Consider the following 113,191-nt stretch of genomic DNA (forward strand, 5'->3'; position numbering starts at 1 on the left):
CTGCTGTGTGAAACACAGTGCAAGTCAGGAGCTGGTGCCGCGCTGGACCTTCGCTGTTGAGTTCACATCCACGAGGGACAATGCAGGGTTCCAGGAACTCTGACCCCCAGTGCTGGCTCAGTACTCCCTCAACGTCAGACCTCTCAGCTCCGGGCTTGGGTTTTCAGACTTGCATGCATGTACAGACCTGCACTGTGGCTCTGTTTATGCACCATCCCAACCAGGTCCCAGGCACTGGAATTATATGTGGCATCACATCGACGCACACTGGGAATATTAAAGAAAGTAGGATGGGTCTTGAGAAGTTTGTATATTCATTTATGTATTTCAGTCAAATCTCTAATTGTAACATCATGATGATGTAAACAAATTGCAGCTTTCACATGCAATGGCTTCTAGTTGTGCATGTTTTGAAGCTAATGCCTCTAAAATGAGATGTTTTTTCTTGCAAAATTTAGCCATCACCAATACCCAAGTACAGCCAGGACTGAGGACAGCGTACTACTCTACTTATCTATGCACCGTTTTTGTACATGCAAAACTGGGACTCCACAGATTTGTTCCTGTACATTTTCCTAGAATTATTAAATTGAATGAATCAATATTTGCTATGAAATCTGGTTAATCTGTCCAAAGTTATATGGAAAAATGGGAGTAAAGATTAGACAGTGATCCCAATTAACTACAGATGCTGATCTTGTGATTAAGAAGTATGAAAACAGCCTCTTGACATTCTTGTGTAATTTTCACTTGAAGAATCATAAAAACTTTGACAAACCAAATTTAGAAAACATACACACTAATACCATGAAACTAAGATATAAAAGCCATTTATTCAAAAAAATGTGGTGGTGTCAAATCACATACACAAGCCAATATTGAGCTACAAACACAGACCAAACAGTTCTATAAACAGAAACTGGAGTGTTCATATACCATAGTACCTGAAAAAGACCGTTAATAAAAAGGAGTCCATAAGTATTTCATTTCATTTTTTCTATATGGCTCCTTGCTGACTGTCTTTGCCTAAGTTAGTGTACAACGAGCCAGAGGTAGAGTCCCAAATAAAGCATCTAATGCCTCAGGGCTCCATTAAAAACCTTTATTCTTCTAAACAAAAGGAAAGCCTAGCCTATAGTTTTCTGTATGACACTGAAGTAAAGCCTTTTTGCTTGAACAGTACGGCATTCCCAAGCGCATTTGGCATTAACCTAGATTGAGACTGGGCTTTCTGGAACCGTCTCAGTTCTCCTCCCCTTCAGACTCCGACTCTGGAAGAGAAGTAAAACACATCGTGTAGGTTGCACAAGGACAGTGATAAGAGTAATTCTGTAAAAACAACAAGATATCCTTCCAAAAGTCAAACAAAAAGTTTCCTCGCGCCTAGTACTTCCTAGGAAAAGTTGGCAGATTAAACAGAGGAAGCCAGAAAAAAACGCACAGCTTCAGGAGACAAAGATCTACTTCTGCGACCCTCCGCAACGGAGCTCTTCATTTGCAGATCTGTCACTAGAATTTTAACCAGATCATTATGAATTATCCTGGTCCTCATCTGCAGAGCCATGAAATGTGTGTCTGAGCTGAGCTTAATAAGGATTAGCATTATTTGCTCCCTCTTCTGATCTCTATGAGCAGGCTTTACTGCTGTCATCCAGCAAGCGCCCTTCAAACTATTTGCTCTGCAAATATCAATCTTCATCATCACACAGCCTACCTAGAAAGGCCTATGTGGTGTTACCCTACAGCAGGTATGAAATCTGTACAAACAAAATCTTTGAGAGTTGTATAGCATAAGATAGAAGTAATTTAGGAGCAGAACTAAGAAAAGTAGAAGTAATTTAGAAGTAGGAACATACACGGTGTTTTTGTCACCTGAAGCTACTTTGCATCATACTGTATTTCTGTCTCTGTTCACCTGACAGGAAAGGGCTTGCTGCCAAATATTACACATTAGATCAGATTTCTCGGAGCAAACACAGTCTACGTGTTCTTACAGTAACACTGAGTCTCCGTTTGTACTGGACTTTGTAATTAAGGACATCTGGCAGAGGGGACATGCAGGAAAGGATAAAAATAAAGAGGAATAGAAAGACATACGAGCAGAAGATTAAAAGGGGGGAAAAAAAAAAGCTTAATTAGACCAAGATTGCTAGTCCAAAGTCTAAAGTGTGAAAGGAGCTACCATTTTTATACTGCTACCTGCACAAGTGAACTGCTGCTCTTATCTGCTGTCTTATCTGCTCCGTGGCATTACTGCATATTTCCCCCAAGTTTCTAAAATGAATTACATTAAATGGATGCAAATGAACACTAATAAATGTATCACTATCTATTGCACATGGATTGCTCTTCCCAGCTAAGGTGGCATTCCTCTTCCACGCAAAAAAGACAACTTATTTATTCAGTACAAACCAACGTATTTTCCTATACAGAACATGAGACAGGCAAAGTTGGGGACTAAAGAAACTAGTTCCCCTCCCCAGTAACTGTTTTAAAGCAGTAAATACGGACCACACATCTTAGCCTGACCATGCAGCTAAGAGCAATTCCAGCTGCAGTGGCACAGGCAGGCTTGTGCTACGTTCACGTCGCCAGGATGGCGGGTAATCGCAGAAAAGGCGCCGGTACAGCAAACTGTCAGGCTGCGCAGGCTAACACCAAGGTACCTCACGCTGTCAGCAGGGCAGCGTTCCTCCCTGCAGAAGCCTAAAGGATTTATCTACAGACAAGTGGTACCTGATGACTTATGCACTTCACAAGGACACCACGAACATTAGAAGGCAGCAAGTGTTGGTAGGCTCAGGCATGACTCGAAATATTTTGGAGCAGTCAGGCTTGCTGTTTTCTATTCTAAGTCTGTATACTTGATATGTCTGGTATAGCTAAAATCTAGAAAAATAAATTTGATTTGCCAAGAGACTACCATAGTTCTTTAAATGAATCCATACCTTCTTCAGCGTTTTGCAGCCACTCCACAAATTTCTTCATCTGGTCAAGAAAAACACTTTTGCCTTTAGCCACATGCGCTTCTTTATACCACTTGAGGATAGCTTCTTCACTCAGAACATCAGCTGAAATATACATCAGTGTTTGTAAAAAATCAGTGTATTTTTTGGAGGTTAGAAGATTTTGAACATGAGGGAAGAAAGATATTTTTAAGGCAGCATAAAAAAGTTAATACGATTGCAGTGGAACAAGCTTTGCATCAACTATATTAGGCTACAACTACAGAATATCTGATGTATATAAGGGATTCCAGATGCAATAAAATGTGTAACGTATTAGGCTTAAAATAAAGTACCAAATATTGTGCTTCTGTAAAGGACAGTTCTCTATTCATGTGCTTTAAATACACCACGTAAAATGGCTGGATTAAAGAAAATGAAAAATCAGTCTGCACATCTTAGAAGTTACCACAGTAAGACATACCAAGATTTTTTTTGCTGTTGGATCACAGAACTGCACATGGTTCTAGAAATCTAAAGTGACAGACACCTCCTGATTGAACAGTTTAAAAGACAGCCAGTAGGGATTTTTTGCAATCATTTTCCCCTAAAGGTTTTATATTGTTTTTAGCTAAGAAGTTTTAAGGCCACTATTCAGACCACCCATTTTCAGGGACCAGCTCAGATGGACAGCACAGCTGACATTTTTCTGTCAAGAGTCAAGAACAAAATAGCTGCCAGTGAGGGAATGTGAGGCTGAGTGAGATGCAGAATAAAGAAATCCTAATAAACAATAAACAGCAAGGATGCTTATTGTTTCCAACAGATGCAAATTTAGGTCTAGCAACAGACCTCTAGCCCCAGGAACAAAGCTCCTGCAATTCAGCCAAGCCAAATATCTCATTAATTGATGGCTGTGGAGGCAAAATCTGGGATCCACAACGGCATTTTGGCAGTTACAAGGCAAGAACAAAAAAATCCAACTGTATTTGTTCTATAAAAAGGCTAAAGACAGCTTTCTACATCTCATTAAAATTTCCATTCTTTTTGTCTTTGAGCAAACTACCCTCCCTTGCTCTGCAAAATCAACACATTTATGTTGAGCTCTTCACTGCTTCCTCAAGCTCCTTGATGCCGTCCCACCCACTGGATATTCGCTTGCCGAAGCGTCGACCCTGACCATCACCTTCTGCTTCAGCCTAAAGGTTACAGCAGACGTGGCAGGGAAGGGAAGAAGGCAAACTGAAATAAGTGACACCAAAACCCCAAAGCATTGGATCAAATGAGACAGAGTAGACACATTTCACATATGCTGTTGAATAATAAACAGATGGAAGCCACTAGGGATACATTTGAACTTAATCAAAACTATCCCAAGACGTCCGACAGTAACTGAATATGAAGTCTCCTTGAACATCTGCAATTTAGTGAGTGCATGTGACTGGAAGTTACCTTGTCTCTCTGACACTTTTCCAAAATAAAACCTCTTCTGCAGTTTGCTGCAACTGACAGTAAGCTTAAAACACAGGGAAAACAGACTGCGCTGCCTCTGGGCTTTTTCCAGTACATACAAAGTTGCACTTAGTGAGCCCTACGAGTGGCACATAGAGCTGTATCTTCCCGAAATCACAGCCCACCGCAATGAACTTTTTCTCCAATGTAACAGAAACACGAGCTAAGGAAAAGGTTTCAAACATGTTGCATTAAATACTTGCCAGTAGTCTTTAGCAGCAGCTCTAAGGCATTACAGCATTTAACAAATCGGGATTTTCATTTAGCAAACCTGAAAATATTTCACAAGGACTCTCGTGAAACTGCAGTTTCATCCCTGCATGTACAAAGCTTACGTTCACCACAGAGTCCTGAAGTTCAAACAACTACACCTGCAGAATTATGGTGAGACACAGTATTATGATACTTAGGGAAAGGCAAAGAAAATCAGGAGAGATTTCAGGGGGAAAAAGGAAAAAAAAAAAAAAAAAGAAAAAGAACAGCTCAAGATAGGTCTTGGGCCTTGTGGGCATTTAAAAAACATGAGTTGCTGTACCGAAGAAGCTGCAGAAGCCCGTTGCTGCATTACAGTCCATATTATGTTACCGTACAAGGAAGCGCCTCCAGGTAGGCACATATCTCAGTCCAAGAGTAACAGGATTTAAGTTTTTTTTTGGGGGTTTGTTGCCAAAGAGGAAGGGGGTACTTCTCCCTCCCCAATACCCCAAACCTGATAATAGCAGCATGCAATCTCACTGTGTACCTCAAAGATTAAAACATCCTCAAGTCAGGTGGATGAAAAATTTGCCTGTATGTAACTCCATAGCAATAAGCCTCCTACGCTAACAGAGAAGAACAAAATGCATTACACTACAAAAAGCACAACTGCAACTCTCCTTTCATTTCTGAGCAATATTATTTGTAATACATTCATGCCTCCAGTGCTCATAAGAGATTATATTCTCCTGTCAGTACAGAGATGCTCAATTAAACAATCATGCAGGACAGGGTGTAGTTAATCATACTTCTAGGCTGATTTGAAGCAATGTGAACACTGCGGGGGGGGGGGGGGAGGGGGACAGGAGGAGGAAGGGAATGATTCATTTTGTGTATGCATAGTTACTCCTCATTTAAGTTGATTACAGATATATTTTAATGGCTGGAGCTGAACACCGTGGTTTGTGGGCGTGTGCACATCATTTTCACTGCCATCCCAGGTGATGCCAGCCCACGAGAGCTGGTTTTCCTGCAGGTGAAGCCAACTGCCACTCCAGCCACCCACAGCCAGAGCCTCCAGCGAGGTCCCTCAGGAAAGGGAGAAGCTGCAGAGCAGAGGGACTGGAGAGCCCAGTGTCTTTACTGCAGTGTTAACTGGAAAGTTACTTGAAGTTCAGGCCTCAGCTCTGTGCTAAATCACCCAGTTCGAATGAGCTTCTGCTTTCAGCTCAAGCTGCATAGCCATCGGCAGTAAAGGGAGAAGCACACCCTGTCAGCTGCCACCGCAGTCAATCAATCTGCTAAATTCAGCCCTATTGCAGCTAACTCAGCTGGGAGGACAGAGCCTTAAGGCAAGGGCTCTTTCAATGCAAGGAATGTCACCCGCAGGACAGTTATGGTCTTTATGTTTTGGGTTTTTTTTACTGGGAAAATTTTGCATCCGGTGCCAAAAGAAGGTACTTGAATAATGAAGATAATCGTGTTCCATCAAAAAAACAAAACCTGTGTATCGAGTGGAACCTGAAGATTCAGTTCTTGTAAGCGCAGGATTCCTGCAGCGTTTGAGAAGACAGCCTGCAGCGTTTGGTTACAACATCTCCGTACCGCAGAAGAGTATCTCCGAGGCCTAACTGTGCTGCCACAAACCAGAGTACTGCTTCACATGTCCTTGTGATTTATATTTCTTTGGTATTTTGTAAATGTTGTCTTGAATTCTAATGTGAAAGTACACAGAGGCTTTGTGCCCGCTACGGGTGTTTGCTGTTCAAAGGGTGAAATTCTAATCCTCGTGAAAGGAATGGTTATTAATTTCAATAGAGTCAAGATTTCACATTTGAAACTTCCAGATTGGACACAAACTAAAAGAAAGGAGATTCTGCAAGTGAGCATGATACACAGCATGTAATCCAATAACAATGATACCGATTTTACCCACAGTTAAGGGACACATTGCAACATGGAATGGACTGAAAACCAACATATATATTACAGTGCAAGCACAACTAGCAAGGAGGCTGGCAAACTTATTAGGTGTCACTCAGGAGAATTCAGTAATTCTTATTCTGCAACTAGCTTTTAAAACATTGGTCAAAATGCAGCTGGCAGATTTACAATTGCACTGGCTTTAAGTGATAACCAGAGAAGCAACATCATAGCCAGGTATCAGTATGGAACTGGATAGCTTATTTTTCTCTATACTGTACCAGGGACAAAAAGATATAATACTGTCAACAAGCTTTAGCTGACCACAGAACTGCTTTTGCAGATTATACTTACAAGCTGGTAAGCAGCTGCTACCACGTAAGGGAAAACACAGCTTGGGCTTTCACTGGGGCAGAAGTCGATATTCCTCCTTGCTTAGAGACAGAATAAAAAACCCCAATAACACAGGCTTTCAAGACCTTCTAGGTGTTAATAAGCCCCATTGTTCTTGTTAATATGTTTAAGTATTTCCAGGTAATTCCCAGGAAAGTAATCCAAAGGCTATTTTCTGATGGAAATATGTGAAGGATTTAAATGCAAGATGTTGGACATGCTGATAAGAGTAGTCATACAGTTAAATTTGTCCAAGCATGAGTGGCATTTGGTGCCTATCGTCATTGCCGACTATCTCCACGCCCAGGAAGCACTCCCTCATAATGAGTTACAAGCAATAAACTGTCCACATTCATGCTGGTAGATAGCTGCATTTCTGCCTGCCCATCCACAGATACTTCAGACGCCTGTATTTGTCACTAGAAAAAGTGCTTCAGCTATCCTGAAACCCCTCCAGATCCTGTGCAGGTTACACTTGAAGCACAACAGAAAGGGGAACATGGGCGTCTGCTGTTCCTTCACCACTATGTAGCCAGTAATAGGTTTTTCTCTGACTATTAGGAAACAGAAGATACGCTGTCATCAGCAACTTATTTACAATAAAGCGTATGTCTCTAAAAAGACTTGATCGCTTATTTCTAGTGGATAGGTATGAACTGGGGAGGAGGAGAGGGTGAGATCTAACAGCACTGAAGCAACGCAGAGGCAGGCAGCATGGCTCTGGACAAGCCAAAGCCATGAGCCATTAAAGCTCGATAACATCATGTGGGAGAAACGGAACTGGGAGAACCAGTGCTCCCAGAATCCTCCCTGGTTAACGCAGCAGCATGTCCTCACCTAATGGACACTGTTTAACTCTAAAGCTGCCCTAAAGAGATGGAGCTGATGACCTCCTTACTGCGCCCAGCGCTCAGAAGGGCCCTATGGCTAGCAGCTGTCAGGCCGGCGAGCAGTTGCCAGCAGGCAGCAGTAAGTCTGCCAGACAGGGCAGGTCCCGCTCGGCCTCCGCGCGGCCAGGCAGGGCTGGCAGCTGTGCCGCTGCATGACTGCATCAGACTGCGGAGGCAGGCGCTCCGGAACGGCTGCGCGAGATATTCCAGGCAGGAACATCACGCGTGCTGGACACGCTGAACTCCTGGCTTCCACCGACAGGCCATATGGCAGCTCCAAACGCTCTTCTAGACATCATGGAAATCCCAAACAATGTTGTGGCACCTGTAGTGCTGCAGCCAAAGACTGCTCACCCTTCTGAACAAGCCGGCCCGAGTACATCTCCAGAGCCAGAACAAGAGCATGCGGGGTGAGCGGAGTAGATGGGAACTGGGTTCTTGGAGCACGTTAAGTTTAACGTACAATTTTGCAATTTATTTTCTTTTTTTTTTTTTAAATACTTTGGAATGTCATGGTTGCTCTTGCAGGCTAACGCAGTAATGAATTTACAAAAATTTTAAAGGGAATCTCACACAAGACTATGTCTGGTTTAACCATCACTTATGGTCTGAGTGCGCAGCAGTTACGGTGCTCATTCATCGTGTCTGAAGTGAATTTTCTTTCCCAAAGAGAACTGAATAAAGTGCTTGCTGCAGGTTGCAGTTTCAAGTTTGTCCTCAGTCATTAATGATGTTTACAAATTGCAGAATTTCATGGGAGAGTGCCAAGGTGTACTGCTTTTTCGTTTGATCACTGAGGCCACACCATATTGACACAAGGATGGAATTAAATCCACGATTCACATACTTCTGCCTTCTGAAGCTATGAAATTATTTTAAGTCTGAACTTGTTTGCCTTGAATGTGTACCTGGCCACAACACGGTGAACAAAGATCAATACTGGGTTTCCACTCCTGCTGATTTTTCTCCTTCAACTATTTATAGCGAGAACATCAGAACAAACTGTTTGGCACCCACCCATCACACACAGCGCAAGACCATTAGTCTCTATGACAACCCGATCAGAATAAACTTGCAAAGTCGTCAACTTCACAATAAAAATTAAATCCCCCAAACTATGGCACTTGCAAGAAATTTGCAGGGAAACGAAAAGGGGAAGAAGAATATGGAAAGCTCCTTCTGGCAGGGAGGGAGAAAAAAAAAAAAACAACACCGCAAAACCCCCTGAAAAATCTTCCTGACAACAGGGTTTGCACTTTCAAGGTTTCTTAAAATCAGACTCTAATCTGCCAGGAATTTATAGAAATGTCTCCCCAGAACTGGTTTTATACAAGAATTAAACTGCACTTGAACAGACTGTGGACAGTGCTTGGATCCTGCTCCTGCTGCTTGACTATGGGATAAGCCCAAGAAAGAGAGAAGCGCTTGTTCGGCTTTTCCTGCTGCCGCACGCTCCTTGGAACTACCAAAGCAAGATAGTTCAACTCCCAACACAACCTTCCCATATGGAATACCCGTAAAATGTCTGTTTCCTGTTACGTCCTAGGTGAGTGGGTGGCATAGAGAATCCAGGCACAGTATATATCAGCAGATGTACGCTTTTACCTTTATAAAAGAGTACCACTATCTTCTGAAAGGCTTTCATGAAGTGGATGTTGTCATAACAGTACTCCTGCACCTTCTGGAGAAGAATTAACTCCGACTGGCCTTGAGTGCTAAACACAGCAAGCAGGGGGGCATATTGCTGAAAGGAAGAGAGGTTAAAAAACAAAATGCATGTCAGTATACTGAAAATAAACAAACAAATTTTTTTAACGTATGCCTCATTAATTTCATCCCTGAAAATCTGTGTCACTGAAACATTAGATTTATTTGCCCATTTCATTTACTTAAACACATAAAATGTATATCCATAAATATCCATGAGCTTTTTCAATATGTGCTGTATGCTGTGAGCTAAAATTCAGTACCACTTACAAACAGTGAATTGTGTAAAGTCAACTTACAAAGTCCACACCTTGGAGTACCTGCTGTTCGTACGTTTCATAAGGAAGCATGCTGCTGATTCAGGAGTGATGCTTTGTTGACATTCATAACGTAAAACATTCAAGGATGAAGTGCATGAAAATATAAATCTCTAGTTTCACAGGGATTTCAGAAGTCCCAAGAAATTGAATTAAATTAAATGATTCCAGGTTAAATGTGATCAAGTGTCATTATTTTTTCTCATTATCACCATCAGAGTATCATGACAACCTTTGCTTTGGTAAACATCAATGTTTTCAAAGCACAGTACTAACTACTAATATTATTCTGACAAGACCGTAGCAGTACATTTAATTGTCTTTCCCCAGAGTTTATTAAAATAATAAAAAGATAAAAAAACCCTTTTTTGTTATGCACTTTTTTTCCCTCTTGCTTCAGATCTTAAAATTAAAAATTACATTCAAGGACCGTATCCTGTTCACCCTTTCCTTAAAAACTACCATGTTTATACCCATACCTTTCCAGCTTCCTTTTCTATTAGCCTGTGACAAGTCCAGCTAAGAATTTAAGGTGATATTAACAGTATTTTTCAGAGCTGGAGGGAATACAAATTCCCACTGTTCTTCAGAGCCCTCAGTCAAATATACATTAAGGTTGCTATTGAAACTGTTCTGACACTGATCAGCTCAGCCTTTCTTCATCGTTTTCAGTAACACCCTCAGTCTGGCATTTTTCAGCTGGATTTGCAACCACCCGATACCGCAGAGCCCTGGTCTGTGCCACCAGGGCTGCCGATGGACACGGTCAGGTCACAACCCACCCACCACCCACAGCACTGACGGGCGTGCTTAAAAGTACAGACACTTCAGGGCTTCGCTACAAGAGGCTAAATCCTGAGGGCTTTACTGAACATGATCCATGGAAAAAACTATGAAAATGCATGAAAATTAACAGAAATTTGAAAGGTTGTCCAGAATGTCTTTTGCGAAATAATCATTGGCTATTAATTTAAAAAAAGAGCAAGAAATCACACAGCAACTGTAACAAGAGCAGCCAGGCAGGCAGACAGCATTATTACTTTTGGAAGAAACTCCCCTACATAGTAACTACGAGGAATGACCAGATGTAGCTAACACCAGAGGCTGATTTTTTTCACTTCTGGCAGGTATAGCCACATCTTTAGAAACCATGTTACTGTTCTGGTAAAAGCACTGCAAAACTTGGGCAGGCTTTGGGTAGCAGGACTCCCTCTTTTCCCCCTTTTGGCCCTTGAAGCATCCAGCTGGTGTCTAGGCAAGTTGCAGGGAGGCAGGGCAATATTCACTGCAGTTCCTTTATTTAATAGCCTCAGCAGAACCCACTCCCATCCACAGGTTTGTGAAGTGCTCCTGTCTGTAAGCGTTAAGTAATTCATAACAGAAATCCTATCTTTTTGGTTTAGAGGTAAGATACCTTCATTTTGCCACATCTGACTGACTTCTTTTGCACTCCCCTCTCACTCTTCAACTGGTACAGACTTACAAGTTTCACAAGTGTCTAACCAGCTAAGGAATCATAAAATTAGCTCCCTCTCATTGCCAGCTAAGTGGCATCATTTTCCATTTGCCTCGGGTTAGGTAGCAGCAGGTCAGCAGCTGCAGCGTCATGAAGCTCACACCACAGCCCTGCCTGCAGTGCAAATTGTCTGGAGGCTTCTCCCCACCCACGGGGATCATCTGTTCTCTGTACTGGAGGTGGCCCAGGGGCCAAGTTCCAGTGTCATAGTGAGATTACTGGGACAATGAGGAGCTTATCCTGCAAGATTCAGTGTTTAACAGCTTGCCCCATCTCCTCCCGAGCTCAGCTCCTGCCAGCCCTGCCATACCGATGGCACACACGACATTCACTGCACTGCTTAAGCATGCAGGTTCACGGCTGCCCATCACCTCCTTAGGAAGCCACGCATCCAGTAAGGCTTGTTAAGAACTGTAAACTAGGTCAATATTCTGCACCTTGATACATCTTTTCAGGGGTGCCTTGTACACAGCTTACTAAATGATATCTAATAAGTTAAAGAGACTGGAACCCAGATGTCAAAGCTCTGGGAACTGTGCCTTGCGAAAGTTATCTGCCAGGTACAGCCATACAAGGATAAATCCCACCACCTGGCATGTCCCATGTCAAGTACGTCTTTATATGCATCCTGACTCCAGCCACCAGGGCAAATCAACTCCGTGACTGTTTTGGGGCATGTCGGCACACAGGAGGGCACAGGAACTAGGCTCTGTGTCACGCTAACAGCGTTCATCTCATTTCTGGAGTTGGCTCACACACTGGGTCAGCTGAGAGCCCAGAGAGAGGAATCCAAGATCTGTCTCTGCCTATCCACAGAGGAAGGATGTGAAACAAATGCTGTTCGTTTTTGAACACTGAAATGTAAAGAAGCAACTAGCAAAGTCTAAAGTTCTATTTCTACTGGTTCTGTTAAATAAATCTTACCTGTAAGTGCAAGTAGTAAATAGCCCATACAAACTTTTTTCGGATAGTGGATGTAGCTAGAAAGATGCCTTTCTCACATAGGCAAGATGCCTTACCTAATTTGGTGGGGTTACATATACAGCTGATGGCTTGGGTCAGTGAGATGCATAGGACTAAGCATCCAGTCAACAATACTTGTACAAAGCCAGCTATGCTTCTCTTTTCCAAATGTTCAAATATTCCAAAAAGTGTCTGTTAATTTGCCCTGCAGTACTAGACAATAAATCTCAATGGATACTCTGTTACAACTCAAAGAGATATGATCAAATTTTACATCAAAAGAACAAGAAAAACAACGTCTCTCCTCCGTCTGGAAGCTATCTTGTCTTTCTACTGCTGTTTGGGTCACTTGAGAAGACTTCAAGGCATTCAATTTTACCATCAAAGACTACACAAGATCCCAAGCGGCTACATTGCTAGGATGAGTGACTGGGAAACCAAATTCAGATGAAATGACAGCAGCAGCAGGAGCTAAACTACTGTGGGAACTCCAAGTATGGAGACGAAAGGAATTCAGATCAAGCTTAAGACCCATTTTACCACAGAGAATAAAAGTACAGATTGCTTCTGTCCTAAGGCAAATTTTTGCAGCCCTGGCTGTGAGGGAGTATTCTCTTGCTCATAGTTTACCAGCTTAAAAGGGCTCATTCTGCTGAAAAGCCTCTCTGCCTTGGCTCTCAGTTCAAGTGTCTTGCACTGCACACTTCCTTCAGACTTCGATAAGGAATACCACCCATAGCAATGACTCCAATGCCTCTGCATTGGTTTTAGGTTTTGAGTTTTTCTTCCACTCCAAGGTCACAAGTTTTTGTACCAACAGGCAGCTGTGACACTGCAATCTGTCATCACTTGGCAAAGTGCAGCCCATCTGTCAAGGCATTCAGTTCTCACCCACCAGGACAGTACCTGGATCAGAGAGCAACCACACTATACAGTGCATGTGCTCTCAAGCCAGCTCCTGGCTTATCAGTTGACAAGCTGCTGAGTATCCAGCTCCCACAGTCAACATCGGCAACAACCATTTCACAGATTCTGAGCTCAGCAATCTTGCCTGGATCTAACCAGCTCTGTGCAAAACCAGCACAACTGGTGCCTCACCGTGCTCCCAAAACCTCTTTGCTTCTGGCAGAGGCACTGCAAAGGCAGTTCCCGCAGGCTTATTAGTCAGTTCTGAGCAGAGCTGAGCCTCGGCATCTGCTTAGCATCATCCCCAGTGCAAGGAGCCTCTCAGGATCCAGTGCACTCAAAAAGCACAACGTGGAGATGCTCAGGCTGTGACACCTCCACTTGTCCTGGCTCTCTGCACTGCGCGCCTCAGGGCATTCAATAACCTGAACTATCTTAATTCTGCATTCATTTGACTAAAGGAGCAGGGACTACACACACTGCTTGGTGTGCTCAGCGTCAGCCCTCAAAACTCTAAATCTCCAGGATTTAAACAGGTAAAAACTTGACAGCTGTAGAACGTATTCTGTTAATCCACAGCAGCCCTTCCCCTCTCCACCCATGCACGCACCTTCAGATGTTTGAGGGCTTGCTCTGCAACCAGCTCTTCTTTCTTGTTCCATTCCACAGCGTTCATGACACAGGTCCACAGGAGACCGATCACTGCTGGCTCTGGCAGCTCATTTCTTTTCATTTCTTCTTTTACATAAAGCACTACCTGGAGCAGGAAATAAACTGCTGTCTTAAGCAACGTTTCCAATCAAACAGAAATGATGCTGACTTACCACATACTTGCAGTCATTTACAAATAACATCACAATACAGAAGTAATAAGCAAAAAAAATTAAACAAGAACAATAAAAAGGAAGCATTTAGCATGTTTTTATTTAGCAACATTACTGTAACTTGACTACGTTTTGTCCCTCCCCTCTGACCTAACAGTTAATACAGTTAAATGAAACACGTTTTCGTCAAGCATAACTGAACAAAAAAGAACAAACCCTGCAGTCAGCTGCACTTGCAAACCCAGAGGATGTTTTGTTGCTTCATTCTTAAGCAACCGGGCAAACTGGTGCACAAATTAAAATAATTCAAAGAAAAACAGAGGAAATCTATGAGGTGCTCATATCTGTTCCTCTCTACCTAGTGTTGTTTTAAGACTTTGACTAGGATAATATAAACAGAAAGCTGGAAAAAAACACTCTTTACCTCTTTAATTGGGCATTCCTGAGACAGACGTTCTTGTAGTTCTTTTTGAAGTTCTTTACGAGTCCCCAGTGACTGCTGAACTCTAAGGAAATCTGAGAGCTCTTTTAGACCTGCTTCAGTAAAATACTTGGCAAAATGGTCCACATTCTGCCGGTTGGCTGGAAATAGTTCCTAAAAAGACAGGAATGCTCTCCTTTAGATAAATAACCAACTGTGACTCTTGACAGAACGTAAGGAAAATTTTTTTAAGAAATAACAGCAGGAGTGACCTGGTACTGCACTTTAAAAAGTCAATACTTGTATTAACACTGGAAAAGTCATCAATTCATTCATAATGTTGTGTTTCGTTACAGTGGAGGGAAAAATGATGGTCATTTATGCAAAACAATGAATACCCTCTCCACATGAAGTGCATGTACTTATGAATAGCTGTGAGCTTAAGATGTCGCTCAAAACAGTCCTCAGAGAAACTACACCTTTTCCAGATTCCGAGAGTCTTGCAGGGAAAGCAGAAAGGAATAGATGGTAAAGCTGTTATGTGCAAAGCACGTTTACCCCACACTGCCCACTGTGTCCACACATTTACCTCTTGAGAAAAAACACACTTAGCAATACATATATGGCCCAGGCACCCTGGCCTGTTGTTGCTACTCTACTGAGTAATGATTACCACTAATGCATCACTTAATAAAAATCACAAAATCCACTTTGTACTGTTAACATTAATCCCTGTAGGCATTTCTAATTCAAAGACACTGTCAATCTATGATTTATGAAAGTCCAGCCACTTCGAAAAGTTAAAATTATTCTAAAAATTGCTACAGCAAAAGCCCCATCTTGGCAAGGATTCAACTGCATTTGCTTACCATCCAGTTCATGGTGTCTAACAATGGTTTTTGGGATAGATGACAGGTTGTTTTTTTTTTAAAAAAACAAAAAAACCTATAGAACCTCAAACTGTTTACTTACTGAAAATGAGATTCAGAAGAAACCATCATAGAATGCTTTGGGTTGGAAGGGACCTTTAGAGGTCATCTAGCCCAACCGCCCTGCAATGAGCAGGGAAATCTTCCACTACAGCAGGTTGCTCAGAGCCCCGTCCAACCTGATCTTGAATGTTTCCAGGGATGGGGCCTCCATTACCTCTCTGAGCAACCTGTGCCAGTGTTTCACCACCATCATGGTAAAAAATTTCTTCTTTATATCTAATCTAAATCTACCCTCTCTTAGTTTAAAGCCATTACCTCTTGTCCTATTGCAACAAGACCTGCTGAAAAGTTTGCCCCCATCTTTCCTACAGCCCCCCTTCAGGTACTGAAAGGCTGCTATAAGGTCTCCCCACAGCCTTCTCTTCTCCAGGCTGAACAGCCCCAACTCTCTCAGCCTCTCCTCGTAGAAGAGGTGGTGCTCTAGCCCTCGGATCATCTTTGTGGCCTCCTTTGGACTCACTCCAACAGGCCCATGTCTATCCTGTGCTGAGGGTTCCAGAGCTGGAAGCAGGACTCCAGGTTGGCTCTCAGAGTGGAGCAGAATCACCTCCCTCGACCTGCTGGCCACGCTTCTCTTGATGCAGCCCCGGATATGGTCGGCCTTCTGGGCTGCGAGCGCACATCAGTGGCTCATGTCCAGCTTTTCATCCCCCAGTAAACTATCACGAAGGCACCTATGCTAGTCAACATCATCTGAACCTTTATAGTTACTAATATAGCAGCATAATGACAGCAAACAGCTGAAAGCTTAAGCCAGTCAAGTTTCAAAAAAAAAAAAAAGATACAATTTGCTTTTTTCCCCCCTCTAACAAGAAGTGCAGTTAGCCCATTTCCCAGCTTTATGGCAAATTATTTATGACTTGGGCTCTTAAAAACAAATACAAATTGAAGAAATGAAGGGGTGTGGGAGGTTACTTCCCTTTTGAAAGATTCTTGCCTAATCATAAATTATTGAGGTGGCAACAGGAAATACTGCTGAGATTCTCCAGGCAGTGCCACACAGGATGAAGAGCATTTGACTGGATTAACACAGCAGCAATCTTTCTGAGAATTAAAAAAACCCCTCTTGGTCTTCAGAAGACACAGGGAGAGAAAGGCACGTGACGCTGCTGAATATTCATATATACTCTAAATACCTCAGACCACTGCTACAAAGCCAGAACACAGGTTTTGAGTCCAAAGGCTGAAAGCCTTCCTGCCTTGCCCCTACTCGGTCTGCTGTCATCACTGCAGGACCATTTAGCTACCCAGATGGCTATTGCTGCAGAAAATTAGCTTACCGTGCTTTTGCTATACTATTTAAACACTGTCACTTTGGAAACATACATTTTAATCACAACCCTTTATACTTTATTTATTATTTACAAAAGTAAAACATATTTCAGAAAAATAAAAGTCCTCATGCACAGTTACTGGTGGTGTATGTTTTGTTAGCAGCATTTAGAAAAAAACCACATTTACTTAATTACCAAGCCCCATACATACACTCTTTCAGAAGGCATTTAACTACAGGAAAAATAGAGACAGAATGTAAAAACATGTGATATTTAATATTCCTGAGCCTGTATCAGTGCTACAGCCATAACAATATTGCTGTGACTCAAAATATTTAAAAAATGCTAAGAGAGTCTGAGGGGGAGTTAACATGCTTACAGCAAACTACCATCTGCATTTTATTTCCTTCTGTTTCACAAGGAGAGATAAGGATTATTGAAAATATATTGTACTTACTAGCAATCTCTTATCGAGGTTGGCTTTTCTTAAAGCAGAGGTAACAGAATTGGCATCTTTCTCTGCCATCCATGCTTTAAAAAGCTTTACAGCAAAAGAGGCTGCAATCCCTGTTTGAGTAAAAACACAGAACACGCTTCAGCAACGTTCAACATGAATTAGCGATGGTTGTAAGAATTACAAGGTTACAAAATGGTTACAAGAATATGGAATGAAAATGCATTTATGACAACAGGACCGAACACGTAGAGCCGAAATGCCTGTTTTTTTGCTTTAATGTTGTATTAATTTTCTGAAGTATGCTAGATTGTTTGAAAATATTTTCATCCTGTACTGCCCATCTCCATTCAATTGTTCAAAGATTTTCTTTGCAATCGTTTTTCCTACCTCCCCAATTTACATGCGAAGTCCAACACAAAATGAAAGCATACGCATTAAACCAATTATGAAATGAAGGCACAAAATAATAAAGGATAGTCAGGAAAAAAAAGTGGAAAAACAGATCTTCAAAGGGCAAGTCCTGGAACAGGGTTAAATAACTCTGCAACTTCAAGGTAGCTCATTGTACCCCGTCCTCCTAGGAGGCACTTAGTAGCTGTTAGGACCAGACACCAATACTATTTTAAGTGGAAAAATTCCTTCCTCAAGGCACAACTTAGTATATCTGTGCATTAAATCACACAAACTCTACCACCGCTAGCTGTAGCTTTCGCAGGGGACCTAAGAAACCACTGGCCCCACACCTCCTATTTCCCTGTGTCGCAGAGCAGGGCCACCACCACGGCTCTGCTCCAGCTTCTTGGCTGCAAGCGGCAAGTGCAGGGAGCTGCATGAAGCTGAAAGGTCTCAGAGATGGAGACCCAGCTCATCCTTGAGGAAGGTGTCCTGTAGGCCAGTTATGCTTCTCTGTGCTACACTCATATCAACATTACAGTGCTACTGAGGGCGGCGATAATGATAGCAGTGTACTACGCTGCAGCCAGTTGTTGTAACCTACTGTTTCACCTCCAAACAGTCCTGAAGCCCAGAGAGCTATATGGGACCTACCGGTAGGAAGCAGCTTCATCATTCTTAGCCACTTTCTAACTAGGTATCAATTATTTTTATTTCTGGATACATTGACTAAATGAGTCATCAAATAAGAACAGAAGAGAGAAAAGATTATTCCCAGAGCAGTGTAAACTTCATTAACATTTATTACAGATCTTGACTGTTATGACAGTTTTGGCAACCTTATTTCAAGAGCTCCGTTGTAAGGCATGATCCTTAGATAAGTACTATATGGAACCACAGATGCACAATGCCATGCTAAGAGAGGCCTACAAATACTACTTTGGGCTTGTTTTACATGTCATATCGCAGCTTCCAAGTGAAATCAGCGTGATGCAGTGATGATAAAGTAAGTACTGTAGGCTGACTAGTCAAGACTGACCAAGCCTGGTCAACCAACAGGGGACCTAGGCATAATGTCCGCCTGTAATTTCTGAACCTGCAAACCCAGGTCAGTGTATCCAATGTGTTTACGAGTCCAATACCAACACTGAATGGAAGGAACTCTCTGGTCTCTGTCATCAAGCACTGTCCCAGTACCCACATCCTAAACCCTTTTTCAAGTTTTAGCTTAAAACAACACACATTTTATGCCACCACCCACGTGTTTTCAAACTTACTTCTAATTTCCAGTCTAAATTTATCAGTGGTCAGTTCCTACACTCTATTCATGTGCTGCCACTGTCTTTTCCTTTAAATAGCTCTTCTTTTTTTCTGTTGCCCCTCCTCCCCCCTTTGCAGAAAGCACCTTCAGTCATTAGTTTTATTGATTAACTCGGGTTGCAATGGTTTTTCAGCATGGGTGACAATAAGGTCATGGGATGAGGTTTCATCACTGCCCAGACCTTTCTCTGTCTCTGCTGGAAATACATCAGCCACCCCCAAAAGACATCTTTTCCCATCTATACATCACAGTACAAGTCATGACAACACTGAAAAAGGGTAATTCTAAAATGAATTAAGTATTTGTCCTCAAATTTGACAGATGTCCTATTAGCACAACCTATCCTCTCTCCCTTTCTGCCAGTTCTTTGCCAGTGTTACAATTGCCATGCTGATCAACAACTCTCTCAGACAAAAAAGGATAACAAGGATAAAACTTAACTACCTTGCCTGCAGTATTATTTTTTGTAAACCAAAGAAAGTATCAAGTTTATTTTTCTATGATTTCCCTATTGTAAGCCTTGATTTTTTTCCTGCTTTTCATTTATCTTTTCATCTTTAATTCTTCTTCCATAAAACATCTATTCCAGAACACTGATTAAACAAATTTTTCCTCAAATGCTGACACAGGTATATTTTTAGTATATATAAACCAAGAACCAAAAGTATATGTTAGCTCCTAACAAAAGTTTAGGGCTCCTAGAAATGTAAGTTCATAATGCAAATGCAATTTGTTCTAGGGTTTGTACAATTGTATTCTTAAAATGTTACATTTAAAATATAACATATTACTTAAGTTTTAAAAAATTGAATTTTCAGGTGCCTCTTGTCTTCCCATAACTAGAAAGAGACTTCGATTTAAAAACATTGCAGGCCATCACCCTAAGAAACAGATTACTGCTTTTGTTTAAATTTTCTTCTAGTTTAACTCTGATTTCAAAAGCTGAGAGAGCAAAGCTGCAGCTGTGGCTTTTCTTTCTGCAGCATTTAGAAAACAAATCTAATGGTTAGCATGCTGCAAATGAGAACATGAAATTAGAACACTTTTATTTTTAAAATGAAAGTTAGAATACGTTTTAACTAATACATAGCTCTTTAACAAAACCAAAGAGACTTCATGAAAACTGTTCAACACTTGAGAGTGCATTTGCAATTATTCCAGGTAGTCAGCAACTGGCAGAGAAAGACATTGTTGAGCAAGCATTTGGAAAACCAGGACTCCAAAGTACATGGCTATAACTTACTACATAAAAACCCTCAAAAAAAAAGAGAAACAAGTAATCTCAAAACGGCATTATACTCTAAGATGTAAAGAACAGTTACACATCATATGGTAAACTCAAGTCCGTGGGAAAGTGTATCTAACACTGAACACTACTGGTATCAAGGCAAAATGAGGGTTTGAATATTTTCTTCCTTCTGCAATATTCAGTCGCCCTGCATGCGCTCTCTGACCCACTTCACACTCACACGCACAAGATATTGGCAACACTTGAAAAAACGCTAGGGGACATATCTCAGGAACAGATATTGTACTTCACACTTTTATAGTATCACAATAGAGTCCAGCGGAGGGCTACAAGGATGGTGAGGGGACTGGAGCATCTCCCCTACGAGGAGAGGTTGAGGGAACTGGGCTTGTTCAGCCTCAAGAAGAGAAGGCTGCGAGGGGACCTTATAAATGCCTACAAATATCTGAAGGGTGGGTGTCAGGAGGATGGGGCCAAGCTCTTTTCAGTGGTGCCCAGTGACAGGACAAGGGGCAATGGGCACAAACTGAGGCACAGGAAGTTCCGTCTGAACATGAGGAGGAACTTCTTCCCTCTGAGGGTGACAGAGCACTGGAACAGGCTGCCCAGGGAGGTTGTGGAGTCTCCTTCTCTGGAGATATTCAAGACCCACCTGGACAAGGTCCTGTGCAGCCTGCTGTAGGTGACCCTGCTTCGGCAGGGGGGTTGGACTAGATGACCCACAGAGGTCCCTTCCAACCCCTACTATTCTGTGATTCTGTGATTCTGTGAATAGTACACATATTCTACAATTTTTCATACACATGTTTAACTTCCAAAAAACATAAATCCTTTGGAGATTGTTTTTGCTTCTTGTTGGTTTTTTCCTATTTTGATTGCCCTCTTATTAAGTTTCACAAAGTATGTTGGCTGTTGCTGTCTATATGCTTCTGCTCTAAAATACTGATTTCTGTTGTACAGTTACAGGCTTCCAACATATAAAATATGTTGCATTAAAACACATCTCCGATTAAAGCTAATGTAAGAAAAAAGATCATATAGAAAATTACCTTCTTTGACTATATTGTCAGTGAAGAGGCTTGTTAAAATTGTAGCAGGAAGAGTCCCGTTGGCTAACAGGATGCCAGAAAGCATTGCCAGCTTTGTCTGTTCCGTCTCTGTAAAGGCTTTCAGAAACAGCAGAAGCTGTGGGTCAGACAAAAAAGAACAGATTTATTTCCGCCATGTGCAATGATAACAGGTAGAGATGTATATTAGCAGACAGTTCAATTTCTTATTTCTCACGAAGTCCCACTGTAATTAATAGCAGTCATGTCAAAATCTGTCCTGAAGCATGGCAGTACCATCTCACTGATCGCTTGTAATTTCACTTTCTGTAAGGACACAAGCATGTGGAATACAGCCTTCCTCAGGGAAACAAGGCCTGTCTTCTCCAAATAGTTTGTTAAAGGCTTGAGACCCACAGAAATTACAGGATGACAGACTTCCTGACAGGAGTCTGCCCATTTCACATCGTCAGACTCCAGACTAAGCCCCACACAGTTGCAGGTCATTTTCTAGCTTACAAAAATTATTACTCATGCAAACAATAAAAGGATGAGAAAGTTTCCTGTTTTCCTTTTGGGGAAAGGAACACAGCACAATTACAACAGATTTTCTATTGGCTAAAATAAGAAAAATATTTCAAGTTCAGACATTCTTGATAAAGCTGACAAAGGACAGACAGGAACAAAAGCTGCTTCAAGACCTTGCCATTCCCACTACTAATTACAAGAGGAAACACATAGCTTGAGAAAAAGTCACAAATCTCACCATCCTAAGTGCTAGCAGATCTGAACTATATATTTACCTGTTAAAAGTCTAGAAATAGTAATAAAGTCTTTTAAAATCTTAGTTTCATATGTTAAAATAAATGACTAGAAAGCAAATTGATACAAGTACATTACACCTCTTTTCCCTTCTATCAGGAAAAAGTTGTGCAAAATTAGATTATTTTTTTTTCCAACACCATTACTGTTAACAATAATGTTTTCTCAACACGTTAGCAATCACAACATGGGTGATGGGAAAAAGGAGGCAAGACAGCAAAGGGCAGCTACATCCACTGCAAAAAGCTGCTGACTCCATCAGGAGCTGGCTTACAAATCTATTGTCATCGGAAAATAATAACTAAAAAAAAAAAAAAAAAAAGAGAAATAAAAGACAACCAGACACCCATTTCTGGAGTTAAAAAGGAATTCTCATTTCCTTCTTCAGCTACCAGCACTTTATTCAGCCACCTTCTACTGTCATGACACCCATTTTCCTCCTCCAAATGAGCAATAGATGCAATCAAAGCAGAACAGCTCATTCTGATGGAAAATTCCCACCTGGTTTCCAAATTAAGGGTATTTCTTAATTACCAAATCCTACCCATACAAAGGGATGGAATAGCACACTTGCTTGCTTGTTTGTTACCATGGACAGTGAGAGCTCTTCTCCAAGATACCTAAGCAGCTTATCATTAACTGTAAAGCTTTCTGAATACAGTGATATTTTAAAAATCCGGGTAACTAATAAAGTAAGTTATTAAAGCCACGTACAGTGTTTTATGAATAGCTCTGCTCTGTATCAGTGAACAGAACTGAAAAAAATCCTCATTTATACAGTAGTACTTACATAATAACATCAGCTTTAAATTACAGCTTACACAGGCCTGAATGACTCAACCACAGAAAAACCATTTGGGTTTTTTTTAGTGGGCTTCAGCCAAATGATTGCAACATACAGTTTTAGCTTAAAAGAAAAATTATGAAACTATAAAATCTCAAGGTGTAATTTTGTTTCAGCAAACTATGACTCACAACCAAAAAAGCACAAAAATTTGGGATGCAGATGAATGGTATTTCTAAATATATGGATGAGAAGTTAAGCGGTGCCCTGTATTTCAAAGTGCAGCAATAACTGGTATATGTACTGGTGCAGGTAAAGGAACTCCAGAGCCACATTTATGGAAAGACTGAAAATATTTTTACAGAATTTCATGTAAGCCTAGAGTAAAATGGAGGCCTGGGGATTCAAAGTTTCTTTATACAAGCTTTATCAACAACACTGTAGCAAAATGAGACCTGCACAAGAGAAAAAAGATTGGAATTAGACCTTTAGCTCTTTACTGTAAGTACTGAGACTGTTAACAAAGAGGAAACAGCTTTAGATTTGTGTAGCCTACCTAACTTTTTACTTTTGGTCCCATATAAGCAACAGGTGAGGATTTTGATTAGAAAGCGGTCACACTGACTACTTTAACATGACAGACCAGGTTTTGACATACTTCTGAGCTATAATCTCCACTGGGTTTTGTCAGTAATAAGTAGATCATGAACAGTTACACCCATTCATGTCAGATTCGAGTCACGAAAGCAAAGACAGCAGGAAACCCAGCTGCAAAGCCAGAGTTATGCAGTCCAAGGTGGAGAAGGATTCTAAGAGAAGGACATCCAAATATTTATCAACTCTAGTTCTGAGAAATGTGTATTGGTTCAAATATTTTGGAAGGTCTGTAATGACATATCTATGTATTTCACAGCCTCATCCTCTTCCCTTTCATTTGAAACACGCTTATTGCAAGTCTCAGCATAAATCTGAATTACGGTGTTCAACTATACCCCACTGCAGTATCTTTTAAGCAGGAACCTCATCTTCCACACATCTCGTACTACTTAAAGTACTGTTGCCGCTACTAGCATAATTTTTGTGTTATTAGTATTTTTGATAAATAAACTCCAATAAACTTATACATGTCATTTTCTGCTGTTCAAGCATATTATTCTATACTTCCAAGCAACTGTGAAACAATTGGGAAAGACTAGGTGATAGGAAGATTCAAAACCTTTAACAATCCCACTTAAAAAACATGGAAAAGAACAAAATCTTCAGTTCAAACCTGCTGTTCCACATTTTTATTGCTGACTACTTTAAGAGATCTTCTTTTACCATCATGATTACAAAGCTCAGCAGGGAAGTCACAAAATGTCCAGGTCACTTCAGAATAGTACCAAACCACGCACAGAAGTTCTCCAAGCTGATGCTTCCCTGCTGTTAGCCAAGCACTGGCATTGCTGCTTTTGTTACAGATACAGACTGACTCCAGGCATAAAGTGAGCAGTTCTGCCTCACAATTTTGTATTTCTATCATAGCTGCAAGAAATCCCACCTACTTAAGTAGGAGTTCAGAGAGTTCAGAATGCCTAATAAGCACAAGATCAGACCTAATGTGCTGTTCCATGTTATTTTTGTCTTTTAGGCACAAATTCTGAGCATAAAAGATACACACAAAGTAAAGACACACACACACAACATTAAAAAGCATACAAGAAAACCAAGTGCTTCCACCCTCCTCTTGCGATCTGGAAACCTTAATAGTGAAAATTAAGGAATTTTATCCACACAGGGAGCGTGGTGTCTTTCTATACCTTCATTACCTGAAGTGGTCTCTTGCTTTAGCGTCTGACAGTTTGTCACATCTGTAGACAGCACTGAACTGTCAGCGATGGAGACAGCAGCTAACATAAGAACAGATACCCGCTGACTGATCCTGGCCTTTCATTTAGTTGACTTAAAGCACCTGTTTACTTCCCACTTGATCTCAGAATATTAATCTCTTCTTATTTCCTAATTCCCAGCTTGATTTAGGGTTCTTTCATTAGGAAAATAGCAACACAAAGGACCTTATAACATCTCCCATTACTTCAGACATCCTCATATGACTCAGTAACATTTACCACTGTTAAGACCAAAAATATACTTATCTGTACTTTATCCCAATTTTGATAGTAAAAAACCCTATACAGAATGCTACTTGAACATGCAAACATACTATATAGACAGCTAATACTGCATTCTTCATCCACTGACCTGAACAGCAATACATATATGTAAGACAGACAAACACTTCAGAACTAAGAATTTTACTCAAATTATTGCAAAATGCTATCACAGGTCTATGCCAGCGCACTGGGCAGAGCTCATCTGAACTTAAGCTGCCTATTATCAAAAAACAGCAGGTGAGCAATGCACTTCAGCATCTTTGTTTTCTGTTGAAATTGCTTGCACAAAATAATTTAGATGTAAAAATGTAGATGTATGGTTTGTTTATGTCACTAGAAGAAAGAATAACTGGCAATTCTGTGGGGAGAGAATTAAGAAATAAAACATTTGAAGCTAGCAGGAGACAAAAAAGGGGAAGGTGCTGGGAAATAATATTAAGTCCTAAAGACAAAATTATTAACTACAAGATCTAAAGCAAACACTTGTACAAATACTGCCATTTACGAGAATCTCTCATGAAAGAGAAGTCCCACTGACACCATCTGCTTCTTTAGAGTGAAATTGCTGGTATTGCCTTGTTTTTTTTAGCATGATTTTTCTGTGAGCTAATTTTCCCCCCAAGTGCTCTAGCTCCGTAAAGCATCTGCCAGAAAAAAATCACTTTCATTGTTGGGACAGTGACCCGTGAAACAACATCAAGGAGTCGCTCTCTTGCTTTTCTCACCACCGACCAACTGCAATAGTTTTTGAACTACTAAATCTTGCAGAAACGCCTTCTAGAAATACTAATGTATCTATCTTCTGACTTTCAACGAGCATCTACTCTCATACAAGTCACTGCACACAGTGATTAAAATATTCAACAGTTAAAAACCCAGCAGCCTCACCAGCAAGAAGACAGTCACTTGGTGAGTTCACACAAGAAGGGCAGGGACAAGGTAAGCAGAATACAATGAGTCCTCAAGGTTTTTAAGGCACCGACAGCGCAGGTGCAATACACAGGCCCAAACCTTCACAACCACCCTCTCAGTTTCTAATTCTCTGATAAACTGCATTAACTGAGGAAGGGAGCGCAGCCAGCAGCCATGCCGCAAGGCCAGGTCCCCAGAAGCCACACCAAGATCCGCACCAGAGCACAGAGTTGAGGGTGGCGATGGAAGGGCAGATGGAAAAGCCTAGGATGACTATGCAAACCTAATCTTGTTATCTCTGATACATGATGTAATCTGACACGGAAAACTACACAAAAAGTCTGTACATAAAACTGAAATTCGCAGACCCCATGCTGCCATGGCTGGGATGCCTCCAACGCCTTTAAATGAGTACAGTCACGCTGTACATCAAACATTGCTTTCTCTCAAGCTAGCGTACAGCTGATCTTCAGATCAGAGCCACTTGTTCCTCAACTGGAGAGTCAATTATTATACATTAACCAGAGTCTCATCTTGTTACTAAGTGTGCAAAGTGAATTCTTAGAAACTTACAGGATTCAAACCCAAGCAAGTTACAGAAGAGAGAGGAGGCGGCTTGGATTGACATGGTATTTGCTTAATGTGCTGAACACTCTCTGAAACTTGAATGCTATGAGTCAGCGCTTCTCATGTCAATGATTATAGTAATTAACAGCAAGAACATTAGATTTGTGTGGGGATAGAGGTAAATTTAGGTCTTTAGAATGATGTATTGAGCAATCAGCATCAGTTAATAGGCAAGCTGGCCCCAAGAACAAAAATAATTTCCTGTATGAGCAAGAATATACAAATCCAAACAAAATTTTTTCAGCCACAAGAGGTGGTAGTGAGGCAGCACGCTCCAGACTTACCCTCAGCTGACCCTTGCAGCAATCTTTCTAATGTTTAAATAATATGGAAACACACTTTTACTTTTAACAAACATGGTATTTTAGTCACAGGACAGGTTTTACCATTGTCAGCATGCCTGCACAGCACAGTGTTTATTACTTCTTCAGACCATTAGAAAAACATATTTACATCTGTTACTAGGAACTGAAAATAGACAAAATAAACCTGTATTTTGTTTTTCAAAAATTTCTGCCCAGATTTCTCCTGTCTACTTAGAATTCAGTGTCACAAAACACAACAGTATCCACAAATATCCATTACAGTCTAACAGGCAAATCCTGAGCACTCCACCAGCGGTGATGACTTTCTCTTTGCACACATCTGTGCCCTTGAATACAAAAACTCGTGGTTAGGATTCTTTCCACAATGCAGTAGTTTAATACTCTTACATCAAGTGACATTCTGCACAGCAGATCTGCATTTATTCTATGGAAAAAACCCACAGCTGTTAGCAGGACAGTAACACTGCCTCTCATTAAAGAACTATACCCCAAATTATATCGAAGTTCTGTGCAGAAAAGCTTGGGATAAGAAAGCGATGTTGGTCAAAGGAACCAAAACAAGCATCAATGTAGAATTACTCTACATCAAGAGCTGCCAGCAGTATTCCCACACAGCTAAATTTGCAGATGAAAGCTGCCACTTATAGATTCCATCCTCTATTCCAGTAGAGCTAAATAAAATACATAACAGCGCCACATTTGTACATATAGAATTATATTAGACATAAGGTAAAAATATTGTCGCTCAAGAGGAGACTGTCACCAGCATTACCTTTTTGATTTCATCTTCAAATGCTTTCTCCAGATATTTGTATCTCCTGATAAGTTTATTGAAGACCTAAAGACAAACACAGATTAACTTAAAAAAAAATGTAACAATTGCAGCCATCCTTCTTTACAAAAAAGGGAAAGTGAAACAAAACTGCCACTACTGAATCCATAAAGGATATCTTTGACTAATCCATGATAAGACATCTTTTTTATCGCCACAGCAGGAAAGAAAAAGTAGGAAGCACTGCTGGCTTTTCACACTCCAATATTCCATTTCAGAGTTTTCCTTTGGGCACCGTTTCCAGGAAACAAGCAGCCAGCAGAATGGTATTTCTGCAGTCATCTGTTTCGCTGTCTGTCTCATGGCAGATCATGACACATATTTCTCTTACTTTGTTCACAAGTGGAAAAACACAAGTTTTGCAATTCTTGCTCCATAGAGCAATGTTTGAATCAGAGAATTTACTGCAGTTTAAGAGTCGTCTTTTTCATATTTCTCTCAGTTTAATTTCTACTCTGCCTTGCAACCTATCCCTAGATCAAAAGCAGGGGAAAGGAGGAGGAAGAGGTGGTGGTGAACTCTGCACCTTTCCCTGATAATGCAGCGATCTGGGGAAGCTGGCAGGTATAAACTGATGGAGTGAGGTAGTCAGGGAGCACTGCTGGGCATCTTCAGCAGATGCAGGATCTTCATCAAATCCGCTAACACAAAGGCTTACAACAAAACACACTACTGCCAGGGAAAGAGGAAGAACATTTGACAAAGCTTTTACAACAAGTATGTTCCTGGAAACACTTGTTCTCCAGTTTCCACCGTTTATTTCCCATCAGGCAACCACAGATTATTGAAAGTAGAAGCAGCACAGGTGCAGGGTGCATTCAGATGGAAGAAAAGGGAGAGATAAGAAATTAAATAAACAAATCACTGCTCTCGCTACTGTACAAAGGCCACAAAACATGTGACACTCTGTCATAGGTAAAAAGGTTTATATGGGGAACAAATGACATTATTATCAGACTGGATGGGGGGGGAGAAATTAAGTTTAGAACATTTCAATTCACTTTTCAGAGAATGTAAAATACACCCAAACATTCTAAATGGTAGTATTTTGGCTCAGAACAAGTGAAAAATCAAGTTGTGTCCATGCTGAGAGGCAGACACACACATAATTCTAATAAGGCATCTACAAGCTGGCATCTTGTTTATATTTCCAAAGGAAATTTTGTATCTCTCTGTAAATTCTTGCAAATGACAGAAGTACACTTCTTCAGCAAATAATCTGCTAAAATATCAACACTAGCTTTAGTCTTTTTTCTTGAAGACTTTTCACTCTGAATTGTTCCCATGACTACAACCACAAAAAACAGCCACACTACTGGTTTATTTGGGAATAAGAGTAAGAAATTACCTAGAAGATAAGGAAGCTACCAACACTATTTTAGCCTACTTCCACTTTTTCATAATACAGTAAGAGCTCTATTTTCCATTACCCATGAAAAAAATGGTGATGTCCATAAGGTTAGATCTCTTCGGGCATTAACTACAAAATGTTGACTTATTTTGGTGGCTTTTGGTTTGAAATGCAGAGAATACATTGAAAATTCCACTGCTTCAAATTCTGAAGCCTTCCTTTCCATTTTCCAACATACAACCTTTTATTTTACAGTTAAATCTCTCCTTGGAGGACTGGTGTTACCAATTTTTATTATCAAACTATTAAAACATTAAAATCGAAGAAGACTGAATCAATACTTTTACCAATAACAGATTTTCCTGAAGTAGAATACCCTGGTTTTAAGACATGATAAAGCTGATACACAAGATATATTTACTCCTTTCCCAAAAATAAGTATATTTCACTTCCTCAGATTATCAAAGACATGTTTCTAAAGGAGCTTGCTGCTATTTAGCATATGTTTGTTACCAATGCAGATTTTGATCTCGGCACCCTCTGAAGCAACCACACACCTTTTCAGCAACTTACCACCCTGAACACCTTCACAGGGACTGTGGTTTTTATGCTTTCTATTACTGTCTCCAGTATCCCATTAATAACCAGTTATTTAAAAAGACAAATTTGTTACTCAGTTAACAATAGACTTTTGACATATGGGCATTTCAATGGTGTTGCATTTTTACGCAGCCCTGCTTGTATCCAGAATCACATGGTGGCTTTGAACCTTAAGAATTCTTACTGTATTTTCTGATACAACTATTATCTTCCATTAAGGAGTTATGCAACATTAGCTTCTCTTCAATAACATTTTAGGCTTCACTGCTTATTTGTGTTAATTTCACATTGGCCTATTTGTACAAGCCTTATTCCTGCAAAAAGAAATTATATATCACATATGTAGGATAAATGAAAGCTCTTGGAATATATGCCCAATTCCTAACTAGTTATACAACTAAAGGTTGGAGGCGTGAGCTTTATATTTTTTGTCCTTCATGTACTTCATGTGTTTCTAAAAATATGTTCATACAAATCTTTCAGGCTCCATACAGAAAAGGTCAACAAAAATAATAAGGATGGTGTCTAAAAATACACCGAACCAACAGCAGACTGAAATCGGTAAGACTGCTTTCTGTAAAAGAAAGCACTGCCAGCTTTGATCAGATTATCTTAGACATCCTATTTTCTTACTTAAAATTTATACGTTAGGGCAGATTACTGGTTAACTGGATTTTCAATTGCCCTGTAACTAGCCTACTGCAGCCTAGACAGTCTGCAGATGTTCCAGCGTAATCCCTTTTGATACATAAACAGAAAACAGTAATCAACCACGCCTTTACTGACCTGAGCATAATTTCGGATGGCATCATGATCTTCATCTGCAAAAAATACACAGTGGTTGGTCATCTTGGTCTTGTCATTGTCATCTATGCGTGTGCCTCCAGGAGCTAAAAGAAAGGAAAAAAAAAAAGAAAAAGGTAAGAAACAATTTCTCACTTTAAAGAACGTTCTATAATTATAAGAATTAATAAGTCTAATAAGCCTTATGTTAGTATCACTGAGACAGAAGGCAAGGGTAAGAGCTAGCAGGGGAGAGTGGGGAACAGAGAGAGACCGAGCTCTGTGAGGCTGTGGTGGCACCTGACAGAAGGGACGGCTGGCCAATACGCTGCACCTTAGATCCCACAGACCTCAAAAGACTGAGCAATTCAGGTCACACTAAGGAATCTGAGCTGTTTGAGAGCACTGAGTGCGATCCAGTAAGTATGAGCTGGAGCAGAACCCCTGCACGTATTTTAACTACCACTTTAAACACCGTAATAATGTAAATCCTTTCCAGAGAGAAAAGAATTAGCACTCTGTTACTAATTTGATGACTTGGAACATCTCTCTAACCCCTCTAACGCTTACCAGGCCTACATAAACATTCAGAACACTGCTGCAAAAGTTTTCTCCTGGCTTATTTTGTTGGGAGCTTTTTTGCTAGACACTTCCGCTGGATTTTGTTTCCTGCATTACCTCAAGTCTTACAAAAACATCTTTTCCTCTTACCCACCAAAGAGCAGGGAGCAGGAATCAAACCAACACGACCAGTAAAAAGAGACAACTTATTCAAAATACAGATGAAAACAAAAGGTGTGTTTTCGCTCATGCTGCCAGCGATACCTGGAAGAAATGCCCAGTGGACACCCACTAAGCACTCCTCACTGTCCTTCCCTGCTCCTCTTAGCTAGTCTTTGTTGCAATGTCTACAAAGCAACCTTGCAACAGATGATAACCTGGAGTGCTGCGTTACACCTTTTCATGCTGATAAATTCCTCCATTTCCCCTAGTTAGCGTCTCTCTCATTTTCTTTGCTGTTGCATTTATATGCGGTTTCAGCTCAGTCTGAAGGCTTTTCAGAGCAGTATCCATTTTTTGTGCTACTTGCAGAATGCTTCACACAATCAAGTCCCTAGCTATCACTGCACTACAAACAACTCTATGATACGAGATCCAAATGTATCTAGGTAAGTTAAACTGGAATACAGTTTATAGTTTCCACTTCGTAAGGGATGACAGCATCTTAAAAGAGGCAAGGCTGATGCTCAAAATTCTGCATCAGGTACGCTGCAGTTTACCTAGCATGCTGCCAGCTACCAAAATATCAAAGAGTGTGTCAGCATAGCGGCGATAGTCAAGCCGTGAGCCAGCTGCATCCAGAAACTTGGCTATAGCCTCCAGGTCACTCCCAGCTTCATTGAGGCCTTGGACAATGGTATCCCTGAAGACCGTGGGTTCAAATTTCTCCTTTTCATCTGGAACAGAGATAACGGAGAAAGAGAGAGTCAGTTTGAAATTTTCTGTTTAAAATCCCCCAGCAACTGAAATCATCATGGCACCTAAACATATTCTACCTTGCATTCTGGTCAAGGCAACAAAAGTTTGTTTGTTTGGTTTTCACTGGAAATTTTCCAGTGTTTACCTTTGCTTCCCCCTCCTCCTCATCCCCCCCCCCCCCCCCCCAAATACCAAAACACATACAAACATACAGAAATAAATAAAAGGGAGGAAAAGCAACTATTGAAATTGTTTTCAAACTCCATAGTCTTGCTTCTCTTGTTGAAGACATGTTTGTGTATCATTAAACAATGCTAAATCTGATAGTAGTATAAAGGGTATGTCAGTTACGTGTAACTAATCTCACTGTAGGAACACTCAATTTTTCATTTTTTCGTATTTTTCTTTAAATAACTACGGTCGCACATCTAAAATGTTTTCAAAACAACAAGTCCTCAGGAAAAGAGGAGATCAAGGTATTCATAAAAATACCTCTTGTGTAAACATTTAGGAACCTGCCACACAGAGTAACCAAGAAAATATCTTTCACATTCACAGACCTAGGTAGCGCAAGGAACACAGAAATGTGGTGCTCACATCGCATTTTCTACAGCCATCTGTGGCTGAACTCAATCAAGGAACAGTCTGACCTCCAGACAACATCCCTATGTCAAGGCCATCAGCCACACCAGATGTAACCGCAACCTCCAGACAAAGCCAGGTAGATTTACCACACCTCCTACTGCGTTTTCTTGCAGGCTGTTAACAGCTTACCACAGACACTTCCAAGCTTCTTAGCAAAGCAAGTCCTGACTTTATACAAGAGCACATACAAACTGCTTGTTACCGTCAAAATCACTCTGAGCTTCAGAAACACAACTGTGAGCTGTTCTGTGACACTCAAAAAACAAAACTAGTTTGTTATCACCTGCTGACACAAATGTTAATACAAGTTCTTAAAAAAAACTGCACATACTACATCCAGGGATTTTCGTTACTAGGATGAACGAGGATTGGTAAAATTCCTGTCTAAACATGTACAGTCTGAAACGTGTCAGATGCAATCCTCGCAGGCTTTTTAGAGAAGAGGTTCTGGACACTACACATCCTCTGGCTGCAGCTTTCCTTTCTCTGCGACTCATAGTGCAGCTTTTTATACCAAATATTACCCAGAAGACCTTGGTTTCTAATAGCCTTTCTTCCCCTAATCTCTTTCCTCCGGCCACATTAGCCTTAGGCCAATAAAATATTATACACACAATGCCTACTTTTATCAGCTTTAATATTTCTGATACATAAACATTCCTCTCTCTTCTTGTTCCCCTGCATGTCCCTGGGGTGAGCTCATTCCACCCCCTCCAATGCATCACAGGCACATTCTCCCCCTCTTCCAGTGCATCCCCTCACCCCGTACCAATTGCATCTGGAAAGCACAAGCAGTCCCTCACACGCAGTGTCCCAGACCACGGGGAAGCTCAGGGCTCAACCCTTCCTTCCAAGGAGCCTGGCAGCACACAGTCAACAGCAGCTCCAGGGCTGTCTGCCAAGTGCTCAGCAGCACTGGAAAAATTAAGCCACTGCCTTACACTCCAAAAATCCCCTGCTATGCCTAGCTTTTACTGGCTTGTTGACTCTATTACCTACCTCCAAGTGGGCTGCTCGAATCTGACCTCCTCAGACCAAAGCTGAGGATTACTCAGCTCCATGGACAGCCATATACATATGGCACTATGACTGTGTGCATCGCTCATGCAGCCACCCGTTTCCAACCCCAGCCCCTCCTCAACTGATGCACACAATCATGGTGCCAACCCAGCTGCTCCTCTACCACGCTCTCATCACCCAATAAACTACTCAATATGCCCCTTCTCTGAACAACAAGCGACTTCTTCCCAGGGTTTTGCTTGACCCCAGACCTTGGAGATATTCAGGCTCTCGGTTGTGTTACGTCAGCTTTCAGCTGTGATGAGGACCTGGAGTCTGCTGTTTGGATACCCAGCTCTCATATCTGCAGGGCATGCCCATGGTGGACAAACCAGAGAGGGCTGAGTGAGGAAACTAAAGAACCGTGCCTTTGCTCTGGGGAAATGCCTACAGAGAAGCATACTACTGGAATCCCATCTGAGCTGCCAGACCGGTTACCAAATAACCAGTTGCAGCTCTCTTCCAGCTTGAGGTACTAAAACAACTCAAAACAAGCAACAAATCAACCTACCCGCAAACCAACAAGCCTTTTACTGAAGTAAATGTAAGAACTTCAGTACGTGTCCTTCAGACAGTTTGATGTGCACACAAGAAACCCAGCTCCCACCCATAAACAAGTATCTGAGTATAATTCTTCTCTTTCAGGTTACCAAATAAGTATGTATTATTCGCAGGGAAAAAATGCTTGACAACTTATCAACCAGTAAAATGACAGAATTCTGCCTTAAGAGATGAGTTAAAAAAAAAAATATTTTTTTACTTTTTCAACTGTATTTTGTCTAAAAATTTAAGATGTTCATGTCTAAACTGAAAGGTGTTATATGCTTCATATCATGGGTACCCAGTGCTCAGTACAAACACAAACACTAGGACTAATGTTTCTTAGCTATTTTAAAGAGATTCTTCTGCCCCAGAAGTCCTCCTCTCATCTGGAGTACTCTACTATTTTCTCATCTATCACAATCTAAAAATTTACACAGGATGAGGAGGTAAATTAATGAAAAATGATTTCTAACTGTATTGAAACATTTTCCTACCAAGCTAATGTGCTGAAAAGGAATATGCTGATGTAGTACAACAGGGTGAGTAAGAAGCCATCATCAAGAAGTGGTGACAGTATGTTGCACTGTCAAGCACATAATTACTAAACAAGCACAGTTTCAATCACAGGCTAGTGGAGGCAGGTGTAGCTTGCAGATGTGATGCACACAATACCCAATGCAGCAGTGCTATACACAGCTTTTCATTTTCATCTTATTCTCGGATCCTTGTTTCCTTTCTTTTGCTTCTAAGGAAATCACAAAGTTCACTTATACCTCCCTCCTTAAGAATTAATCTTAACTCTTAAACAGAAGGTCCACAACTATATTTCTGTGGAAGTAAAACGAGATGCCCTCTTTGGCCCCCCTTCTGACTTCATGTTAACATAAAGGTGTTAATATTAACTTTTTACTAGATAATTTTCATTCTGAAAGCCATATGCGTTGTTTAGCTTAGCTTCTTTTTATGCTGCCATTTACCATTTTGCACCAGTTTTTTAGCAGGTATTAATTCTTAAGTTATTTACACCATGGGAACAAACTTGGGTCTCAGGTATTGCCTGTCACCTTACTTTAAACAATACATACTGCTTGTTCCTGTTCCTGCTTCAGGAAGCTTTTTGTCTCGTAGGTATTTGTCAACTGTCTGGATATACAGATTTTCATTACTTCCTATTGGCATTTTTGCTACTCCCATTTCCTCCTCTTCCATTTCAGAAGACATAAAGACAGCAATTTACGTGCGTGCACAGACAGTGCAGTCAATGCAATGCACATCCCACATATCTGCACCATAAGCACAAATCCCAGCCAGATGCCAGCTACTGCTGACCCTCACCAAAAAAGCAGTATTCAACAGGTACAGAGATTATGCTAAGAACGAACCAAACTGTTTTCTTTGCCCAGACTGCTAAAAACTTGATACGGAACTGGGAGACGTCTCCTTCCTTTGGAAGGTTCTTCCCTTCCCTTTTTCTTCCTTCAAATCTTTTAAAAGTGATTTTAAGGCCTGTCACTACAGATGCTGGAGGCAAGGCTTATCCCCTTTATTAGGTCAACCAATAGAACTGGAAGGAGTGGGATTTACAAGCCTCTCCTTCACAGTCCTCTCTCAAAAACGTTTTAGATACTCAGCACACTTTCAAACTTTAAAGAAAAAATAGTATCCTCTCCTCCCTTTTTCACTCTCTGAAAGCTCAAAAATTGTTTGCATTGTGAGACACCAATCAACCAGTAAGAACTGGTAGTCATCTGTCAGCCAGCCCACTGCCCCCAGCATATGCGCATTTCAGACCCTGCTACCAGCTGTCTGTTACACACAACAGCATACTCTCCGACAACTGAAATGCCATGTTCGATCACAGCCACTGCACTCTCTCCTACCTGGGTGAAATTTCATGACTCCCTGATATACCAAAAAAAAAAAAAAATAGTATCTTCCAGTCTAAGTCCAAGACATAACGGTCTGTGCTGCTGCTATGATACAAAATGAAAAAAATATACACAAACAGAAAGGAATAAACATTTGTCTTCCTCAGTCCTCTGCCTCCAGAAAGAAAACAGGCATCTACAATTTTCTACGCAGGATCCTCAAACATTAAGGCAACCAGGATTCCACCGTATTTAAAGAAGAGACTTTATGCTTTAAGCACATAAAGAAGTGTTTGTATGCCAACATTCCTATCAAGTCATTCAATATCCCCAATCCCATTTAAGTAATCTCTCATAAAAACCCAAAAATCCACCCCTCAAATCTTCCAGACTCTCCCCAAGTCTCGTCCCTCTTCCAGGTGGTCAACAAGTACCTATCGCCACTTCCAATCACTGTAACAGAAATTCAAGAGGTAGGCACAGAAATTACAGATAAATGCTCTTTATTTATTCTAATTCTTACTTGTATTAAAGAGAAGTCAAAGACCAAATCTGTGTTAGGAACCATTATGTCAAATATGTTGCAAAACAGGGACTGAAAAGAAAGTTCTTATGAGAATGTTTTCTAAGACAATTTTAGCAAATAACCTATGTACCATAATTGAGTGACCTAGACTGAATAATACATGGGATGAATCCAGCAGTATGTGTATCTCACTGCTTTTACTGGCTGATCCAACAGGTATTTCTTCAGAGACTGTTAATTCCACTCCTTGAGCTATCTCCATGCTGTTGCTAGTTAATGCAGTGTACAGCTACTGCATCATGTTCTAGACCACGCTGACAGAAAGGCAATGCCACTAATTACTGGAGCATCATGGCATTTATTTACAAACAATTTAGGTTTCTTTTTTCCATTAGCTATATCTACAAACATTGTACTTGCATCATAGAAAGGACATTTTCAACTTAACAGACCGCACTGGTCAAACTGAGGAAGTGATGTGTGCAAGGGAGGAAAGATGAGAGAAAGCTGGCACTGCTTTTTAACACGACTGAAACCAAACTATTCTGCGACTCTCATCCGAGATTTGTGATCATCCTAGATCTTAAGGCACTCGCTCAGCTCTTCAAACTCATGACGGAATTTGTAATTTTCTGAGCAAGTTTACAAACTCTTTTTGTTTCTCTCATCCACACTGAGAAAATGCTCTTATTTACATTTTCTGTCACCAGACGTTAAGACCGGGTGTTAGCTTTTGAACAGAAACAGGAAAGTCAAGATGGAAAAAGTCTGTTGCATGGCAGACAGGAGTCCCACCTGTCTGTGCTATGATAATCTGCTATTGCAACAGGAAAAAAAATCTAAGCCTTCTTTTCACAAACCAGAGTTGTTGATTTGGTCTTTTTTCTGAAAAAAAGTAGATCATTTATTACATATATTTTTGCTCTCTGCCTCAAAGCTTTTGGCATTCTCAGACCTCTGAACCATGACAAATGAACTCCTGAGTATAGTATGAGCAAGCAGGTCAGGATGACACTCGCTGTACAGAATACCGGGATGATCAGCGTAATTAGCACCACTTACCTTTCTTGAAAAATTGATGCAATTATACATAAGGAAAAAGACTGTTGGTCATGTTTACAGAAAAACAGTATCACAATGAGTAAAATGGGACTTAGGCAATGGTAACTGTTTTAACAGGAAAGGAAACAAACTCCACTAACACAGTAGAAATAAATACTTGTGAAAAAGGAGCTTTTTGATCTCTCTTGCTACAGAAAGCAGGGCCAATGAGATGATCTAGCCATCTCATGGAGAATACCTTTTCAGATTTGAAAGGTTCATTTATAGAGGCAGGATTGATTTGCATCAAAGAAATAAAAATAAAAATGAAAAAAGCCAGATTTTCTTTACACGACCTTTAAATAAAAGCTCGTATTTTTCTTTCTTAGTTGAAAAGGACATCTCAAGAAACACCTGAAACAAACACCCAAGAAGTTTTCTAACTCATATGCAAATACACTATAAACTCATTTAGAATCTGATTTTTCAACTGAGGCTTCTATGAGACTAAATAGCTAATAAACCCAAACTTCACAGAAAGTCATAAGATATATAGGGAAAATAATAACATTCATAGAGCTTAATTAAAAATAACATCTGCACTCTCAACCTTGCTGAAGAGGAGAAAAACATTAATCCTATTGAACTTTCAGTTATTCCACTTGCCCTGTTTCTAGTCATTTTAACAAAGATGAAAATAAAATTAAAAATGTAACGCAACCTACCCCTCTTCCTAGTTTTGAACCGCTGGCCTGTTAGCACCGGCTTCTGATTCTTATTCATAAAATTTCTAGAGAAAAAAGAGAAAGAGAGAAATATATTTTTATTGTAGCATTTACAGACAACAGCTTAATCTGCAAGCAAAATAAACATTCAGTGTGGTAAAAACCCAACATTTGAAAGCAATAGAAAGTTCTCGACATACACTTCAAGAATAATTCACACCTTAAAGATGCAGAGCACTATGATCATGAGATGTGCTTGCCCCAAAACCTGGCCCTTAGCATCTCTGTGAAAAAATGTGAAGGCTCCAGCCCAAGCAGGAAGATGATGGAGCCTCTGCCCTAGTTGCCGGGGCAGGGGGACACCCGTGGTGTCCACGCAGCTCACGGGGACGCCAGGGGGCACAGGAGCCCCTAGGACACAGGGCGGGGAGCCGTCCCGGCGGGGCTCCACGCCACACAGCTCTTGCCCTCCAGCACGTGCACTGGGCAGTCGGACTCCCAGGGCTACACGCCATCCTTCTGAAGAAATTTCTTCCGTCTAACCACAAAGACAATGTTTTAACTACCAAATCCCTCTCAAATGTTTCTTCCAAGTATCACCACACCTTAGGAACTCCTAGTTCCTAAAAATTTGTATGTGTTGTAAAAATAATAAAAGATGGCAAACTTCCCCTCCCACTCCCATCAATTTTGTGTATAAATACATAGTTACGGACCTATATGGCACATCATATAATGACAACAACAGTAAAAAAAATATTTGGCTTATACTACTTCAGACCTTAACAGCGAATCTCAACATGCAGCATTAAAAAATTTGGGATGTGATCATATATTAACGCCATCTTATCTAAAGAAAACAGAACTATTTTTCAGCTTTGGCTATAACCAGTTCAATCACACAAGACGCGGCTTGCGCAATGAGCAGCTAAGCCGACAGCTGAATGCCAGCAGCAGTAGACACAAGGAAGCTTTGCAGCACATGGCAATCGTCACGGGTCACCCCCCTGTCCTGCCAACAGCAAGTGCCAGCTTACCAGCCACCCGTGTCACACCCCGCAGGTCATTAGGTCACTGTTACGTACGATTTGCTCATCCTGAATTAAGCCTCACCATGAAACAAGCTTTGTCCTTCAGGCATGATGTTCCAATAACTTCAGTTTTACCAAAAATCTGTATTACTCCTGTTTCTCCAGTGTGGACTCTGCAGGTCTTGTTTAAAAGTACATACATTTGCCAGTGATTCTTCCCACCGCGAGCAAAGAAAAACTCCAGCTCCATGGCTAGAAAGATGCCAGTCACACGTTACTATCTAAGTCAATGCTCTCTCTACCCCTGAAAGTTCATTTAACAACTCTGTTAACACTGCTCCAGCTATAAAGCATGTTCCTGTTCACCAGACTACCTCTTCTAGTTGCAGCATCACTACTAGCTGGCCACTTCTGCAGCGCTTCAGATGTTTAACTTGGCAACCCACTGCTTTCTAGTCTAGGTCTACTATTTATCAGCAGTCAAAAAACTGCCTGCGTGCACTGGAAATAGCCAGTAAAGTTCAGAGCCAAGACTGGTTTTGCTTCCTGCAAGTCATAAAAAATACAAAGATGCAACAAGCAGTTAAACCGAGAGGTTCACATTCATCACTGAGATTTAAAGCTCTGGTTTTAACAGACCAAGGAGCATTCTGAAGCAAGTGCAACACTAAATACCCTTCTGGAAAAACGATTTGCCCATCCACAAAGAGAGTTAAAAATGGCAAACCATGACACCATGGGATCTTTTTCAGAGATCTGAAAAATCAGATCAGACTCAGAAGTCTCCTTCCCCCGCTTAGCTGTCTCGGTGGCAGAGGTGCTTTACAACTTAATTAGGCAGATAATCTAGCAGTCAACAGGGATAAGCAACAGCCCAGCCTGTAGCCAGTGATCAGCTAGATTTGACATATGTACGTGTTCTGTCTTTCTGACCTTCAGTTATTTGTAAGAGACTGATCTGTAACATTCGCTCAGGTATTTCTGATTGTTTTTATGCTTGGCCCTGATACCTTTCCTTTTGTTCTGGGTCTAAAAAAACATTCATTTCCATAGATTGCAGGAGGAGCCCATGAGGTTTGAAAAGAAAGTGTCAAGCAAGCCACGTAGCAGGTAAGAATTAATCCTCTCGTCGCACAGAGCACAAAGCTGCCGTCGGGCTGGGATCGACACTGCCCACTTCCTTAACGAATTCCTCAGGGCAATGAAATGAATGGCACCTGACCTTCACCCAGCCATACTGGTATGGTTTCCCAGTTGCCATAAAAGATATAAATGCATATGCTACATTTCTAGCACTAGACTTCTCCTTTCCTTTGATGCAGTGTCTTTTTAAACTGCGAGAAGCATTGCACACACCTGAAGCTTGCCTACCAGATTTTAAAACCATTCCCTGTGAATACAAAATACGCCCTTTAAGACAGCTGGGAACAAGATAAAAAAAAAAGTCAAAGTAAGGCTCACCACTTGTGGGAGATTTGATGAGTAGAGGTTCAGTGCAACAGAAGAGACTCTTGAATGGTTAATTACAAGGAGCACAGGATCTGTCTTCTTCTATATTTAGCTTTAAATGCACTGCACTCTAATTTGCTCAAGTGAGGGTCAAGCTTTATAAGGCGCTCCCTCAAGCCCTGGCCCAGGGAGAGCACAGGCACTTTCATCAAGAAACTACAGCACAGGCCTGAGCAAAACCAACCCAGTCATCTCCACAACAGCCCAGAATGTATCTACATTCCAAATGACACCAGGTACTGCAAACGAGATATTTAAGTCTTGTTGCCATCACGACAGGTGCCTAGATGATGGTTTAAAACTTACAAAAGTGAATGAAACACAAAAATTTCCTTTTTAATCAAGAACACACCAACAACAGCACAGAAGTGATGGCTGAAGGTTGTAAATTCAGGGTGGCAGCATATAAACTTGCACAGCTCATTTGACAGCATCACAGCGCAGCCTGCCTCTCAGGTGTCATGTAGCCATAAAGCCTTGAAATCATAAAAGACCTTGAATTAGTACATATATTCTCCACTTTGAAAGGTACAGGATCTGAGTAGGTCAAAGCCAAAGGCAAATTTTGAAATGCCAGCTAGAGAAGTCATAATGGTTTCAGAGGAATAATGATCTTAAGGATGGGTACGGGTATCAAGGAAATAACCTCAAAAAGAAAACGCAGGCCACCAACCAGACTTAGATCTCGCAGCCCAGCATCCTCCAGGATTCATATGAATTGCCAGCAGGAAAGAGAGCAAGAGATGTGGAAATGATAGCTCCTTAGCAGTCCTTTCACGTACTCCTCTCTTCTACAGAAGATGGAAGAGGGTCAGCAATAGGTGCTTTACTCTTGATTCTCCCTTTAGGATCCAGAATACAGAATCACAGAATGGTAGGGGTTGGAAGGGACCTCTGTGGGTCATCTAGTCCAACCCTCCTGCAAAACTCATGTGTTCAAATTCCATACCCAAATACTTTTTATTTTATAAGCAGGCAAGTCAGAAGCTGGGCTGGGCTAACTCAAGCAGGAGACGTCAGATAGCAGTACAGAAACAGGCACCTCACTCCAGAACAGGCTCATTTTGCATACGAACCTCAAATTGTCTAAGCCTGCTGACAACTAACTTGCAGCTAGAAAAATCCTCAGAAAAATAAAAAAATGCATGACAACACAGTTTCCCAAATTCCACTCCCACTCTTGTTAACAGGCTTCTACAAAACAAGATTCATACTTAAAAAAATACACAAGTTGTTGAGTGGGTAAATTCTCCTGAAACTGCTTGAAGTCCACAAGTTAAGCTTTCTCTACAGCTGCTTATTTACATGCTAAAGACCCTTAACACTTAAGACTGAACAACATCTGCAGTTGTAGATATCTAGACATACACGATATAGCAGTTTCTGTAACTGACCAATTCTTGTCACATAACTAACAAAAATTGTAACAGAATTAATAAAACCAGCAATAATTAATAAAATTAATTTATAAAACCAGCAATAGATGAAGTAAAAGTTACTTCAGAGCTTAAGCAAGCTTGAACTTGCTTAACAAGTTAGAAAAATGCAGTCTTTTATCCATACCACATGGAAATTCTTAGGACGATTAACACCTAAATTATCAAAAGCCTTGATAAGGTTGAAGTTTCTACCAAACTACAATACTAAAAAAATATTTGCTCTTGGAAACATATTGCTCAAGTTGAAGAAAAAAAAAAAATATACTGAAAACCTTTAACCAAACCAATACTCTTTTTCTAGGCATCACCAAAATCTCAGAATCCTCTGAGATTCTTCAAACATTAACATGCCCACGATGAATCCGAGAACGGCTGCTTCACAGCAGTGAAACTTTCTGCCCTAGTTACGGAGAGAAGGAAATCAATGCCAGATGACGTCAAAAAAAGAACAACCATTTAATAAAACTCCCTACCAAGATATAATGACTCTGTGTACACAGGGCACTGCAACAACGGCCAGGGAGCCCACGGGGGCAGGCAGCGTCCCTTTGGGCACTGCTGCATGGGATGCTGACGCGGGCATTTGATTGGCAGGGTGTTGGAGAGAGCTGCCAGAGCACCACCGACACAGCACCACCAGCTTTCACAGGAACAGATGCTTGGCAGGAATTATTTCCATCTCCTTCACTTCTTCAGACATCATGCAAGACAGGAGCACTCATCACAAAGTCAAATAATATAAAAGCATAGACGGGGAGAGTTTCTATGAAGGAAAAATCCCAACCCACATACCAAGGTCAATCATTTTTCCCCTCCAAAGTAGTGGAATATCCAGGACATTAAAGCAGCTTTATTGGATCTTTTTCATCCAGCAACGTTACTAGGCATTTTCACCCTCTCACTATTGCAGTTACAGGCTTAGGATGAAAACCTAAAGAGGGTTTTCCTCTTCTTTCAGCAGCAAGCCAAGGAGATATGTTAAAAACAAATTACCAAACTCGAGCAGCGTGGAGGAAGAGCTGCCCTTGCACTTCTGCTGGAGAGGAAACGTGTCAGCACACAGCCAGCAGCTGCCTCCGCTCCCCGGGAAGGCAGCAGGCAGCTACGTTATGAGCTAACAAAATCTGTAGGTGGAAAACTCATAAATCATTACCAGTACAGAGGAACAGAGCGACGTAAGAGGACGAGAGGACAGAGCAGATGCAAAGCAGCTGCCAGTTCTCGCCAAACCCTCGTCAGGCTTCCCACTTTCCACCCAGACACTGAGCCCCTGCGGGGACTCTCGCCGCTCCTGCTTTTCCACGGGCACTTCCCAGCGCCCAGCTGCAGCGAGAGGCGAGCGACCACCGTGCACATTGGCCACGCAGCCTGCACGCTTGCTGCAGCCATCACTGCCACGACAGCTGCGAAGCATCTTCTGCTTTCACACAGTTTTCCCACCGTCGTAGGGCTACGAAATCCACCCTGCCTGCTGACATTTCCCAGGTTTTTTCAGCATGAAGGAAAAGCGCTTTATTTACGCATCCAAGGCAGTACAATGGCTGACCTGCAACACGGAGAGTGGCTGCGATGCTCCCTACCTCCTGCTAAAGCTCACTTTGATGCTATTGAAAAATAAGGAAATGAGAAGCTCTATTTGCTGCTTCCCAGGGTCCCAAGCGGTGAGGACGAGACCAGAGCCGTGCTAAGAAGCCACCTCTCCTCTCTCCTTCCCTGCACATCTGGGCAGTCGGCAAGACCAAGCCCCTACACTTGGTGAGACATGCCTGGTTCTCTTTATGCAGGTTGGCTTGTGCTATTTCATCACCATTTTCCAACTCCTGCCCTCTGTTCCTAAAACAGAGGGTTTTTTTAAGGAGTGACTAATAACCTGGAGGTCTGTAACTTCAGCCACGGTACACGCCAACAAGAAGGGCAGCACTGGCAGCCGGAAGGTTTATCTTGCTATCTTGCCCACAGAGGCCACTAGCAGAGTTACAATGTTTGTGAAACCTTTATCCCAAAGGCCCCACTCATAACAAACAATAAAGCCAGAGCCAGGCTCTCATCACGTTAAAAACTCCTCGCTGATTTGCTGCACAAATGACCTCAATGGCAACATGCAGGGACTAAGCAGTCACATAACGATGTGCAGGGTAAATACAATCAACGTCCTGTTTTAATATTTTACATGAAGAAAAGGATACTGCTAATCTACATGTTTATTGCTGAAAAATACATCTTCTGTTATGGATTAATTTTGCTTATGACACTACAGTACACAAAGCAACTAGATACCGACCTTTGATTTCACACTTGGACGCACGCCCTAGTCACCAGTGGCTATCACGCGTAGTACCTTAAGATAGTGTTGCAGCAGGTTTTTGACACACACTGAATGCCCTGTCTATCCCAAAAGAGCCTTCCAGAACCTCTTAAGGCACTTAATATTTTTTATTATTTTTTTTTTTAATCACAGGACAGTGTTGTTCAACAGTAAAGAGTAAGTGTCCACTCCAAGAAAAGTACTTGTCCTTTATTAGTATGCCCAGTGGGAGAGAGAAATCAAAGAGATGAAACAACTGGAATTGGTTTCATCCTGCAGCAAGTACAAACAAATACCAAAAGAGAATGAAGCTTACCACATATTAAATAAAAAATTGTGCTCATGCAAGATTCTGCAGCCAAGAACTGTGCATGCAACCTATGAGTAGTTATCCAGTTGAGAAATAACAAAAATGAGAAGACAAACTCACCAAAATTTGCACTATAAATCTCATCACCTAACTGCTAAATTAGGATGCACAGGAGGATGTTTCTTGAAAAACAGTCAAAACCCCCCCCTGCCACCAATTAGCGTACAATCACACACTGCATCAGAGATCCAGCTCACTTGCACGTATTTCAGGACAGGAGGTATTTCTTAAGTCACTAACTACGAATTTCTACAGAAGCAGCTCACCTGAATAACAAGCTAAAAACAAGACAAACCTCCCATGACCGAAGCACTCCAGCTGCACTTCACAAGATCAAGAGAACTGTAGATTGAGCCACTGGGGCAACGGACTTTTGCCTGTTGTGATCAGCAACCATATGAAATATGCAGGAGGCATGGCACAGTCAGTAAAAAAAAACAAACAAAAAAAAAACAAACAAAAAAAAGGCGAAAAGAAAATAGTTCTTAATCATTGACAGTTGAAAATACAAGTCAAGAAAATCAAATCATACACTTGGGCTGACACACAAGAAGTTATTTTTCAGTAACAAGGTTTCTTTGAGCAACTAAGAGGAGGAATGAAATATAATTCTTCAAGGACAGGGTATTAGTAGGAGCTTTTCTCAGGCTGCTGCGAGCTCTCTCCGGCTGCTGAGAGCTCTCTCCGGCTGCTGCGCTCCAAACTGCAGTACCCTGAAATAATGGAGAAGGTGTACTGCTACAGATCATTTCATAACCAATTAACACTCATTTTAAGGCGACGGCTAGTCATCTAACTCCAAGCTTGCATGCCTTGCCAGCAGAAAAACCTCTTAGAAAAAGAAGGGGATAAAAAGGATCAGCAGAGATGAGGGTGAGGTGAACTCAGAAAACAAGCAGAAGATGGTACTCTTCCAAAGCTAATAAGGGTTTTTCCTTTAGCAAGACATCACTTTCAATGGACTGTGTAGATGTTAGAACAGGATTCTTGAATTTGGACGGACATTGGATGTGCTGTTTAGCCTGAAAAATGCAATCATCTCAGCAACTGCTGTAAGAGGTGATGTTACTGAAGGAAAAATGGTGTCGCTAAAATTCTACAAAAGTTATTATAAAGGTACTGCTGCAATTGAGCTGAATCCTTCATTAATGTTTGACAGAGAGCTGTACTAGCCACTGTCCACAGTACACTTGGAAAAAATCATTAATGGAGTTACTTTATAGGCTCCCTCTGAACCAGGTCTCCAATGAACTAATAAGCACAAGTATTCAGGCAAAAACGTGTTAAAAAAAATACTAGAGAGGCTTCATTCCTAGCAACAAAGTCCATCAGACACAAGACAACACAAGAACAGCTCAGTAATGAAGGCCATTGCAGGAAGAGCAGCTCTCTCATGTAGGGTACTACTCCTCTGCTCGAGTCCCCCGTTTCTCTTTTTTTAATGTTATCAGCCCACTGAAAGTTATATTTTTACAGTGTTGATCCTACTCACACAATTCCAGTTTCACAACAATAAAATCAGAAGATATGCTGCTTCTATTTTTCTTGCTACCTCAAAGCTCTGAGCAGCAGCAAAAGCACAGATCACCAGTGTCTCCAGGATACAGCACTGCAGCATTTGAAAACCCATCGTCAAAATTACAAGGGCTAAGCTTAAAAATAAAACAAACAAAAACAAAGCGTGCATTCTCTAGAAAGCAATGCTTCCCAGTTGCTAAGTTTATTATTTCATGAACTAAATACAGTAATTGGAGATGTATTAATAGCCAACACCTCTTACACAGTTGCAATCAGTGAAGGCCTTGGCTTTAATAAAATGACAACTGCTGTAAGCAGTAAAGCAAGTTTTAACTTAGAACTCCCTAATTATTTCTTCAAAGCATGTGCAAGGGGAAGGAGTTCACCAAGTTAATACATGGCTTTTTACCTGCAGGACAGTGAATCACCTTCCAGATACCTGAATTCTGATGCTTCTGGCTAAAAAGAGATGGCACAAAGAGCCAGCAGTGGAAACACAGAACGCTTTGCACCATGTCAGCTATTCCAAGCACACCAGCTAACACTGATTATGCTGTTAGCAGCATTCACCTGGATGGAAAAGGAGTCCATAACTGACTTGTATCACTGCATCCCAGAATCAGTCCCACTTTCCCTGCGGCTGCTTCCTCCTCCTCAGAGCAGGTTGAACATTTTCACAGAACACACTAGTTTTGGTAAACAAATTCCTGGAATGGGGGATAAAAGTAGTCAATGCTCAGATTGCTTAAACTGCAAATAGTTATTTTCTAGGCAGTGATGGATATAAATCCTCTCAGACCAAGCTGAGATAACTCCATGGCAATAGATATTGATTCACATCCACAAGCTGGCTGTTGGGGAAAAAAAAAAAAACCCAAACCCCACCCGACAGTGTATGGCACGGGGTGCCTACACAATCAACTGTTACCCTGGGTGAGTCAGAAAAATAGCTATTCGAGATTGTACATGCAGAGAGGGGGAACCTATCCTACCCACTGCTTGGCAGCTCACATACCAGGGCTCTCAGCCTGACTTCAGAAAGTAATTTCTTCACCTCTGCAAGGAAGCCTGAAAGCTCTTGGACAAATTCATGGACGAAGAGTCCATCAAGGGCTATTAAACACAGGGATGATACAACCTTCTAAGCTGAAAATTGCTGTAAGTATGACAAAAGCATGAAATGAAATGTAACGCTCCCATCTATCTGTATTTTACACCACCACATCCTTTCTTTCCCATCTCTTTTTTTTTTTTTTAACCACACCTACTAAACTCTACAAGGTCACTTTCAGAGACCAGACTCTGGACTAAAGGCTAATTTCACCCAGTAAGTCAAGCTTCTGTCTGAGGCCAGGTAACTCAAAGGCATAATGTATCCCACATAGCTCCTTCTCACTCTGTACTTCAAGAGAGGCTGTCTCTTAAATCCACCATCGCACAGGAGAAGCATTACTCGTCCATGACAGCATACTCCACTCGGGAGTACTACAACAACAGCACTGAGAGCTGGGCAGCAATTCAGCAAGGCCAGGGGAGGAGGAAAAGTAAACAAAAATCCCAGGACTGATCTGGGTCAGGAGGACTTTAGGTTGCTTGAGATGAGGAAAAACTTTCAAACTAGTTGTCTTCAGTGATGAAAACAAAAAGCTTTGAGCCAGTCTGTAACGAATACTGTGACTCAAGTCACACAGTTCTTCCCAGCGATTCGGGATGCCCAGCATCGCGATGGTGAGCATACTGTAACGACTGGTAATAAGAACCACATTGGTATTGTGATTGAACTGTGTATTGCAAATGCTTTATTCTGTTACATGTAACTTACATTTGTATCATGTTTTCAGTATATTTTGTATCATTACACTAAATCACAAATCCCATGTAACATCATCTATCTTTTGATAAGTAAATTAGATACTAAACATCACACCCTCCACATGTGGAATATCTAGAAGAAACTGGTCTGAGAATATTGGACTCTGCCACTGTTCACACATCAGAAGACACCGAGAGATCCGTCTTGGTTTGGTAACCAAAAAGCTCAAAAAACGTTAAGCAACCACATATGGCAAAGTTTCCTCTATTTTGATATAGCTTCTATGGACATAGTGCTCAAAATACCACATCTTCTCTGATTTTCAACAGCTCAGCTTCCCTTTTCTTAATCTTCTTCCATGCTGTATCTGGACATAAATGGCATTAAATGCAACACTTATCTGAAAATATAAATGCATAAAATAAAACTAAGAACATGTCTTTGTTGGTAATCCAGATTCAGGAGACTTTGAAGTCCATCAAACCAACCCAAAGAATTCACAGTCTATCTATCCAGAGAGCATTGCAAGCAATGGCTATTATGAATGCTACGAATGCACCTCAATAGTTTCGCTCCTCAAAAAGATATATTTATACGTAATTTTGATCACAGTTGCAATCAGACGAAAACTCAGTTCTCAAAAATACATTTATATACACAGGTGGCCAGAATCTCAGAATTAAGAAACATTGCCACAAAAGGAAGTAAAATAAAGTAGCAATATAAATCACCCGAGCTAGAAAAAAAAGAGTAATTAGCCTGTTGCTTCACCAATTTGTTTCTATTTTTCCGTATTAGCATCATGCGCTAACAGCATAATCACATTACAGAAAGCTAGAAGCTGAGTGAGAGACAGACATCTGCTTCACCCAGATGCAGACCAGAGCAGGTATGTAATATTTTACCCCACTCCACCACAGAGGCAGCAGATCCCACCCGCAGGCAGAATCGTTTACACTGCAGTGGCTCCTGAAGCGCTTGGTGCCCACGCACTGGAAATGGAAGCATGGACAGCTGTCAGTCAGCTCAGTTCAGTGCAAAACCTGACAATTTAGTTGATGCTGTTAGTTGTGAAGCACCACAACCTATTTCAATGTCAATCATTTTAGGAGGCAATCAGCTAAGCCAAAACCGATACCCACTTAACCTGACTGAAGAGCCAACTGTCAGAACACCAAAATGGGGTGCATTTGACCTAACTTTAAAAATGAATGATGACAGACACCTAAGTCTGACCCTGTGACCCTCACCTCAGTTCACAATCAATGGAAAAAGTAAACATTTCCAGAAAACAGCTTATCTAAAATATTCTGCTTGCTCATCTTAGGGCGAGATCTTAAGGGGGTCCCTTGCAAACAGCCTCACAGCTTCAGCTTTAGGCATTTTTTAGATATTTGAACTAGATCAAACTTTCTCCATCAGTTTCTACAACACTGCAGCAGAAATTCACACCTACAGAATGGCAATCCTGTGTGAACGCCTACACCTCAGTGACACCTGAAAACATCTCAGGCAGAGTTAAGAGTATAATTACGCAGCCAAAACTAACAGTAGAACAATTACCAATGGTAAATTATTCAGTTCTGTAGTTAATTCAGTAGACCTGCTTGTGCATCTTCCTGAAATGATTCACAGAGTTTCCATTGCTGGCTGAGAAGCTTCAAAACCCAGTGCACCACAAACGCGCTGAGAGAACAGGCTCAGCGTCAGACCACAACCACTCCAATTTCTGAAGCCAAGCATTACTGCAGGAGTTACGGATTCCTAACCGGAATAGCTTTAATATCTTTTTTAATGGGCATAAAACATCACTACACCAGCCAGCCTGGCTTCCTTTGGCAGAAAAGCATACATCCGCTCTGCAGTTCCTTGGGCAGTATCAATGTCAGCTCAGCACAATGAAATTTGACACTATTAATAGGAAAATCTATTTTCTTATTTACAGCATCATTGTTCATGCACTGGAAAGACAGTATCAGCAACCTCCTTTTGCAGGCAGCCTAATAAAGGTTCCACAGGATGTACACCTGTAGGTGTACGCGTACATATGTACATGTAAGAGTAGGAATGCCATTAAAAGTGACGTTAGATTTCTACAACTCACTTCCCACAAGGATGTAAGACACAAAGAACTGAAAAGATTTATTGACGAGACAGCTAAAGGATTTATTTTTTTTTTCCTGGAGTGAGAAAACGCAATGAAAGGCTTGGCTGGTTTCTCTGAGGACTTCAGAAAGACATGCCAGTTAACCTAGGGCTTGAATGTGGATCCAGAAAAGGATTCTACAAAATACATTAACCTTCAGTGAAAAAGGGGCATATACCTTTCACTGCTATACCTCTGTCCTTGTGAAAGGAACAGAAGCTTTTCAAAAGCCAAAACACTGTTAACAGCTACTGCGTCTATCATACAATAAGGAAAACAAAACAAAATTATTCCTAATTTTAAGAAGTGAACTGATGTTAAATCCCAAAATGTAGAGCTGTTCAGTCATGGATACAGCCTAACTCTCAGAGTCAGCAAACTGACTGTTAAAGTCCATTCAGACCAACGCATTTGCATCTTATTGAGAATGTTGCTCCGCCTAGTTTGGTATCTTCTGTAGAGCTGAAAAACTTGAAAAACCTGGCATATGTTTTTTGCTAATGGAAGATAAAACGCAGAGGTAGGAGAACTGCCAATCTGAATTTATTTTTTTAAAAATCTAAAATAAAAACACGCAGATATTCAACATGACTCTCAATCAGAGGCTTTGCAATAGGGGGTAATTTTCCTCTATTCTTGACAATGCTGCAAAAATAAAGCTGATCTTTCAGATTAAGAATATGTTGATATGAACCTTTATTAATCGATTTTTGAGAACACCAATTAAGGTAGCTATTCAGCAATCTAATACCTAGTTATTAACAGGAATTGAGTAATTTATACTGGGATTACAAAAAAAAAGTAACAACAACGTTGAAAAGAATAAATGGAGAACATTTTGGTCTCCACTAGGAAAACAGTGCCCTTTTCCCCATCATGGACATCTTGCTCTCCCTCAGCTTCAAACGACATTTTTTGTGTGTGTGTGTGTTGTCTCCTCATACCATAACACTACTTCTGACACCTACCAGGTCAGACTGAAAAGGTCAACAACTGTTTAAACTGAGACGACAAGCCAAAGGGAAATGGGGAAAGAATCAGACCTTCCTATACCCAGGAAACCAAAGCAACACTGGGTGGTCACTAAGCTACTAAACTAATCCTAGCATCAAACAGGCTACCCATGAAATGCTTTGGCTTGACACATTTGGCTTTGGGGACCTGTGCACCACTGCTTACAGATGAAAGTTCAAGAATCGCATGACTTCATCACATGAGAGCCTCAACAGTCTGATGCCTTGATGATTCAGCAGTGTAGGACACTAAACAACCAGTCCGCTATGGTAAGGAAGGATCTTGGAGGCACAACAAAAATGTAAATAAATTGACATATTGATAGCAGGGTGTGTTATGAAGAAGGTACCATTACTTTTCAGCATACACCAATAAACATTTTAACAGGAATAGAAAAACTGAAAATATAAAGCTCTTCCCTTGACTCCTATGGAAAAGTAAATTATGAGTATGTTTTCCTTTCTCGAGTGCAAGGAAGAGTCTTCTAATAAAGTTCCGCAAAACAAAATAGCCAAATTCAGAACCTGGCAAAAGACCTCACGCACTTGAGCACGGGAGGAGCAGGTGCTTCCCTGCGCTGGGAAGGGAGCTGAGACTGATGCGCAGGATGAGGAACCTCCAGGGCAGAGCCAAGGATTCAGGTGGCCCTGGGGACATGCTGACTGGGGCCTGTTTTTGCCACAAAATGTAGGAAAAACCCCATCTCAAGCAGAATATGGGATTCAACAGCACCACACCAGCCTTACAAAGCACTGGCTGATGGTTTGGGGAGCCTCAGGTCTTGGTGACAAGAAACCATATACTAATATAGTCAAAGCAGACCTAAGACAGAAGGAAGCCTACCAGCACGGGCTTCAGAAGTACCTCAGAGAGGAGCACAGACACAGGACAAAACCAGCAACAAGACTCTAACCAAACTCATCACATCAGTATTGGCTCATACAGAGAGGGTTGCAGACTGAGAAGAAATTCACCATCCTCTCTTCACCTTGAGTATTTAAAACAAATAACATACTTTGTTTTTCTAATTTGCTATCACTTGAGGCATGAATGGTAGTGAAAATAAATGATTAGCCCTGTATCTGCTAACGCTCAGCACACGTTCCTAGGATTTCACCTCCTGTGCCTTACCAGAAGAAAAATGACTCACATCTAACTCGAATGCAGTGAATGACTTATTTCCTCTTCAAAAAACTTTCTAGAGAAGTAAGGGATTTTACTTATGGAAACAAAATCTAAAATGAAAGGATCAAAGGATCACTGAAGCTTGTAAATTACAAACTTGAATTGCTTAGACTTCTTTTTCTGTCTGAAAAGAAAACGCATTTAAGGAAAACACATGAAATAGTGGTTATGACAGTGAAGCACAACCCCAAATCCATATTTAATTGTTCTGCCCACAGTAGTTGAAGGAGCTGTAGAAGGGTGTAACTCGTTGGGATTCAAGACACCACAGGAGATGCCTCCTTCCTGTGTCCCTGACCAACCTCTCTGTCCCAGACTGTGCCCAGCATTTTCCTTGCCTGACCCGTCTGTCCTCAATTCTAATTCTCACGAGAGGTAATCCCATCCTCTTTACAGGCTGACTAAAAGCAATAATCTTTGTCCACTACTACGAGTCTGCAACAACTGCAAGCAATCTTTATACAAAACTCCTTCATCTGACCTAAGAATAACTCAGATTTTGCAGAACAAATCCTTATACAGGAATCCAAAATATACCTATGTATGAAGTACTCAAGGAATTTTAAAATTTCTACAGAAAACTCTATGTGAATACTACAGCCAGACCACATTTCTAATTTCAAAAGCTCTTACATGCATAGCAATAAACAGCTCTTACAGACAAAGTCCATATTATGGTAGGAATTACGACTGATTTACCTCCTGGAAACACTTTCCTGACTTCTGGGAATTTTAAAACCAAAATACATAATTAGACAAAAGATTACTTGTTTTATATGGCACGTGTGAGGAAGTTTTTTTACTATATTAAAATGTACTTAGTGATAAAACCATATCTAAAGATGGAGTGGGAACAAGACTGAACAACAGGAAAACAAAACCCAACCCTCTTACCAAGTGTATCAGCCACTACCCAAGTTTCAGCTTCTGTACCGACTCATGGCCACCTTACCTCTTAACTCTCTCCCCTTTGCCTAGGAAGCATGCACCAAGCACCTCCTAGTCTTGCAATGGGATCTATGTCAGCTGTGATCTACAGCCACTTGCACCAATCCAAGCCCATCGCAAAACTGTGATTCAAGTCAGAAGGTTTACCAGCAATCTGTTACAAATACATCATTTCCCTTTATTGTGCTTGCACTATACAACCACACTTTACAGAAGACCAAAGCTGTTAAATCCTGAAACTCAAGTGTTTTGGTCTGCTCTCAGCCTTACAGCAGGTAAGAACCATGAGGAGTACTATGCCACCATAAACATGGCCACCACACCACTGTGCCATCCCTTTGGTCACTGGACTCTTTCTCTATTTTGCTTTTTATTTTGGAATAGCTTTTATTTCGACTTTTGCAGTCTCTTACAAGATCTACAGCTATATTTAAGAAATATGGTACAGCAAGCTGAGAAGGGTTTTCAGGCATGGCAGAATATTATTGCACTCCACAGATTTCCCTCTCTAGGGAGAAGCAATAGATTTATTCCATTTGTCAGTTTTCATGTTGAAAATAGGAAACACACCAGCATTACCTGCAAGTGATATCCAAGTATTCTAGTTATCTTTGAACAGACAATTACTATTTTAAATTAACAAGTAAGTACTGCTGCAGTTGAGGGGAGTACTCATATTTAATCAACAGCAGATCACACGTAAGAAGAAATCAAACCCACAGTTTAATGGGCAACCATGGCAGTTCACTGGTGAAATTTATTGCATGCGACGTATTGGAATGGAATTACTTTACCTGTATGCTCAGGCAGTGAGACAGATACAGGTGACAGCCCATTGCCTTATGTGCAACACAGACATAAGAATTCTTGAATTTGGACAGGAGGAATGAGGACATAAAATAAGCTGAGGAGTAAAAAATGAGGTCTCTTAAAACAATCTGAACGTATAAGCACTTATCCATTCAATGCGTGATCTTATTCCTCTGTCCTAAACAATCACCTTCAGCCTGCAAACAGGTACGTGGATCTGTAGATGATCTTATTACACAAGCAGAGTTTAAATAAACTTACCGTACATTAAAAAATTACTCACAGATTAGATACAATTAGATATGTCTAACCCAACTGCCTCCACCATTCTTCACCAGATACAAGGTTTGATTGTCACTAACTGCTGTTGACACGTAACACTCCCAGTGACTTTATTTTTCGTAGCATCGCACTCACGACTCCCAAAAGGTGAAGTGGGGTCTATACGTGCTGTAAGGTTTTTCAATGTCCTTTTACACAGAGATACAATTCCTTTACAGCTTTATGTAATTTTATTTGCTTTACCTCTGACGTTTTGAATTTATTTTAGTAACACCTCTCTGAAAAGCCATTGCAAATCAACTTTCACAGAAGCCGTGCCAATGCATGACTGTGTTACTGCCACCTCTTGCAAAGCTTAAGTGAGAAAGAGCTTAGTCTCGCAAAGGTGCTCAGCTGGCCCTCTGATACATACTGCTCTGCAGTCACTAAACACACCTCAGTCCTTTATCAGCATAAAGCTGCTTTTTCTGTTACACTTACAAAAAAATTAAAGTACGTACGTACATGGAATTCATATGCATGAAACAATTTGTTTAAAGCTTGGATTTTTCCTTGATCAGAAAGAATCATAATGACTTAAAGCCTCATGTGAAAAACAACAAAGATGAATTGTCTGAGCAAGTTGTTCATATCAGGACCATCTAGAACAATGAATTAAGAGAATATGAAGTCAACCTGCAAAGAAACGATTTTTTTTTTTCCTAAATTACAGATCCAATGTTGAGTATGTAAGTGGAGCAAGGGCTACACATATCTGGTTTTGTTAAGAAAGGAATGCAGATTTTTTTTTTTAAAAGCAGCTTTTAACCAGGTAAAACCAATTTGTCTAGGGCACTCACATTGTCTCATCATCACAACACCTGAGCGCCTCAAAACTTCTTCTTTGCACCGTTAACCCCCACTATCTGTGGGAGGATTACGTGGGTTGCCCTTACATGATCAGCAGTTAAAGATATACACAAAAATAAAGGCATACACTAAAAAATGCATTTTGCAGCCCATACAAACTTGTGAGAAGTTTTCTCTAAAGAAACCTCTGTAGATGGCTGCTATGCTGGCCATATTCCGGGTGCAAAATTGCCAAAGATGGCTCTGCTCAGCCAGACCCGATCTAGCAGCAAATCACCAACACTCATGCTCAACCAGACTAATAAACACTAATAAACACTATCAGGAGGACTATACCATTACACCAACCTTCAAGTCCCAAACTGGTACTTTTGCAGTGCTGTGTCCTGTATTTCCTGCTGGAGAACACTGCTCACCTCAACCCTGCTTACCCAACAGTCTGGACCAGACAATCCTCTGGAGGATACTTTGCTGTCCTTCTCTCCCATGCACTTGAGAATCCTTCAAGTCAGGGTTCAAGAGAAGACGAAGCAAGCACAGATCTTGCCTTGCCAGGCTTTGGATACAGCAAGAGTCAAATGTTGGGATTTGCTCCTAAATTTTAGAGCGCAGAGAAAACCTAACTTTATGCAAGGTCCCACAGGGAACTGGTAGCAGATTGAGATCTCTATTTAATGTCTCAGACGAGCACCCTGGCTATAAGAACACCTTGTCATTCAAAGATACACCTTTTGTGTTCAAACACGTATCGTATTTGCCACTCCCTGGCTGCTTTCAGTTAGTCTTTCGTGGTCTTTTTATAATCCACCTTTCGGTACAAAACAAGACTTAGCAACGTTGCCAGATCATATCATGGATCCAGTGGCTGTCCTGAGACCCAAAACCAGATGAAAACTAAAAAAAACCCCTACTTACAATAAAATAAAAATACTTAAGGAAGTCAAAGAGTTACACAATGCCCAACAACTGGGGGGAAAAAAGTAACCTATCCACAGATTAGTATCTCTGAGATCTGGGAGGAAAAAACAGAGGATGTTTCCAGCAATAAAAAAACCCTTGAACTTGCATGAACTTGAACTGATCTAAACAAATAATCCTATTAGCTACTCCTGACTTTGGCCAGGATAAAATGACCAGGATTGGAGACAACAGGACCAAAACCCAGTGAAGGTCTGTCTGAAAGGCTCAGCTCCACGTGAAGGAGATTTCCCACAGCCCAGGCCATGCAGAAGGCAGAACCATTTTACAAAAACGCACTCAACAATATGAAATGGCTTTTATATAGCAATGATTAAACAGATTTAAGACTTCAGCTTGGCAAAAAGACAGCGGCGGGGGATAATATAGATCTGTCAAGCCATGACTACGCATTAAGGGTGAACAGGGAACAATTCTTCATCATGTCCCAAAACAGGAACTGAGGGTTGTGGGTGGGGAATAAAGTGAAACTGTGAAGTAGGAGGCTCAAAAACAAATAGAGAGAAGTCCTTTTTCAAGCAGCTGTGGAAATTATAACCACAGGATGCTGCAGATGCTGAGTTTACCGAAACTGAAAAAACTCCCTGCAGGTGATCCAATACAAAGGGAAGTCTTTAGCTGTGACCAGTGGGATGGGAGCTAGGAAAATAAGTCATAGGAATATCAGTACTTGTTTGACCTGTTAGTTTATTTTCCCCTAGATAAAATGCAGTGGGTCAGACCAAGTTTCTGATTGTGCTAAGCCCTGGCATAGAAAGAGGCTATAGGACCGCTGACCCATGTTACTGCTAGCAGAGCAGCAGCATGGCCATAATTCATGCAAGCCTCCAAGATGTAAGCAAAGGTTTGTCATTGGAGAGAAAATGGCTTGAAACCAGTGAAACCAGCTCAGAACCTCCTTTTCCTTTCTTCCATGTCCAAAGACAGAGTTTCAACGTGCACTCTCCAAGGCATAAGGCAGACTCTTCTCTCCTAACTTCAGCTAAGAAACAGCCTATTGTTTTGTATATTCACCAAAAGCGAATGTCACTCATTTAAAGAAAACCTTGTTATTTTCTTGCATGAATTTTGCTCCCAAGAAAATAGGCAGAAGACACCAGGTGCTTAGGAACACCTATACATTTATTACAATTGCCACCATTAATTCCCATGAGCAGACTCATACACACTAGAACCAGCAAACCGCAGGGGAAAAATGTCACCACTTGTACCTGGCTTCACAAATCAGAAGTACGAGATGTATCACCTGACTAGGAAATAAGGAATTTTTTTATACGTAATACTTATAATTGGAAATTCAAATAATATATCAAGTCGCAGCGAGGTTAACACTTCCTTCTCCCTCCATTACACTCCAAACTCAAATTGTTAATTACCGCACAGTAATACCCACAACTTAAATATGCGAAACAAACAGACACAGTAGATAAAAGAAAATGCACTAAGGGGCAAGACACAAAGGTACAGAACCTACATTTTCATGTTCCCGTTCCCTGCCCTCACACAGACTCCCTGCGCTGCCTTGGAAGAATCACTTGCTGCCTCCATGCTTCACATTCTGTACATAAAATGGAGGCAACGCCACTCCATTACCTCACCACGATCTCGCAAGGATAAACTGAAGATTGTGAAATGTCCGCAAACTACTAGACTGAAGGTCATACAGAAGCCTTCCATAGGTAAGAGGAAGAAATATTTTTAACGAGCGCTGAGGTATTTCATCACTCTTACAGATGGAGCACTCCTGCAGTCTTTCACCAAACGAGCTCCAGTGAGGCTGCTGAGGAAAAACTGTTTGCCTGTTTAATCTGTGAACTAGGGTGCTGTGACAGTACTGACATTCTCACATTAGAAAAAAAGGAACATACTATGCATACTTCTGTGCATTGAATGACTAACACTTTTTTTTTTTGTAATCTGAAAGGAAGCTTGTAGGCTCTTGTTATTTAATAGTGCCACAGAGATTATTATCAGCGCACTATAATATCACAAAATTTGTTCACAGCATGTAAAATTCACACCCTGCAGTGAACCAACAAAAGATCATTTAAACCCTCATTTCAGCCTTCACGGTTCAGCCAGTGACAGACTTCTGCTAGCAGTACATGGGGGTATCTCTCTGGACTAGAATATACAAAGCACTTCTGTCTCGAGGGCACTGCCTTCACGGTATTTTTGGTCTCCCACAAAAGAAGTCAACGGAATCTGTTACAACCGCAAGTCCAAACAACTCCTCTATTTCTACTTGTTGATTCAAGTGAAACTAGGTGGTGGTACATCCCTGTATTTCCATAATTATTAAAACCAGGAAGACACAGAAAATTTGACGGCCTTGTTAAAATAAAATCGTATCACTTTTTGGTTTTGCACCCACATAGTTAAGAAGATGTGCTAGATTTAGACAGCGTGCTCCTCTGTGAACCAGGAGGCACACAACGGGACTTCCCCGTTTCTGAAATTGTGTCACGCAATTCACAAATGTGAAAACGGAACAAGGTCAGTATTTACAAGAGGTACTCCAATAAATAAGAAGCCACGAGATAATCTGCAAGTACTAAGGACAGAAAAAAAAAAATCAGCTTGCTGATAAAGCAGTGCTTTCAAAAACCAATTATCGGAAACATCAGGTTCCTTGAAAGAAAGAAGATAAAAATCATACACTGGAGAGCAGGGCACGGGAGGGTAAAAAGGCAGCACCAAGTGCCAGGGTTGTGTTTTTCTCTCTCACACAAACCCAGGCAGAAAGCAACGACGATCAATCCCGGCTCCGGCGCCTCGCTAGGGATCCGCAGGACGATCCCGGCGCCTGCCGAGCTCCAGCCGGAGGAGCGGGAAGTCGGACCCGTAACAAAGACGACGGTTTAATTTCGGAAAGGCGCTAACAACAGGCACCGCTCTGAACCCCCCAGGGCGCGTTACTCCCCCCCCCCAGCCCACCAGAGCCGGCTTCCCGCCGGAGACACGACGCCGGGGCACCGCCGGGCCTTCACTCGGCCGCTGCAGCCCCACAAACGCCCTTCCCTGCCGAGGTTAAACCACCCCACGCCGCGGACCGATGCCACAGCAAGGCCGGAAAGCAGCCCCGCGGAAGACCGGGCCCCGGGGCTGCCCGCCGCCCGCCCAGCGCCGCCCGTCGCGGGGCCCCGGCGCTTCCGGCCCGCTCCCCCGCAGCCGCCGAGGCCGGGCCGCCCGCACCCGCGCGCGGGCTTCCCCCGCGGGCAGCCGGTTGCCTCGCCCGCCCGGTGCCTCCCCGCCGCTCCCGCCCGGCGGCGGCCACGCTCTCCGCCGGGCGGCCCGGCCGTACCTGTCCGGGGGTTGCGCGGTCCGGGGAGGGCAGAGCGGGCGCGGCGGCGGCGGCGGCGGCAGACAATGGAGGAGTGAAGGACGGACACATTGACACACGGGCTCCTCTGCGGCCGCCCCCTCCGCCCGGCCGCCCCACTCCCGGCACCTCCCGGGGGGGGATCGGAGGAGGAGCGGAGGGAAACCAGAAACTGGGGGCAAAAGAAAAGCAAAACCCCTTTCCCAACTGCCAAAACAGGGGCGAAACAGGAACAGTCTCCCTCTCGCCGGCAGCGCCGAGCTGGGAGAGTGGCGGAGGCGGACAGCCGGCACCCGATACCCCCCCACGCCGCGGCGGGAATGGTTTACCCCGCGGTCGGCCCCTGGCGAGGCGGAGCGGCGGGAGGAAGTCGTCTTGCGGGGAGGGGCGGGGCGGGCGGTGCTGGGCTCGCTGAGGGGAGGGGGCGTGCGGAGGGTGCTGCCGGGCCGGGGCTGCCGCCGGGCTGAGCTCGCCTCGCCGGGCGCCGCCGCCCCGGGCCCGCCTTACCGCCTGCGGGAGGGCGCGATGGCTCCCCCCAGGAGAGGTGATCTGAGTCCGGAGGAGAAGGACTTGCTGGGAGTGATCGCCACAGGTGAGCCCGGCCCGGCCCTCGCCCCTCCGCGGCGGTGGGCGGTGGTGCCGCCCCGGCGGGTCTGGCCCCGGCGCCTTAGCCTCCCTGTCGCGAGCTGGAGAGGCTGCCCTCCCGCCGCGGGCCGGGCCGGGCCGGGCCGTGTCGCGGCTCCTGCGGGCCTGGCAGAGCCCCGGGCAGGCCCCCAGCTCCGCCGCCCCGGCCCTCGGGGAGGGTTCACCGCCACAGGCGGCGGCGGGCGCAGGGCAGGCTGCGGCCGTTCCTGGCGGCGCTGCCGCCTCGGCCGCGGGCTCCGCGGGTCTCCCGAGGTGCTGGGCGGCCCGCCTGCCTCCCGGGCCCTGCTCCGCGGGGGAAGACGGCCGCTCCCCTGGGAGCGGGAGCGCGCTGCTCTCGCCCGCTGGCCGTAGGCCGCCCGCCCGGCCGGTGTCAGCGCGGGGGAACCGGCGGAGGGGGCTCTGGCGGGCCCGGAGGGATGCGCGGTGCTGTGCGGTTCGGGGCAGGAAAGCTGTGAGTGTCTAACTCTGCCGAGGAAATCTTACATCTCTCTTACGTGTGTTCGTGTTAGTAACGGGTGTTGACATTTCTCTGATGACTTGTATTAATGTGCTCTGCAAAAACTTATTTCCTTGGGGATAACCCGGTTCTGTGGCCGGTTGTGGGTTTCCCTGTGTGCTGTTGCCAGACCAGGTTGTCGTTGCAGACAAGGTGTGTTCTTAAATTAACAGAACTTGAGCTTCTCCAGGGTATTGTGGACCTGTTATCCCTTAGACTGGTTTGTTTTGTGTGAACGCTGCAGTTTCGCCACGTTGTGTGGCAGACATGCTTATTGCTGGGGGGCTGTCACCCTTGCTGTAACAGTTGGGTTTCATGGTCTAGCAGCATGGATTTCATAGCCCTGTCTAAATAGTTATACTCCAAAAGGTATTTTGAAAATTGTGGGTGATGTTTGTTAGTTGGAGGTAAACTAAAAACACTTGATGTGCTCCATGCATTTCTATATGTAGCTTCGAAGCAGTTTGCTTCGAACCCATAAGAAACCCATAAGAAACCCATAAGAACCCATAAGAAATTTTATTTATAGTTTTGGGGCGTCACTTTCAACTATATTAAAATGTTCCTGTGTGTCAGAGACACAAGCATAGGACACTCACCAGTGAATTTGTGGTGGATCAGAATCTGTTTGATTGACTCACTTTAATCAGAGTTTCAGGCCTACATCTTGCAGACAGTCCTGTCTAACTTAGCTGATGCTTGTGATTAGAGTCATGGGATAATTCAGGTTGGAAGGGACCTCAGGAGGTCTCTAGGACAACCTTCTGCTCAAAACAGTTCAGTTGTGAGGTCAAACGAGATTGCTTAGGGCTTCATCCTATCAGGCCTTGAAAACCTCTGAGAGTGAAGACTGCACAGTGTCTCGGGGCAACCTGTTCTGCTGCCTTGCATAGTGCCTTCACTGCCAGCTGCCTTCGCTCACAGTGAAAATGTTCTTCCTTATATCCAGCTTGATGCTTCTTTTGCTTTCAACTTCTGCTGTTGCCTTTTGGCCTCCTACCACTCACCACTGTGAACAGCCTGCCTCCAACTTCAAGCTCTAGCCAATTCTAGAAGCCTGACTTCCGTCAGTGTAGTCTCTTGTTTGGAAATCCTTCAGTGTTTTGTCATACAGAACCTGAACTCGTAAGTGCAACTTTGCTTTGCTTTACTTGCATTTAAATTTACTTTGAAGATCACCCCTTGAAGGCTCGCTGCTTCTGATGTTTGTTCTTTCGCTGAGATGTTTTTCTGAAAACTACTCCGGGTCCTAAGAAGTTTCTCATGTGTTTATAAAAATATACACATATATTTGGGGGAGTAGGCTGGTTGACAGTGGCCTGGCTGTCAGTTTGTGTATTTTACTGGGTCTTTATCAACTGTGTGAGATGACTCAGGTGACTGGCGCTTTTCCCTAAAGTAACTGTTTTTTTGTTGTTTTTTTTTTAAATGGGTATACCTGTTTAGTATAGTTAAAACACACCAAAAGCTTTATGAAAGTAAATTATTTCTACTATTTGTAATGTCTTTTTGAAAGAAAATGAGCCAAAACTGAAGCTGTGAGAGCTGCTTTGCTGAAAATTTGCTGTAAGAGCACCTCCTTGTGATATAGTGAAGATAAACGTGAAGCCTGTCATTAACATGAGGGATGTAATGCTTGTTTTTGTTAAGCACATCATTGCTGAAAGAGCTCTGCTTTGATTGAATCAGTGATCAGAAGTGTCTGTTAATTTGCAATAAATTTAATTCCCTAGACATAGACTCTTTGAATGTTCTTTTATTTCTATTTGTTTGAATGTCTGTTGAAGTTGCATTGATGTTACTGAATAGGCCTTCAAAGGACTTTAAATCAGGTTGTTGGATCTGTGGCGTAACTGAAAGGATTCTTGTAGCAAACTGAAAAATACAAAGCTATGGCCTGTATTTTCTTGCACAGTTTTTTTGAGACTTCAGTCTACTTATGCATTTGGCAATTTTTAGAAATGCCAGTGATGAAGCTACGTTGGTCCTTGTCCTTTCCACCTCTATTCTTTATTACCAAAAGTAAATTCCTTTAACTTTTGTGGACCTGGGAGGTGGAATGTTGCGAATTTCAAATGCAAACAGGAAAGGAGATGTGAGTAAATTACAAAGTGTGTTTCATTCAGACCAGAGAAGTCATTAAATGGGATAATTCCCTTCTGTGAGAATTTAGATAGCTCTTTTAGATGTAAGATGCTCCAAAAGAGGTCAAAGTACAGAATGTGTTAAAATGCTTAGTATCATTTTAGTCATTCAGAATTGTTCTGGTGCAGTTTGTGAAGAGACATAATAGCGTCCTGTTCTTGTGTGTGTGTATAGATCAGTTATGTCACAAAAAATGGATGTTTACTTCTAGTGCATGCTCTCAGACTATTCTGTGATGTTGTGACATCTTGGCTTTTAGCTTCTAGAACAAAACGCTGTTCATTCCTAAGCCTTTTCACTAAGTGTGATTGAGTTATTGGTGGTTAATCTACATACCAAGTGGTTAGTCTACAAAAATTTTGATTCTGTTCACAAATGGAACTGATGTTTTTCCTCTCGATTCTCAATTTATTCCCTTTCTCACCGCCCTTTCTCTCTCTTTATGTCCTTTTTTTTTTTTTTAATTAAAGGAAACACCGAGGAGGCTGGAAGGCTACTGGGCAGCAAGAATGTCCGTGTCAATTGCTTGGATGAGGTATAGCGAAACTGTACAAGCATTATGCTGGGTTTAGCAAGGAAAATACTAGGTCTGAAGGCCTTCTTGTTATTAAATAATATTGCTGTACAGACTCTGAAATCAGAATTATTCTGAAGATATTTCTAGCCTGCATCTGAATGATGAACCTTTGAAGAGCTCTTACTTTTTTGTTAAGAAAGTTTAAAGATTAATGTGACTTAACTACACGGTTTGTATTTTCTCTCAAGTTCCGGCATGAACTTTGGTGTTGGTGAGATAAGATGAACACTGCAGCAAGACACATGGGGGTGCTCCTTGACTTCTTGTCACCTCCACCAGACTGTAGTCCCTCTGCTTAGATAGCAGCAGGCAGTGTGGATAAAGAATGCCTATCCCCATCTCACGCTTGCATCTCATCACCCAAAGCCTTATCTTTGCAGAACCATAAACATACTCGGAGAGCAGCTAGGTCTTTTGCAGGGGCAGATGTGATGGACATGTAGAAGGTAAAATCCATAAGTGCTGCCTGAAGATGGGAGGAAGTTTCTGGAGAAAGGAACCTTGTGAGATATTCGTATCTGTTTCCTCTTCTTTTTACAAAGTTTTTCAAAAGCGTGCAACAGTAATATAAGTGTAACATGGAAGCAAAGCTGTAACTGGCCAGCTTGAATGTTAGATCAATGTGTAGTTTAGCAATTTAAATGTCAAATTGTGTTTTTCCCCAACTTTATAGTTTCATATGATCACTGGGAAATTCAGGCTAGAAGGGGCCTCAGAAGGTCTTGGTTCAGCCTCCCAGCCAAAGCAGCTTCACCTCCGAGGTCAGATGAGGTTACTCTGAGCTTCATCCTGTCTGGCCTTGTAAACCGTGAAGGATGGAGACTGCACAGTATTTCTGGGCAACTTGTTCCACTGCCTTACTGTGTTTGTGGTGAATAAGTTTTTCTCCTTATGTCTGAACCTCTGTTTCAGCTTACGCTCCCTGCACTCCCTGTCTCTTGCCCTCCTGCCACCATAACTGAAGAGTTTGGCTCTGTCTTTTCAATGACGTTCCTATAGGCACTGGCAGGCTGAACAAGCCCAGTTCCTGCAGCCTCTTAACTGCACAAGTGCTCGGGTTCCCACCACGTCTTGGTGGTACTCCACTCACTCACTGCAGTTTATCCATGTCTTTGTTGAACTGGAAGGCCCGAAATTGCACAGGGTATTGTAGGTGTTATTCACATTACAATGTGGATCCATAGATCCATTTTCTCATTGTTCTTAAATACCGTTAAATATTTAAACCTTGACTTCTAATGTATTAATTTCAACAAGTTTCTGACAAACTGCTCAAACTAAATTTTACAGTAAACTTCAGGAACACAAGATACAGTGTAAGTATGTTTGCAACTGTGCTTTACTGTATGGACTTCAAAAGCTTTTTTTTTAGTGTAATTGCTGAACTAGTGCTGAACGACTGAACTCTTCATGCAGTATTAGTGCAACATGCAGGAATACTGCTGAGAGGATATGTTTTATTCGTAGAAACCATAACTGAGTTATGGCCCAGGCTATTGTTAAAGAAGAAATAGTATGAACAATGCTTGCCTAATGCTCACATCTGACTAAATACACCCAAGGCACATAAGACTTAAAAAGTTCATGTAGTGGACTTCTTTCAGTCTCCTTTTTATCCCCAAGAGTGGTATGTCATGGTGCGTATTGAACAGGAAAGGGTTCGTATTTGTTCAGGATTCTTAATCCATCAGTCTTCTCGCATCAACTTTTAGAATTTTCTGTTATAAACCAATTTCCCTCTAATGTGTTGTTCTAATATCTATACATAAATAGAGTGTGTGAAAGCCCAGTTAAACATCAGCTTCATCTGTTATTCAATGTTGTTGTGACTGGAGACTGCTTTGAATGCATCAGGTCTTATTTTCTTCTGCTGCTGCCTTAGCTGTTTATCCTGAAATTCACATTATTATTTATATTACTACTGTTACTTATTAATGTTAAGAAATGACGAAACAGCCCTGAAAATTGAATGCTTAGATATTGCAATTGGAGCACAATTCAGCTGGGAACTAAGAACTCATTTCCTTCCATGAAGTTTGTTTTACATGAGAGAATCTACAGAATGAGCACAGGTTTAATGTAATTCTCTCTTCTGTTTGTGGTACAGCAAGCATGCAGTCACAGTTTAATAATTTCCACGGGCTGGAGAATCCACAGCATCCAGAAGTAGGCTGTTACATACTGTACTTCTTGATTTTTAAAAAATAAACACAGAAGATGTCCCTTTAATTTTTGTTTTGACCATACATTCTAACTGCTTAGATCTGCTTTCTTTTAGATTAAAAACTGCTGACAATCAGCAATCTTTTCTCTGTGGAGCTTTAGACAAGGACCAAGTCACATTTTAACATCTTCCAAATGCACTGACTTTTTAAGTACCTTGGCTAAAGTTATGTTTCTTATTATTGAGCTGTAATCATGGCTCTTTATGAATGCTGTCCAGTAGTTTCAGCTTCTTCCTTCAAAAATGTAGGCATGAGCTGGATACAGTGTTTCAGCATTGCTTCTGCTCTTGTCACATGTATTTAAAAAACCTGCTGCTCTTAATCTCTGTGCTTTGCCTGCCCATGTGCCTAGACTCACCTGCCCGTCACCTCTGCGTATCTGCACTGCTCTTCTGGGAGCAGTAAGTCACTTGAAAGCAGAGTAAGACCCCGTTATTCAAAGTAGTTGCACAGATGCCCATCTTCCAGAAGGTTGTAGATATCCAGCAGATAACAGTCCTGTGTTTTCCCAGCATCTTTTCTGATAAAATCAAATTTTTTGTTGTTGTTTCTTTGTGGATTTAGGTAGTTGAAGAAAGGAAAGGTATTTGGGCTTAACCATTGTCTTTGTGAAAACAAAGAAGTATGTAGCTCTTCCACAAAACTTGTCTTTAACAGTTTTACTGCGGCAGCTTTAAAATTTCAGGGGCATTTAAGCTCGGGTGTCCCAGAATATTGGGACAAATAGATTGACAATGAAAATGGATGCAAAATAAACACAAATGTTTTTCATTTAAATGCACACTACTTAGTCATTTTTTGTCCTATTTTAGATGGAGTGGTTGCTAATTTGGAAACATAGTATGGAAGAAAGCATTCAGGAATTTTCTTTCCCCTGGGAGTACAGAGCCTGTAAACAGTGTTGTGACTTGATGTTGGCTGTTTGCTGACTTTAACTCCATCCATTTGCAGGGTGTGGCTACGATCCGTCAGATTATTACGGAAAAGCAGTCTAGAGGAACCGTGTGAGGTTTCCAGCCTGGAAGTTTCTTCCAGTCGTGTTGGTAGCTAAGGTTGCAAAGGACCACTGTAGTACTACAAGCCCATGTTTTCTGAAGATCAAGCAGAGGCTTGACCTGAAAAGGCTTCACAGTTTTTCTGTATTTAAAATAGTTTTAAGGTCGTTTATAATACTCTTATGTACAGAACTATCATTTGGCATTAGCAGCATTACTTTTTTCCTCTAGTTTGGTAATTCAGCTGTTCACCTCTGTAATAAGATACATCTTTTAACAACAGTCCACTTCTAACTGCAGAAGTGAATACCTTCCAGGAAATACAGCAGCAGCCTGCTTATTAGTGTGTGAGGTATGTGTAGCTTTACTTATTATGTTCAGCGGAGGGTTCTTCACTTAATCTGTTTTACTATTCCAGGATGAACTTCCTAAGCTAGCAGAAAATGCCCAGATCCTTGGCCTTAATTGAGGTGAAAGAGTTCTGTCTTTTGATGTTTTTTACACAGTATTTCAAAATACACAAACCAAAGAAAATTCAACAGCTATTAAGAATTATCTGGTTTCAGTTCAGGTCGCTGACTGATGTAGGCTTTAACTTTTCATCGCTGCAGATGAACAGAAAGATGATCAGAGAAATCTAATGTGTGACATATGTGAAACAAACAGCTCAGCAGGATGGCTGTAAAGGAGGAGAACTATAGCTCTAACTGACATATTTACACTCACTGAGCAGTATTTCATATTCTAATTACTTCATACTTGGCTACAGGTAAAATTAGTTATGCATGTATCTGTTGACTACCTTCCATACCCAGCTTGTGGTAAGTTTAAGATGGGCAAGGGCAGTCTTATTCAAAAGCTTTAAGGGTGAAATTTCCAAAGGCTTTCATCCGATGAAAATTCAACTCATGTGTTTCTAGACTAGCAGCATTCAGTACCATTTCTGTTAAAAGTGAGAGGTATTTTTATAATCCAGTTCCAAATACCTGCCTGAACCAATCTTAATGAGTTGGTCTGATGTCAGTAGTGCTCTTCATTTAGGAGAGTTGATGTTGAAGACATTTCCTCAGCTAGTATTTCTGTGTTCCTTGTGATGCCTGCTCTTTTTGCATCATTTGTTTCCTTTTTAGTAACATCTAAAATAAAAGCCAAACCTCCAGCCTAGTTTGTAATTTTCTGATTGAATAGAACTGGTATAGTTGCCTGAATCGGAAGAATAAAGTAAGGCACTTATTCCATGTTAATGTGGGGCCGGTTCCTCATTTCAGAATGAGCTGGAAAGGGATGCTTTAACAGTGTCAGCATACGAGTGTCTACAACAGTTTTTCAGCTAGGGTTTTTACAGACTTCTTTTTTTCTTTTTTTTCTCTTCTTTTCTGGTTCTGTTTACCCAGATCACCTCTGACCTCATCTCTGGTTAGGTAGCTAGTATTCCCACATGCAGTGCTATGGCGTACCTGCATACCTGCTGAGGGAGCAGCTCCAGTGTGATCCAGCCCACGTGTGCCATGTCTTGGACAAGTTTGCATGGCTGGGAAGGGTGCAGTGAGCGTGAGAAGTGTAAAACACTGGGAATGTTGGGACTACTTGCATTCCTCTTTTCTCTGGAGTAACACAAGTCTATGTGGCTACTTCAGTAGCGAATCATCAGGGTGTTACCCACAAAGCAGTGGCTTTTCAAAGTATACCTGTTTCCTGTCTGTGTTCTTACGCAGTCAGCGTGAGTGAGCAAATGCTCACACGACAGTCAGTTTTCCTGCCTGGTCCTTGGGACGTGAGATGGCCGGTCTGTTTTTTGTTTGTCCTGACTCTTGTTCTCTGGCCACCCCCCACTCCCCAATTCCTCTGGTCAACAAAGGCTGAGAAACAGTGTTGTTGGAAACTTCCTTGGTAGTTCCTAGAAGGCAGAAGGTTGCCTTTCCAGTTTATTATCTTTATAAATTTGCTTTTATTCATCCTGTGGAAGCACACCTCTCCCAGGTGTTGGAGAGATAGACCGACCTGATTTCTTCTTCCCCCGCTTCTGGCGATGGAATCCAGCCCCTCCCTGGTTCTGGTACTCATCTGCCCCTCCTGCCTCCCCACACATCCTTGTTTTCCCTCGTTAGCTAATTCAGCCCACTGACCCCGTAGGGTTTTGTGTTTTGGTTTTTTTTTTCTTCAGTTGGCTCCCCCATCATGGCAGCGTTAGGTCAACTTAGCTCTTGCAGTCCCATCCCTTAGTCCGCTTCTGGTACATTTTCAGCATCGGTAACTGGGCAGGGTGGTGTGTAGTGGCTGGGCTGGCTGTGCCACGAGGCATAGCCCTGTTGTGCCAGGCGCTCCTTCTTGGTTGATGAGCTGAAGAACCTGGTCAAGGCAGGCGCCAAGCAATTTCTAGAGGCACTGCAAACTTGATTCCCCTTGTACAGTCAGACATACAGGGAATAATTACAGCCCTGCAGAAGAAAGGAGTTGTTAATTTTGCTCTGTGTAAACCATTAACATCCCTGCTAATTAAACAAGAAACTGATTCATTTTTGTCCTAGAGGATGAAGTTAAAAGACTGGATTTTTGGTCAGAAGAGTGTTACACAGTAGTAGCTCCTAGAAAATGGATTCTTCATCCTATGTTCCATACTGGAACAATAAATAATTTGTTTGATCTGTATGCTTAATAATCTGATAGTTTAGTCTTTTAAGTATGTTGTATTGACAATGCAAATGTCATCTGTCAGAAAACAGACTACTGCTGGACCTGTCCTTGATACTAAGCCTGAGAAAGAGTATTTGCAGTCATTTCAGTTTCTGCATGGGGGCGTGATGCAGGATACCAAGCTTTTCTAGATAAGCTTGTGTCTAGCCTGTTCCTTTTTTGTTTGCTGTAAATGTGCAAGGTTGATATTAGTGTGACTTAAAATCAGATTTTCTAACCACAGTCCACGTTTTCTACTTGATACGTTTTTTTGATCACAGCTTGAGCCTTTCAAAATTTAATCAAAGGCTTTTAAAAAAAGTTTGCTGGGAGGAGCGAACCAACCCTTTCCTTTGTCTGATTATCTTCAGACAGATTTTTTTAATTGAAACAACTGGCATTCAAGATACAACCAAAGTTAAAGTTGTTGTTTTCTTAGAGTTCGTTCTGCAGTCAGAAGCCTTACTGTGTTCATATCCCCTTACAGCAGTACTTTTCTGCACTGCTAAATCTATGCTATGACTCCAGACTGGGACTGGCCCATAAAAATTGCTTTCAGTAGAATAGAATACAATAGAGTAGAATAAAACAGGAAGTCTTTATTTACCTTTACAGGACCACAAATGAAACCTAGCAAAAATAATCACAAATTTATTTCATGTTTATGAAGTGATCTCTTCAGGTCTTTTGTTTCTTTAACGGCATTTATATTGCAGTTTACCAAAATATTTCAGGTTACTGAAACACAATGGATCAAGTAATCATTTTTTATTGTTTTCAGTTAGGATCAGGAATAATGAAAATATAATACTTAAAATTGTTATTATAATTTTAACTTTCCCAATTTCCATTACCTTTAGGATTTTTTTGAAAATTGTACTAATACGTTTAACTCAATTAGTTTTTCTTCTGTCATAAATGGACATAAAAATAAATTAAGGCTCAAACTGATGATTAGATTAGTTCAGAGTATTACATTACCATGCATTTACACAGCTGCAGTAATGGTGTGCTCAAGTGTATTCATGCACACAGCTTTAACCTGCAAAAAAAGGAAGAAAATGCCATTTTGCTTTTCTTCAGGGACAAGCTAAAGCACACTTGCTTGTATTCAGTGCTGGAGAATGTTCTTGGGCAATTACTATGTCTTGGCTGATAACATGAATCCTGACTTGATGTTAAGTGAAAATAAACAGCACATTGGAAAAAGCACATCAAATTCTAAAAATGGAATATCATGCAGTTTTCTCAAGCAGAACTGTGCTTCTTGCTGCCCTCTGAGAGGGACAGAGCCCGCACTGACAGTTCTCCCTGGTTCTGAAAATTTCCCCTAGGGTTTCCCCAGGTTTGCATTTATAATTGCACCAGTGCAACTCTAATAAAACCTTGTTGCCTGCCTTGCTGCAGCTAATCCTTTTCATACTGGTGCAGTTCGTCAAAAGGCAAGGTTTGAGACTGTGTGGCTGTTACAGTCTAGTTAGAGCTGTGTGTCTACAAGCTGTGGCTTTCAGAGCTCTGGCTGATGTAGGATCACAGATGCAATACCAAAAGGATGGATAAATGGGAGGGAGGAGGACGGCACAATTACCAGTAATCATGGCTAGAAATGAGCACGATGGGTTTCAAGAACTGCAAGTCTTTGTAATGGCAAAAACAGTAAGAGCCTAATCCTAATTTTCTTGTTGCTTATCATACAATGCAGGGGGGGAAGAAGTAACTTAGGAAGGTAACAAAGCTTCTCCCGCTAGCAGAAGCATTAGTTGTCTTTAACGCTAATGTCTTGTACAAAAGGCCAATGACAAATCGACGGTAAATGGTTTTCATTTATTCAGCGCTGATCTATTTTCAAATACATAGCATAGCATAATCAGAAAGGTGACATGGGAAATGGAAAATGTACTGCATGTTAGTAACCATTTTTTTTCTTGAAGATTTTGTGACCTTTCTTGTTTTTGCTAGCTTAAATATTATGTGAGGCTTTAGTAGCTATACTAAATATGTATGTAGAAGTAAAAATTATCAACGGTATGAGGATCAAGAGACATAACTAATTCTTTTTCGTATGCTACTTCCTTCCTCTTTCTTTTGCTAGCATGGCATGACCCCTCTAATGCATGCAGCGTACAAAGGGAAAGTAGAGATGTGCAGGTTGCTCTTGCGACATGGAGCTGATGTTAACTGCAATGAACATGAGCATGGATATACGGCCTTGATGTTTGCTGGACTTTCAGGTAACTTCTTCCTAAACTTAGATCACTGATTTTTATGACATTGACGGGTACAATTTACCATAAATTAATAATCTAAAGGAAAACATTGCCATGCTTTTATTATTCAGGTTTATTGTGACTTATGTGAACCATGTGAATGTCAAGACCAGTAGAATCATCAGGACAGTGGACTAGGAGAGCTACTGTTCAGGCTTGGGATCTTTTTTTCATATAAAAACTTACTTTGTTCAGCATTTTGGGGCATATAGACTATCTGTACTTTGTCTTGTTTGTTACAGATCTCAAAATTCAGTCTTCTGTGACAGTTTTCTTGTGCAGTGGGATACATTCTGTTTAATTATACTGTGTTATACTGAAAAATATGCTGTACCAAACTGCCTTTTTTAGGACTACAGATCAGTAGCTTTCAGTAGTATTTGAGACTTGTCAAATCAATCTAGTATTTTTCGAATTTTGCCTTTCTCCTACGTTATTTTTGCAATTATCTTGTAGGCTTTTAAAAATTCATTTTGTAAGTTTTTAAAACCTGTTTTCTCACATTAATTTTCCCTCTCCTCTTACTCTTTTTTTTTTTTAATGAGAGTGCTTACAGCTGTATACATCTTCTCCTGTCTCGAGGGGTGGTTTGCAGCTTTCCTCTTTTTATTCTTTTTTCCCTGATGAAAGGAGCAATTATTTCCGTGAGTGAGAAAAAGACACTACATAAAAACATTACTCCTTCTGGGGAGAAAATCAGATTTGGGAATATTAGGATATTTTAAGTAACTTCTTTACTAGTCCACTTACATCTTCCCAAAAAAGAGATTCTAGGGAAGTAAGATTTCTTAGCAGGTAAACTCTGCCTTCTTTCATCGTAAGTATAAAAAAAGAAAGGCCTGTGTGCGTATATGAACTTTAACTGGATCATCCAATGGCTTTTCTCTTAAAACTTTGGTAAAAAGATTTGGGAAATTTCAGCGTTTTGTGGCATTAAGCAATATCAGAGCTGCAGCAGGTAGATGGGAACAAACTCTTAGAGGTTGTTAAATGACTGCAGCTTTATGGAAAACGCTGGATTTTTACCATTTTCTCACAGCTGAGCTTTTAACCTGTCATCCTGGGTTTGAGTGCTGCTGAATGTTGACTTTAAGGTCTCTTATCTGTGAGTGCAAAAGGTACACAAGCACTACTGACGCAATGCCTTTGTTTTTAAATCAGAAACATTCATTTCCATCCACCACCCCCTTCTTTTTTTGTATTCACTTTTCTGTACTTAGCACATGCACAAAAACCTGATAAAGTAAGAATACCTTTGAAAGCAGAACCAGCAAGTGGTGACAAATGTCCTTATTAGTCTCCAAGGGCACCAATTAAGTCATCTAGTCTTCCCATCAAATTTTAGCTTCTTTTTACTTGGTATTTAGCCCAGTCTGAACACCCAGTTCCCACTGTGGAGAAAGGAACAATCTGTTCTCTTCTCTGTGCTCCTGCTACATAATAGTGCTGGATTTGTTTTTCTTCTTAGAATAGCAAATGTTGTAATTGAACTGTCAAACTAGATCAGTAGAATTTGCTTCTATACTTCTATCCAGAGGGACCAAGCTCTGGTGTAGTTAGATGCAGATGACTCCCATAAGCTCCATGGGGAGCTGAATGTGACTTACAGAGAGCAGAGTTATACCTTGCCTGAGTTTAGTTTTCACTTTTATTTGACCCTCTGGAGCCGTAAATAAGGAGGCAGCACCGTGCCTTTCTCTTAATACGTTCTTAAAATAATGACATTAAGAACATTCGTTTCCCTCAGTGTTATTCCTGGTCTTTAAGAAATTCATTCCTTGTTTTTCTTTTTTCTGCAGCATAAAGAATTACAAGTTCTGTTCTGTTCTCTCTTATTCTCCATCTCTTCCCCCCAAATTCAGGAAACAAAGAAATCACGTGGATGATGTTAGAGGCTGGAGCAGAGACTGATGTTGTCAACTCTGTGGGGAGGACAGCAGCTCAGATGGCTGCTTTTGTGGGTAAGGTGAAAGTCTATTATCATTTCCTAAATTCCTAAAGAAGAAAAGTGTTAGATTCTGGTGCTTTTTATTAGAGAAACATTATTTAATGACCTGTTCTGAACGGACGCAGTTGTTCAGCTTTTTTTCCACATCTCACCCTGTAACAGAGTCCATTTGTGTTCTATTCCCATGCTTTGTTTCATAAAAGCACAAATGATCTTATCTGTAAGACTAGATGCTGCTCTTCTCCAAGTGTGCCAGTTTTTGCAATGTCATCACTTTTCCAGTAGTCAGAGGAAGCCGGTAAGATTTGAGGCGTCAGAAGCGCAGTACACAGTGCGCAACTGGAGCTTCTGTTGTGGGGAGGAGTGAGCGCAGCGCTAGGAGCGAGGAGCTCTCCCCTGAGCTTTGCCACTGGCGTGCTGGGCGCTAGCGGGGAGTCACCTCCTGCCCTGCGCCCTCTGCGTGTGGGAGAAGGAGAACTCTCGGAACCCGTTCCGAGGTACTCGGTCCTTACTGACCTGAACTTGACTAGAACAAGGTAGAAGATTTGCCATTCCAGTATGCTGTGTGATCCTGGGCAACACGTGCAGCCAGGCTTTTTTCTGTTGTTACGTTTCTTTTTCCTGTCTTTTTTTCCTAAACCCTTTTTACTTCTTTACCCACCTTGACAGTGCTGGGAGATTCCTGGATTAACATTCCCAAATATACCACTTTTTTTTTAGCTAGAAGGTGTGATAAGATATTACCAGAAAAAATTGAGTCATTTTAGTGACTCAGCTGCTGCTGTCCAGATGACCTACCCAAAATCGAGGACCTGTATCTTCACTTCAACACAACCTTCTTGTGTTAGTTTAAGTGTCTGAGAACTCTCTCGCAAGTCCAGTAGGTGTCCTGGATTGAAGAGCCTACCTTGCCATTTAGATTTACTTCCTAGAATAGTGAGTTAGTGCAGCTTCAATTTCAATCTTACCTCATTCTGCTCTTTTAAAGAGGAAAAGGTTGACATTGCTCACTTGAAGTTCGAGCAGCAAAACCTGAACTGTTCACTATGTCAGAGAAGTCCACTCCTATTAATTATACTTTTGATTTGGAGAGTCTTTTCCAATGGGATGCCGAATTGAGTTATTAGGGAATGGGGAATGTTATCTCCAACACAATTTTGGAGAATTCTTGTTTAAAATCTCATCACGTCACAAAGATAGAATAAATATTTTCAGGCATACTGAGATATGCTACTCTATAAATAAAGTCTGAACTTTGGAATCCATTCTTGTTCTTTTTTATTCTGTGTCCAATCAACATTAATTTATCTGTCTGTGCGTGGGAAGTGAGGATACTTCTTCCCCTGTCATTTGTCTTACACTGTGCTCTATTAGCTTAGAACAGTCTCTTCTAAAACAGTGGAGGGTTTTAAATGCTGGAATTTGGTTGGCTGTCTCTCATACTGATTAGTAGGATTAGTGCCAAGATAAATGAATCAAGCTAAAGAATGTGGTCCTGAACTAGAGAAGCTAAATTTTACTTTCCCTTTAGCCAACTAATCTATCATATTGTCAGATGTAGAAAACAAGAAGGGAGTGTAAATTCTCTCGTCTTGTTCCTTTCATCACAGTCCTTTTTTTTTTTTTTTGGTAAATTTTAAGCATGTTCCGTTCTTATAATTTCTCCCACTTCAGGTTAAGACACTACTACCTGTTTCAGGTCTGAAAACTTACAAGCCTCTACGCAAAAGTCATTAATTTTTGAAAGTACAAAGTGGAGAGAACCTCTCTTGAAAAACGTTCGCATCTGTATAAGACTATCAGTATAGTGTAACTTCGTGGAGAAATACCTATTCTCGTAGTTTTGGCTTACTAGGGAAAGAGGATGCAGGATGGGAACAGAGTTCTTGAAATTTCATGAAGTCATTCCCTGCTGGGAGTCACTAAGTTACACTTGTGGAACATAAAAGTTACACACTGGTAATGGTAATGGCAAGAGTTGCCTGTTACCAGTGCAAAGCATATCATACTAAGCTCATTTGTGGGTAATTCTCACCTGTATTGCTCATATTAGATTTGGTTTTAGGGGCTGTTTTTTGTTATTACTTCATTTCATTGGTGATTTTTTTTTTTTTTCTTCTGCACCTGTAGGTCAACACGACTGTGTGACTGTCATCAACAACTTCTTCCCACGTGAAAGGCTGGACTACTATACTAAACCACAAGGCTTAGATAACGAACCAAAACTGCCAGTAAAATTAGCTGGGCCTCTACATAAAATTATTACCACCACTAACATGCATCCTGTTAAGGTGGAGTAATATGTAAATTGTATGTGTTTGTTGGCATGGAAACTGTTTGCTTATGTCAGAACGCATTCAGCTCTTCTGAGAGTCCAACTGAGATCAAAAGCATTACCCAGTAATTCAGATGCTTCTGAAAATGAGAAAGAATTGGGCTCAACATTTAGACATGGTTAAAAATGAAGCTGTTTCAGAGTTTATATACACCAGAATCTTGAACTAACACCTTTAAGAGGAAAGATTCTTAGTTTTTACATCAATAACCATAAATAGCTTTTTTTTTTTTTACTTTCTTTTTTTCCTAGCCCCACTTAAAGTGGAAACATAAAACAATTTCCTATCTTAACAAAATCTCATTGTTCTCTCAATGCTTATCTCCACATGTATCTTCCTACCTTCATCGCTGGTTCACCATAGTAACATCTACTGCTGCTGCTGTTTCTGAAAGTATGGGCAAGAGATGTTTATTTTTACTTCCCAGTATATTTGCTGAAAATAATGTCTTTTATGGTTTGTTCCTCTAGTGTAGTTCAGAGAAGTTAATACACCTAAATTCAAAGTTCCTTAGGCTTGCCATTCAAAGTCAGGAATTTGTCAACAGTTGCCAGCCAGGTATCTGTGGTACATAAAACCAGTAACGCACCAGTGGCAGGTAACTGAGTTAGTATACAGTTTCCTCTTAAAATAGTTAGTTCAGTGCTTTACTAGTCTACCTGAAGTACTCCAAGATTATGTGAGGTTGATGTGTTCTGTGGAACTGCTTCAATCATACACGTCCAGTTTATTTTAGGTGTTCAAAAGGAAAGAGATTTAGGACAGCATATGGTAGTTTCTGTAACTGTTTCTTTTGAAGTAGTTTTGGTTCTTCATGTTCTTATTCTGAAAAAAAATCCTTGTTATTTTTAATACCAATCTTAAGTGTTTCTTGTATGGGAGCTGCGAATTACAGTGTACTAGATAAATAATACTAAATAATGTCTGAAAAAAGAAGGGGAAGACTGCATAAGACAGAACTAGACAAATATTAGAAACTCCACTGAAATTGAGCTATGATGAGCGACATAACCTTTAATGCTAATGCACAAGTTTAAAAATGCTAGTTCCTAACTGGATTACGTTTTCTTCAATCTTTCTCATAGATTGTGTTGCTGGTAAACGAGAACCCTCTACTGGCCGAAGTAGAAGCACTGCAGAAATGTTACAGGGTTCTGGATCTAATTTGTGAGAAATGTATGAAGCAGAAAGATATGAATGAAGTCCTTGCTATGAAAATGCACTACATCAGTTGTATCTTCCAGAAATGCATTACATTTTTAAAAGAGCGAGAGGATAAACTAGATGGATTTATCAAAAGGTACGTATTTCTACAGAGAGCTCTGAAGGCGTGTGTGTAAACCAGCTTTACAGATATCAGAAAAAGATAACTGTATTAATACATTGAACTGTCTTGGATAAAGGCTATGCCAAGCAAATTTTGAAATAATCCCAGCTGCAGTCACTTCAGGGTGGCACTGACTCCCTTTCTTTTGTCTGAAGTGGCATTGTCCTTTCCTGGGGTCCAAAGGAAATGTTCCTGGAGTTTCGGCTCCCTGCTGGCACTAGTGAGAGCTTGGCAATCCCACATACACTATGAGGCAGCAGAGACCAGCATGTGGTGGGGAAAAAGGGGAGCGATAGGCTGAAAGAAGAATTTCTCAGTGTCCAGTATGGATCGTCTGGGAACATTTCTCTTGCCATTTTGCTCTCCAGTAGTCATACATGGTGAGATTTTTTTTTTTCAAAACCACTTAAGCAACCGCGAACTGTAAATCCTACTGGCTCTGGATGAGACTTTGACTCTTAAATCACTTAGATCTTCAGAATCTACTCAGAGTTACAAAACCGGCTGCCTGATCTTAAGTATCCAAGTGGCCTGGCTTTTAAAAGGATTACGTTCTCCACAGACCTCTGTGGATTTCTGTGTGATACTGAAAATAAATTATGGAGTCAACTTTGACGTACTGAAATCAAACAGTTCATCAGTGATCCATATAAAAAAAGTAGGAGCCAACCAGATAAATGTAGTGGCTTCAGGACTATAGTATGTTATTAAACATAACTAAAGCAGAATTTGTGTTTTAAAGTATTGTGAGTTCTTCAGTGTTCATTTTTACAATGCTTGTTTTTAAACACAACAAAGAATTTTGCTGCTTTAGTCAGATGTGGATACTAATCTACCTGTAGATGATTATTTGTGTGGTTGAGTTAGTAAGTAGTGGTTTCAGAGCATACATTTAGTTATTTTATATTTCATAATGATTGTGCATTCGAATAAAAATAATTTCATTTGTATTTTAAACACTTTTACGTATGAAGTTGCCAAATTAATTTGAATTACAATTCTTTTCCATAATTTGGAAGAGGACAGAGTCCAGCATGCTGTGTATTTGTTCTTGAATGTTTACTGTGTGATTTCTTATTTGACTTTGGTTTTAAAAAATTTAGTCTCTTGAAAGGGAGAGATAAGGATGGTTTCCCTGTATATCAAGAGAAGCTAATTCGAGAAAGTATCCGCAAGTTTCCTTACTGTGAAGCTACATTGCTCCAGCAGCTCGTGAGAAGTATTGCTCCCGTTGAAATAGTAAGTTTTTCCTATCAAGAAAATACTTGCTGATCACCTTGCATAGTAAATTCAGTTTAAACTAAGCCATCTTTCTGTTTCTCAGCTTCTGCAATGTATGATATTAAGAAAAGTTTTTTTGATGTCCCTGAACATTCTGGCAAACTGGAATTTTATTTTACATATTGCAGGAGGGAGGTTCTCCTCCCCCTCTACTCTGCCCTAGTGAGGCCCCATCTGCAGTACTATGTCCAGTTCTGGGCTCCCCACTTCAAGAAAGATGAGGAGCTACTGGAGAGAGTCCAGCAGAGGGCTACGAGGACGATGAGGGGACTGGAACATCTCTCCTACGAGGAAAGGCTGAGGGAGCTGGGCTTGTTTAGCCTGGAGAAGGCTGAGAGGGGACCTTATAAATGCCTATAAATATCTGAAGGGTGGGTGTCAGGAGGATGGGGCCAAACTCTTTTCAGTGGTGCCCAGAGACAGGACAAGGGGCAATGGGCACAAACTGAAGCACAGGAAGTTCCGTCTGAACATGAGGAAGAACTTCTTCCCTCTGAGGGTGACAGAGCCCTGGAACAGGCTGCCCAGGGAGGCTGTGGAGTCTCCTTCTCTGGAGATATTAAAGACCCATCTGGACGAGGTCCTGTGCAGCCTGCTCTGGGTGACCCTGCTTCGGCAGGAGGGTTGGACTAGATGACCCACAGATGTCCCTTCCAACCCTGAACGTTCTGTGATTTCTGTGATTCTGTGTGAAAATGCTCTAAAATACTTCAACTAGTAGTTTTTTTCCTGTGTCCATAATGAATGCTTAAATACCTCAGCTTTTAAAGAAAGTTGAAACAATTTGTTTCTGTGCCAGAGCTTTCTTTTCCTACTCTGGGATGTCTATTCAGTTTTTCTTTGCCAAATTGCTGTTACAAGTTGTAGATTCAGACACAGATGAAACCCATTTTGCACGCTTTTTACCCAGTGTCTAAATTCAGTTTAAGATAAAATCATTTCCTACATTTAATGCATTCATTATTTCTAGTGTACACAAAAAGTTGGTAATATATCATGGTAGAAAAAGGGAAATCATTTTGTGAAGCTCCTTTTATCTCAAGGAGAGGCAAGATGATGCAATACAGAGCAAAATGTATATCTGAATTAGGAAATCAATTACAAGGAAACTAATCTAACTTCAGTTTTCCTCGTATGCCTTTGCTAACGCACTCTTCATTATAGTACTATTAATTAGTTCGCAATACATCTTACACGAGTTACTATTGTTTTTTAAGAATGTTCTCTCCAGTCTCCGAGAGCTTGATGTTCTATGCTCTAAGACTGGGGAAGTGGAACAATTTTGTGACTTGTTTGGATTATGCTGAGTGAATTAAAAATAGCTTCCGTCTTAAGTGGCTCCAGTCTACTAAAACGTCCTGAGGCTTAATGCAATCCCTACTGTTTGTCTAAGCCAGAAAAATAAACACAGTATGAAAACATAAGCCATCATGATGCATTAAGACCTGCTTTAGAGTAAACATTTTCCTTCCTGTCCCTTTTTTCTTAGAAGAACTTGCAGTCTTTTCTGCCTTCTCCACTTAAAGCAATACAGCTTGTCACTTGGGGTTTCTGTCCGTTACGCAGAACTGGAAAGGAGGAGATGCTATAAATTTTGAGTTGTCTGGAAGCCCTTGACCTTTGGCATACACAGTTACCTGGATTCAGTCTGGGCATCTCGGCATTGTCGCAGTAGTTACGATAGTGCAAATTCCGTGGTAGTCTAACAGTTTAAGGATTTGCTTGGAGCAACTTGGTATTTTTTTCCTCTGATGTTTACATCGTTGGCCAAAAGAATAGTCTTAATTTGTAGGTTCCAGTAAAATACACTAAACCTGACTGCTTGTATTGCATCGCAAAGATACTGCAAATAATATCTAAATAATAATATGCCTAATAATGGTTTTGAAGGTTCCACGTTCTGACCATTTGGTCTCTAGTATCCAAGTACGCTGAGCAGAATAGTGTACCAGTGACAAGTGAAATATATTTCCGTGTGCCAGCACAGAGACTAAGCTACAAAAACCTGCTACATAGGATCTACTAGCGGGTGACAGTAAAAAACACAGAGTTCATTAATAGTATTATTAACGATCTCCAGAGTAAAAAAATGATAATTTTTATCCTCCCATCTACAGAAGTTAAGAAATAAGTTAACTTTATATACAAAAATGTATCTAACCATAGACATGTTAAATTGTGCACGTTAGTTGACGTTCTGTGATTAAGTTTTACGTTCTTGCTGCTATGGCATCTTCAGTGAGACTGCAGCTGGCCAGCTGGAAGGTTGCATTGCTTGTTTTGGTTTTCTCTTGCATGTCCCTCTTCATGACGGTGGTGTTTTCTGATCGCTTTACCACCTTTTGTCTTCCCTTTCAGGGTTCTGATCCTACAGCTTTTTCTGTACTTACACAAGCTATTACTGGCCAAGTGGGTTTTGTGGATGCTGAATTCTGTACAACTTGTGGGGGAAAGGGAGCAGACAAAAGATGTTCAGTATGTAAAATGGTAAGAATCCATAAATAGTTCTAATGAATCACAAAAAATAGTGCCAGTGAGTTGCTTAGGATTTTGGGTGCTTGACTATTTACTGTGTAGACTTAGGAGTAATGGCATGTATGCCTACACTGAAAATGTGCAAGCTTGAAATTCACAAGCAGGAGTACTTGGATTTTCACGTCTGTATGTTTAAGAATTAAGAAAAAGTAAAATTTCTGTGTCTTTAGAGTAAAGAAAACAAACTGTTCTTTATAGAGTTCTATATAGGTTAGAACACTCCGTATGACCTTAAAAAAATGCGTAAAAATACCATTAGGTAATGTACATAGAGAGATTTAACTTGGTACACTAAGAAATACAAGAATATTGTATAATTTTTTAGTACATAAAGATGAATTGATAGCTCTTGTAACTTTCAGGTGATGTACTGCGACCAGAACTGCCAGAAAATACACTGGTTTACCCACAAAAAAGTCTGTAAGACCCTGAAGGAAATTCATGAGAAGCAAGAACTGGAAGCTGCCAAAGAAAAAAGGAAACAAGAAAAAAAGCAAAAGAAAGGTTAGGATCTGTAGTTTGCTTGCTGAAACTAATGCTGCATTAACTGCACCACAAGAAACAATAGTAACAGGTCTTAAAAACTGTTTTAAGGTTTGGGGTTTTTTTTAAGTTTTTTAACTTAAAAACAGCGGAGGTTGAAAGAAAAATCGTTGCTGTAACATAACAGCATACCTGCATTTGCTGAAACTCCAGTCTTTCAATTTACAAATGCTGTGTACTTTCTAAAATCTGGTTTTTAATGCTAGAGTTACACAGGTTTCTACAATGAAAGCATTCTGAATTACACTGCGTGTTTCACAGTACAGATCTTTAATCAAAATCATGCAGAAGTTTCATGCTACTCTGCCTTTTGTTGGAGATGTTAAAGGAAGCTGGGTAATAAGAAAGCCGTCCACTCCTTCCAGTTTCAAAGGTTAATGTAGATCTTAATTCTGTAATACTTTCTTCTTCATAATCACAGTATTGAATTAATTCTGTTGTGTACTTTGAATGTGAAGAAAGCATTACTCTTTAAACTGTTAATGGTGTTATTATTTCCCTTCAATAAGCAAATAATTAATACATAATGACTGAAAAAAGTGTCACACACCCTCCCCTTTAATTTACTCTGATATGATGTTTCTATAGGTGAAAAACAGGAAACTTGGAGGCGAAACCACTTTTTCTCTTTTCCAGATTATTAGATTCCCCTTCCCTTGTTTTAGGGATTGTGGAAGTGCATGGACAAATCACACTTGCCATATAATGGCAGTGTTCTTCACTTCAGCTGCACTGTAAAAACTATAGCAGGATATAAATCAGTAATGAATTAATAATTATTGAAGTTTTCAACAGCTTTGTGTGATGATCCTGTTACAAAAGTTGCTGTTGCATGGGATCAGGATGACTGTGGAAGCTGGAAGCCCGGATACTAGAAATCCCCGAGTATACTGCAAACCAGTACAGCAAAACGTAACGAGCTGTGAGCAGTGTGATACCTCGCACTGGTGACGGGTACGCACACTTGCAGGTTCATGGTACCTGAAGAAGCCAGTGGCCTGGTGCTGTCCTCTTCAGAGGGAGAGACAGGATCTTGGTGGACGGCTCTTCTCCCTCCCTTCCTAAAAACGGAACCTAGCATGTTCTGACAAGTCACTACTGCACTGTCTGTACCTTCATGTTCATTAACTTGTTCAGCTACGTTGCCAACACACCATAGACCTTGTCAGATGGTGCATTATTAGCAAGACAGTGAATTCATCCTAGCTTCATGTCACCTTGCGAATGCTGGTATATCAAAGCTCCTCATATCAACAGCAGTTTTATTTCAAAAAACTGATAATACTCCCTACAAACTTATATATCGGGGGGGGGGGGGGGGGGGGGGCGGGAATCTCACAGCTGCAACTACAAGGAAAACCAAGAGTTTTAAGAGTTTCAGCTGTGCAAGAGTGGACTGTGCTTCAGCCTGCGCATAAGGCAGTTAGGTCCGTGGCCGAAGGAGACCTTGGCAGGGCTTTGGCAGTGTTGTGTGGTGAGCTGTGACAGTGTTTTCAGCTGGCTGTCAGTCATAATGGAGAATAAGAAAGAAACCAAGGTGAACTACTTCTGAAGGTGCCTGGGCCTCCAGCTAGGCTTTACCCTCTTTTCAGAATTGCTAGCATGCAACCCCTACTTAGCAGATTCAGGGCAAAAAGTTATTTAACATTTTTTTTTTTTCTCTGAAAACATTGCTTGGAAAGTAAAGGTGCAATAGCTGGTTCCATTCCCTGCAGTCAGGTTATAAATTTTAGGATGGCTCGCATCAGCCGGAGTTCATCGTGGTCAGCTGCTCATTAGCAAAGAATTTTTTCAGTCTGTTATATGCAAAAATGCTGCCTGTGTTATCACATACAGGCTTTTTTTTTTTTTTTTTAAAGAAAAAAACCCTCACCTATACTCTGTGTTTAACCAGCCTGCAGCCATTCTTTGGAATGCGAACTGCAGGAGTAGTGCGAATAAAGCATGTCTGAACTGAAAGTTAAAACAGCTGTAGTGTCCTCCTCTGCTCCTCTCTATTGAAAAGAAGTACGGCAGAATTGAAGATAAACTAATGAAAGCTTTGTGTAGGGTTAGTTTTGGAGTAATCTTAGCATCAGCTTAGGCAGAACTCTAGTGTCTTAGGTCTTTTTTGATGAAGCTTGGTTAAGTTAACAGCTTTTGTGATTGATGCAGCATTTCCTAGTGTTTATTATTCTTCAGTAATAAAAACATTTGCTTGCAGAGGAGTTCAGTGTTTACTAATGATGCAATTTCTCTTTTGTTTAGATGAAGTGCAGCTGGTAGAGGGTAGTTCTACAAGCGAAGAACAGTCAGATCCTGGTCCAGATGCTACCAAAGAAGTGGATCCAAATCACACTAGTGACAGAACGGAAGAACCTGAATCTACCAAAGAGATGGAGGCACTAGCCCTGCACCCTGAAAGTCCCCTGGAAGCCAGTGAGACGGGCGTAGCTGACATTGCTCTTCAAAAAATTCAGGTTTCTGAGGAGTAAGAAGAGGGTAGGAAGGGACTAGGAGTTCTGGCTACATCCCTGTACCTCAAGGGTCCTAAAGAATTTTTTATGCTGACCATGTCTGTGTAGTTACAGCATGGCTTACGCAAGACTCCCTATGACAGACAGCATGTCTCTTTTCATCGTGAGATGAAATACTGGCTAATTTGTCTAAATACTTCAGGTTCTGTTGTAGATTGCCAAAATAGGTATTTATTATCTGATTAAAATCTAGAGTGGCATAGATCCACCTGTATGTGTACCAACAGTAAGCATAGTAAATATCTGTGAGTATCTGTGGTTAATCAGCCACTTAGAGAAAAACAAAAAGCATTTGATTTGGATTATTCATGTTTCCAGAACCTAAAATCTATTTTAATTGTAATTTAAATATTTTTTTTCTGCAAGTACACAAACTGTAGTTAAAAGCATTGGGAAGTCAATGTTAAATTGCTTTTTTACGCCACTTTACGAAGCTTTATGTGAAGGAATGAAGTTTCTGAAAATACTCATCTGAATTCTCAACTTTTCATGACATTAAATATTTTTGACTAGAGAGTGCACAAAAATAGTGTCTATTTTGTGGCAGTTTTATTAAATGATACTACTTTTGCAGATGTCTGAAGCTGACTGAAACGTGTGTTTCAACAGAATTATTTCACTATTGATTTAGTAAAAAATATTGCAAGTTTATGACAGTCTAGTGAAGGGAAGACCAGAATGATTTAAAATATTTTGACTAACAAGAATAATGGTTTCTAAATCTCAACTTTCAGGTAAAAATGCCTTGGAGCACGATGGGATGTAGCTTATGAATTATTTCATAAACATAAAAGATGCTTCATATTGCTCATGCTGGTCACAGTGAATTAAATGGGAAAATTCATGTGTGCACTGACACAACTGAGCTTTCACTTAGGTTTTCAACTAAATATCTTATCTAGAAAATAGCTTCCCTTATCTATGCGGTTTTCACTCAGATTTACTATTGTGTCTCGGTAAATCAATGGGAATGCCACAACCGAAAACACTGCTTGCTGCATAAGGATGGCAAAAGTTGAAGTTCTCTGACTGTTGGGTGAATAACTGGTGTTTTGAACATGGCAGTATCCTTCCACGTAGAGGAATAAGGACCATCCTCAAAATGGAGGAAAAATGCTATTAATTTTTTACTATTTAATATATTGAAAGTTTTTGTTTAATATTCTGAAAACTGTAAAAGTGAGAATACATAACTGTACCTGTGCAGGGAATGTACCTGTGTTATGATTTCAATGATTAGAAGAATAAATTGTGAAGAATAAAGGGAAGTTTTTTAAAAGAAGGGGGCTGAGTGGCAATTCTTGTTTGGTGCGTTTGTTAATGCCTGTTGGAACACGCGGCGACATTCTTTTCCCATTTGGCAGGCATGGGCTCTACAAGTTTAATTTCATGACAGTTGGCAAGCAAGAGCTGCATGCCTGGAACTTGGGTACGGAGTCATGAGGTAGTCACCGTCCGCTCTTGGGTCTGGGAATGCAGAAGTGCAGCTGGTTCCCTCTTCTACGCGCAGCACGTGGGGCTCACTGGAGGTGGTGCTCTTTAAGGTTTCTCTGAAAATGCAAAACCTTTAGGACGAATGATTCGGGATTTTAGAAGTATGGTAAAATCCGCAGCACAAATCCTGCTTTCATTCTGCCGGCCAGTGCTTTTGGTAAAGAAGAAAAGCCCAAGCAATAGGAGAAAGTATGAACATTGGAAGTAGGTGTGAAGTGTGGGGTGACTGACCCAGATTATGTAGTTGTTCTAACTTGAAAAGGCTGGAGACTATGAGCAGAGGCTGCTACGCTTCCCTCTCTGCAGGGAGGCTCAGAGGAGAGCAACTGCAGTCCATGTTAGGGTCCTGGTGGGTGCCTGATGCTCCAGAGCTACCTCTGCCTTCCGCAGCTGGAGCTGGCGACAGCTCTTCTGTTGGAAGACCATGGTTGATAGGTCCTGTGTAAACTTGGGGTAATGACTAGTGCTTGCATAATCATGACTTGGAGGAAACATCTCATGACATGTTACTTACAAGGAACTGTAAGTAAAATGAAAATTCACATGCAGTTTACTGATTCCTTAAGTGAGGTTGTAAGTGACAAGACAGCTGGGGAGCGCAAAGCCAACCGACAAGCTCTCACGCCTTCAGGGGTGCATGAGTCAAAAGACTTTTCTCCCCTCCACTAGGAAAAATGGAATTGTCGTTTCTCCAGCTGTTTGCTAGATGCAAGAACACAGCGGCTGTGACTCTGTCTAGCCTGATTCTTCACAGTTCTGGTGCTCTAGTTGACTTCCGGGCTCAGTGCTTTTCAGTATCGACCGTCTTTTCACCCGGGAAATCTGATTAAGAATAAATAAAAACTTCTCAAACTATCTGAGCCTATCTTCTAGTGAACTAAATGATGCATGTGCAAATCACTTTAGATTTTTGATGCAGGTAGGTTTTCAGAGCTTTTTTTCATCTAACTAAAAAGGGAATTCCCAGCAAAATTTGAAATTACTGTTGTAATTTGAGTATTTCTTCGTATACAAATAGCTAACATTATTCCTTTTTCACCAATGGCTCTGCACCAGACCCAAACCTTTTAACAAAGCTCAAATGGATGAAGAGCTTCTGGATGCCGTGGCAGCATTTTTTATTTAATCTATGTATTCCTGAGATGCTTGTGTGCAACAGTGGGAGGGCCAAAAAATCTAAGAGGTTTTGATGGACTTTTCACCATCAAAGATTATATATGTATAAATTAACTCATTGTCTTTTTCTCTGAGCCCATCTATACGTTCAAAAAGATTGCAATGTCATGTTAAAATTCTTTAACAGTTACTCCTGTAAAATGTATATTTTCTTTTCAAAATCTATATTCTTTGGGGAAAATGTTAAATCCATTGTTAAAAAAGATTCTGTAATAAAATTCTTTATGTTGAAACACTACATTGTGGCATTCTCTGAGCAGAAAGCTGAAACAAGTTTTCTCCAATCAAAAGAAGATGGGTAGAAAAATATTCCAGGCCAGAAATACCGTGCCTCTAATTTGATGCAAAAATTTGAAATCAGTGACATTTACTCTGAAATGATGTTGCTTACTACCTTAGACTCGCTCCAAGTTCCAAGTGGGATTCAGTCTGCTTCTAGAGAAAATCTCTTAAACGCAGCCTTTTCCGTGTCTGTTGTGACATGTAAAATCTACAGATTCTGGGATTGTGAAATAGCTGCTATGACATTATTACATCATAGATGACCTCCATGAGCAGAGTCAGAGTTCAAGACTCAAGACAAACCAGGGATAACACTTAGTAAATCCCAACAGTTACTTAGAGAGGGCCTCTTTAAGAAAACACATGAGCTGAAGCTTAGTTTGGTCTAGCTTCTCTGTGGGCTGATTCAGTTTGAGAAATTAAACGTTCTTGAAACCTAACTGAAACCAAGGTGTTGGGCTAAATTTTAAAACCATAAAGATGAGGCTAATGTAAGGACATTTACAAAATGGATGGAACTTTAAACAAGAAAAATAGGGAAGTTGAAATCAAAAAGGAAGAAATCTCATATCAAAAAGGTGAACAGAATGATGAGATTTAACAAAGAGGAAGTCCTGTATCTGGGATGGAGTAATCCCAGGCTCACCTGGAGCCAGCAGTATGCCCTGGCAGCACCAAGAAAGAGAACTGGTGCCATGCATCAGTGACGACAAAAGTGTAGTGCAGCCGGCAGACCACAAGTGTCATTATTCCACCTGGTAGTTGCTAGGCCATGTCTGGAATACTGTGTCCCATTTTGGTCAACTCAGTTCAAGCGAGCCATTAAAAAACAAGAGGTGCAGAGAGAGTGCCACCATGACTATCAGAGGGTTGGCGGAATTTAGTTTGTTCAGAGAAGAGAAGACCTGGGGAGATCTAATCACAGCCTTACGAGACCTAGAGGTAGTAACAGAGAAGATGGGGGATGCACAGTGACAGGACAATAGCCAACAGGCCCAAGTTGTTGCAGAGGAAATTCCATCTGAATATAAGAAAAATGCGCCGGAGTGCAGTTAAACACTGCAAGAGATCACCAAGAAGTGGTGGTACCTCCCTCACCTTGACAGGGCACTGGATAACCTAATCTCTGACTGCGCTTTCAACGGGAAGGTTGGGCTCGATAAGCTCCAGGGATCTCTGCCAACCTAGACTCTGCTGTGACTTCGTGCTAACTTCGGAGAGAAAGAAGGAACTCAGAAGACAAGGCTGAAGACAGGCTTTGATATGTCAGATAGCATTGACTTTAAGCTTTTGGCAAAATGGAGGGAGAAAGATGTGAGGAAATATTTTATTTTCCATCTGTATGCCCATCTCCCACCGGCTTAGTGCTAACAGGCTTTTTAGGAGCTGAAAGCACCCGGTGTAGCGCTGCACGACCCATGCGGTTATCAATGAGAGTGTTCAACCCAGCCAGCGGTCGTGGGGCAGAGCCTCGCGCATGGCAGGGCCCGTCTCTCCAAAGGGACCGCTCCGCAGAGGCCTGCATCCCGGGGGATTAGCAGCCACAGCCAACAGCGAGGCATCGGCATGCGTCAGAGCTCATGGCTCCGCTGTACTGAGACCAGATGAATATCCTCAGAAAACCAGTTTTCAGTCACTCGTGCAGCACACAAATTAAGAAGTTTGAAACTTTAAACGCTCTCAGACGTGAGAAAAGTTAATGGTTGCTTTCTTGTATCTTTCTTTTGAGGGAGGAAGACCAATTAACTGCCAGTGAAGACGGTAAGTCTAATCCTCCAATAGAAACTAGAAAGATTGAAATTATTTATCCTTAGCTTCTTAACAATTAACTTGCAGTTTAGCTTTAATAATATCTGATAACAAAAGTATGGCAAGCATTGCATTTAAAGCAACTTTTGTTGTAACATTGCCACTATCATTTGTTTTCTTAATTTCTTCACTCTCCGTATTACATATCTGGTGATAAAAGGAATGTTACACTTTTATACTTTTTTTGCTGGAAGTTCATTTAATCAGATGCATGTTTTAGTGTACTTGTTTTATAGAGATATTAACTTACTTAAGAGGATTATCTTCACACTAGAGGAATAATTTTTTTCTTAGGGAAGAAAGCACTCATCTAAATTGGACTGTCAGCTTCTCATGGGCTGCTTCTGCTTTGTTTTCAAGCCGTCTTTCTTGACAGGTGGGTACTTTGTTCCAGTCAACAAAGGAAAATTCCATTAGAGATCTTGTCATTGCCCGCAGAAAAACAGCATCTTCGGGGTTCTCATATGGTACTCTGCAAAAAGAACACAGCAAATATGCATTATCTGAATGTTTCCAAACGACTTTGGAGCTAATTTACTAGACCAACTCTGTGTTGAAAGTGGTCAGAAGTCATGATGACACTAACAGCAAGCATTTGAAAATTTTAAATTTTTGGAACGCTTCCTTCTGTTAACAAATTTAAGAACGCAAAACAAAATGGGGAAAGGTCAGAATCACAGGATTCTAAAGGGGGGAAAAAGATCATACCATGAATTGTTTAAAGTGCATTTATAGTAGACTTTAAAATTTTATTTTGGTTTCACTACTTTTTTACCAAAAAAATTCTAATTGTTGTATACTTTTAATACTCTGATACAATGGAGATCATAAAACTAATTTTATGATTTCATAGTGACATGATACCCCTTAATGCAAATGCACATTTATTTCACCATGGATCTTTTAACTAGCCACCATGCAGATATCCCTTCTCCAAGCTCTGAATCCAGAACACTGTGAGCTTGTGTTGTTGGTACGTATCCTGCCACAGCTGCAGCCTGGGAGAGAAAAGTGGCAGACGCACAGTGCAGAATTGACAGGGAGGTCAGGTTAGACCAAAACCTTTTAACTCAGATACAATATTAAAACCTGTTCTTACAAGAGCTCAGTTCTTAAAGATGTACCTGAAACACACCCCTAATACAAACCATGGGACTATCTCTACCGAATGTAACGCACTTTGTCATGAAAATGTACCTTGCAAAGCCTAAGCACCTACATAAATAAGATAGAGAGGAAGTTTTGCATCCAGTGTATCAATGAGGATAGCTAACTCCACTGAAAGCAGGTAAGAATTCATTTTTAAACAAAAATTAGCTTGATTGTAAAGAGCTGTACTCAAAGTGAGTATCTATATAAAATCAAATTGTTAAAGGATATTATCATATGTAGACTTTTATTATTTCCTTTAATAAATTCTTCAAATATTTTCCTGTGTAAAGCTAGAAAGTAAAAACAAGCCCGATACCTGAAGTTTGTAAATTTACTCTTATAAAGATAGCATCCAAATATGTCATCACATCAAAATGCAACCTTTATACTGCCTCAATCCAGACACAGAGGTAACAGAGGTAAGTTTTACATTTATTCCTATGATTTTGAAACCAAACAGAATAAAAGTAACATCAAGTACAGACTAAAAAGGTTTAATTCTACAAGTCAGTAATGTTTTCCAGAGAGTATATACAGCCAGTCAGGAGAAAGTTTTCTGGGCCATAATACAGAACAGCTATTCTGATGCTCTAATACTTAAAGTGTGGTTTTTCTAGTGATCAGTATTTGATCTTATAAATAAACAGCATTTTTATATACCCATTTCCAAATGTGGAATACCTTTCAATATTAAATTTCAGACAGCAGCGTGTGGGTTGTCTCATTAGAATAGTACAGAATTGCAACTATGTTAAATACAAAGACCAGAAATTTTTTCAAAACCTCATTTTTACTGGAAATTTTCCAGTATTTCTTAGGCATGAGAAGAGGAAATCAAGTAAACGCTTCAGAGATGTAAAAGAAAAACAAAAATCCAAAAAATTACTTACTTAATTGTGCGATCTCCAAATTCACAACCTATAACAAAAAGTTCAAATGAAGACATTAATGGCTGGACAGCATCTTGATTAGCTGAGGATTACCATCCTGGTCCTCAATTCCTTGCTCAAATGAACTGAAAACTGGTAGATTATTTGAAATGTTTGTGATCATCTTTTATTAAATTACTGTGGAAACAAGTATCTGTTGGGGTTTTTTTTTAGTTTATGTAGTTCTTGTATTTTATTTCCCATAGACATACATTCCTGTGCAATTTTTTTTTCTTTCACAGAAAAACAATGACACTGTCTATATAAGTAAATGATTGCATAGTAAGACAATTGTATGCCTACTTTGATAATTATCAGCAAAACAAATAAATATGATGAGACTGTTCTTTTTTTCCCAATCTTTTCAAAACTGTTGTTAAATACAGTGCTTTCAGGTTTACTATTGTGATATCTACATTAAAAAATTTTTGTGGGTATTTTACTACCATTCCAAACTACTGTTTAAAATGCTATCACTTCAGTCATCTATGCACAATCTTGTTTTCCTTATCCTGAAAACATCAAAAAAGCAGATGAGCTTGTGTAGGATTCGAACGTTTGTTCTGGATTGTCTTACGGCACAATTCACAAGGCTGCAGGTGGCATTCACCTGCTTTCCTGTGCCAGGATCAGGCTGTCTTCCAGATCGGAATGTTTTAAGAACTCTTTAAAAATTACTTTATATGCTATTATAAGACATCAATAAACTATTCTCAGCTTGGAAAGCAAAAAAAGGAATCTGCTTACAAAACTAGGCAAGATATGCAAAATTTAAAACACTATTTAGAAGAAAATACTTTCTTCTGCAGATTGTTTTATAGAAGCACTAGAGGGCATCAAAACTCCACGATGCTGATCACTGTCTGCGACCCAGCCTAGAAGTGTATTGAGATGTTTTTAATTAAATAAAACTAAACATTCACAAGACACATACTGAAAAAAGCCAGATTTTGTTTGTGCAGCTATCTTTAAGGACAACTGTGTAACTACAGGGAGCGACTAGAACTTACTTGCCACAATACCCTTAGTAGAAGGCTTCATTTGTTGCCTGTTGCTGCTACTGCTACTTCACGACGCAATTTGGTTGAGCTCCTGATGCATTTATACTTTATTACGACAACCAACAACTTTTTATCAGATGAACAAAAAACTTTTTCTAATTCAAATCACCTGGAAGTGTGTGCTTTTCCTTACATTATTATAAATACCTGAGGGCATCATCAGTCTTCTGACTGGCTGAGTGCATCTGCTAGATCCCGCTGCAGTCCCCAGGGGTGTATTTACTCTCTTTCCAAAAGCTATTGACTGCACAACACAAGACCTTTTGCGGTTATAAAGACGAAGCGCTGATGCCCTTTCTCTTTGCGTAACTGCTGTTAAAGGGAATATAAAAAAATTTATTTTTTTCTCCCAACTTAAAAGGCTGGTATTATCTGTTTGCATGCAGGAGGTGATTCACTTGTTTTGTGCTGAGTTTTGTAACAATAGTGGTGTAAATCTGCATAACTTCACAACGATTCAAAATGGGAACACAGAGTGATACTTCCTGAGGCTTTAGGGTGAAGTCCTGCCCAATAACATGAAGTTTTTTCTCGGGGTGCAGTAGGATCAGAGGTTTTAAACCAAGAAACTAGAAAGCAAGGCTTTTCATACAGCTTAAATGAGATCTACTGCAGAAGTCAGTAAAGGTTTGCAAGTCTCTCTGTGCATAGCAAAACCAAGTCCTGGTTCGAAGCCAGTTCAATTCCCATTGCTCAATTATAGAGAAAACTGTAGGGGTGCAATAAAAAAAAAGCTTCGAATTTTCCAGTTTTGCATTTTAATTCAAAAATAACTTTAAATTTTAAACAAAGAGTTTGAGACTGTTAAGCCAAACAGGGGATTTTAACTTCAGTGATACAAACTGTATAATAACCTAGTACTTCAGCTATGGAACAGAGGTGAACTAAAGGTTTAGAACATGTAACTCCAGCAGAAGCATTTTGAATTCAGGGAAGTTTTTAGGTCATAGTGTCTAGGGGACCAATTAGGAAGGAACTGCAAGTAGTCACGCCTGCAGGTAACAAGCATGAGCACGTCTTGTGTAAAGGAGCCAGCCAGGACTATGCTGTGGTAACGTTCTACAGATGGTGAAGAACCTTTGTAACATTAGATAAATAGTTCACTAAATAGAAAGTCCAGGGAACAGCTTGATACAAATGAATGCCTCAAGTCTTAATCCAGGACTGATTACAGTATAACTGTATTCAGGCGATTAAGTCCAGGAAGTTTTACGGAAGTGTTTCTAGAGCTGTAAATGTAACACACATTTTCCAGCACATTAAGCTTCAGTCATCACTCCCTAGTCAAAAATGATCATTAGTAAAACAGTCTGACGGACACGCTAAGCACAGGTGTAACACAGGACCAAATATTCGAGATACTGGAGGCACCAGCGCAAATTGAATGTGTAAGCAAACAGCACGTGGCCAGATCCAGCAGCTCCTCATCAACCCCTGGCCCATGCTGTGGCCCATTCACCAGCCTTCCTTCATGACAGAGCTCACAGTCTGCCAGCACCTGCAGATGTAGGGGGGTGTTGGTCTCTTTCCCAAGTAACTAGCGATGGGACGAGAGGCAATGGTCTTAAGTTGCATCAGGGGAGGTTTAGACTGGATATTAGGAAAAATTTTCTCCACTGAAAGAGTGGTCAGACATTGGAACAGGCTGGCCAGGGAGGTGGTAGAGTCATCAATCCTGAAGGTGTTCAAAAAACATGTAGACATACCACTTCAGGACGTGGTTTATCAGGCACAGTGGTGTTGGGTTGATGGTTGGGCTTTATGATCTTAGAGGTCTCTTCCAACCTTAATGATTCTAAGAGTCTATGATTCTACGTCCTGTGGCTGCCTTCCTCAAGTCCTGCATCTCGACTCCCCTACAGACCGGGAGCAGGTCTGCAGGATTACATTGTTTTTCCTCGCTACTTTCTTACAAGGTAGAGCCAAGGCAGGAATCAACACCCTTCTTGGTGCTCTCCAGTGGTTATCAGTCCTCCCACCAATCACATGGCTCTACAAACACCAGAGACAAAAATCACCAAAGCTGATTTTCTGGGTCTGCTGTGGCATGTTTATGGATTGACTGAGTTATCATCTGGCTATTCTTAAGACTTTCTTTTCTTTTTCCACAGAATTTACAGTAGACGAGCTGTGAAAGATCTCTAGATGATTTATGAAGATTTGTATCAGAAAACTTGGTCAGCATGTACCTCATCAAGAAATGTGCATATACGTATTTAAATATAGCTGAGGATATTGTCCATATCTAAGTAAACACACTCACCCATGTGACTATACCAGCTGGAATGCACAAATGCAGGTGCATGTTTCTAAGCACAGGCTTTTATTTGTCTTATCCAAAAATATATAGACCAAGATATAAGATAAACATACACAATTTAAATAGAAAAATACAGAAATCAAAAGCATTTGGCAAAGTAAACGGTTTATGCCATGCAAAGTCATGCTTGACAAATCTTGCAAAAATGAGTATCTGTTCGTTAGATCTTTTGCTATCTCAGCAAGTGCATGTAAAAGAACAAGCAAGATTAATTCGTCTATTTTTCCAAACTGATCAAAATCAAAAGCAACTGTCAATGCTTTGTGAGAAGAGGAAAGTAATCCTTACACTGCCTGTCAAGGAGCTGCACTGAAGGAAGGCAATAGATCACATAAAGCCGGTAGTCTGGGTCTTGTGCCAGAGGGTTATGGAACAGGTCTGCAAAAGGTACACAGAAACAGCAAACAGCAAAAAAACCCAAACACAGGAAAATACAAGCAACTAACTTAGCAAGGCAGGAAAAATAAAAATCACCAGTAGCCAAAGAGTTCATACAAAATATTATCAAATTCTAATTGTTCTTATGCTAGGCAAACAAAGCACAGTCTGCACACACGCAAAATTACCAAACCAGACACTGACTGCAAGAACTGGCTCCTTGCAGAGTATGCAAAATACCACAGGCAAGAACCGAGTAAAGGTGCCACCATGCACTCCAAACCTTTGAAGATTTTTTTCTGTTTTTTATGATAGACAGACAAAACCACTAAGTGTTTGCCTTTGATTTTCTTACGTATTGTTAGGTGATGCCTATTTTAAATAACAGTAGTCTTTTAGGTGTGACAGCTTAAGGGAAATACACAAAATTTGTAGGGGGAGTGAGTTATTAAAACCAGATGAGCTTTAGGATACCTAAGGCTTTATCATAGCTGATATAAATTTTTTATCCCACAGACACAATTCAAAATGTAAATACCCCGTCTTCTGCTGTTTTGACAGATGAGTTTGAAAACTCAAAAAACTTAAAGAATAAAATGTTTAAAGGGGCTGAAGCTCCTGAGAACCTGAGTCCCACTAACTTTCATTGAGACTTCAGGTACTAAGCTCCAAACGCCCATTGGCAACTTAACTAAAATACTTAACGTTCAGGTCTGTATTACCTGAATAACCAAACGTCTGCAACACAGAGACAGGGGTCAATGCTGTGTTGCTGCTTTGCCAGATGAGCAACACTTGCCTAGCTGACGTGCCAGATCAGGTTGTTTCTCTACAGTGGTATCTGAGGTCGATTAAAATAGAAACTGGCTCATTCACAGATCAGCAAACAAAGTGTTGTTGGGTGTTTTCTTTCCTAAACGAAAAACATAATAATGCAATTTTTCTCATTATACAAATTCTGTTCTTCTGAGACAGTAAAAATAATCAGGAGGCTGCTACCCTGATTTCAGAGCAGGGCAAAGAAATCTTAAATAATAGTTTTGACAACTTCTACCAAGTTCTACACTGGCCTGGTTTTCTCTCTGAGGAGAGGCTACGGCTAATATTCACTCTAGGGTAAAAAAATCCTGTTGCATGTTATTTTAGCAATTAGGGAGGGAAAGATGGTATTGCAGAAGCAAATAAGAGATATGAGAAGGAGAGGAAAGTCTGGAAATACTCCACACAGGTTTGTAAACTACAAAATGTCATTTCTTGTTCTTCAGGACAAGTATGACTGCCAAAGAGGGCGCAGCGCTTGAAGCGATTTAGCAGTTACTTTGAGGGTGCAGTAAGGCTGAAATGGACATTTGGTATGTCCTACACAGCCTGTTTATGTATTCAGAGGAGAACTTAAAATATTTTTAACTCTTTAACAAGTTTTAAAAAAACACTGTACTTAGAAGTAGTAAGAGACCCACATGGTGGCACCAAACAAAAGTTCCATTTTTACCAAACAAAGTAGTATGTAGCTATTTTTTCTAGAAAGTGTTCACAGAAAGAATATTAGGTATATACCTTGCAAGTCTGTTCTTGAGTTGTGAAAACATGTGATAGCATTCCAGAGAGAAAAGTGTTTCAGAAAGGTGTCTAAAAGCAGCTACATTTGGTGTCTTAAGCAATAGTGGAATGGAATGAAGATTCGAGAGAGATTTTTCCAAGGCACAAACCGGGGTTGATATGAAGTCCTTCTGAATCTGGATGCTACCTGGAGCACGTCCCTCCTCATGAACACTGATTGGTAGGTTTGTTTTAGAGTATATGAATTTTTCTACTGCTCATTCTTACAACAAATCCAACCATTGTATGGATCAAGATGGTCTTACTTCACAAAACATCTGAGATCAATTCTTGGCTCTGCTATCTACTTTCTTGTCAAGGTCACGCAATTTTACTTCTACAAATTAGGAATAATGCTTTCTTTCTTCACTGTTTTGTCTGTTTTCTCTGTTTCAAGTGCAGAAAAAGAGTGTGCCTATCCCACACGGGGCAGAAAAGAACTACTGCCATAGAAACACAGTGAAGAACAAAAAGTTTTTTGAGGTCTAGCAGCAAGATGTTATCAGCTGTGGCCTGAGGCAATTTACAGAGTACATAAAAATCTTGGATTCTAAATGGGAGATGTGCACACAAGGTGAGCCCATAAAGAAACCCTCTGTGTCTCCCAAAAGGCTGCAGCTGTGAGCAACCCATTCAGCAAATCTTCAGAAGCCGAGTGTCTTCCCTAAACACCTGATGAAGAACACTGTTATGCTACAAATGCAGTGCAGGGCAGTAGCTAAAAATGACAAGAGAGCCCTAAGGAAGAGAAATGCAACATTTTGACAGCTGGATGCTGCTTCTGAAGTGAACAATAATAGTGTATTAGACTGCCCCATTTCAATAGTTTTAACGTCCTCAAGAGCTACAAAATAATAAAATGTTATTATATATCCAGAAGTTCTTTTGAAGGCTAGCAACTGGGTTTTTTACTTGGATTGTCTGGCGATAAAAAGATCTACCTCACAACAGTGAGAACTCTCCGATTCCCAAAACAGTTTTTATTTGATAAAGGTAAATGATGGGCACAAGCCTTTTCAAAGCTACACAGTGCAAACTCTGCATCCACTTCATATTTCTTAGTATTGCGAGTAGGCAAATAAATGATACAGTAATATGTAAGATATATAGGATATGACTTCTAAAATTTATTTTAATTTACTGATGTCATTTACTTCAAGTATGACTGCATTTTATGAAACCAATAGAGTCCTGTTAATTTGAGGACTCATTACTAAGAAATCTCTTTGAAACAAACACACTGACAATTTTTTCATAACTGCAAAGGTCAAAAAGGAATCACTGTAATGTTAAGGTTATTAAGGTTATAAAGTTTCTTGCACTGATTAGCATTTACTCTCATATTTTTAAACTAAAGAACAATTTTTTTATCAGGGTGGATTGCTATATTCTAGATATTGTTTGATAGTTCTCTTAAACACTTGCTTTTCTGTGGTGTTGGCCAGTCCAAAATGCACCCAATTTTTCACTATGTCTTTGTGACTGCCATTCATAGTAACTTGGCAGCACTTTAACTACCTGCTATTTGTCTTTATTTCCCACAGATGGATGCAACAACAAACTCCCTGTTCTTGTTGAAGCTTCTTATTAATTGGTAGGGCTATAACATTAAATTCAAGTGACTGCACCATTCATACACAGGATGACTGTCCAGACTTTCCCTAATCACTTCAAACAACTGCATTCTTAAATGGACTATTTTTTCACTCTTGCATATAACGAAAAAAATTATAGTAAACACTATTCCTAAACACTTCATTTGTTTTTTAATTTTGGTCCAGGGTCAGGTTCAATTAAAAATGTACTTTTCAGGCCATTATTTTCCTTTCCTGCAATCAGACATTCCATTTTTTTAACCCATAAGGAGTTACGGCTTGATGACATTCACCTCCATTAATTGTGTCACTAAGACGCGAAATTTGTTTCCTGTTTTCTCAAAGGGCCGAGCGTTCGGCATGACCTACGACAACATTCTTTCAGGAACCATGGAAAAAGACTGCTTATACTTTCACTTTCAGTAGGTTAACAGCATATAATCCTACTTTTCCTGGAGGCTACTTCTTACGTTGTAACTTAGCGGCGCCAACACTGTCTTGTATAACTTACTTTGAAGTTTCAGAGCCTATGCTACTTTCATTTCCAGCCAGTATATCAAAAAGTATGCTACTTAACAGATATTATTATACCTAATATCTAAAGTATATTTATTCTTAGACTCTACAAATCCATAGAGTCTGCCAGAAAGATGCAGAAAGGAAGTTCTACGAGCAACAGAATTAATGAGGCAGGAATTTGGGTTCTACAACCTATCACTCAGACTCTCAAACAACAGTAACACCCATTCCTCAACTCCCTTCACTTCTATAATAATCTCACTGTACTCCCGTGTTCCCTTACAAAAAGGTAGCGGTAAGCTGCTTTGACTGCCTCCAAGCTACTCATCCAGGAGACTGGCTAGCCAGCAGCCAAAAAGAGTCAACTTCTGAACTCATCTGGCAGTTTTTAGTTAGTTGAGGTAGTCTCTGTGGAATTTTCTTGTCTTAGAAATCTCTTTCTTCTGTCAAATTTGGTTGAAATTGATAATTAGCTTCAAAAGCTATTGGTAAATGATGAGGAAACAGACAAGAAACATCTTGGTAAGAAACACTAAAAAAACTACAGTTCGTTGTTCTGCAAAATAAAATAAGGTATTACTTAGGGTCTGCAAGCTTATCATTCCTTTCAATTCCTTCACCGTTTTGCCAAGTTTTTTTAACTGGTTGTTGTGAAGCAACAGAATCCGTAACACACATAAGTGTTTCAGAGCACCTGAAATAAAATGAAAAATAATTATTCTCACCATACCTGGCTGCCTTTATTAGATAATTGTTTTGTTATGCTGCACACTGAATTTGATATTGTAATTGTCCATCTACACCTGTCTTTTGGTAACACCTTGCATGAGATTCGTAAAAAAAAAAAATCATCAGAGATTTTAATACCGCTTTCATCTTTCTAGTCACGTCCTTTGAACATACGCCTCACTTTTTTCATTCCGGTTCCTCCCATTTGTCCCCATCACCCTTGCCTCAACAAATCAACTGCATCTTCTCTTCTTCCTTCCTTCCTTCCTTCTATATCCCAGTAATCTTTGATTAATTCCTCTTCACTTCCTTTTACCCTGACCCAGTATTACCTTTGCCTCACAAACCACAGTATATCCCTAATACTATCTATGCTTCACAAGCAATAAATAGCGAATTCCTTAGAAAATGGTTCAATTCCAAATAATTATTATGTATTAAAAGTTATGACAAAATATTTTTGTGGCTGACCCAGGCTGTGTGTTCACATCCTCACATCACATCAGGTTTAGACATCTCATTTTCCAAATTCTATACCGTATTTCTCATCCACATTTCTCTACCAATGACACTTGCCCTTCTGTTTACCCATATTTTAGTATCCTCTGTATTGTTTCTTGCGCCCATGTTTCTTTCAAACACTCATTTTTCTCAAAATCTCTCAGAAACTACTCAATATCATTTCTCATCCCAATATTTTATAGGGAACAGAGAAAAGTAAGATATTAACATTTAAAATGTCTGAAATATACACAGATTTATTATGCTTTGGCCTCTTCATTCACAAATTCACTAGTCTGGTACAGCCACTTTCATCTACAAGAGCAAGTATAACTGAAATAGAAGTGTAAGACAGATGCAACTTTACAATAAAACAGTTTAGCCGTAAATTTGCAAAATACTTCAGATTATAAATGTAACTATATCATGAAGAAACTGCAGAACCTTAGCGACTACCTTACAAGTGGGTTAACTAATTTAATACTCTTTTATTTTCATGTTAAGTCTGTCAGCACTGCTATCAGTTTTTCATCATATAAACATAAATAACTCTAAAAAGGTACTTTTATCAGCTTATCACCTGGTCAGCAAGAGGACTACAAATCATCATGTAAAAAGAGCTCTCCATGTCCATTTTCAATATGAAATATGGTCATGTGAGATCAAACATATTTTGGAATTGCCTGACATTAAAGTGAATGACATTTCATCCCTTAGTCGAGGATAAACATATCAGCTCATTGCCACTCAAGTATGCTGGAACAATCAAATCTGTAAGAAGATAATTAACACATATTGTTATGCATACATAGCAGGTTTCAACCATTAAGCTACCTGCTGTCATTCACTTTTATAAATTAGAATGCTAATACACAGAAAAGAAAGTACAGGCCTCTGCTCAACAATCTAAAAAGAGAAGACTGGTACCTGCTATATCTGTCAGTTCGTTATTGTTGAGATAGAGTTCAGTCAAGCAATAGTTTTTGATCAAGAAAGTTAAATCTTGGATCTGAAATTAGAGTCAGGAAAACTGTTATATGTCAGTCTAAATTTAACTTTGGAGAAGTACAAACATCACCTCTTGAAAACTGTTTTAACTATAAGTAGTTTCTGTTTAAGACTACTGGTTTAAGTGTTCTCTTGACAGCTGAACCTTCATTAGAAATACTAATTACACATCAAATACACATAGTACAGCCCTACCTAATTTTTTGAACTACAAATTAAATATTTCAACATTAAAGTTTAACAGATTTCATTAAATTACTGGTCTTCACATTTTCTTTTGCTTCTTTTCACATTTGAAATATTTTTTATTGTGAGAAAATCCTTGTAGGATGTAATAATTCTATGTTGATTTAAGAATACGCCTGAAATATATCCTTGGAATAAGCCCAGCATCTAGTTTTATAATTACTTCTTCATCAGCAGGTCCAAAGAGCACATATTAGTTCTAAATTTCCAAAAATGACATTTAATCTGATTTACAGAATCAATTACCATTACAGAAAAAAATGTATGTATGCTTATATTCCCAGTAAAGAGTTATCTTCAGTCCCTATGAAACCTCATGCCTGTGCTTGGAGAAACTCAGTTCTGACATCATCTTGACTTCAATGCAAAGTAAAGTATATGCAACGGGACACCAAGCTGACCATTATAACAGTTGAGAACTGGGAGTACTAATGGTGCCTAAGTATTTATCCTACATTTTCAATGCAAGAACAACAAACAGAACTTTATTCCTGACACTACTTTGATTTTTGTGAGGCAAAGTTATTTGTTAGAGGGGCAATCATTTCAGTCCTTGAGTTGTGCCACTGATTTTAAAACAAAGGTGCTTTGTTCTGTGTATTAACAGTATCTGAAAGTTGGAAGGAGGAGAATAAGACGGAGGTTTTTCCATTCCTAAAGTTCTCTGAAATCCTCTGAGAAAAGACATTTTAAAGTTCAAAACAATACCATTCTCTGAGTCTTCATTCACCTCATAAAAACCTGGTTCACCGAAAATAGCAATATTCTACAAATAAAAAAAATCCTATTCCTCACAATGATTATTGTACCTTGTATAGTGTAAAGCCCACATATACCTATTGTACGCAGTGGTGTTTCTCTATCTTTGACAAGTTTGTTTTTTTCAGGTTCATCTGAAATTTACTTTGTTGTGATAAAATCATTGTGATGCATTCTTAAGGGAAGAAAAAAGATCCCAGATCTTCTGAGTTCAGAAATATATGCTGCCCCTATTAGAGCATTTAGCTGACACTTCTACTAAGAAAAGCCACTGAGTGGCTTCTCCAGACAAGTTATATAGAAAATGGTATTTCCACACAAGTTACATAAAACAACAGAAGAATGCTCTTTGTTACCGCTTAGGTAGGAAAGTGAGATCTGTGCAAAAATGAGATTTATTTATCTTTTATGGTCAGCAAGATCAGTTCTGCTCAGTCATCAGGCCATTTCCTCTTATTCTTTAGTGTCCTTCAGAAATATAAGGGAAAGCCTTATTACACCTGCGGGTTTAGTTCAGCCTTTTAAGGTACCCAGATTTTTGGTTTTTTTGAAAATAGTTGGATAACCACAGGTCTTTCAACAGTCAACATGCTATATAATTGATGTTAGCCTGGGGCAGCAGATATCCATACACTCCTAAATGACATGGAATGTAAATTTATTTTTTCTGCTGCTCACAGAGCTACTTATTAACCTGAGCAAGCACTTCTGGTGTTTTAAGAACTTAAGCCCACTCTGAAAGTCATGTAAACTGCTGTACAGTAAGATATTCAAAAGCAGGTTAGAAATTCATGGGTTTAATCACTGTTCAGCTCAAATTTTCTTGCTTTTTAATTACCAGGGCTAACGGTGAAGGTTTGGATTCAATTCAACCATTTAATAATGGTTGGCTATGTATGTGGAGATTTCTAAATTGGATAATTCTACTGCTAAGTAGATGATTTTGTGTAAGACATAATGTGCTTAGACTTGGCTGGAAACTGTGGTGTCCAGAGATTTTGACAGAGCATTGTCTTAAAATCCCTGCAGGATATAATAAATCCTATACTTTAGATTTGCACAGATGGAAGAAGTAAGGCATGTGGTTTGTGTAACTGATTTAGGACCACACAGTGCACTGGAAACAAGAGAAATTAATGTGGCTCAATGTCGTACTCTAATGACCCAGGTGGAAATCTCTCTGAAATCAAACATGTTCAGTTGACACAACAGCCTGCATAACAGCAGCAGACATCCCATCAACCCTTGCACCGCAGTGCTGCTTCCCATGCACAGGGGGAAACACTTTTGAAAGAGTCATGCACCCTTGTGTGCGTGAGGGCAAAAAGGAGTCTTACCTCAACCACCAGCTTCCCGGGAAATAAACTATGCATGTCTGCAAGGGCATAAAAAAAGAGCTACGCATTTCCTGCAGTCCACTCCTTTCCTGAAAAGCTAGGAAGCCCAGAAGTTGTCCCAAGAATACCTTACAGCCATATCACCCCTTGGCCTGTTCGAAGAGCTGCTCACACTGGTGGGCAAGGGAACACTTGCTACGAGCTACACCGGACACTGCTGTCTCAGACCTCAGGTATCCACATGCTACCAGACAATTTTGCAAATAACTTAGTTCCAAATATACTCAATCTTTCTTTTTATCACTGAGGTGTTAGCACAAAACCTCAGCTTCTTAAAAAGACAAAATTTATAAATGTGATGTGATCTAAAGGAAAATATACCAGCTTATACTCTGTAATGTAAAAAAAAAATAGTTTCTTCAAATCTGCCATATTTACATCAGTTAAATTTGCCTGGAAATTAAAAATTATTTATTAGCTTGACAATTATGTAATACTTTATGTTAGAAAAATGACGAAATAATAATCAGGGAGTACAGATGCATTGTTCTGCTCTTTAAAGGAATACCTTATTACCTTATTGTTGTTAATCCACAAATACCTTAATCTATGAAACTGTGACAGACTTGGAATACTTCTTTGTCCTCTGGTAGAAGAAGAAAAAAAAAAAAGAACAGTAACAAATTTCTTAATATTAATGATGCTTAATCACTTTATAAACAGTTGAATTTTTTATAAATAATATTATACAAGCACCAAAAAGCAACACTTGTGCAGAAATCATAGCAGAGAAAGGCAAAAAGAACAAGATGGCAAAACAGTGTAAGCGCTCTACACACCTGAAAGCATAACAAAGCAGCAGGTGGTAAAGAAATGGGAACAAACTAAGTGCCACGTTATTTTTTTACCATAATAGCATTTATTTTCCCAGGGAGTATGAGTCCCATGTACTTTGCAGTTTGTAGAAATCCTCTTAGAACACAGGAGGTGAAGTCTGGCATCCTGAGGACACAAACGTCAAAGGAAAATTGCTTTGAAGGCGCCGTGTGGATTGTCCAGCCACAGTGCCAGAGAAGCCAACAGAAGACAGACACCAAGCACATCAATGTACAGTTCTCATTATTTTTCGTATTAGTGCATCTTCTGAAATATTTTTGCCTTTTTTGACCCCTTTTCTCTCCTGTCCTCATATAAACTTAGTACTTACTCATAGTCTTCAACAGTCTTGTTTTAAATAGGACTGCACATCCACTGAGGCTAGAACAATCTCCTGTGCGCTGGCAGGGGTTTTAGTTTAATTATGTATCTAGCACTTTGAGCTTGCTAGTGTACTATAAATAACAAATTACCTACTAACCAGAGAATATTAGTGAGCTGCCAAGTAATTGTCACTAATCGCACCTCCTTATTTTTCATGACTTTAAATAAATGTTCTTGATTTCCACTAGAATAATTATAGGTGACCTTTACATGACAAATTTTAATTGACATAATAAAACTTTCCTCATGGATTTTAACATGTTGCAAGACTAGGGCCAGAGTTTCAGAAAGAACTAACAGGATTGATTAAAATTAACCTCACATCATCAGCCTAAAAAAATCTACTTCTTTTCCAACTGTGAATCCTAGCCTCTAGTTTCCCACGTTGGTGGTTTGGTTTTTTTTTTTTTATTTCACAAACTCTCCAGATACAGACCGAGGGGCAGTGGACACCTTTACTGACCTTGCATTTGAAAAAAAAAAATCTGTCATGAGCAAACCCTACAAAGCTGAGGTGCTGTACTTTTATTCTCCTGTATTTCTGAAAATCAGAGTATCCCATGCTGCTACTCTGTTAAACTGTTTATTTGGCTTCCTCAAATAATCCATAAAAATGAACCCTGCAAACACACATTTAAGTGTTTGTTTTCACAAGTAACCAGAAAATACGTTACCGCAAGTAGTAAAGATAAGCAGATGAGTGTTGACAGGCCATACAGAGCTCTTACAGAGCTATTATCTAATTCTTCTGTAAAGCTCTACCTGTACACCCCAGAACTATTTTTCAGATAGCAAAGCCAAAATTTCTTCATATTCTTTGTCACTGCCATTCTACACCTAGTTTACAGGTATACATTTTAATCGCCTTTACTCCCTCCCTCACAACAGCCTCACCTTGACTATCTCCAAGCCTTGATCTGGCTTTTTTTTTTTCTGGTATTAAGGCATTTAATTTGCCCCAGGTAGAACTTAATTCCTCTAACATTTTAAAAGAGCCTGTCCCTTTCTGTATGCCTTCCAGACTTCAGAGTCTCTTACAAACTGATCCTTTTTGGCCTGCAGCACTCTTTTCCTACCTACTGCTAAGTTAATCAGTTTTCCTAGGATGACAGCATTCAGTGTCCAAAAGTACATTTTTTCATGGCCCTGTAATAGCAGTGGCTTAAAAATACAAACTCACTCCCTCTTATTTGATTGACTTTAATTATTATTTTTTCATTTTCTTATTTCAGCCAGCAGAAAATTATGTCAAACCAACAGTTAAGGAGGCATGATCTGATACTGACATTGGCTGAGGTTCAAGGTTTATATGAATTGGTGGATATAAAAGGAGTTAACTTCTCCCCAGTCATCAAAGAAGCCACCTTGCGTCACCTTTCTCAAAACGATTTTATGGGAAGACAGATCACTTCTGTATCTGCCATCTGAACATTTCTTTTTATTACATACCAAAAAATATTTCAAAGCCAGTGAGGGCACACATTTAAGTATTTAAAATCAGAAAATGCGCCTACCAAGACTGTATACACAGTCTTCATTCTTTTACACATTATAATAACTTTCTTGTATTGTTTAGAAAATATATATTCGCATTGTGTAATCTTCTCATTATTTAAACTTCTCTCTTAGATTTTATGTATGTTTTCTTCTTTCTAAAATACATACTTAAATAATTTTGACAGTAACTATATGTTTACATTTTCTTTTCACGAAGTGTCAAATACTTTGTTGGTGTAAATCAGGACATGTGCTAAGGAATGTAAAGATACTAGTGGGCACATTTAGATTTTCAAGACCACACGATTTCCACTAAAAGCAAGCTAGATGGAAATTCCGTAACACCTCTTATTTTTTTGCATTTGTAGGACCTAGAGACCTTGAAAACCTTGCCTTTGAATTATTAAACTATATTAGTTTTTCGTATATGATATCAACCGTACAAACACTAGATGCAGTTGGGAGGCTGCAGACAGGTATGCAATACTTGGAATTATGCCCTGGCCAGAAATTCAAAGTATGCTTTTCAAAAACTTTGAAGTATGCCCTGTCACATATCCATCTTTCTATGGTAGCCTCTCAACATCCTAAAACATACACCTCTATCAACCTAGATCAGCCACAGGTTCATGCAAGCTTTGCCTTCCTTCACATGGCATGGCTTCTTCTCCTCATCTGCCCTACATCTTAAGCTGTTTCACAAAGCTCTCAGAGGAGATCGGTTCCCCGATCATCACCGCCAGCCCCAAACAAGTGTTCTTGTACTCACTTCATCTTGCCCTGCCCTCCCTTCAGTTCTTCACGGTAGAGATGCAGGTAATTTCAAAGGTCCTACCAACTAGTTTTACTGTTGCAATAACAGATCTCTTCAGGGAGGTCAGACATTTGGCAGTTCTTAGACTGGGCTGGTCCTGTGTTTTTTCATTTGCCTTCTTGGTGCTGTTTCCACCCAGCCCCACGAGCCAGTTAGGGCAGGCAGAGATCAGCCCATTAAGCCTCACCCCTCTGCTCCCTGTGGTAGAAGTTCATGCAAAACTCTGAACTTATAGACCCTCAAGCAATGCTGGGTTGCTGGAGAAGAATTGTGTATCTAGGGCTGGGGCAGTTAACTGCTTCACCGTATCGCTCTGCTGTGTATGCCAGTGTATCTTCACCATTTCTTCCTACACAATCTGTATGGACTTGGTATAAACATGATTTACTGATATTTCGTATATAAATTATACTCAGAGAGTATCTGATACAGAAAGCACCATGAACGGTTACCATTTACTGTGTGCTCTACTTTCAGTAAAACCCAACAGAGAAACGTATTTTACTTACTGTCCAGCCAGATACAATACTAGGACATCCACATTCCTCTTAAAGCCACCGATCTTCAGCTGTTTTTCTATTGCCTGACAGTATATAGTACATTTGTCAGCATTATACAGTGCATAATTATAGATTTACTACATTATAACATATACATATTCAGTGTCTAAATTAATATGCACACCAACATTAATACATGCATCACAGCATCCCGCAAACTATAAGGTAGTCTAAGAGAGATAAAGAGATTAAATTAGCAGCCAGTATTTTAAATTGATAAAAATATTCCAACAATTACATTACACTTACGGCAATTCTCTTTTCTTGTAGAGAATCTTCGCTCATAGCCATAAAGTAAAAAGGTAATAATGAGAACGGGCTTCTCGCTCAGGTCAGCCAACCCAGTCCAGGTGATCAACAAAACTGCTTACCTTGCAATAGCTGCAACTTTATGGCTCTTCACTTTATGTACACAATGTTTTAATTATGCATCCAGAAAACTCTGCTTGTGCATTTAGTGTTTAAAAATGCAGACACAATTTTGATTTTCAGAGTATATTACGGATGTGCTGTAATTTGTAAAAGCAATGAACCTGACTAACGTAAGAATTACGGATCCCAGTTACCAGTGGTTGATAAACAGTAAAACGCCTATCAGAAGAAGAATGGTTTCACGCACGAGTTACTACGCCCAGCACCATTAAGAGCAGCATTGTTTAAAACACAGAATGGATGTAACTTTACAGCAAACACAGAACGGCTGGGAAGCACCGAGGGGCCTGCCTGGAGCGGCCTGCGCTGGCTGCACGCTCAGAACCACAGAGCCGCAGCGTGTCCTGAGGGCACCGGGCGCTCACAGAACGCCCCTGGGTGCCGCAGCGGCGGCTCCTCCCGCAGGGCGCTCGCGGCCTGGCAGCGCGCTGCCCGCGCACGCCGCGCGGCCGGTGCGGGTCAGGGCCCTCCGGCCCAGGCACTCGGCGCGGCCGGCAGCCCGCCCGCAGCTGGCGGGCAGGGGAGAAGCCGGGGACCAACGGCCGCGTTTTTCTTTTCGCGGAGACAAAATCTGCGGACGGAACACGAGGCGCCGCTGGAGCAGAGCAGCTGTGCCGCAGCGCCCGGCGGGCTTCTGCCCCCAAGGAGACCGTGCCCCAAGAGCTGTGTTTCTCAAACTCCATTACTGCAGATGGCCTCGCTCCCTCCCCGCCCCGGGAGCCCGCTCCCCAGTCAGCCCCGGCTCTCCACCGCAGCACCCCGCGGTCCCGGCAGGGCCCGCAGCCGCTCCCGCAGAGCTCAGGTGTGCGGCTGCTCCCGGCCAAGCCCGTCCCCGGCAGCGCCGGCTGTCCCGGAGGAGCCGAGCCGCCCGCTGCCGCCCCAGAGAGGGCGGGGGAGGCGAGCTCCTTCCGCCGCCGCGGGAGCCCCTCAGCACGCCTCCACCTGCCGTGCGGTGCCCACCTTCCCCCCTCTCTGCGGGGGCGGGCGAACAGCGCGGGCCGGGGCAGCGTGAGGGGAGAGGCCGCCGCCCCGCTCACCTTCCCGCCGGCGCCCGCCGCCATTTCAGAGCCCCGTCTCCAGGGGCCGGGGGGCTGAGGGAGGCTGGCGGGCCCGACGCCGCTGAACGCCGAAATGGGAGCCTGGGCCGCTACTGGGCAGCCCGAGCCTGGCGCTCATCCGGGCACGGCTCCGTGTTGGGGACGGAGCTCCATGGCGACCGGGAGCGGCTTCCCCAGGGAGCGCGGGCGGGCGGGACGCGGTGTCCCCGCGGCAGACCCCGGCACGGCGGAGGGCGAGGGCGAGGGGGGGGACCCGCGTTACCTCCGGGAAGTCTACTGGGTCGTATTCACTTACAAGTCTAGAAGAGTGTGCTGCTTTTTTGGTTTTTTTTTAAACTACGTTCCTGTGTATGTTTGAGGTTAGGGGGTTTTGTTTTTTTGTTTTTTTTTTTTTTTAAACCCACAAATCCTGTGTGCGTGTGTGTATGTATGTATGTCCCTCATGAAGACAACACTTGTGACTTTAATTCACAACTAATTCCAGCACCCGTGTTGCTCGTTGGCAACTTGCAGCTCACCTGGGTGCCTGGGAAGGTGCCTGCCATCCCCGCTCCCGGAGCGGTCGCAGCCGCGGCGGCGTGTTTGATTCAGCTCCATGGTGAAGTAACACGGAACGTTTATGACATCCACATGTGCAGGCAACTGTTGCCATCTTGTTATTTTTATAACCGTTTTACTGCATAGCACAAGCTGAAAAATAGAAAAAGCCATTTCCATTGTGTGTGTGCATGTGCACGCTTATGTGCGTGTAGGACAACAGAAAACGTTTGATCAAGCTACAACGAAGCCGTGTCTGAAAACTTAGAGCTTTATTTAGAATTTAATTTACACAAAAGTACTCAAGTTAGCAGACGTAGTCATTGTAAATGACGTGCAACTGATACACAAAGAGCAAGAATCGTGTGCAAATATATGAATATGCTGTCCCTCATGGAATTAATTATGTGCATGCTTTTGCTTGTTGAGACCACTGAAACTAGATGTAGTGCGTATGATGGAGGAATGGAACTACAGCACAAGTATTATATTGCAAATATGTAATTTTCATAGAAAAATTGTGTAGGTGGCTTCCATTTCAGCTAGGTAGCTTTAAACAAATAGAAACCTCAAATAAGAAAAACTAGACATCTTAAAAGTATAAAACTGGCAACAGAAATGCCTTCAATCACTTACTTTAGCTTCTAAAAATATCTCTAGGGTATTAAAAAACATAAAAAGAGGAAATGTATAGGAGAAGAAGAAACTGGTACACAGATCTGATGTTTTTTCATTTTACATTCAAGGTCTGTGTTTCCCATCAACAAGATGAAGCCACCACTGTAGAACTGTGGAAGGCAAGATGGTTATTAAAGTCAACTTTAATAATAAAATTGTCTTATCAAGTAGTCCAATTAACATGGTATGACAAGCAAATTCAGTAATCTGAAGTATGGAGAGAGATGGAACCTCTGTAAGGTATGTTGCTGCATTCGGACACAGGTGTGTACCAGGAATAGTGTGGCCAGCAGGAGTAGGGAGGTGATCGTACCCCTGTACTCAGCACTGCTGAGGCTGCACCTCGAATTCTATGTTTGGTTTTGGGTCCCTCACTACAAGAAACACATGGAGTTGCTGGAGCATGTCCAGAGAAGGGCAATGAGGCTGGTGAGGGGTCTAGAGAACAAGTCTTATAAGGAGCGGCTGAGGGAGCTGGGGCTGTTTAGTCTGGAGGAGGCTGAGGGGGGACCTTAACTGCTCTCCACAACTACCTGAAAGGAAGTTGTAGTGAGGCAGGTGTCGGTCTCTTCTCTCAGGTAACAAGTGATAGGATGAGAGGCAATGGCCTCAAGTTGCATCAGGGGAGGTTTAGATTGGATATTAGGAAAAATTTCTCCACTGAAAGAGTAGTCAGGCACTGGAACAGGCTGCCTAGGGAAGTGGGGGAATCTCCATCCCTGGAGGTGTTTAAAAAACATGCAGACATGGCACTTCAGGATATGGTTTAGCAGGCATGGTAGTGATGGGTTGATGGTTGGACTTGATGATCTTAGAGGTCTCTTCCAACCTGAATGATTCTATGATAATGCATAAGGATGCATTCCACAGAGCGCAAGAGCTCTCGATCCCCAAGTGTAAGAAGTCGGGCAGAGAAGGGAAGAGACCGGCATGGCTGAGGCAAGAGATGCTGGTCAAACTAAGGAAGAAGAGGGAACTGCACAGGCAGTGGAAGCAGGGACTGGCTTCCTGGGAAGAGTATAGGGAAGCTGCCCGGTTGTGTAGGGATGGGGTCAGGAAGGCCAAGGCACAGCTGGAGCTCAACTTGGCAAGGGATGTGAAAAATAACAAGAAGGGCTTCTACAGGTATGTCAGCCGGAAAAAGATGGTCAAAGAAAGCGTACCCCCGCTCATGAGCGTGACCGGCGAACTGGCAACAGCAGATGAGGAGAAAATTGAGGTACTCAACAACTTTTTTACCTCAGTCTTCACTGGCAACCTCTCTCCTCACCCCTCCCGAGTCGATGAATGGCATGAAGGAGACCAGGAGGGTAAAATCCCTGCAGCTGTAAGTGAAGATCAGGTTCGGGACCTCCTGCAGAACCTACATGTACAGAAGTCCATGGGACCTGATGAGATGCATCCCAGAGTCCTGAGGGAACTGGCTGACGTAGTTGCCAAGCCACTCTCCATGATATTTGAAAAGTCATGGCAGTCAGGGGAAGTTCCCAGTGACTGGAAAAAGGGAAACATTGTGCCCCTTTTCAAAAAGGGTAGAAAGGAGGACCCTGGGAACTACCGACCTGTCAGCCCCACCTCTGTGCCTGGGAAGATCATGGAACAGATCCTCCTAGAAGATATGCTAAGGCACATGGAAGCCAGGGAGGTGATTCGAGACATCCAGCATGGCTTCACCAAGGGCAAGTCCTGCTTCACCAACCTAGTGGCTTTCTATGATGGTGTAACAACAAGGGTGGACAAGGGAAAACCAATGGATGTCATCTATCTGGATTTTTGTAAAGCCTTTGACACGGTCCCCCACAACATCCTTCTCTCTAAATTGGAGAGCCATGGATTTGATGGGTGGACCGTTCGGTGGATAAGGAATTGGTTGGATGGTCGCAGCCAGAGGGTAGTGGTCAACGGCTCAATGTCCGGATGGAGACCAGTGACGAGTGGAGTCCCTCAGGGGTCCATACTGGGATCGGTCCTGTTCAATATATTCATCAATGACATGGACAGCGACATCGAGTGTACCCTCAGCAAGTTTGCAGATGACACCAAGCTGAGTGGTACGGTTGAGACACCAGAAGGACGGGATGCCATCCAGAGGGACCTGGACAAGCTGGAGAGGTGGGCCTGTGTGAACCTCATGAGGTTCAACACAGCCAAGTGCAAGGTCCTACACCTGGGTCGGGGTAATCCCCGCTACCAATACAGGCTGGGGGGTGAAAGGATTGAGAGCAGCCCTGCTGAGAGGGACTTGGGGGTACTGACAGACGAAAGGTTGGACATGAGCCGGCAATGTGCGCTGGCAGCCCAGAGGGCAAACCGTGTCCTGGGCTGCATCAAGAGAAGCGTGGCCAGCAGGTCGAGAGAGGTGACTCTGCCCCTCTACTCTGCTCTGGTGAGACCTCACCTGGAGTACTGCGTTCAGCTCTGGAGCCCTCAGCACAAGAAGGACATTGAACTGTTGGAGCGGGTCCAAAGGAGGGCTACAAAAATGATCCAAGGGCTGGAGCACCTCTCCTATGAGGACAGGCTGAGAGAGTTGGGCTTGTTCAGCCTGGAGAAGAGAAGGCTGCGGGGAGACCTGATTGCAGCCTTTTAGTACTTAAAGGGAGCCTATAGGAAAGATGGGGACAATCTTTTTAGTAGAGACAGCAATGACAGGACGAGGGGTAATGGTTTTAAACTAAAACAGGGTAGGTTTAGGCTGGATATAAGGAAGAAATTCTTTACAATGAGGGTGGTGAAACACTGGAACGGGTTGCCCAGAGAGGTAGTGGAGGCCCCATCCCTGGAAACATTCAAGACCAGGTTGGACAGGGCTCTGAGCAACCTGATCTAGTTAGTGGTGTCCCTGCTCGCTGCGGGGGGGTTGGACTAGATGACCTCTAGGGGTCCCTTGCAACCCAAAACTTTCTATGATTCTATGATTCTATGATTCTATGATAAAACATAACCTGCCTGTCCCCATTGCTGAGCCCCTGTATGTCGGCTTGGATGCTGTCTAGGCCAATCTCCGACATTCTCCGTCCTCTCTGGGGAAAACATGATGGGAAGAGTTTTATCACAATCTAGCAGGTGACAGTTAGACAATAATTAGGTGATGGGATAAATCATTCTACTAT

At 41.1% G+C, this 113,191-nt stretch overlaps 3 protein-coding genes across 6 annotated transcripts; 1 reads left to right on the forward strand and 2 right to left on the reverse strand.

Moving 5' to 3' along the window:
* Positions 1–814: 814 nt before the first annotated feature.
* BZW2 (basic leucine zipper and W2 domains 2) lies at positions 815–59,958 on the reverse strand. Of its 2 annotated transcripts, none has more exons than XM_075419220.1 (12): positions 59,822–59,958; positions 38,321–38,385; positions 31,715–31,891; positions 30,438–30,541; positions 27,641–27,706; positions 21,248–21,383; positions 17,236–17,345; positions 14,516–14,686; positions 13,878–14,024; positions 9,464–9,602; positions 2,949–3,071; positions 815–1,271 (listed from the first exon to the last, which is right to left on the reverse strand). In XM_075419220.1, the coding sequence occupies exons 2-12, from the start codon at positions 38,376–38,378 to the stop codon at positions 1,243–1,245; spliced, it is 1,260 nt and encodes a 419-aa protein (XP_075275335.1). In that variant the 5' UTR covers positions 38,379–38,385; positions 59,822–59,958; the 3' UTR covers positions 815–1,242. The 2 variants fall into 2 exon arrangements, with proteins under 2 accessions (XP_075275335.1, XP_075275334.1); XM_075419219.1 differs by lacking the exon at positions 59,822–59,958 and adding an exon at positions 45,241–45,331.
* Positions 59,959–60,260: 302 nt separating this feature from the next.
* ANKMY2 (ankyrin repeat and MYND domain containing 2) lies at positions 60,261–87,251 on the forward strand. Of its 3 annotated transcripts, XM_075419223.1 has the most exons (11): positions 60,356–60,431; positions 61,930–62,105; positions 63,596–63,660; positions 71,688–71,826; positions 73,725–73,823; positions 75,941–76,101; positions 77,232–77,446; positions 78,577–78,712; positions 81,113–81,241; positions 81,652–81,793; positions 84,080–87,251. In XM_075419223.1, the coding sequence occupies exons 4-11, from the start codon at positions 71,694–71,696 to the stop codon at positions 84,304–84,306; spliced, it is 1,242 nt and encodes a 413-aa protein (XP_075275338.1). In that variant the 5' UTR covers positions 60,356–60,431; positions 61,930–62,105; positions 63,596–63,660; positions 71,688–71,693; the 3' UTR covers positions 84,307–87,251. The 3 variants fall into 3 exon arrangements, with proteins under 3 accessions (XP_075275340.1, XP_075275339.1, XP_075275338.1); XM_075419225.1 differs by lacking the exon at positions 61,930–62,105 and having other exon boundaries at positions 60,261–60,431; XM_075419224.1 differs by lacking the exons at positions 61,930–62,105; positions 63,596–63,660 and having other exon boundaries at positions 60,342–60,431.
* A 2,034-nt stretch (positions 87,252–89,285) lies between these two features.
* Positions 89,286–109,004, reverse strand: LRRC72 (leucine rich repeat containing 72). The gene is made up of 9 exons (XM_075417464.1): positions 108,843–109,004; positions 107,323–107,396; positions 103,819–103,888; positions 100,820–100,901; positions 99,243–99,356; positions 94,860–94,949; positions 92,399–92,563; positions 91,152–91,179; positions 89,286–89,581 (listed from the first exon to the last, which is right to left on the reverse strand). The coding sequence occupies exons 1-9, from the start codon at positions 108,864–108,866 to the stop codon at positions 89,416–89,418; spliced, it is 813 nt and encodes a 270-aa protein (XP_075273579.1). The 5' UTR covers positions 108,867–109,004; the 3' UTR covers positions 89,286–89,415.
* Positions 109,005–113,191: the final 4,187 nt, after the last annotated feature.

The sequence above is a fragment of the Opisthocomus hoazin genome, chromosome 4 (assembly GCF_030867145.1).
Source record: "Opisthocomus hoazin isolate bOpiHoa1 chromosome 4, bOpiHoa1.hap1, whole genome shotgun sequence".
Classification (NCBI taxonomy): Eukaryota; Metazoa; Chordata; class Aves; order Opisthocomiformes; family Opisthocomidae; genus Opisthocomus; species Opisthocomus hoazin.

Excerpts from the sequence above, each read along its gene's own strand:
- BZW2 (XM_075419220.1), bottom strand. The coding sequence starts at position 38,378 with ATGAATAAGAATCAGAAGCCGGTGCTAACAGGCCAGCGGTTCAAAACT. Across the intron at positions 31,892-38,320 it reads GTTCAAAACTAGGAAGAGGG|ATGAAAAGGAGAAATTTGAA; the intron begins GTAGGTTGCGTT and ends TCTCTGTTCCAG. Across the intron at positions 30,542-31,714 it reads GGTAGCTGGCAGCATGCTAG|CTCCTGGAGGCACACGCATA; the intron begins GTAAACTGCAGC and ends CCTTTCTTTTAG.
- ANKMY2 (XM_075419225.1), top strand. The coding sequence starts at position 60,365 with ATGGCTCCCCCCAGGAGAGGTGATCTGAGTCCGGAGGAGAAGGACTTG. Across the intron at positions 73,824-75,940 it reads TCAGATGGCTGCTTTTGTGG|GTCAACACGACTGTGTGACT; the intron begins GTAAGGTGAAAG and ends CTGCACCTGTAG. Across the intron at positions 78,713-81,112 it reads GTATTGCTCCCGTTGAAATA|GGTTCTGATCCTACAGCTTT; the intron begins GTAAGTTTTTCC and ends CTTCCCTTTCAG.
- LRRC72 (XM_075417464.1), bottom strand. The coding sequence starts at position 108,866 with ATGGCGGCGGGCGCCGGCGGGAAG. Across the intron at positions 103,889-107,322 it reads GTATTGTATCTGGCTGGACA|AGGACAAAGAAGTATTCCAA; the intron begins GTAAGTAAAATA and ends TTCTTCTACCAG. Across the intron at positions 89,582-91,151 it reads TTTGGAGATCGCACAATTAA|AGTACCATATGAGAACCCCG; the intron begins GTAAGTAATTTT and ends TTCTTTTTGCAG.